This window comes from Coregonus lavaretus (assembly GCF_964263955.1).
Source record: "Coregonus lavaretus genome assembly, chromosome: 35".
Classification (NCBI taxonomy): Eukaryota; Metazoa; Chordata; class Actinopteri; order Salmoniformes; family Salmonidae; genus Coregonus; species Coregonus lavaretus.
In genome coordinates, this window is record NC_140022.1 from 11,277,502 (window position 1) to 11,405,809 (window position 128,308).

At 45.2% G+C, this 128,308-nt stretch overlaps 6 protein-coding genes and 2 pseudogenes across 8 annotated transcripts; 4 read left to right on the plus strand and 4 right to left on the minus strand.

Moving 5' to 3' along the window:
- Nucleotides 1-419: 419 nt before the first annotated feature.
- On the minus strand, nucleotides 420-26,794 carry LOC311109785 (eukaryotic translation initiation factor 5B-like). Its single transcript, XM_084152783.1, has 22 exons — nucleotides 26,676-26,794; nucleotides 20,200-20,322; nucleotides 19,985-20,051; nucleotides 16,697-17,414; nucleotides 15,879-16,093; nucleotides 15,361-15,610; nucleotides 15,169-15,255; nucleotides 14,952-15,023; nucleotides 14,548-14,846; nucleotides 14,244-14,462; nucleotides 13,508-13,575; nucleotides 13,279-13,420; nucleotides 12,909-13,040; nucleotides 12,214-12,396; nucleotides 11,820-11,981; nucleotides 4,576-4,707; nucleotides 4,030-4,161; nucleotides 3,823-3,899; nucleotides 3,530-3,694; nucleotides 2,111-2,249; nucleotides 1,820-1,981; nucleotides 420-1,623 (listed from the first exon to the last, which is right to left on the minus strand). The coding sequence occupies exons 1-22, from the start codon at nucleotides 26,708-26,710 to the stop codon at nucleotides 1,516-1,518; spliced, it is 3,687 nt and encodes a 1,228-aa protein (XP_084008909.1). The 5' UTR covers nucleotides 26,711-26,794; the 3' UTR covers nucleotides 420-1,515.
- A 1,716-nt stretch (nucleotides 26,795-28,510) lies between these two features.
- Nucleotides 28,511-29,723, minus strand: LOC311109645 (lipoyl amidotransferase LIPT1, mitochondrial-like; the record flags this gene model as incomplete). Its single annotated transcript, XM_084152598.1, has 1 exon — nucleotides 28,511-29,723. Exon 1 carries the CDS (start codon nucleotides 29,648-29,650, stop codon nucleotides 28,511-28,513), a length of 1,140 nt encoding a protein of 379 aa, XP_084008724.1. The 5' UTR covers nucleotides 29,651-29,723.
- A 1,767-nt stretch (nucleotides 29,724-31,490) lies between these two features.
- On the plus strand, nucleotides 31,491-38,212 carry LOC311109685 (centrosomal protein of 135 kDa-like; annotated as a pseudogene). The gene is made up of 17 exons: nucleotides 31,491-31,656; nucleotides 31,838-32,046; nucleotides 33,138-33,293; nucleotides 33,417-33,602; nucleotides 33,737-33,814; nucleotides 33,932-34,083; nucleotides 34,250-34,365; nucleotides 34,528-34,682; nucleotides 34,867-34,922; nucleotides 35,080-35,248; nucleotides 35,640-35,750; nucleotides 36,177-36,362; nucleotides 36,583-36,750; nucleotides 36,846-37,048; nucleotides 37,307-37,426; nucleotides 37,639-37,773; nucleotides 37,888-38,212. The product of its transcript is annotated as a centrosomal protein of 135 kDa-like (transcript).
- Nucleotides 38,213-49,587: 11,375 nt separating this feature from the next.
- Nucleotides 49,588-57,058, plus strand: LOC311109615 (uncharacterized protein; the record flags this gene model as incomplete). Its single annotated transcript, XM_084152544.1, has 10 exons — nucleotides 49,588-49,636; nucleotides 49,853-50,009; nucleotides 51,391-51,526; nucleotides 51,624-51,785; nucleotides 52,035-52,103; nucleotides 52,234-52,428; nucleotides 52,570-54,055; nucleotides 54,342-54,386; nucleotides 55,667-56,268; nucleotides 56,444-57,058. 10 exons carry the CDS (start codon nucleotides 49,588-49,590, stop codon nucleotides 56,606-56,608), a joined length of 3,066 nt encoding a protein of 1,021 aa, XP_084008670.1. The 3' UTR covers nucleotides 56,609-57,058.
- Nucleotides 57,059-57,735: 677 nt separating this feature from the next.
- LOC311109918 (protein unc-50 homolog) lies at nucleotides 57,736-63,068 on the plus strand. The gene is made up of 6 exons (XM_084152934.1): nucleotides 57,736-57,774; nucleotides 58,424-58,692; nucleotides 61,736-61,856; nucleotides 62,094-62,233; nucleotides 62,330-62,437; nucleotides 62,575-63,068. Exons 2-6 carry the CDS (start codon nucleotides 58,428-58,430, stop codon nucleotides 62,709-62,711), a joined length of 771 nt encoding a protein of 256 aa, XP_084009060.1. The 5' UTR covers nucleotides 57,736-57,774; nucleotides 58,424-58,427; the 3' UTR covers nucleotides 62,712-63,068.
- Nucleotides 63,069-63,189: 121 nt separating this feature from the next.
- Nucleotides 63,190-68,822, minus strand: LOC311109916 (inosine-uridine preferring nucleoside hydrolase-like). Its single transcript, XM_084152932.1, has 8 exons — nucleotides 68,495-68,822; nucleotides 68,112-68,220; nucleotides 67,664-67,952; nucleotides 66,740-66,939; nucleotides 66,416-66,595; nucleotides 66,096-66,207; nucleotides 65,638-65,774; nucleotides 63,190-63,790 (listed from the first exon to the last, which is right to left on the minus strand). The coding sequence occupies exons 1-8, from the start codon at nucleotides 68,740-68,742 to the stop codon at nucleotides 63,440-63,442; spliced, it is 1,626 nt and encodes a 541-aa protein (XP_084009058.1). The 5' UTR covers nucleotides 68,743-68,822; the 3' UTR covers nucleotides 63,190-63,439.
- An 849-nt stretch (nucleotides 68,823-69,671) lies between these two features.
- Nucleotides 69,672-117,245, minus strand: LOC311109649 (inositol polyphosphate-4-phosphatase type I A-like). Its single transcript, XM_084152602.1, has 23 exons — nucleotides 117,154-117,245; nucleotides 94,228-94,472; nucleotides 93,934-93,978; nucleotides 93,708-93,826; nucleotides 92,149-92,265; nucleotides 91,753-91,832; nucleotides 89,704-89,818; nucleotides 89,463-89,553; nucleotides 88,690-88,837; nucleotides 88,378-88,508; nucleotides 88,088-88,192; nucleotides 87,891-87,999; nucleotides 86,173-86,359; nucleotides 85,446-85,664; nucleotides 84,828-85,140; nucleotides 84,381-84,413; nucleotides 83,928-84,100; nucleotides 81,378-81,501; nucleotides 81,023-81,290; nucleotides 80,352-80,449; nucleotides 79,009-79,121; nucleotides 78,671-78,825; nucleotides 69,672-71,984 (listed from the first exon to the last, which is right to left on the minus strand). The coding sequence occupies exons 2-23, from the start codon at nucleotides 94,331-94,333 to the stop codon at nucleotides 71,852-71,854; spliced, it is 2,982 nt and encodes a 993-aa protein (XP_084008728.1). The 5' UTR covers nucleotides 94,334-94,472; nucleotides 117,154-117,245; the 3' UTR covers nucleotides 69,672-71,851.
- An 8,663-nt stretch (nucleotides 117,246-125,908) lies between these two features.
- LOC311109655 (transmembrane protein 182-like) lies at nucleotides 125,909-127,148 on the plus strand (annotated as a pseudogene). Its single transcript has 3 exons — nucleotides 125,909-126,194; nucleotides 126,319-126,552; nucleotides 126,948-127,148. The product of its transcript is annotated as a transmembrane protein 182-like (transcript).
- The last annotated feature ends 1,160 nt before the right edge of the window (nucleotides 127,149-128,308 follow it).

Genomic DNA, 128,308 nt, shown 5'->3' on the forward strand with positions numbered 1-128,308 from the left:
GAGCATCTGCTAAATGACTTAAATGTAAATGTGTACAAATATACAGCTTTGCAGAAAATACCCTTTATTATTTATAGGACTCCCGAATCCCACGTCAGAATGAACTGTAGCGCCCCCTGCCTGCAGAAATATAAAATCTCCACTACCTTGAGGGTGATTACATTATTCTTTCGATCAAATAAATAGCAATTGTTGCCATTTGTACACCACATTCATATGTGCACTATAAATGTATAGATTCACATTAACAAAGTAAAACAAATTTCACAGGGTAACAAAACACAGCCATCCACCCATTCTGCAGAAATTAATTAAATATGCGATTTCACGATTTAACAGTATATTAAAACGTTATTGAAAAAAGAAAACCAGAAACAGGGGAACTCGACGATCACTAATAACAGCATATAAAACCAGGGGAAGTAGCACTTAAGCTTTATTTTTCATAGAATTGAATTCAATGCATATTCCATTCATAACATTATCGAAAATATACAAGGCAGAGGGGGCAGGGTTTGCGACTTTTATAAATATGACATTTCTTTATTGATGTAGAATTGTATTATCTTTCACATATCGAACTCAAGTAGAGAGGGGCTTGCCTATTTTGTCATCTAGTTCATTCATTGTAAAGAAACGTCCATAGGCACCAGTCGAGCTGCATTGGCAGGGGGGCTGGTGATGGGTGGTGGTGATGTCAGAGAGGGAGGGGCTTTTTAAAAGGACCATAAAATAACTGCATTCAAGAAAATAGAAAACACTGACAAGGTAATATTATTCAGAAGTCTAAAACTTATGGTAAGAATGCTGCCCCCCCTCCTCTAATTCGCTCAGGCCTTTGGCTCACATCTCCCCCTGAGCCATGATAGATATAAAGAGTTCAGCAAACTAGCTTCCATGTTGGCACCCAACATGTCATAACAATAAGGCTGTCATTTGCATTCTCAGTGGAATGTCATTGTCTTGGGACTTCCGGTGCCAACACGGCACCCACGGAAACTTGTCAAACCCAGTTTGCTGAATTCTGTAGATCTGTGGCGCAGGTGACGCCCGACCCAGCTCTCTTCACTCCTACTCACCCCAGCCTGAACAGCAGAGTGATTACAGGGGATAGGGCTCGAGCAGCCGGATGGGGAGAGCGAGAGAGAGGCGAAATGAAAAATACAACTCAAGATGATTCCAAACAACAGGCACGTTGGAATAGTGTGTGTGTCGACGCTGTCTAAACTGTCACTGTTAACAGCGGGAAATAGTTTGGTTTCTCACAGAAAAACACTTTCTTTCCCTCTAACAATACACTCCCCCGCCCACCAAAGAGGAGAGGGGATGGGGGAGAGGGGAAAAGTGCGACACTGCACTGCTCTCACCGTTTATGGATGTATGCATACGTGGGTGTGATGAATAAGTGTGTGTGTGTGTCTTTGATCAGGTGTCACGTGATCAGTGGTGTGTGTGTGTGTGTGTAAATGTGCTGCGGCCTCCTGAAGACATGAAGGTGTGTGTCCGTTCTTCCGTTCAGATGATTTCAAAAGTCTTCTTAAGCTCCATGATAAGCTGCCAGTCAGATTTGCCCATCTCGTCTCTGAACCAGTTCTTCAGGGCATCGATGGACGCTCTGGTGATCTGGAGAACAAAACGAATGACCACATTCAGGACTCCTAATTCTCCCTGTTCTGTTTATAGTCCACTACTTTTGGTATAGAACCCAATGCTGTTAGGGTTTGGGGAGCTGCTGTCAGTACAGTGGAACAGTGAGTACTTACAACACTTGATACACTGTACTGACCTGAAAAACCCACCACATTGTTTGTGACCGTACCTTGCTGACGAGGATGTCGGTGGCCTCAAAGTGTCGGCCGAACATCTTGGGTGCCTCTCCAGGGATCGGTTCGATCTTTATACAGATCTCCTGGCCCTTCTTGGCACTGTCCACCATCTTGTGGTTGATCTCAATGCTGGTCACGATGCCAATGTCCACAAACTGACAGGGAGTAAATCAGAGTGAGATAATTTTATTATACCCGTTTCTACCAAGATAGAAACCCCACTGAGATTAAACAGATCTCACACACACACACACACAGACCGGTGCACGCACGCACACACTCACCCCCTTGCTGGGCACACAGAGTGGGGTTCCCTGTCTGAGGACCCCAGCCTCCACGTTGACTCCCATGACGATGGGGTCTCTAGAGTTGAAGATGAACTGAGGCAGGATCTTCAGCTTAGTGGGGAACACCGCAATGTGTCTGTTGAGAAACACAGAAAACGACTGTTACTACACCACACACTTACTGTCCTGTCTGGAAACCTAGCCCAGGCATACCACACACCTACTGTCCTGTCTGGAAACCTAGCCCAGTCATACCACACACCTACTGTCCTGTCTGGAAACCTATCCCAGTCATACCACACACCTACTGTCCTGTCTGGAAACCTATCCCAGTCATACCACACACCTACTGTCCTGTCTGGAAACCTATCCCAGTCATACCACACACCTACTGTCCTGTCTGGAAACCTATCCCAGTCATACCACACACCTATTGTCCTGTCTGGAAACCTATCCCAGTCATACCACACACCTATTGTCCTGTCTGGAAACCTATCCCAGGCATACCACACACCTACTGTCCTGTCTGGAAACCTAGCCCAGTCATACCACACACCTACTGTCCTGTCTGGAAACCTATCCCAGTCATACCACACACCTACTGTCCTGTCTGGAAACCTATCCCAGTCATACCACACACCTACTGTCCTGTCTGGAAACCTATCCCAGTCATACCACACACCTACTGTCCTGTCTGGAAACCTATCCCAGTCATACCACACACCTACTGTCCTGTCTGGAAACCTATCCCAGTCATACCACACACCTACTGTCCTGTCTGGAAACCTAGCCCAGGCATACCACACACCTACTGTCCTGTCTGGAAACCTATCCCAGGCATACCACACACCTACTGTCCTGTCTGGAAACCTATCCCAGGCATACCACACACCTACTGTCCTGTCTGGAAACCTATCCCAGTCATACCACACACTTACTGTCCTGTCTGGAAACCTAGCCCAGGCATACCACACACCTACTGTCCTGTCTGGAAACCTATCCCAGGCATACCACACACCTACTGTCCTGTCTGGAAACCTAGCCCAGTCATACCACACACCTACTGTCCTGTCTGGAAACCTATCCCAGTCATACCACACACCTACTGTCCTGTCTGGAAACCTATCCCAGTCATACCACACACCTACTGTCCTGTCTGGAAACCTAGCCCAGGCATACCACACACCTACTGTCCTGTCTGGAAACCTAGCCCAGTAATACCACACACCTACTGTCCTGTCTGGAAACCAAGCCCAGGCATACCACACACCTACTGTCCTGTCTGGAAACCAAGCCCAGGCAGGACAGGTAGAAGCCTTCCAATGGGCTCAGTGTGTATCACTTGTGCCATGGCCTATGACAGCAAAACAAAGTCATGGTTGGTATCATGTAAAGGGTGTGTGTGTGTTCACATACTTGAACTCGTCCTGCTTGGCCTTCTTGTAGTCCTCTCTGTACTTGGTGAAGGCATCAAACAGGTGGTAGATGATCTCAGCACTGAACACCCTCACCCCCAGACTGTCAGCCATCTCCTGGGAGTCCCTCTCCACCTTCACATCAAACGCCAGGATCGTTGCATACCTAGAATAGAATAGCATTTCATTTGTGTTATTGTCCAGTTTACACGGAAAGGGTTAATCATGCTGAGACAGTAACCAAACAAACAAATGTATAACAGGAGGGGAAACAGAAAGAGAAAGGTCACATACTGTGGGTCATGCTCCAGCATAGTGGAAGCTTTCATCACGTCTTTCTTGTGAACTGGACCGATGTTGATGCCAGCGTACTGTTGGAGGAGACGGAAAAACATGAACATTACAGCACATTATCTCAATACTATATTGTAGTTTGATACGGTGTGTGTGTGTGTGTGTGTGTGTGTATATGAGCGGTAAGCATATGTGGGTGATACTCACAGGCACTTTGGACACTCGTAGGAACTCGAGCAAGGCTTCCAGGGATCCGAGGGTGGAGGCCTGGACGTACACACCCTTCTCCTCCAGCTTGATGGAGTTCAGCGTCTGTTTCAGTTCCCGCACCAACTCATCCTGCAGGGGAATCACAACGCAGAGGATCTCAATACACCGTGTGTGTGTGTGTACTAGTAACTCACTCAGAGAAGGAAAAAAAGACAAGGACAGGAAGCAGGGAGCCATTCATAACTATTGACATGTAGCCATAGGTGGCAGAGGGTTCCAGTCTAACACTATTGAGACACAGCCCTGTTCTCATATACAGCAGTGTTTCTTAAACTATGGGTCGGGTTTCAAAGTGGGCCCTGGGCATGTGAGAGGTGGGTTTGCGAATTATGAGAATACATCTATAAATCACACACTATTCATTCTTTATTTGGGTCGTTGGAGGAGGATTTGGGTCACGGGAGGACGGTCAATTTCTCATTTGGGTCTCGAGCTGATTTTTTTAAAGAACCCCTGATATACAGTACAATGTGCCAGTCTTACCCTGAGCACGGCCACCTCGTCCTCCTTGTGGGCCACCAGCAGGGGGAGCCCTGCCAGGGTCTTCTCCAGGTCTTTCCCCAGGATCTTCACTCCCTGGGCTGTAGACACCTCCTTATGTTTCTCATACTGGTTCTAAATGGGCAAGAGGACAGATCATTCATTAATACTATATATTGGTTCTAAAGAGGACCGGGGTTCAGATCATTCCTTAATACTGCACACAGATCATCATTATAGGGCCAATTCTTTAAAAAAATAGTTTTATTATTGTCACATACACCGGATAGTTGCAGTGAAATGTGTTGTTTTACAGGGTCAGCCATTGTAGCACAGCACCCCTTGTTCAAAGGCACATTGTTACGGATACAGGTATCCTGTGTTTTTGTGTGTTTCTCTCCTTCTGCCCTAATCACAGGTGTCCTGTATGTTCCTGATTGGTGGTCGTTGAGGTGTCTGCTGATTGGACCAATCAGTGAACATTCCTGTGCATTGCACCACCTGTTACTCGTTTGTTCAATCACACAGCCCATTGTATAAAAACCAGTCTTGTGTTTGGGGGTGGGGGGGAGAGAGAGAGAGAGAGAGAGAGAGAGAGAGAGAGAGAGAGAGAGAGAGAGAGAGAGAGAGAGAGAGAGAGAGAGAGAGAGAGAGAGAGAGAGAGAGAGAGAGAGAGAGAGAGAGAGAGAGAGAGAGAATATATTTCCGTATGTGAGTATGGACACGGTGGTGTCCTGGTTTTGATTACTCACTAAGTGGCTGTTTACTATGATTGGTAATTCTGTTACACTACTGTTTTGTATGTGAGTAATGGATACTGTGATGTCCTTTGTTTAGAGTACTCACTAAGTTGCTGGTTACTCTGTTTGGTAACTATTGTGTGTTTCTGGGAAAAGGGGAGTTTGAGCTAGCTGCCCTTGGGCATACATTTCCCGTAGAAAGAACTGTCTATAAACACTAGTTAGACCTGAGCGGACCACCCACTGTATTTTTGTATGGTAGCAGTAGCCTAGTGCTTCTTGAGGCAGGCAAGATCAGTTTAGGGGTGTTTTACACTATTGTTTCATTTCTTGGGTCCTGTTCAGCCCTTTTTCCCAAACCCTTACCGTGTGTTCTGAAATAAACCATGTGTGTTTGACGGTAGTTCATGGTAGTTGTGTCCTATTTGTTCTCACTGTTCCATGCCACACTCCTAATTTGCATAATTTATGTTACGGGTCTCATGTCCATCCACCCTAGACGTTTAGAGCCACGGGGTTCGTAACATAAAGTGGGGGTTCGTCCGGGATCTATCCCATGTTACTCATGCAAATTAGTAAGTGTCTGGTTCAGTGTTGAGCTTGGCAGCGGTACTACCTGTTTTTTTTTGTGTGTTCAGTAGTCGACGACTCGTGTTGCTAGTAGGATGGCTACTTTTGAGTTGGAGGCATTTTTGGAAAACCCTACGTGGGAGGTTTTTGATAATTGCCGTAGAGTGGATCTACAGGCTTTGGCTGACCACTTTTCTGTACCCATACCGAGGGGTTTAGTGAAAGCAGAAGTTAGGGAAGTAGTGCTAGCGATATTGTTAAACGAGCGAGTGCTTGAGTTACCGCCGCCTGAGTCTGCTGCTCCTGTAGGGGATGTGGTTGCTACGCCTGTAAGCCCATCAGTGTCTGAGGACGAGACTAAGGCTCCAGCCACATTGCCCCGTTATGACCCACTCTCCCCACTGACTGACAGTGATGCCAGGATGGATGTCCGCTCGACACGGCTCCAAATGGAGGCGGAAGAGCGGGCACAAATCAGGCAAGACAAGCTGGAGATGCGTAAAATGGAGCTAGAGGCAGAACAGGAGACGCGTAAGCTAGAGGCAGAACAGGAGACGCGTAAGCTAGAGGCAGAACAGGAGACGCGTAAGCTAGAGGCAGAACAGGAGACGCGTAAGCTAGAGGCAGAACAGGAGACGCGTAAGATGGAACTGGAGATGCGTAAGATGGAACTGGAGGTGCGTAAAATGGAACTAGAGGCAGAAACAGCGAGGTTAGTCTCTGCTAGTACTATGCCTGCTAGTGAGCCATCCTCACCAGCTGTGTCATCTGCTACGTTTGATATTAGTAGGCAGATCACCTTGGTACCTGTGTTTAGGGAGTCAGAGGTTGATTCCTATTTCAGTGTGTTTGAACGTATAGCAGTAGCATTGAAATGGCCCAAAGAGGTATGGTGCCTATTACTTCAGTGTAAACTAACAGGTAAAGCCCAAGAGGTTCTGGCAGCGCTACCTCTTGAAGACAGTTTGAATTATGAAGTGGTCAAAGCTACTGTTCTTCGTGCCTATGAGCTTGTTCCTGAGGCATATCGACAGAGATTTAGGTCTCATAAAAAGTCTCCTACTCAGACTTATGTGGAGTTTGCTAGAGACAAAGGAAATCTGTTTGACAAATGGCACAGTGCTAGTAAGGTAACTGATTTTAACTCTCTACGGGAGTTAATCTTGTTAGAAGAGTTTAAAAATTGTTTACCGGAACGCATTGTAGTTTATCTGAACGAACAGAAAGTATCCTCACTGTCGGAAGCGTCTGTATTGGCAGACGAGTTTGTGTTGACGCATAAGAGCGTGTTTTCGGCTCGTACGGAGAGCAGGGCTGCGGAGTTGCTAACTTTTAATCCTAGTCGACCAGCAGTACATCCAGCACGCCCAAAAGATGTGCGTCACTGTTTCTATTGTCATAAGGTGGGACATATGGTTAATGATTGCTTTCTGCTAAAACGCAAACCGGGGATGCCTCAGCACGCCAGGCCGCCAACGGGTGTTGGGCTGATTCGTACGGTTGTAAGGCCGGAATCAAGACAGAGGCCTCATACTGAATGTGGTTTGAAAGTCCCTGTCCCAGATCACAGTTATGAACCGTTCATTTTTGAGGGGTTTGTTTCTATATCAGATAACGAAGCGTCTCAGCGTCCAGTTAGAATCCTCCGAGATACTGGTGCGGCGCAGTCGTTCATACTAGCTGATGTGTTGCCCTTGTCTAATAATACATATTGTGGTTCCAGTGTGTTAGTACAAGGAATTGAAATGGGTTTCGTGCCATTGCACTTTGTGAACGTACACTCTGAGTTAGTCAGTGGATTGTTCAGAGTTGGTGTACGTCCTATGTTGCCAGTAAAAGGTGTGACATTTATAATGGGCAACGATATTGCCGGAGGAAAGGTGATACCCATATTGGAGGTATTGGATAAAAGTGACCAGGCTCTCTCCGAGGAGCTGGCACAGGGTTATCCAGATGTGTTCCCCGCTTGTGCTGTCACACGTGCTCAAGCACGACAAGTGGGTGAAGTGATAGATTTGTCGAACACGATTCTATTCAGAGAGTGTGACCCAGAGGATAGTTCGGGTGCTACCTCTGGTAAGCTGGTGCAGTCTGACCAACAGCCCAGAGAAAGGAAGAAGGATGTGGAACTTGTTGCTGAGGCAATACAGTTACCAGTTACTCGTGAGCAGCTGATCGCTAACCAACAGGTTGACATTAGCCTGGCTAAATGTTTTTCTAGTGTTGTCTCAGAGGACGAGCTAAAGAAGAAAAACATGGCATATTTCATTGATGGTAATCTCCTCATGCGTAAATGGACATCCCATGTTGACGCTGGCGGAGATTGGAATGCTGTTTACCAAATAGTGATTCCTACAGCCTTTCGACAAAATGTTTTATCCCTCGCTCATGATCACCAGTGGTCCGGACATCTGGGAGTCACCAAGACTTATGATCGTGTTTTGCGACATTTCTTTTGGCCTGGCTTAAAACAAGATGTGGCTCAGTTCTGTCGGACTTGCCACACCTGTCAAGTAGTTGGGAAACCGAACCAGGTTATTTCCCCCGCGCCTCTTTGTCCCATACCGGCCATAGGTGAACCATTCGAACATGTGATGGTTGATTGTGTTGGACCATTACCAAAAACAAAATCTGGTAACCAGTTTATGTTGACAATTATGTGTGTGGCCACCAGGTACCCAGAGGCCATTCCTCTGCGAAGGATTACTGCTCCGGTGGTGAGTAAAGCGTTGATCAAATTCTTCTCAACTTTTGGATTACCTAAGGTGATACAAACTGATCAGGGTACGAATTTCCTTTCTAAACTTTTCAAACAAGTGTTAAAATCCTTGTCAGTTACACACCGTGTGTCAAGCGCATATCACCCAGAGTCTCAGGGTGCGCTTGAACATTGGCATCAGACCCTGAAGTCTATGCTCCGTAAATATTGCTTGGAATCTGAGAAAGATTGGGATGAGGGAGTTCCTCTAGTGTTGTTTGCTGTCCGTGAGACAGTACAGGAATCCCTAGGGTTCAGCCCAGCTGAACTGGTGTTTGGACACACCATGAGAGGACCTATGAAAGTCCTTAAGGATCAGTTTTTGTCACAAGAGTTGTGTGTGAAAGAAAATGTGTTGGACTACGTTAGTCGCTTTCGTGAGCGCCTACATGCTGCCTGTGCTCTAGCAAAGGAAGCGCTGTCTTCCTCACAGAAACGGATGAAACGACACTATGACACACAGGCTGTTTCTCGTTCACTGCAGCCAGGTGACCGAGTTCTTGTATTGTTGCCTGTGCCAGGAGCGTCATTGTCAGCACGTTTCTCTGGTCCTTATGTCATTGAAAAGAAACTAACTGAAACTGACTACGTGATACAGACTCCTGATAGAAAACGCCAATCTCGTGTGTGCCACGTTAACATGTTGAAGACATACCACACCAGACCCGTCACTCAGGTAGACAGTCCAGAGAAACTGGCCGAGTCGGCTGTCTCTATTGCTGCACCTATCAAGCAACATCCTTATCGTGTCAACGTCGCTAAGAGAAAGATAATGAGGGGTGAGGTCGGTTATTTGCTGGAGAATAACCTGGCTATGCCAAGTTCAAGTCCTTGGAGTTCTCCGTGCATTCTGGTTCCTAAACCTGATGGGACATCCAGATTATGTACGGACTATCGGAAGGTCAATGCTGTCACAGTGCCCGACTCGTTCCCGTTACCCAGACTGGATGACTGTATTGATACTGTTGGTGCTGCTACTTATGTAACCAAACTAGATCTTCTAAAAGGTTACTGGCAGGTGCCGTTAACCCCACGTGCCTCCGACATCTCTGCCTTTGTGACCCCAGATCACTTCCTACAATATGCTGTTATGGCATTTGGGATGCGGAACGCACCAGCCACTTTCCAACGCCTGGTTAACACAGTATTGGCTGGAGTTCCTAATTGTAGTGCTTACCTTGATGATCTGGTAATTTATTCAACTGAGTGGTCTGATCATGTTAACACTCTAAGGGTAGTGTGTGAACATCTAGAAACCGCTTCTCTAACCCTGAACTTAGCAAAGTGCGAGTTTGGGAAGGCCACTGTTACTTATCTTGGTAAACAGGTCGGCCATGGTCAGGTGCGCCCTGTAGATGCCAAGGTCTCGGCTATAAACGCATTTCCCGCACCTACCACCAGAAGAGAGCTACGCCGTTTTTTAGGGATGGTTGGCTACTACCGTAGTTTCTGTAAAAATTTCTCTGCTGTAGTTGCTCCATTAACGGATTTGCTCAGTCCGGCGAGAAAATTTGTATGGTCTGAAGATTGTCATACTGCTTTCAACACTGCACTCTTATGTAGTACTCCTGTTCTTGCTGCGCCAGATTTTGAACGACCGTTTAAACTGGAGGTAGATGCAAGTGCCAGAGGTGCTGGGGCTGTTCTACTGCAGCAAGACCAGAGTGGAGTGGACCATCCTGTCTGTTATTTTTCACGGAAATTTAACAAATGTCAGACAAACTATTCCACCATTGAACAAGAAGCTCTAGCTTTGTTGTTAGCTCTGCAGTACTTTGAAGTTTATGTTGGTTCCAGTGCATTACCAGTGATAGTGTATACTGATCATAACCCCTTAGTTTTTCTCCACCGGATGTACAACCAGAACCAACGCCTTATGCGTTGGGCACTTGTCGTGCAAAATTATAATTTGGAGATCCGCCACAAAAAGGGGTTGGATAATGTGTTGGCAGATGCTTTGTCTCGTGTGTAATGATCTAGGTTTTTTTTTGTTGTTATCCCGGCAGGATGATTTGTGAATTTGGGTGTTGTGATAGTACGTGTGTCGCAAACCATTGTGGTTTGCTCTTTTAAGGGTGGGAGTGTTACGGATACAGGTATCCTGTGTTTTTGTGTGTTTCTCTCCTTCTGCCCTAATCACAGGTGTCCTGTATGTTCCTGATTGGTGGTCGTTGAGGTGTCTGCTGATTGGACCAATCAGTGAACATTCCTGTGCATTGCACCACCTGTTACTCGTTTGTTCAATCACACAGCCCATTGTATAAAAACCAGTCTTGTGTTTGTAGAGAGAGAGAGAGAGAGAGAGAATATTTCCGTATGTGAGTATGGACACGGTGGTGTCCTGGTTTTGATTACTCACTAAGTGGCTGTTTACTATGATTGGTAATTCTGTTAGACTACTGTTTTGTATGTGAGTAATGGATACTGTGATGTCCTTTGTTTAGAGTACTCACTAAGTTGCTGGTTACTCTGTTTGGTAACTATTGTGTGTTTCTGGGAAAAGGGGAGTTTGAGCTAGCTGCCCTTGGGCATACATTTCCCGTAGAAAGAACTGTCTATAAACACTAGTTAGACCTGAGCGGACCACCCACTGTATTTTTGTATGGTAGCAGTAGCCTAGTGGTTCTTGAGGCAGGCAAGATCAGTTTAGGGGTGTTTTACACTATTGTTTCATTTCTTGGGTCCTGCTCAGCCCTTTTTCCCAAACCCTTACCGTGTGTTCTGAAATAAACCATGTGTGTTTGACGGTAGTTCATGGTAGTTGTGTCCTATTTGTTCTCACTGTTCCATGCCACACTCCTAATTTGCATAATTTATGTTACGGGTCTCATGTCCACACACACGTTTAGAGCCACGGGGTTCGTAACACACATCAACAGATTTTACACCTTGTCGGCTCGGGTATTCGAACCAGAAACTTTTCGGTTACTGGCCCAATGCGCTAACTGCTAGGCAACCTGCCGCCAATTCTAACTTCCACCGTCAAATTATCGCTTAGTCTGCCATTGACATCAGTGAATTACTTAGTGAAAATGAGACTTGGAAGTGGAAGTTAAGATTAACCCCTAGCCAAGTCATGGACAGCACGACATTCCTGTTGAAATCAGGTCATAACTGTTTGCTGCACCTACAAGTGCTCTTTAATAAAGAAAGGCCCAACATAAGCATTTCCTTCATACCTTGACCCGGAGCTCCTTCATGGGTGGAGGCAGCAGCAGCCCCCTGATCTGGGTGACGATGGGTCCCTCCACCCCCGGGACGATGATGGTCATTCCCTCCCGGAGAACCCCATTGATCAGGATCACATCTATCGTGGTGCCCATACCAGGCAGGGCTTTCACCTGAGGATTGACAGGGACACATGTTGAGTTTAATACAACATTAATAATAAGTGTTAGATGATGGAACGGTAATGACAACAACACAACGGTAATGACACCGATGTAACAGTAATGACACTGACGTAACAGAAATGCCCCTAAAATAACACCAATCTAACCGTAACAACAACAGGGAGGATTCTTCTTCCTCATCTCAATAAGCTGTGACAGTAATGTAGTAGTTCTCCCTCACCTCCATGACCTGAGCCCTGAGCTCGTCGCAGTGAGCCAGGCGGCGTGCTAGCATGGTCTGGGTGAGCTCCACCAGCAGAGCGATCAGGTTGCCCATGCCGTCCCCGGAGTGGGCCGACGTGGGCACCAGAGACACAAAGGTCCTAGGGTCCTTGTTCTCATGGAAGAGGGCTGCGTTCAGACCCTGTACGAATACACAAGAGAGATTAAATAAAAGTTTATTGGTCGCATACACAGATTTGTAGATGTTATTGCAGGTGCAGTGTAATGCTCATGTTTCTAGCTCTACCAGTGCAGTAATATCTAGCAACACAATAACAACATACACATAAATATAATAACAAATGAAATTAAGAAATATCAGAACGAGCAATGTCAGAGACCGGAATATAAATATATAAATATACACACACACACATATATAATGGTGTGTATGGACAGTATATGAATAGAAAAGGTATGTACAGCAGTAGCTGTATAGGATGAGCCTTGAATAGAACATAGTATATACACATATGAAGTGGGTAAAACAGTATGTAAACATTCAGGTGACCAGTGTTCAATGACTATGTACATAGGGCAGCAGTCTCTAAGGTGCAGGGTCACTCAGGGTTCACACAATCGGTGCATCGCAATAGTGAAAAGTGCTGTCAACTCCGAAACTCTATTCCCTCCTTTGTTCATATAGTTAGTGACCTGCTGTGCGAACTCCACGATGACAGCTTTGGCCCTCTCGTCAAACTCATCCTTGGTGTTCTTCTTCTGCTTCTTCAGTGTGGCCACCACGTCTGTGTCCGGACTCTTCTTCCAGTCATACAGACGGTCAATCTGGAGTAGACATAGAAATGGAACGAATAGAAGGGACAAGACACATCATGTCACATGGATGGGCAACCAATTAACTACTGCCAGCTATTGTAACCCGGTAGCTTTATTCCCAGTCAATTGTGGGCCATTGAGTGCCTTTAATGCATGCAAGTCCTCTACCAGACATATAATCCATCCTTCCATCCATCCCAGAGATAAGCTATGAGCATGTCTGGGAGGTGATCAGACAGAGACTGACCTTGTTAAGTGCTACGATGAAGGGACACTTCTTCTCCTTGAGCAGGTTGATGGACTCCAGGGTCTGAGGCTCCAGACCGTGCATGATGTCCACCACCAGGATGGCTATGTCACACAGAGAGCTGCCCCGGTTCCTCAGGTTACTGGACATAGAGAGAGCTGGTGTGAGATGCTGTCAGATACACACACGCAGGCAGTGGCCACACACACTTTTCTGAATGAGGGCTTACCTGAAAGACTCGTGGCCTGGGGTGTCGATGATAAGCATTCCTGGGATTTTAATGGCCTCGTTGTTGAACTGAAGAGGAAACAATGAAATGATTAAAGAACCATTAAACACCAACTATCTATTCAAATCCAATGCCATACATACACTGAGTGTACAAAACATTAGGAACACCTGCTCTTTCCATGACAGACTGACCAGGTGAAAGCTACGATTCCTTATTGATGTCACTTGTTAAATCCACTTCAAATAAGTGAGATGAAGGGGAGGAGACAGGTTAAAGAAGGAATTTTAAGCCTTGAGACAATTGAGACTTGGATTGTGTATGTGTGCCATTCAGAGAGTGAATGGGCAAGACAAAATATTTAAGTGCCTTTGAACGGGGTATGGTAATAGGTACCAGGCGTACCCGTTTGAGTGTGTCAAGAACTGCAACGCTGCTGGGTTTTTCACCCTCAACAGTTTCCCGTGTATCAAGAATTGTCCACTACCCAAAGGACATCCAGCTAACTTGACAGAACTGTGGGAAGCATTGGATTCAACATGGGCCAGCATCCCTGTAGAAAGCTTTCGACACCTTGTAGAGTCCATGCTCCGACAAATTGAGGCTGTTCTGAGGGCCAAAGGGGTTGCAGCTCAACATTAGGAAGCTGTTGCTAATGTTTTCTACACTCAGTGTACGTTCACGGTTCAGTGTATGACTGTGTCTGAGCAGAAGGGAGAGGCGCAGCGGTACTCACGTTCTTCACCATCTTGGTCTGCTCTACGATGGCCTCCAGAGGTACGTTAGTGGCTCCGATCTGTTGGGTGATCCCTCCTGCCTCTCCGTCCTGTACGTGAGTATGCCTCAACTTGTCCAGGATCTTGGTCTTGCCTGTGTCTACGTGGCCCAGTACACAGACCACGGGGGAGCGGAGCTTGTCCAGGTTGATGTTCTTTATGTTCTCTGCTCGACGTTTCTACACAGGAGAAGCACAGACGGAACCACATCACACTTCTCTATCGTTCAACAATGTTGATAGGAGTGTGTATGTATGAGACTACCTCAATACGCTTCTTGGCCTTGTCGTAGATCCGCTCCTCTTTAGTGAGATCATCGTCTGAGTCGCTGTCACTACTGGACTCTGAGCTCTCCTTCCCTCCCTTCCTCTTTGTGGCTGGGGCCTGCTGCGGTGCGTGAGGCTGACTCTCCTTCTCCTCCTCCTCCTCACTCTCCTCCTCCTCCTCATCATCCTCTTCCTCCTCGTCCTCATCGTCCTCCTCTTCCTCCGGCTGTGACGAGGGTTTCTGTTGGGGCTGCTTTGGCGTCTCTGGCTTCACCTCAATGTGGACCTTCTTCAGCTCTGTAGAGGGAGAACAGACGTTATGAGGTGTAAGCATGGAGAAAATTCCCACAAGCCTTTGGGAGAGTGCCATATTGCTAAAACCTGAAGTCTGTCCTGTCCTACCTTTGTCCTGATCGATAGTCTCAGCGATAGCCTCCCAGTCATCAACTGCAGACTCAGCTTTCTGCTCTACCTCTGGGGGGAGGGAGGGAGGGAGAGGAAGACGTGATACAAAATGTGACTGAGGCAATGAAAGTTGTCTGGCGTTACACCAAGATCTGGACAACAAGCTGAGGACATAAAGGCAGGCTCAGTCTCCAAGATAAATGGTCAATTTTACCTGCTTCTACTTTGGGAGCTTCCACCGCCATCGGTGAGATGATTGGCTCTGCAGTCTCCGACGTGGGTGACATGACCTCTGAGGTCTCTGACCAGGGAAGAGGAGGAATGAGGGATGAGGCACAAACGAATGAATAGATCAATGATTTTGCAGTTGGAAAGGTATTTGACGTGGATTGGAAGAGGCTGTTACCTTCAGGGGTCTGTGCTTGCTGGGGTTTCTTTTTTCTCTTGTCTCCGTACACTGGCTTCTTCTTTGGCACCGAGTCGTCTTTGGATGGCACTTCAATACCCTGGGCCTTCAGTAGTTCAAGTGTGGCCTCAGCCCTGGCCCGGGCCTCTTTCTGGGCTTTGGTCAGCAGTTTGCCCTCCTTCTTCAGCCTCTCCTTCCTCTCCTTCTCCTTCTGTTTCTTCTTCTCCTTGCGCTCCTGTTCCAGGCGCTCCTGTAGGTGTCACATTGAAGAGGTCAGTTGGTAAGAGGTCAGTGTGTGTGTGTGTGTGTGTGTGTACACAGTGTGTGTGTGTGTGTGTGTATGTGTGTGTACACAGTGTGTGTGTGTGTGTGTGTGTATACACAGTGTGTGTGTGTGTGTGTGTGTGTATGTGTGTGTACACAGTGTGTGTGTGTGTGTGTGTGTGTGTGTGTACACAGTGTGTGTGTGTGTGTGTATGTGTGTGTACACAGTGTGTGTGTGTATGTGTGTGTCTAACCTGCTCCAGTCTCTGAGCCTCCTGCTCTTCCAGGCGACGCAGGTTCTCCTCTTCCTCCTTCTGGGCACGCTCCTCTTCCTCCTTCATGCGTGCCAGAGCCTCCTGCATGGCCTTCACTGTGGCCTTGCTGGGTCCCTTCTTCTTCTCCTCTTTCTCCTTGTCCCCCTTCTTCTTCTTCTTGTCTTTCTTGCCCTTCTTGTCTCCCCCTTCCTCTTCTGAAGTAACACAAAAACCCCAACAGAAATCAGTCATAGCACACTAACCTAAACAGTCACACCGTAACCATGAAACTGCAACATCAAGCCATTTCTACATCTTGGACTAATTACATGTAGCGTCACAGTAACGCCACTTTAACTACTTTGAAAACATTACCATTGGGTTCATTCATTGTTTCAACCACTGCATCAGCTGCTAATGGGTAGAATTAAGATGAGTAATTACAATACTACCAAAGTAGATCCTACAGGACTTCTACTACTGTGGCTGCATGGAACTACACATTAACACCACATGTATTTGTATTTATTATGGACCCCCATTAGTTCCTGCCAAGGCAGCAGCTACTCTTCCTGGGGTCAAGCAAAATTAATTAATTAATTAAGGCATGTAACAAGCTACCTTAAAACAGAAATCTGTTAGTTTCCTTCCCTTACCATTAATTGTTTCAAGCACCTCATCGGCAGCTAATGGGTACAGATAAACATTTACATTCTTAAAACCAAAGTAGTTCCTACATGGTATAGGGGCAACTCATTGTAAAGTGTTGCCATTTAGGCTGTGGAATGGATACAATATTAACCAATTATAAATCTCACCCTCTCCTTGAGGATCAGCCCCTTCCTGATCTTCAATCTCTGCTGCTGCCTCCGTCTCTGCTGCTGGAGCTGGGGCCGCTGGCTCACTCTTCTTCACTACCTCTTTCTCTTTCTTAGGCACTGCTGCCACCTCAGTACTCCCCTCTTTCTCCTCCTCCTTCTCTTTCTGCTTCTTCAGCTTAGCCCTGTCCTCCTCTTTCTTCTTGCGGTCTCTCTCCTTCTTCTCTGCTTTCTTCTGAGCGGCCGTCTTCATCTTGAAGGTTCCCTCCTCCTCTTCCTCCTCTTCATCGTCTGCCTTGGCTTTACCTTTCTTCTTGCCTTTCTTTCCGGCCTGCGACGCGTCCACCGAGCCGTCATCGTCTGAATCATCCTCCCCTCCTCCCCCCCCTTTCCTCGCACCTCCATCCTCATCCTCCTCTTCCTCGTCCGAGGCCTCCTTGCGGCCTCCTTTCTTCCCTGCCTTAGGTTTCCTCCGGGTCCGTGAGGCCTCGTCCTCTGAGTCTGAGCCAGCAGCAGCAGCAGCAGCGGGGGCAGCAGACGTCGTCTTGTCCTTCTGCTTGTCCTCCTTTCCCACGTGACCCGTACCCGAAACCTCTTCGTCTTCCCCGTCGTCATCCTCCAGGCTGGCTCGCTTGCCCTTCCGCGTCTTCTTCTTCTCTGCTTTGGTGGGCAGCGGCGGCTCGGCGGCACTCTCCGGCTCGTCTGTGGCGTCTGGTTTCTGTGGATTGTGGAAGTGATGAGTACTCCATAGGAGCATGTGCTTTGCTAGCCTGGTACAGGGTCATTACATATGCAGATTAGCATTGGGCTATAGCCTCGTATAGCGTCGTTACATATGCAGATTAGTATTGGGTTATAGCCTCGTATAGGGTAATTACATATGCAGATTAGCATTGGGCTATAGCCTCGTATAGGGTCATTACATATGCAGATTAGCATTGGGCTATATCCTCGTATAGCGTCGTTACATATGCAGATTAGCATTGGGCTATAGCCTCATATAGGGTCATTACATATGCAGATTAGCATTGGGCTATAGCCTCGTATAGCGTCGTTACATATGCAGATTAGCATTGGGTTATAGCCTCGTATAGGGTAATTACATATGCAGATTAGCATTGGGCTATAGCCTCGTATAGGGTCATTACATATGCAGATTAGCATTGGGCTATATCCTCGTATAGCGTCGTTACATATGCAGATTAGCATTGGGCTATAGCCTCATATAGGGTCATTACATATGCCGATTAGCATTGGGCTATAGCCTCGTATAGGGTCATTACATATGCAGATTAGCATTGGGCTATAGCCTCGTATAGTGTCGTTACATATGCAGATTAGCATTGGGCTATAGCCCAAGGTTTCTGTATGAAAATGTGGCGCCGGACATTTGACCAGCAACATTTTAATTTACCGGTCATTTGAAAATAAATTACGGTACTGGACCCATAGGCCTATGCACTGGGTGCGTAACCTGACTAGGGCGTCCACCCACGGTGCTCAGAATAACAGTAATCGCGTTTAGATTTTGGTAATTAATCTTAACAGAACATGCACATGACATCCATCTAAACTGGAAGAGGAAATTATTGTCCAAAAACTAACTTTTAAGTGGCACTGACCCGACAATGATAAAGAGTGAATATGCGCAGTGCTCACTCACCGGGGACATGGCCGATGCTCTCCACTGATGCCAGTAAGACAGGCTGTAGGCCTACTGTTGTTCGCTCAATTAAATTGAGAATTTTGATAAGTAAAAGACAGATTAGTCTTTTCATTTTTACATTTTAGTCATTTAGCAGACGCTCTTATCCAGAGCGACTTACAGTTAGTGAGTGCATACATTATTTTTTTATTTTTCATACTGGCCCCCCGTGGGAATCGAACCCACAACCCTGGCGTTGCAAACGCCATGCTCTACCAACTGAGCTACATCCCTGCCGGCCATTCCCTCCCCTACCCTGGACGACGCTTGGCCAATTGTGCGCCGCCCCATGGGTCTCCCTGTCGCGGCCGGCTACGACAGAGCCTGGATTCAAACCAGGATCTCTAGTGGCACAGCTAGCACTGCGAATGCAGTGCCTTAGACCACTGCGCCACTCAGGAGATGGAGGGACAAGTCTGTGGGGGTTGTCGGCACTAAAGTTACCAGTCCATGAGAACGGTGGCCATTTCGGCCTCACTTTTCCACCTTTCAAAATTAATTCCAATGTTTATCCGGTTTATAGATTGGTCATGATCAGTCCCTTTCTTGCTTCTTTTGCTATTTTGGGGACGAGTTGATTCAGATCCAGGAACAGAGAATCGTGCTTGTTGGCTTCGTCTGCATGCTCTCTTTGTTAAATAGGCTACTGGTTTAAATGGCTTATGGAAGTCTTTATAAAATAATTGCCTCCATGGATATGGTCGGATTTTGCCTAGTCTACTTTGAAGCAAGGTAAAACATGCCTCATAATATGTAGTAAAACGTTCAGGTTCCAAACAATTAAGTAGCTGTATGTTTTCAAAATGCATACGGCTTCCAGCTCATTGCAAAGTGGTGTGTGAAGCGCTGATAAAGCCTGCCTTCCATTGCCTATGCATTTGAATGGCGAATGGGACGCTCACTTCAATTACCATTTGAGAAATAAAAATTGTAGGCATTTTTAATAGTGGCCAAAAAATGGTTAACCCATGATTGCATTTAGAATTGTTGCGCAAAAGCACTGTCTGACAGATTTTCCACTCAAAGGCTCTGTATCTCTATGCTGTGCACGTGTGATAAATAAGATACATCATGAATAATTCCACTAAATTATGCAAATTAACCCATAGACTGATAAGCATGACCGGTCAAATGTATTTACATCAACTGGTATTCCCGTCAATGAATATGCTAAAAAGCATTATTTCGCTATGGGATTTCATTCCTTCTCCCGGACAATTGGCCGGTGCCAATTTAATTGATCGGCTTTTCTATTTTATTAATTTTTTTGAAGCCGGCTATTACCGGCTAACGGAAACCCTGTTATAGCCTGGTATAGGGTCATTATATAGTCATATTAGCATTGGGCTATAACCTGGTATAGGGTCATTATATAGTCATATTAGCATTGGGCTATAACCTGGTATAGGGTCATTATATAGTCATATTAGCATTGGGCTATAACCTGGTATAGGGTCATTATATAGTCATATTAGCATTGGGCTATAACCTGGTATAGGGTCATTATATAGTCATATTAGCATTGGGCTATAACCTGGTATAGGGTCATTACATATGTAGATTAGCATATGGCTATACTTTACCTTGCTGCCTTTAGCTCCCGTGGTTTCAAGAGACAGTTCCTCCAGCTCTTTCAGGATGTCATCTTCACTGTCAAAGATCAAATCATTATGATCAGTACACAGTAGACTGCAAAGTCCAAGGCAAGTATAGAAAATATTTCCGTCCAACAGTTATTTCCATAATGATTTGAAATGGAGCGTTCATTACTGTCGAAGACAGGAAATAAAATACTTACTCAAATTCCTCTTTCTTTTTGTCTTTCTTCTTCTTGGCTTTTCCTTTACCTTGTTCCTTGGAGGCTCCCGCGCCTTCGATTTCTGCTGCTAGGGCGTCAAGGTCGATGCCATCGTCTTTGGCACTGAAATAAAGTCACGCAAATCACATATGATGCGCATTACACTTGGCAATAGACAGCATCGTCAAACATAGTTGGGAACTGTATATGCATTCGTAAATCAATTCCTTTCTTGAGTTGGGCTCTGGGATGGAACAACTGTTGAGCATCTGAGTTTATGGTTGTTTGTGGGGGAAAGGGGTTGAGTGTGTATGAGTGTTTGTGTGTGTATGTATGTATCCCACAACTGTTGCTAGGGAGTAAAGATGTTAGGGCCAATATAGGATGAATCACAATAATTGTTTGCTAAAATAATATTTGCTTTCCAAAAATGTAATTTTAACACAAATGATTGGTTCAAACACATTAAGGAAAGTAATTACACAAATTAACTTTTAACAAGGCACACCTGTTAATTGAAATGCATTCCAGGTGACTACCTCATGAAGCTGGTTGAGAGAATGCCAAGAGTGTGCAAAGCTGTCATCAAGGTAAAGGGTGGCTACTTTGAAGAATCTCAAATATAAAATATATTTTGATTTGTTTAACACTTTTTTGGTTACTACATGATTCCATGTGTGTTATTTCATAGTTTTGATGTCTTAACTATTATTCTACAATGTAGAAAATAGTAAAAATAAAGAAAAACCCTGGAATGAGTGTGTCCAAACTTTTGACTGGTACTGTATATAAATATATTAAAAAAATATATATATATGGGGGATTGGAAATGATGCAGACAATTACATTAATGGAAGCTACAATCTATCGGCAATATTAAAGCTGATCTACCCCCTAAAAAATTATCATAATAATAAATATATATATACATACAGTGGCATACGAAAGTATTCACCCCCCTTGGCATTTTTTCTATTTTGTTGACTTACAACCTGGAATTAAAATGGATTTTTGGGGGGTATGTATCATTTGATTTACACAACATGCCTACCACTTTGAAGATGCAAAATATTTTTTATTGTGAAAACTTGAGCGTGCATAACTATTCACCCCCCAAAGTCAATACTTTGTAGAGCCACCTTTTGCAGCAATTACAGCTGCAAGTCTCTTGGGGTGTCTCTATAAGCTTGGCACATCTAGCCACTGGGATTTTTGCACATTCTTCAAGACAAAACTGCTCCAGCTCCTTCAAGTTGGATGGGTTCCACTGGTGTACAGCAATCTTTAAGTCATACCACAGATTCTCAATTGGATTGAGGTCTGGGCTTTGACTAGGCCATTCCAAGACATTTAAATGTTTCCCCTTAAACCACAAGGGTTGCTTTAGCAGTATGCTGAGGGTCATTGTCCTGCTGGAAGGTGAACCTCCGTCCCAGTCTCAAATCTCTGGAAGACTGAAACAGGTTTCCCTCAAGAATGTACCTGTATTTAGCGCCATCCATCATTCCTTCAATTCTGACCAGTTTCCCAGTCCCTGCCGATGAAAAACATGGATGGTGTTCTCGGGGTGATGAGAGGTGATGGGTTTGCGCCAGTCAAAGAGTTTTACTTGATGGCCAAAAAGCTCAATTTTAGTCTAATCTGACCAGAGTACCTTCTTCCATATGTTTGGGGAGTCTCCCACATGGCTTTTGGCGAACACCAAAAGTGTTTGCTTACTTTTTTCTTTAAGCAATGGCATTTTTCTGGCCACTCTTCCGTAAAGCCCAGCTCTGTTGAGTGTACGGCTTAAAGTGGTCCTATGGACAGATACTCAAATCTCTGCTGTGGAGCTTTGCAGCTACTTCAGGGTTATCTTTGATCTCTTTGTTGCCTCTCTGATGAATGCCCTCCTTGCCTGGTCCGTGAATTCTGGTGGGCGGCCCTCTCTTGGCAGGTTCGTTGTGGTGCCATATTTTTTCCATTTTTTAATAATGGATTTAATGGTGCTCCGTGGGATGTTAAAAGTTCAGGATATTTTTTTATAACCCAACCCTGATCTGTACTTACATTTACATTTTAGTCATTTAGCAGACGCTCTTATCCAGAGCGACTTACAGGAGCTACTTCTCCACAACTTTGTCCCTGACCTGTTTGGAGAGCTCCTTGGTCTTCATGGTGCTTGGTGGTGCCCCTTGCTTAGTGGTGTTGCAGACTCTGGGGCCTTTCAGAACAGGTGTATATATACTGAGATCATGTGACACAGATTGCACACAGGTGGACTTTATTTAACTAATTGTGACTTCTGAAGGTAATTGGTTGCACCAGATCTTATTTAGGGGCTTCATTGCAAAGGGGGTGAATACATATGCACGCACCAGTTTTCCGGTATTTATTTTTTTATAATTTCTTGAAACAAGTTTTTTTATTTATTTCACTTCACCAATTTGGACTATTTTGTGTATGTCCATTACATGAAATCCAAATAAAAATCTATTTAAATTACAGGTTGTAATGCAACAAAATAGGAAAAACGCCAAGGGGGATGAATACTTTTGCAAGGCACTGTAGTTTGGAACCACATGCTTCTCAGTGCAGATTTCTGCCATATGCTATGTAACAAAAAATGCAGCCTTAGCAGCAAAATTATACAAACTAGTAAGGCATGTGTGGTATTAAAAATATTTGCAGCCTTGGTCAAATTAGCACATTTCACGCAAATATGATTTTCATGTCCAGGCTGACAAGGAGGGTACAGAGTCAGTCACAGTCAGTCAGTCCGACCCAGACAGACACAGTCAGTCCGACCCAGACAGTCCGACACAGTCAGTCCGACCCAGACAGACACAGTCAGTCCGACCCAGACAGACACAGTCAGTCCGACCCAGACAGACACAGGACACTAAAAAGGTTGTCAACAGAAAATGTCGACAGCTTTGAAGGCTTTACTACAGTCGTGGTCAAAAGTTGAGAATGATACAAATATTAATTTTCACAAAGTCTGCTGCCTCAGTTTTTATGATGGCAATTTGCATATACTCCAGAATGGTATGAAGAGTGATCAGATGAATTGCAATTAATTGCAAAGAAAATGAACTTAATCCCCAAAAAACATTTCCACTGCATTTCAGCCCTGCCACAAAAGGACCAGCTGACATCAAGTCAGTGATTCTCTCGTTAACACAGGTGAGAGTGTTGATGAGGACAAGGGTGGAGATCATTCTGTCATGCTGATTGAGTTAGAATAACAGACTGGAAGCTTTAAAAGGAGGGTGGTGCATGAAATCATTGTTCTTCCTCTGTTAACCATGGTTACCTGCAAGGAAACACGTGCCATCATCATTGCTTTGCACAAAAAGGGCTTCACAGGCAAGGATATTGCTGCTAGTAAGATTGCACCTAAATCAACCATTTATCGGATCATCAAGAACTTCAAGGAGAGAGGTTCAATTGTTGTGAAGAAGGCTTCAGGGCGCCCAAGAAAGTCCAGCAAGCACCAGGACTGTCTCCTAAAGTTGATTCAGCTGCGGGATCGGGGCACCACCAGTGCAGAGCTTGCTCAGGAATGGCAGCAGGCAGGTGTGAGTGCATCTGCACGCACAGTGAGGCGAAGAGTTTTGGAGGATGGCCTGGTGTCAAGAAGGGCAGCGAGGAAGCCACTTCTCTCCGGGAAAAACATCAGGGACAGACTGATATTCTGCAAAAGGTACAGGGATTGGACTGCTGAGGACTGGGGTAAAGTCATTTTCTCTGATGAATCCCCTTTCCGATTGTTTGGGGCATCCGGAAAAAAGCTTGTCCGGAGAAGACAAGGTGAGCGCTACCATCAGTCCTGTGTCATGCCAACAGTAAAGCATCCTGAGACCATTCATGTGTGGGGTTGCTTCTCAGCCAAGGGAGTGGGCTCACTCCCAATTTTGCCTAAGAACAAACCCATGAATAAAGAATGGTACCAACACATGCTCCGAGAGCAACTTCTCCCAACCATCCAAGAACAGTTTGGTGACTAACAATGCTTTTTCCAGCATGCTGGAGCACCTTGCCATAAGGAAAAAGTGATAACTAAGTGGCTCGGGGAACAAAACATCGAAATGTTGGGTTCATGGCCAGGAAACTCCCCAGACCTTAATCCCATTGAGAACTTGTGGTCAATCCTCAAGAGGCGGGTGGACAAACAAAAACCCACAAATTCTGACAAACTCCAAGCATTGATTATGCAAGAATGGGCTGCCATCAGTCAGGATGTGGCCCAGAAGTTAATTGACAGCATGCCAGGGTGGATTGCAGAGGTCTTGAAAAAGAAGGGTCAACACTGCAAATATTGACTCTTTGCATAAACTTAATGTAATTGTCAATAAAAGCCTTTGACATTTATGGAATGCTTGTAATTATACTTCAGTATACCATAGTAACATCTGACAAAAATATCTAAAAACACTGAAGCAGCAAACTTTGTGAAGACCAATACTTGTTTCATTCTCAAAACTTTTGACCACGACTGTACAGTCCTAAAATGACTCACAAGTGGCCACAAATCAACCCTGACTGTGGGAAGTGTGCATCCAACAACAACACCTGCTGCACACTGTTAAACCTACTGTCCAAAAAATGCAATATCTAATTCTAGACCTTCAGTGTGCAAACATTCAAACATGAAAGCCAAACAACTTCAGTCCCTAACCTGTAATGACCATTATGAACCTACTGATAACCACCATCTCAAATACTAACCACCCACAATCCAACCACAACAACCTTACCTGAAGCAGGACATGGATCTTTGAGGCTAAAAGCCCTACGTCTGCTCATCCTCAGCCTTTATACAGACGGAGAGGCTAGCGTCCTTGCGTGCCTGTTGCATCAGCAGTGGAAAGCACCTCTATGTTTGAATGGACAGGGCCCAACCCCGGGTATAATACACAGGATGCACAGTGCACACACCCTAGCCTCTGTGTAATGAAATCATGAAGAAGCAGCTGATAGAACAGGATAACTATCAACATCCTGTCTATCAATGTTATTCCTTTCACTTATTTACCCGTAATAACTACTATGAATATTGCTTATATACAAGTGCCTTTAGGGTTAGGGGTTAGGGGCTAGGGGTTGTTTCTGGACCAGACCTGTAATAGTCGTTGGTTACGGGGAACAGAGAGGACCATAGTTAATTAAGCTTGAATATCCTTCCGCCATTGGCGTTCTGCGCCATCTTTAGCCCTGGCCTGGTATCATCTTGACCTTACTGCAGCGTTGACTGGAGCAGGCAGCAGATCAGTAGTATACAGTACAAGGGGTGAGAGCTCACCATCACAGCAGGTCAGTCAATATATATCCCTCAATAATCAACTTAAATGGCAGCTTCCGCCGCCAAGCCAGCACGGCACTAAGGCCTACTGTCTCTGTCTATTATCTGTCAAGGCTCATTCCCACAGACAAAAGCAGACACCTGGTCATGCCTTACAAAGGGTGGATTTGAGTGCCTACTACTAGTAGTCAGTGTAGATTAGTGCACTTGGCAGACAAGCATCCAATGTAGGCCTATGCCTTAATGAGACATGTCAGTGTCAGTTGACATCTATTCAGGAATGTATTATCCATTTATGAACAACATTGGTTAAGACTTTTAGTAGTAATACCTAAAACTTGGCAATGGAAAATATATATATTCTAGACATTGAGATCAGCATTACTATGAGCATACTGCTTTATTCTGAAGCTCCCCAAACTGAGGGGGGCAACAACAAATCTAACTGGTGTATCAATCGCAAGTGACCCCGTTGACTTACATGGGGACACAGCCATTGGATGGATACTCAAGCCATAGAGGCGACAGTGGGGACAATGAATGAGGGCCCTTTCTGACAGCACAATGAAAAGGGATGATGTTGCAGGCATGGGGCATAGCCAGGCTGGAGGTCCTCACTCATGTTATCAGTGACTCAAAGATTCAGTAATAGTTCGCTGACAATGTCCTGTTAGAATTGCATCCTAGATAGCTAGTTATCTGCGTTTTCCTATTAGTTAATGAGCAAGCTAGCTAAGAGATAGATCACGAGCTAATGGAAATGAACTTTAGAATGTGACTGACTGTCTGCATTGAGCCTGGCTAGCTAGCATAATCAGCTATAGTAGCTATCTGGTAGTAGGGTGCCAATGTAGCTGCATAACATATGCTAACTAATAGCGACAATAATAGGTTTAGTGTCTCTGTTGGGCCAAATCAAGCAGGTTTATACGAGATATAAATTGATTAATTCATTGTCAATATGAAAGGTATAAAACAAGTGCGCGACGATAACGTTAGCTTATTAATAAGCTCAAGACAGGAGGCCTAGCCAAAGCAATCTGCCGCCACATGAAACTCATGGCTCCAGTATCATGCTAATGCTAGCGAGCTCAGCCTGTACGACTAGCTAGCTAGCTATATTAATAGAAGTCTGTTGCATACATCGCAACTTATTCAAATCTTACGACACACGGGCCACACTATCATTTACCTGTCTTCGCCTGACTTTTTCTGTTTCTTCCCCATTCTCCTTGCTTTTTTTATCCACAATGTTCAGCCTCGTTGTTCGCCGATACAGCACATATGGTTGGTCCAATGAGTGTTGGTCACACATCCTGCGCAGTTGCAGAGCGTTTTCTGTTGTCTGTGCTGAAGTGAAGGGCATCTTCACTGCGCAAACTGCGCAGGTATAATGGAGTAAAACATTATTGTCACATACACCGGATAGGTGCATAGAAATGTGTTGTTTTACAGTGTCAACCATAGTAGTACGGCGTCCCTGGAGCAAATCAGGGTTAAGTGCCTTGCTCAAGGGCACATCAACATATTTTTCATCTTGTCGGCTAAGGTATTCAAACTAATGACCTTTCAGTTACTGGTCCAACACTCTAACCACTAGGCCAAAGATTTGTATAATTAACCCAAGATAGACCACAGCATGTTGTTTACAATGAGAGCAAATTAATCATAGTGGGCACTGAGCAGAACAAGCAAGGAGGTGGGCAGAGCCAAGCACGAGCTAGCAAGATCCTATTGGCCCGTTCTAGCATGTATTTGCATATTTCCGTTAGGGAACGCCTACTCCGTGAAGTGCGTGTGTGCAATTACTCAATTCTCATTTCGCCCTTGCACTCCTTCTAAACAAAGCTATTTTTATTTTTTTACTTTGGCAAAGGGTAAAGTTGACAAAACTTAGTCCACTCTGTTCATAACAGATTTTTCTTTTGGGAACAGAAAACTGTATTGAGATCAAATGTTTCATCAATGAGAAAATGTGCAGAATGTCAGCCAAAATCCATCTCGCTCCATCTTCCCCCACTGCAGGCCACTGGGCTTCCTCTCATCACCTGTGTTTCGAAGCAGAGGCTCACTGGTTCAGGCCCAGTATGGGGAACTCGGACAGTGGAGGAAGCTAAGTTGTTAGCAGCACACTGACCCCCATTACAGAGGGAGCTTTTATTGTGGGGGAAAGGATGTAACCTATTTTCTAAAGGGTATATTTAAGAAATATGGCCAGAGGGGGTATGGTATATGGCCAATATACCACGGCTAAGGGCTGTTCTTAAGCACGATGCAGCGCTGAGTGCCTGGATACAGCCCTTAGCCGTGGTATATTGGCCATATATGTACTCCTGAGTGGCGCAGTGGTCTAAGGCACTGTATCGCAGTGCTAACTGTGCCACTAGAGATCCTGGTTCGAATCCAGGCTCTGTCGCAGCCGGCCGCGACCGGGAGACTCATGGGCGGCGCACAATTGGCCCAGCGTCGTCCAGGGTAGGGGAGGGAATGGCCGGCAGGGATGTAGCTCAGTTGATAGAGCATGGCGTTTGCAATGCCAGGGTTGTGGGTTAGATTCCCACGGGGGCCAGTATAAAAAAAATATATATATATATGTATTCACTAACTATAAGAGCGTCTGCTAAATGACTGTAATGTAAATATATCACAAACCCCCGAGGTGCCTTATTGCTATTATAAACTGTTTACCAGCATAATTAGCATTTCTGGTCATACCCGTGGTATACGGTCTGCTATACCACAGCTTTCAGCCAATCAGCATTCAAGACTCCCGGTTCATAATCATGTTTATAACATGTTTATTAAAGGACGATGGTCCAGTTCAGTTTTAACTATCATAGGTAGATGTTTATACACAATTTATGCATTGTAAATACTTTGTGTGCATGTAAAGTCAGGGTCTACAGATCATTTTCTAAAACTGCTATACAGAGAGCACCCCTTCCCTCGGACCAGAGATATTGGTGATGAAACTATCCCAATAATAAAACGCTGGACAACAATACATGTCATGGAGCAGTGCTTTATTCACATCATGAAGATAACTCTTCGGCACAGATTATACATCTTTCTTTCAAGTTCTTTATTTTGTGGGATTGTCCTCAGCAATTCTGCTGCGAGTACTGACGTCTCGTAGGGACATAATTTCCCACCTATCAGGTGTAAGGAGAACTCTCGAGACAACTCCACAGGTAGCCAGTCCGATGGAACGTCAATGTCACAAGATTCTATAATGCCATTCTTGATGTCCATGTTTAGAGTTGCATTGCAGATAGACATGTCATCTTTCAACTTAAAAGTCGTACAGATACTGAACTTAGGAGTTCTTCCAAATGTCCACTCCCATGCCAGCAGTTCATGGGCCATTCTTTGGATACCAGGCAAGGACAGCTCATCACTTGGGTCCACAAGTGTTACAGGGCTGCTGAAACCAAACTCTGTGTTGTACTGGGATGCCACTGAATCCATGATAGTGTCACAGTCCAACGTCGGGTCCTCATCCAGCAGGTTTTTCACAGGGGATGGCACGCTTTGCGTTGCATTGCTCTTGATACCCTGGCAGGTCGGTTTCAGCACCGCGGACAGCAGTGCCCTGTCGACAGAACACAGCAGAGTGCAGTGGTGGTAAGCTGCTGTCCTTCCCAATTTAGCAGCGGTTCCTGAAATCTTGTGGTGGCCATTCAGCAAGATGTCAAACCTCTCTGTTGCACGTACATCCAGGTCTGGCCTGAGTGCTTTCAAAGCACTTGTCACGACTTGGAGATTCCTGTGACGGTCATAGTTTTTCTTAGACGTGAAGAAAGTCAAATTGACATTTCCTAAATCGTGGAATACAGTCCCGCCCCCACTGCGTCGCCTGGCGAGCGGTATCCCTTTCTGTCTCATGACCTGAAGGTTGCACTCTTGCCACGGGTTCTGATGTCTCCCTATCACCACCACTGGGGCATTACTCCATAACAATAGTATACTCCGGTTTTGGAGATCAACATGATCGTGTATCCAGTCCTCTAATGCTAAGTTTTCAAATATGTCTGTTGACAAAGATTTGAGGATCAGTCCTGACTTACCAGTCTCGTCAATGACAGCTGACAATGTGCTCTTGTCTCGAGCCCATCGAAAACAGGCTTGGGATTTTGCGCACAAATTCGAGAATGTCCTTAAAATCATCGCGCCTCTATCTGTCGTTTCTTCTGTGCATCTGAAAAGAGTTAATCACTTTTGTGCAATTAAACTTTTCAAATAAATGAATGGAAACGTTTTCAGATCCAATGAGTTTGTCCACACACACTTCCGCTGTTTTTCCTCGTATTTTCTTGACGGCACAATTTATTTACCCTTGTTGTAACACTGCCACCTGCTGTGCTGGAGTGATATCCACTCCTCTATTGCTCAAGTGATTTTAGATGCCGGTCTTTCATCGCCACCCAGCGGTATAATTTGTATTTTGAGTCAAATAGGATTTACTAGGTCCTGAGGGGCAGGGTTGGTTTTAAAATATTATTTTTGGCTGATCTTGCAAAAATCAACAAACTCACAGGCTAACACTTGCCCCTCTGCAAAAGCAGCCACAAAAGGCTCACTATATGGAAGTATAATGTACTGCAGAGGGACAAAAGGTAGGCTCCCACAAAACAGATTGACAGTGCAATGAGCAATGCAGTCAAATCAACAATTCTGATGCCTACTACTTTTGCATTTATAATTGGATTTACACTAGGCTAACATTATCTTTTGCTAACATTATCAGCACGTGTTGTCAGTGTGTGGTGAAGTACCGGGTACGCTGCGTTGTCAAGGTAATGGACGCACGCCATGAAGAAAGGGCCTTTGCTGATTGGCTTGCATCTCGAATTCCGATCAAATCCTAACATCTGATTGGTCAGAACGTTTATCTCATATGAAAAGCGGTTTAGGAGCCATTCTAGCTTTACAACTGCAAACCCCAGTGATTTATCCAGATTACCACACGTAACTGCTTGCTCGCTAAAGCTATAACTATTACACCCATAAAAGTAAGTCGAAGATCTCGCTCTCAACCATGTTTTGTTTTTGTTTACATCTGATGTGTTACTTAGACAAGCAGAAGCTTTAGCCAAATTCTATTTAAATGTTTAGCGAGCAATCTAGCCATAATAAAATCAGTCTAGCTTTCGACAATTCAAGGCTAGCGCGTTAGCAAGGTTGCTGTGATTTAGAAGACACTACTTTGCAAACTAGCTACCTTTTGAAATGCAATGCAGTGCTGTTTATATTACATGAATAGATCAGTAGCTAGATTAAAATCACCTGTTCGTCAAATAAGGAACTTTAATGCAATGTTTTGGTTAGCAAGGACCAAGGTCAAGTTTGGAAAAAGCCTGGTTACCATGACAACGTTTACTGTTTAGAACAGTGGCCATAAATCAGACACTGTTGTTCGTTTTTATCTTATTTTATTCATTTTCACCTAATCCCCATTGCCCTTCCTGTGTCAGGCTGCAGAGGTTAGTGTGGCTGGTGTGCAGGCTGAGGAGGTGCAGCTTCAGCAGGGGGTGAGGGGAGGAGAGGAGAGGAGAGGAGAGGGGGGAGGAGGAGGAGGAGGTGGAGGAGCTGTCTTTGGGGAACCAGCAGGAGCCAGACCATATCAATACACCAGCTCAGCTGCAGGAAGAGGAGGACCAGCAGGGCCCTACACTGGAGACAACAAAGGACCACACACACACAGCAGGCAGAGGTAGGCTTGAGACCATACAGTATGCCAAAGAGGGGATGCGATGTGAATACTGAACACAATGGATGAGTGAATGTATGAATGAATCAATGCAAGATTTTTTGGGTCTGGTTTTGTAGAGCATCATCGAAAACCTGCAGAGGAAGATCACTTCACTAAAGGGCGCTATCACCAAAGTGACACCTGTAAGACCACGACTGAAACCACTAAATTGCGTACTAATTCAACAGGCATAAAGAAAATAGTATAATCAATAGCCTACATTTACCATCCAACCTGGCTTCTGGGTTCTGGGCTATGTATCAGGATAGCGAGTCGGCAGACACTGAACCAATAGAACTTGAGACCCAGCTGAATCCCACAGTAGAGCAGAATCAGGACCAGGACCTGCAGGCCTTACTGGACCAGTTGCACCAGGAGAGAGACAGTCTGAACAGACTGGTGCAGAAGCTCAGCCTCACAGGTGAGTTACTCTGGGGCTGGACTGAGTGAATGTATAGCGTTTTGGGAGGAAACGCTTCACTTATACATTTAGAACACTGAAGATGGTGGAACAAATGCCTAATTACAATTCAAGTTAATATTAGAGGGTAGTGGAGAATGTGATGCCAGAATGTGATTGAACATTGTTGGCTGTTCTACAGAGAGAGAGCAGGTCCTGTACACAGAGCCAAGCGGCAGGGGGAAGCGTGGCTCTCGTCTGGACAGCTTCTTGCGGAGCGTGGAGGAGGAGAGGGACTACTACAGACAGGAAGCAGACAGCCTGAGGAGGATGCTGAGGGGCAGGTGCTCCTGTAGCCCCTGTCGGGGGCACCTCCAGAGCCGCAGCCCCACCCGTCAGCCCCCTGTCAAGGTAAAGGAATGTCTGTCTAATATTCACTTGAAATGTAATTAGGCATTTGTTCCTCCATCTTCAGTGTTCTAAATGTATAAGTGAAGCGTTTCCTCCCAAAACGCTATATATCAATTTTCAGAAATGTTGGTAAATGAGCTTTTATTGTTTAAAGAAATGTTTGGTGTGTTTTTTCACTCTCTAATCATGGCATGGGGTTGTTCAATGACAGACATGTATTTTTTAAAAATCTATTACTTGATGGTTTCATTTCAGAGAGATAATAATAATGTTTTTTTGCTAAATGCTATAGATCCAGCTCACTCTCAGAGACATAAGTAGTACTGCTAGGTTTTACACAGTCAAATGGAATAAATAACTACATTTTGAATAAAGAACTGTAGAAATGATACATTTGTGACATCAATATAAAACAAATATAAAAAATAATAATGTAATTCAGTAATATGAGATCTGTATGTAAAACATTTACATTTGACATTTTAGTCATTTTGCAGATGCTCTTATCCAGAGTGAATTACAGTAAGTGCATTCATCTTAAGATAGCTAGGTGAGACAACCACATATCACAGTCAAAAATACAGGATACGAACATTCCATTCCAGCTAAACAATATAACGTAGCTCAGCTGGTAGAGCACGGCGCTTATAACGCCAAGGTAGTGGGTTCGATCCCCGGGACCACCCATACACAAAAAAAATAAAATAATGTATGCACGCATGACTGTAAGTCGCTTTGGATAAAAGCGTCTGCTAAATGGCATATTATTATTATTATTATTTTAAAAAACAAACATTTTCATACACATCTAAAATCTATGAATTAAACAACTGAGAACAGTAATATTTTACACACACATGAAGGTACCCATAATCAATCATTTCTGATGAAAAAATACAAATATGAAATATTGGTGGATATAGCGTTTTGGAAATAAACTCTTCAAATACGACTTTTTCCGGATTAATAAAAAAAAATGAATTTCTGACCAATGTCTCCTGGACTGCTAGCCCTTTGTCATGATACTAATGTAACAGCTGATGTACTCTTTTGAAATTTGACATCATGTCTTGTTCCCTTATGTTGGGCAGGGGGGCAGCTATGACTCTGAGCTGATGAGGGTCTTGAGAGAGCGGGACGAGATGCAGAACATGCTTGATAAGTATGAGCGCCACCTGTCAGAGATCCAGGCCAACGTGAAAGTTCTGACTGCCGACAGAGACAAGACCAGCATGCACTACCAGCAGGCTAGTGCCATTCTTAAAGGAAAAGTTAACGCCAACAAAACACATTTTGTCAGCACGTTTTCTTAGCTCAGTTCCAAATGAATGGGAAATCATTTTGCGGGTAACAATCCCATTCCTCATTAGGCCCAGCAGGAGATAGCGTCGCTGCGTCGCGAGGTGCTGAAATCCAAGTCGTCGCGCGCAGCTAAGAGCAGTGTCACCGTGTCAGCTCAGAGCATCCTGAAGCGCGTGGAGGCGGAGAGAGACGTGGCCACGGTCGACCTCCACCGAATGAGCACAGAGAGGGACAGTCTGAGGGAGAGACTCAAGGTCAGCGTGTTAACCAGATTGGATAATAATCTACTTCTGAGTGTTCCAGCATGGCCATCTATTGACTACCAATGAAAGTGTGTGTGTGTGTCCTGCTGAGAGAAAGTGTCTATATGTGTGTTGCGTGTTGTCAGATCTCTCAGGAGACAGCCATCAGTGAGAGGGCTCATCTGGAGCAGAGGGTGGAGGACCTGCAGACAGCCATTCTCACTGTGAGGAGGAGGAGAAAACCACAATGACTAGAACAGACACAGTCTTTAAATGTCCTCCGTTTGAAATGGAATGTTCATGCTGCTAATTGCAATTCATGGCGATGCTCCTTGCTGTAGCTGGAGCATGAGCGAGGGGACCAGAAGAGCCGTCTTGCCCTGATGAGGGAGTCCATGATGGGGCTTGAGGAGGAGGTCCACACCCTGGGCAGGAAGCTGACCGCTGCTGAGGACGAACACAGCAGGACCAGGAACGAGTGTGTCATGCTGAGGTAAGCCAGGAACCAGCACTGATGTATGAAGTCATGTGGTTGGGGAGTCACTTCCTGCATCAGCCACATACTTGGCATGTGTGGGAACTGTTACTTCTATAGCGTCCATTTAATCCCTTTTATAGCATCATTTGAAGTGTGTGCGCGCACGTGTGTGTGTGTTCAGACTGTCCAACGGTGAGACACAGAACGCCCTGAGTGACAGCCAGCGCAGACTGACCTCCCGCATCGGAGAACTACAGAACTCCCAGGAGAGGAACAAACTGCTGGACGAGAAGAACGGTGAGGAGACAAGGTCTGTGTGTGTGTGTGTGTGTGCGTTCATCCATTCTTGTGTGTGTGTGTGTGTGTGTGTGTGTGTGTGCGCTCATCCATTCTTGTGTGTGTGTGTAATAACGCTATTCCAGATAACCTTACCACACTGAGCCTTATCTGTTGTGTCAGACTCTCTACTGAGGCAGGTGTCTGGTCTAAGAGAGGAGGTGAGCGGTCTACAGTCCACCATCACTGACCTGGACCAGAGGAGAGACTCCCTGCAGGAGCAGCTGGAGAACAAGACTGACCTCCTCAATTCAGCCCACAACCAGCTGGACGACAAAGTAATCAACTGAACACTAACAACACACACAGCCAATTGTACCAGAATACCTGCCAGCATACCTACCAGCCACTATGTTTAGGAAGTTGAAATGTCCACTTGGATATCACCTCATGAGATGTGACACATTAGTCTAATATCAGTTATTGAGTGATGGTCTCTTTGTTGCCATGTTTTTTCTTCAGGAGAAAACCATCAGGAATCTGAGGTTGACCATTGAGGATCTGGAGACATCAGCAGAGTGAGTCTGAGTTGTCCAGTACCACAAAGCTTCACACAGCAGCATCAGATGCCAAGTCACCCTACCAAGGTTCACTCAGAGACACATATGGATTGCACCACCTGTATAAGTTAACCTCTAAACTCTGACCCCTGGCTGTGACCTCTCTGTTCCCCAGGAGTGTTCGTGAGGCGCTGGCAGGGCGGGAGCGGGAGCTGGAGGCTTTGAGGAGGAGGCTGGGGGATGCGGGGGAGGAGCTGGGGGCTTTGGCCAAGGTGAAGGATGCCACCCTAAGGGAGAATGCTCAGCTCCGAGAGGAACTGGACAAGAGCCGTCTCAACAACCAGGTCAGATACAGCACTCTCTGACCAAACCAGGGTCAGGATTATCATTTTTAAACTTTGAAATTATCAACCTTTTAGGATTCTTAATATTTAGGGAGGATGGTATGTAGCCTGGTTGCTGTCTCTGTTCAGCTATTACATTCCACTCCTTGTACTCCGTGTCATTTGCCAAATGACAGGAGTGGCAAGGAGTGGAATGTTAGCTAAAAAGACTGGTACCCAGACTAGATGGCATTGGCTCATGGTCCAGAATAGTTTTTCATCCCAGGTGATTGGCTAGGGCAAACAGTAGTAGAAAACACACATATTATTCATGATATACCAAACCGCATGGCCATTATCTCTTTAGAATCTCACAAACACTTTGTACAATCTAGTTTGTTTTGCTGTCCAGGCCCTGGAGCTGAAGTCTGAGGACTCTGCCCAGGAGGTGCAGGAGCTGCAGAGGAAGGTACAGGACTATGTGTCTGACGTCTCCCGCATCGAGAACCTGCTGTCCACCAAGGTAACCTCTGCTGGCACTGTGAATGGATGATATTTCTATCTGTGATCTGTTAGTTATGTCTTGTCGAACAAACAATCACTCATCCAGAACAGCTATGGCTGCGTTTACACAGGCAGCCCAATTCTGATATTTAGCCCAAATATTGGCAAAAAAGCTGATCTGATTGGTCAAAATACCTATTAGTGAAAAAATAATCAGAATAGGGCTGCCTGTGTAAACGCAGCCTTTGAGTTTCAGATCGATTCCTATTTGAAAATCTTTATTTTTTTCTTTCCTCCTTGTGCTTACTATAAGCGGCAATCAACGTTTTCAGACTGGAGTTGGGTAGGGATTGATAGTCAAGACCTTTTAACTTGTACTGTTTCATTGTGGAGCTAAATAAATAATTCAAATGTGTGTGTGTGTGTGTGTGTGTATGTCCACCAGGAGCGGGAGTGCAGGGAGCACCAGGAGGCTCGGCGGCGTGGCTCGGCCCAGGCCGAGAGCTGGGAGGGGCAGGCGCGGCAGGCGGAGGGGAGCATCAGCGAGCTGAGGCTGGAGCTGATGACCTCGGACACGGAGAGACGCAGACTCAGGGAGAAGGTGGAGGCTCTGGAGGCCAGTCTGCAGGAGGTCGGTCCACCCTCACTGTCTCTATCATTAGGGATTATCACTGGGCACACACTGGGTCTTATTCATTAGGCACCAAACGGACTGAAACAGGGTGGGACAACCTGAAGTTGGCCAATAACAAAAGCTCATTTTAGTTTTATGTGTAAAAGGTTTCGCAACATGTTAACATGTTGTGCGTAATGAACACGACCCTGGACCCCTATAGTTGTGTGTATCCTAGGCGTTGTCTGCAGAGCGGAGCTGCAGCAGCCAGGTGTCCCAGCTCAACAGGAGTCTGCTGCACACTGAGGAGGAGCTGAGACAGGCCCAGGGGGAACACACCGCCACTCAGACTGACCTGGAGAAGACCAGGGAGCTCTGTGTCAAACTGGACGCCAGCAAGGAGGCTGTGAGTCATGGAGGGGATGGTGTGTGTGCGCATATGTCAGGATGTTTATGTTTGTGTGTGTGTATGTTAACAGTACACTGTGTGTGTGCTTGTAGGTGCAGTGTGAGCTGGATGCGTACCGCTCGGAGTTGGAGCTGCTCAGGAAGCAGCTGTCCAGTGAGCGTCTGAGCATGAAGAGCCTGGAGTCCATGCTGGTGGCCACCAGGGAGAAGGAGCTACACCGACAGCTCAGCTCCCAGGAGAGACACACTGAGATCCAGCTGCTCAGGGACAAACTCACCGCGGCCGACAGCAAGGCGTAAGCAGACACTTGGTCGCTGTTGGAAGGGTTTCTGATTTGTTTGTCTGTTTTGACAGCTTCCCTCTTTGTTTCTCTCCCTCTTTCTCTTTCATCTATCCATCTCCAACTCAATTTCCATTTCTCTCTCTCTCTCTCTCTCTCTCTCTCTCTCTCTCTCTCTCTCTCTCTCTCTCTCTCTCTCTCTCTCTCTCTCTCTCTCTCTCTCTCTCTCTCTCTCTCTCTCTCTCTCTCTCTCTCTCTCTCTCTCTCTCTCAGGAGCTCTCAGAGTAGGGAGGTGGCTACATTGAGTACTCGTTCGGCACAGCTAGAGGCTGAACTGACATGACCAAGAGAAAGCTATCCACTGAGCGGTTTGAGAGGTCTGTCTGCCTCTATGTCTGTCTCTAGTTGCTTGTCGTAAAGGCTGCTTGTGCTTTACTCTCTCTCTCTCTCTCTCTCTCTCTCTCTCTCTCTCTCTCTCTCTCTCTCTCTCTCTCCCCCCTCTCGCTCTCTCTCTCTCTCTCTCTCTCTCTCTCTCTCTCTCTCTCTCTCTCTCTCTCTCTCTCTCTCTCTCTCTCTCTCTCTCTCTCGTAGGAGAGGCAGTGCAGGAGCTGCGTCGTCAGGGTCTGTCATCATCGTCCTCTGGTCTGCATCCCTCCTCCCCTCACCAGCGTCGCTCCCTCAGCCCCAGCAGGCCCCTGTGGTCACCCAGACCACCTGTCCAGAGAGAGATCCCCAGAGAGGTGGGGCCCCTCCCTGAACACCTCACATTGAATACAACACACATATATTTCTACATCTCACCATGTGTGTGTGTGTGTGTGTATGTGTGTGTGTGTGTGTGTGTGTGGTGACAGGAGCCTGGGGTTCAAGGACCTCTACGACTGAACAGATCTCCCTCAGGAGGAAAGACAACCCAACCTTCTCTCTAGTCCTCACCATGCTATGACGTCATTCTTCAACTCAAACCCTGTGATGTCATGATCCGCGTGAGGACCTCAGGTTCAGAACAACACTCCTAGACCGAAAATAGAACAAGTGTTATCTCAAATGTATGTTTTATTAAATTTCACAAATGAACTGACATCACTGTGTTTGGTTGTGTGTATTTTATCTGTGAATTGAGTGAACGTTCAGTATATTTTTTATGAAGATTTGATTAAAATGAAACACAGCTAAAAGAGGGAAATTATGTTATTTCATAATGTATTCTATTTTTAGTAAATTGTCTGAGAGAAGTGCTTTAATAAAAATAATAATTTTCGTTCTGGTTTACTTTTCAGTCATAAGTTAGTTGAACCTTGCAGAATGGTAGGCTACATGTTCAACTGGCCACTCAGTCTCTACCCCTGGGCTGCTTTGTTCTCTAAATCAGAGATGGGAAACTGGTGGTCCGCACAGCCCCTCTTTTGTAGGACCGCGGATCAATTGACAAATGTGTTATTTTTATTTATTTTAGACGGGGTCTCAACTTAATGTTGAGAGCTAGAAAAGTAGAAATTTGGTTGTGCTTCAGCAGTTGTTCTCTTGTTATGTCAGTCACTGACAGTCACTCAATAAGCCCATGTCAGCCAAAAAAATTTTTGATTGGTAAGTTAGTCTAGCCATCTAAACTTATAGTAATCATGGTCGAATTATCAACCGGGGGCCCCCATTGATATTGTTATTCCCTCTCACTCAGATTTCATATTAAATAGGGCTATTATATCTCCCCACCCTATGGCAAAGTTAATAGAATTGCAGGACATTAGCTGTAAAACTGCTCATTTTTCTCTCCGCCCCATTGCATAATGAGTAGAATTTCATGTAATTAGTTAGAACATTTCTAAATCTTCTCTCTGCCAAATGGAAAAATGTGTAGAATTGCTGCAAACTTGCTTTAAAACTGCAACATTTTCTCTACGCCCCATGGCAAAATGTGTAGGAGAACAGGGCCACCTTCAGCCTAAAAATAGGAAAGCCCTGAAGAGGGAAGGTGAACGGAAAGAGAGGGAGAGAGAGAGAGAGAGAACAGTGAAAATACACAGTGTTGTGTACCAGCTAGTTATACTTGTGGGGCTGTTCTGTAGAAATTGGTGTGTGTGTGTGTGTGTGTGTGTGTGTGTGTGTGTGTGTGTGTGCATGCATGTGTGTCTAGTTTCATGGAGTGACTAGCCGTGTGCCAGGTGTGTTCATGTCATAACACTCCTGTTCTGTCTCAGAGGTAGGTTGGGTAGGCTGAATGGCTGGGTCCCGCCCAGGGTAATGACTATCCAAAGGTTGCTACCAGGCTGCTGCCTGACTACAGGATGCAGGAGAGCAGAGTTTCTAGCGCAGGGTTCCCCAACTGGCGGCCCGCTGGCTGAATTTGGCCCGTGGGTGATTTGATTTGTCCCTCCCAAGTTTTCTGAACAATTTTTTTCATGTATTTTATTTTATTGTTGGATTAATTTTGGAAATCTGTTCTGAAGAATTCCTACGCATAATAGAGAGACACAGTATATGGGATCATATAGAAATGTAAGCAAGGTTTGAAATGATTATGTTTTAGTCAAATATTAGATATGTTTGGGCTTCTTGCGGTCAATTTGCAGTCTAACAATTATTTGTAATTGTGTTCCGGACCCCTGACCATATGCTCAAGAAAAAATTGTCTAGCTGCTGAATCCAGTTGATGATGTCTGTTCTAGCGGGTCTCTAGAATGGCAGAAATCATCTACTGTCAAGGGCTGAGGTAAGTGTGGTGTGGGAGTCAGGCGCAGGACACCGAAGCTTAGTCCAACAAAGTTTACTTGTGCAACACAAGGCAAAAATACAATACACGGCCTCAACAAAAACAGGCGAGCGATTACGCAAACTGTGCTTAAACCTCAAAACAACAAACAGAGCAAACACGCAGCACTAACAGACAGGTGAATAACAACACACAAACTAACCAACACAAGACAGGCAACTTATAGGACACATCATCAGACACAAACGGACACAGGTGCAATAGACAGACAAAAGCAATCAACCAACGAAACATCTAACGGTGGCAGCTAGTACTCCGGGGACGGCGAACGCCGAAGCCTGCCCGAGCAAGGAGGAGGAGCAGCCTCGGCAGAATCCGTGACAGTACCCCCCCCTTGACGCGCGGCTCCAGCCGTGCGCCGACCCTGGCCTCGGGGACGACCAGGAGGACGCGGAGCCGGGCGCGTGGGATGACCCCGGTGGAACTCGGTCAGGAGAGATGGATCTGGGATATCCGTCCTAGGCACCCAGCACCGTTCCTCCGGACCGTACCCCTCCCACTCCACGAGATACTGGAGACCCCCCGTCCGACGTCTCGAGTCCAAGATGGTCCTGACCGTGTACGCCGGAGCTCCCTCGATGTCCAGAGGGGGCGGAGGGGTCTCTCCTATCTCACTTTCCTGGAGTGGACCAGCTACCACCAGCCTGAAAAGAGACACATGGAACGAGGGGTTAATATTCTTATAATCAATAGGCAGTTGTAACCTGTAACACACCTCGTTCAATCTCCTCAGGACTTTAAAAGGCCCCACAAACCGCCGACCCAGCTTCCGGCAGGGCAGGCGGAGGGGCAGGTTTCGAGTCGAGAGCCAGACTCGATCTCCCGGTGCGTACACCGGACCCTCACTGCGGTGGCGATCGGCGCTCGCCTTCTGTCGACGGATGGCCCGCTGCAGATGGAAATGAGCAGCGTTCCACGTCTCCTCCGAGCGCCGAATCCATTCGTCCACCGCAGGGGCCTCGATCTGGCTCTCGTGCCATGGTGCCAGAACCGGCTGATACCCCAACACACACTGGAAAGGGGTTAGATTAGTGGAGGAGTGGCGGAGAGAGTTCTGTGCCATCTCTGCCCAGGGGATATATCTTGACCACTCCTCCGGCCGGCCCTGGCAATAGGACCTCAGAAACCTACCCACATCCTGGTTGACTCGTTCTACCTGCCCATTGCTCTCTGGGTGGTAACCCGAGGTAAGGCTCACCGAGACCCCCAAGCGTTCCATGAACGCCCCCCAGACTCTGGAGGTGAACTTAAATTAGGCGGTCACGAACATCGAGCGGAACGTACGTCCGCCCCACCGGACACTCTGGGGGAGTAGGGTCGGTACGCAGTGCCCGCTCGATCTCCGCATCGACCTCCCACACCACCGGAGCCACCAGACAAGACTCCGGCAGTATGGGAGTAGGCTCAATGGACCTCTCCTCTGTGTCTCATACCGCCGAGACAGGGCGTCTGCCTTACCGTTCTGGGACCCTGGGATGTATGTGATCTTAAAAACAAACCGGGTCAGGAACATGTTCCACCTAGCCTGACGAGGGTTCAATCTCCTAGCTGCCCGGATGTACTCCAGGTTACGGTGGTCAGTCAGAATGAGGAAAGGGTGTTGAGCCCCCTCAAGCCAATGCCTCCACACCTTTAGGGCCTGGACTACAGCTAACAGCTCCCTGTCCCCTACGTCATAATTACGCTCCGCCGAGCTGAGCTTCTTAGAATAGAACGCACAGGGGCGGAGTTTAGGTGGCGTGCCGGACCGTTGCGACAGGACTGCCCCAATACCAGCCTCGGACGCGTCTACCTCAACTTGGAATGGTAAAGCGGGGTCCGGATGCGCCAGCACCGGGGCCGAAGTGAACAGGTTCTTTAGTTTAACAGATGCCCTGTCCGCCTCAGCTGACCACTGCAAACGCACCGGATCCCCCTTTAGCAGGGACGTAATGGGAGCTGCCACCTGTCCAAAGCCCCGGATAAACCTCCGGTAGTAATTAGCAAAACCCAAAAACTGCTGCACCTCTTTTACATTTACATTTACATTTTAGTCATTTAGCAGACGCTCTTATCCAGAGCGACTTACAGGAGCAATTAGGGTTAAGTGCCTTGCTTAAGGGCACATCGACAGATTTTTCACATAGTCGGCTCGGGGATTAGAACCAGCGACCTTTCGGTTACTGGCACAACGCTCTTACCCACTAAGCTACCTGCCGCCCATACAGTGGTTGGAGTTTGCCAATTACGCACGGCCGACACACGGTCAACCTCTATCTTCACACCAGACGCGGACAACCGATAACCCAAAAAGGAGACGGACTCCTGGAAGAACAAGCATTTCTCTGCCTTGACATACAAGTCATGCTCCAACAGCCTCCTCAACACTCGGCGCACCAGGGCTACATGCTCGGCTCGTGTAGAAGAGTACACTAGGATGTCGTCGATGTATATTACCACACCCTGCCCATGCATGTCCCGGAAAATCTCGTCAACAAAGGATTGGAAGACTGAAGGAGCATTTATTAACCCGTATGGCATGACGAGATACTCGTAATGACCCGAGGTGGTGCTAAATGCTGTTTTCCATTCATCCCCCTCCCTAATGCGCACCAGATTGTACGCGCTCCTGAGATCCAACTTTGTGAAGAACCGCGCTCCGCGTAATGACTCCCTCATAGTCGCAATCAGAGGAAGAGGGTAACTGTACTTAACCGTGATCTGATTGAGACTACGGTAATCAATACACGGGCGCAAACCCCCGTCCTTCTTCTTCACAAAGAAGAAACTTGAGGAAACCGGGGAAGTGGAGGACCGTATGTATCCCTGTGCCAAGGACTCGGCTATGTAAATCTCCATAGCCGCTGTCTCCTCTTGAGACAGGGGATACACACGGCTCCGCGGAAGTGCCGCTGCTGTTTGGAGATCTATCGCACAATCCCCCTGTCTATGAGGTGGTAGCCGTGTTGCCCTAGCTTTGCTGAACACAAGTGTTAAATCCTCATATTCAGGGGGAATGCGCATTGCGGGCACTTGGTTCGGACTCTCCACCGAGGTCGCCCCTAAGGAAACACCTAGACATCTCCCTACACACTGGGCAGACCACTCCATAAGAGCCCTCTGTTGCCACGCAATAGTAGGATCATGGGCGCTTAACCAGGGAAGCCCCAGCACCACGGGATACGCAGGAGAGTCGATCAGATAAAACGGAATGATCTCCTCATGACCCCCCTGCGTCGTCATCTTAAGTGGTGCTGTGACTTCTCTGATCAACCCCGACCCCAGCGGCCGGCTGTCTAGGGCATGAACAGGAAAGGGGGCTTGTACCGGCCGAAGGGGAATTCCTAACTTATAACAAAATTCCCGATCAACAAAATTCCCAGCTGCGCCTGAATCTACTAGCGCCTTATGCTGGGAATGAGGTGCCACCTGTGGAAATCTCACAGGTATACACAGGTGACCAACAGAGAGCTCTGGGTAAGTGGGGTGCCTACTCACCTGAAATGACTCCCCAGTGCGTGACCTGTTGTCCCCTCTCCTAGGAGACCCTCCCCAGCACCTAGCCGCAGTGTGTCCTCCACGGCCACAGTTGGTGCAGGGGACGGCCCCCCTCGGGTTCTCTCTCCTCCTCTCCCTAGCGCCCCCAAACTCCATGGGAATCGGCTCGGAGGTGCTGGAGGGTGGAATGGACGACCCCCACTCGGGACGTCCGCGGGTAGCCAGCAGGGTGTCGAGACGGATGGAAATGTCCACCAACTGGTCGAAGGATAGGTTGGTGTCCCTGCAGGCCAGCTCACGACGAACGTCCTCTCGTAGGCTACACCGGTAATGGTCGATGAGGGCCCTCTCATTCCACCCCGCATCCGCCGCGAGAGTCCGGAACTCCAGGGCGAACTCCTGTGCACTCCTCTTCCCCTGTCGGAGGTGGAACAGACGCTCCCCCGCCGCCTTCCCCTCAGGTGGATGATCGAACACAGCCCTGAAGCGGCGGGAGAACTCCGCGTAGGTGATGGTGGCAGCGTCTATTCCCCTCCATTCGGCGTTGGCCCACTCCAATGCCTTGCCGGATAGACAGGAGATGAGGGCGGAGACGCTCTCGTATCCCGAGGGCGCCGGGTGTATGGTGGCCAGGTAGAGTTCCACCTGCAGGAGGAACCCCTGACACCCGGCTGCAGAACCATCATATGCCCTCGGGAGCGAGAGCCGAATGCCACTGTGTTCCGGTGCTGGGAGAGGAGGACTAGCCGATGGTGATGGTAAGGTGTGCGAAGGCGTGGGCACCTCTCCCGTAACCAACCGGCGCAGAGTGTTGGACACCTCGTTCATGGCGGCCCCAAGTTGCCGGATCATGGTGTCTTGGTCGCTGATCCGATCCTCCAGCGACTTGGGTGCCGCCGCTGCTCCTGCTGACTCCATGTTGTGTGTTGTTCTGTCAAGGGCTGAGGTAAGTGTGGTGTGGGAGTCAGGCGCAGGACACCGAAGCTTAGTCCAACAAAGTTTACTTGTGCAACACAAGGCAAAAATACAATAGACGGCCTCAACAAAAAACAGAGGCGAGCGATTACGCAAACTGTGCGTAAACATCAAAACAACAAACAGAGCAAACACGCAGCACTAACAGACAGGTGAATAACAACACACAAACTAACCAACACAAGACAGGCAACTTATAGGACACATAATCAGACACAAACGGACACAGGTGCAATAGACAGACAAAAGCAATCAACCAACGAAACATCTAACGGTGGCAGCTAGTACTCCGGGGACAGCGAACGCCGAAGCCTGCCCGAGCAAGGAGGAGGAGCAGCCTCGGCAGAATCCGTGACATCTACATAGAAATAGAAGTTGTAGAATGGATATCAACTACAAGACCCTGGTACTTGCCTACCGAGCAGCAAGAGGAACAACCCCCCCCCCCCCCCCCTCTTACTACCCCCCCTTTACTAGCTCTAACTTTGCTGATAGCTACTTTATTGAGGAAACATGTACTTACTATGACTGATGTGTGGTTGTCCCACCTAGCTATCTGAAGATGAATACACTAACTGGAAGTCGCTCTAGATAAGAGCGTCTGATAAATAACTAAAACATAACATGGTGATCCCATTATAGCGGATCAACAGACATTGCCATTGATTGTTCCATGTATGTGAAGAACACTGAGAAATGCACTGAACTCTGAGAGGTGGATGTGAAAAGCATTACATTGGGAAGATACTGTACCTTGCAACACCTGGATCTGGTATTCTTCATGAATATGAAATAAATAAGTGGGTCTCAGTATAAATAGTTAATAATCGAACAGATGCTAGCTAGTCTCTCCCTTGCCACACCACTCACCTAGAAACCATGACAGTGAGGTTAATGTTTACACTAGCCTTCTTTGTAGGGGAGCATCACTGTACCAAGTAAAGCCCAGGATATTGGACATATCTAACTCTAGAAGCCAATGTTTGCTGGGCTGAGGTGTGCAGGTTCCTCCTTTGCCCGTACAGGCAACATAAGGCAACGCTCTTAGAGATATTATTATTAAGCACACTTTGTCCAGTGAGGGAGGAAGTGGAGGTAGGGGTGTCAGAGAGGTGAGCTGTCTGACTCCTAATCGTTGATTGGGTGGGTGGGACTGCCTTGGCTGCTTTTGTAAGGCCCAGGGCTAATGTTTCACTCAGGTAACAATGTACTTGAATTGGAGTAGTCAGAATCATGTTAGATAACACACAGGTCACAGGATTGAACAGTAAAGTACACAGAGGGGTGAAAACATCACATCCTATAGAAACCTGGTAAACCCAGGAGGCTATAAGGTAGACCCAATGCCTAGAACTGGTCACTAATTACAACTTATGAACTGTACTTGAGAACTTATTCACTCCAATTATTAACTCTTTATGAACACATACTGAGATACGTAACTGCATTCAGACATTCAAATGCTTTTGAATGGGAGTACTTCAGCACATTTCTAACTTTAAAGACGTTTCCTAATACCCTAAAAGGTATAGGAGGGATGAATGATGCAGAACAACACAAACTCTTTGTTCTCTGTACACGGTTCATTTAAGACAGCTTTCCACTGACTGACACTATTGTCACTAATCCTATGAACATTATCCTTGCAGCTGCACTCTCTCTCTCTCTCTCTCTTTTCTCTCTCTGATCTCTCTCTCCACTCCCTCTCTCCCTTTCTGTCCTATCACCTCTCTCCTATCACCTCTCATTCTCTCGTTCCGTCCGTTTGCAGATGGCTGTGGAGTAAGGTGGCTGAGGACTTGTATGTGTGTGAGTGCGTGCGGGTGGAAGGACACATCCTCCCCTTGGAGAGAAAGAGAAAACAGAGAAAGAGAGAAAGGAAGAAGCAGCTGCTCTCCAGTAACAGGGTAAGACAATTCCACCCGACTGAACTTGAGCTGACTCTTACTGTAACTGACCTAGAAACCACCCCCCAAACAGTTGTATCTGTTGATAAAGATGCTAATTGATACGATAATTTGCAACGTAATCTTTCATTATTGGGGTATTTTTTTGACCTGCTGTTGTACAGTATTTCAACTGTTTCTTGTTCCATAACCTTTGAACTTTGAACTACAGTGTGTTCAGCACGAGTTCTGCATTCCTAAAGGGGATTAACTGATAACAATCAAATCGTGTCTGACGACCTAAATAAACAGATCCTGTGTGATTATTCCACTGCCAAAACAAAAGTTTACAGATAAACTTCAAACTGTTTCTGTAAAAACCCACTGTGCACTCATCTAGAAAGAGGGATGATTGCCATTACAGTGTTTGCCTTTCATAAGTTATCCTTCATTATCATCTAATAAAACTGCCTTTGGTAAACAACACTACTCTGTATATAAAGCATAATGCTGGTTGTGAATATGATCAGTGTAATCGCTGATCATTCACAGGACAATCAGGTTTCATAACGGCTGTTTGGTTAAAATACCTTTATCAAAGGGATAGCACAAAATCAATGAGCTCTGGTTCATATTGCTTTTGACTAGTACACAGAGATAGATTATAGGGGGTACCTCTCCACCTTAGTCCCTCCATTATCAACAGGTACTATTCCATGTGTTCACTGCACTGCTGTGGTGTGGGGAGCATGGCTGCTGAAGTGTCAGGTCCCCTGGGCTTGTGTTATTTGGCTCACTGAGGAGTCCCTTGGCTCTCATTGTGCAGTGGTGTTACGTAGGTCTTATCAGTCACACTTCCTTTTTATAGAGGATTTTTCCAGGGAGGGACCATGTTGGTACCTGGTTTCTATTTACTTACATGGTAAGTAAGCAGCAGTGGAGGCTGCTGAGTGGAACGGAGCAAATGGAATGGCATAGAACGCATAGAAACCATGTGTTTGATGTATTTGATACCATTCCACTGATTCCGCTCCAGCCATTACCACGAGCCCGTCCTCCCCAATTAAGGTGACACCAACCTCCTGTGGTAAGCAGGTAATAATAAGATGTTAAGATATTCTATAATTTGAACTTTTTACAATAATTTATATTAATTTATATATTTCTTTGTTTATTGTTCTTTAGAAATTCAAGTCTATTTTCACAGCCAATTCCAGTGAATGATTCACTCATTGCCTACGGGCGAAATCTATTTAGATTCAAATGGCCCGAATTCATTTATGCTCCCGAACCATTTAATGAGATTATTTTATTGAATGCGTGGTGCTGTAAAAAGTTAATGGTTTCCTCTTATCTACACAGTAGCTCAGCTGTGGGGTTCCATTATAGCCTTGGGGGACCAGCCTGCCATGCTGACGTCACTACAGGCACTAGAGCACCTGATGTCGCATCCGTAGCTGTGTGTGAGGTCTAAAAGGTTACACAAGTTCATCGTCTCATTAAACAGTAATACACAGGCTTATCCTCGCCAGATCCATAGATCAACAGAGCCATGGATAGCCAGCCATCCTATACAGTGTCCTGGCTTGATTTAGAATCTCAGTGGACACCATGTTGACACTAAAAGTTACACCTGAGACATTGATACTTCTAGTTACAATGCAAATTAGAATGTTTTAATCATGGAACATTTGGTGCCAACAAGGAGGATAGTTAGCTGAACTCTACCACAGAGCTCCTACATAGTATACAGATGCCGTGTCTTAATTTGAGCCAGTTAAAACAGCATGAATATAATCCTACAGCAACAGGACATGTGAATTGTTATTTGGATTATAATTAATGGACATGTTTTGTAGGGGTTAATACATTTATCATTAGGGCAAATCAAGTCTGAAGTTTTTAAGTGGAAATTACAATTCCTGCAACAACAGATTAATATACGGCATCTGTACTGTGCTGTTTGTAGCCAGCTGGATCAGGACTGGCCAGCCAGCTTCAGTAATATCCTGTAGCTGCAGGATAGGATTTCACCAGAGACAGCACCCCTGCTGTTCTCTATTGTTGGGCTTGTTCTCTGCAGATATCCATTCTGCTGGGCACCAGGGTACAAGGCCTGGTTGCCATGTGTGGTTCAGTAGTTGGGTTGCTCAGTGGGCTGCACCGACCTTTAGTCTTCTACTCTGCAGAGCGATTATTTTCCAGTTGGCAACTAGATACAGAGCAGGGTTGCTGTATTAGACTGGGTTGCTGTATGGGGTTTGGTGGCTGGGTTCAGTGCACTAACCTTTGTATCCCTCTTCTCCCTGAGTTCTCCCTGCTTGTATACGTCTTGGAGAAAGATGGATTGGAGGAGTTTGGGAGTGCTTAGAACCTTGGTGAACCACTGGTTTTTGTTGTCTTCTTTCAGACATTGTGTGTGTGTGTGTGTGTGTGTGTGTGTGTGTGTGGATGATGAGTCTGGGAAAGGTTGAACTCAGGTCATGTTTAATTTGTCTCCTTGTTATTTAATGTCACATCACGTCATCAGTGGACTGCTAGGCAACTCCTATTCAGTTCCAGGCGCAAAGTCAACACAGGAGCTGAAAGCCTCTTGTCTGGTCGGCTTGTTCTAATCAAACGCTCCATAATATCTGCCGAAAGAGAAATGCTGTTGAAACTAATTGGAGCTGCTGACACAATATCACTGAACTGGCAAACTTGACTTGAGAAAATGTTACATCAAATTAAAAGAGCTTATTTATTAACTATAAATAGCTAGAACAATGACAATAGCAAAGCTAATATCTAACGCCTGATATAAAGTAAACCATTTATCAGGTTTGTTAGGTTTCATAAACGTTGCCAACATGCTCTTAGTTTAGAGGTGTTATCAGCTGGTTCAAGGAAAAGGGTGTGTGAAACTATTTATTATCAATGAAGAGTCTTTGTCTCTGGAAAGACAAAGTTGGCTGGATAATAAAATGTGATATTATTAAATAGGATAATAAATATGTTATTAAAATAGGACAACTCCAAAATCTGTGTTGACAGACAATGTTTAAAACATATATTGTTATTTATTTATTTGTTTGATTGTTTTGTATTTTTGACAGTAGAGCAGGAAATGTAGAGGGAGACAGCTAGAAGGGGCATAGACAGAGGGTGGCCGAGACAGGGCTCCAACCCACATCACCAGGGGGGCATATAGAGGTATATCTGACAGTGTGTGTACAGTACTCAGGCATTAAGACTGAGGCTAGTCCTGAAAGCACACTTTGTCCTGGGAGGGAGTGGTGTGATAGAGGTGAGCTGTAACCTGCAGTCTACTGGCTCCTGAATGGCTCACAAGAATAGCCATTGTTCAAACAGAACCCTCTGGCGTTGCTAAATACGATGTCGTTGAATGATTTTTGTCTTGCCCTGTCTCTCTTCCTAGGTAAGAGCAGCTAAATCCAGTCTCTGCCATGGATACTAACGCTGGGGAAGGGGAGGGATCAGGAGAAGAGCTTACAGGTAGAACACACCTGTTTTCTTACTTTTTAAAGGATTGACATGCATAAACCAATGTAAACAGACATACGTAGCTAGCAAATCATTCATTAACAATACACCATTCATACATACACATTGCATTATGCAATGCAAACAGGAATGAACTTCACAGCAAGTCTCTTGTCTGACTCTGCAAACAAAACCAAGTGTAGGACAGTAACTTTGTGGTGGTTTCAGGGAGGAAGAAGTCTCGGTTCAAGCAGCTGAAGAGTCGTCTGTTTGGCCGTCTGAAGTGGAAGGAGACCGAAGGACTGATAAAGCAGAGCCAGTCCGCAAGTGATGTCACTGCTGATGTCATAGCTCCGGGGGTCGACGACTCAGAGGATGACTGTCTGTAAGCGTCTGACCTCTTTCACTCACTGGAAATAGTACCATATCAAGTTTATAAGTAGCATGCTCACTGGGAAATATGTAGTAAACATCAGAGGTGTAGTCCAGGGTATACGCTGGTATACGGCGTATACCTACTTATTTTTCAGTCAGCATTGCGTATACCCAGTGGTGTAGTGGAGGGTATACGCAGGTATACGCAGTATGCCCACTTATTTTTCAGTGGGCATTTCGTACACTCACTTCTTAATCCCCACTGATGTGTATCAAAGTAGTGTGGTGGAGGTATACGCCATCTCAATTAATAAGGCTGATGGAACTGATCAGAATGTTTAGCTTAAAATGTTGACAAACTATTATTTCTCCACATTTTACGCGCAGCAATGTGCACACGGCGGAAGGCCTACGCGTGAACGTTCTAACACGCGATTGCGGAATAAACACCGTTCTAAAAATGCGCACCGCACATACGAGTGGTTTCATGGACAGAGATGGAAATATCCGTTAGAAATGTAGAAAGAGGTGGGATTTAAAGATGCAACAACTGTAATGTGTTGCTAATATGACTATGCCTTTGGCTGCTAGACAATGAAAGAAAGTTGAACAGGAGAACGCATAATGAGTATGTCTTTATAAAAATAATTGCCTCCACGTTTCTATGGTGGGATTTTGGCTATAGGCTACTACTTTGAAGCTAGGTAAGACATGCATCACATAATGAAGTAAAACGTTCAGGTGTCAAATAATTAAGGAACAGGAAAAATATAGCACTGCTAATGATAGGTCTAACTGTCTTCTGGTAGATGGAAAGGCTTTCCCAAAAATCTCCTTTATTAAATGTTAACTAGCTACAAAGTAGCCTATGCCTACCTGTCAGAATGATATGATGATTATTTGTATCAATCTAGTGTCCTTTTTTTTTTTGCGTACTCCATCTCATTTGCAACAGAAACACCACTAACCAAACAAAAGTGCCTGCACACTTGAATTAAAGGACAACTACACTCAAAAATCAAAATGTCTTCAAAAGTGGTCTCCTGATGTTGTTCAAGCATTGTTATGGACTTAGAATATACAATTGTGATTTTCTTCTGTAAAAAAAACTGTGAGAGCAAAAACCTGAAAAAATGGGGGAAAATCTGAAACCTTTGAATTTCTGACTCATTCAGAGTGTATGTCACTGTTTTTCATAGAACTTTTCACACAGGGCGCCTTTCCTTCGCCGGGCGGGCCATTTGGACATTTCTTGGCAAAATTAGAGTATACCCACTTCTCCAGGCAAAATTAGAGTATACCCACTTCTCCAGGCAAAATTAGAGTATACCCACTTCTCCAGGCACCACTACACCACTGGTAAACATGTTTGTGACCTGTGTCACTTACAGGGGCGGTCCGAAGACACTGGGGTCCAGAGCTCTGTCACATGACAGCATCTTCCTGGCTGACCAATCACAGAGCTCCTCTGAACCGACAAGGATTCTGTCTCAGGAGAACGTACATGGCAGGATACGAGAACTGCAGGTGAGTCTGTAGGTGGGAGGGTCCTTGTAGTCTAAAATACTGTTGTGATTGGTCCAGGAGTGTGCTCATCACACATGGACTGTTTCTGATTGGGCAGCTGAAGCTGCAGCAGCAGAACATGCGTCTGGGCCCTCCCCCCTTGCTGATCCCTGGGAAGAGACTGGAAGATTCCGGAGCCACCTCTGAGGATGATGGTTTGCCCCAGAGCCCTCCAGATATTGTGTTCCATGACAGAACAGCACAGGGGCCTTCCTACAAGGTGATTGGGGCTGATCACATGCACTGCACACACATAGATACAATTTATCTAACTTGTATTTAACCAGGACAGTCTCATTGAGATAACATCTATTTTTTAGAGAACAAACCTTGTTGTAGTCAGGAGTGTCTATTGGTACATTTACAAACAAAACACAATGTAATCATCATTATCATCATCCTTCTTCATTACTCTTCCACCATCAGTGTGACTGACTGATTGACACTGTTCCCTCCATTCCATCCCCAGTTCCCTGACACTCACAGGCACCATAGCTCTCTGAGTTTAGCAGGGACAGGAAGTGAGGAAGAGGAGCAGGTGATGCAACTTCCTGTCTGTATTACACCACATCCCACATTAACATACTGATCATCCTAACAACCTTCACCGAAAACATGTTTGTTGGGTCCATTACAGTTGTTAATGTGCTTTTCTACTTTCTCCTCAGTGCCTCTCCCAGCCCTCGTCCCGTCCTCTCTCCCCGAATCCTGCTTCCCTCTGTGATCCGGAGCCCTCCCCTGCAGTGGACTTCACCAGCCCAGCCCAGTACACTCCCAGTCTGGACAGCTCTGCTGCCCGTCACCGCATGTCTGTCAAACCCAGGAACCAGAGGGCCAGCGCCAAGGGAAGGAAAGGTCCCCCGGTAAGATCTCACTGTATAATGTAACACCAAAACACCACATAGTGGGCACTGGGCAGCATTTCAATCTCTAATACTTCAATTACAGTGTAAATATAAGACCACGGTTTAAGGGGCTGTTTATCTTGTCTGTGTCATTACTAGAGAGCAAGCAGACCTTGCTCAGAGAGCCTGAGTGATCTGGACCCAGACCAGCCCCTGTCTGGGAGGGAGGAAGAGCAGGACGGAACGGAGGACGAGGACAGAGAGGAAGAGGAGGAGAGGGAGCGACCGTTCTCTTCATCTCCAGAAGACTCTGAGGAGAAGCCCTGGCAGTCAGTACCCCCTGGTGGTCAGAAAGTGGTATTACAGAGACAAAAGTCCTCCGAACCAGAGGGACGCGTCACCACCAACCCTCTCTACCTCCAGGATATATCATTAGTGGTAGACCTCTCCTCTGTTCCAGAGCCCATGACCAAGAACTACATCCTGGAGACCCCTAGCCAGTCCTCTTCCCCTTCAGCAGCAGTGGAGGAGCCACAGAAGCCCCAGGAACCTATCCGGATCAAACAACCCAGTACAGTCATCCATACACACCCAAGTCAAGACAAGAGAGACATCCAGGATAATTCAGACCAGGGAAGTCGGCCTGGTTCTACATCTGAAAAGACCCTCTCCATGCCTCTCAGTCCTGTGTATGGATCAGATAATGTCACTTCCACCACAAATCAACTGCCCTCAAAAGAGAAGCCAGAAGAGAATATGACCCCAGCCACCTCTAACAAAAGAGACAGGTTGAGCAGAAACACACAGGGTCTGAGCCTAGCAGACACCAGCAGCTCTACACACCACTCTGCTCGACCTACCCCTGCCCCTTGCGTTATAAAACAAACACAGAGACCTGCTTCTGAGAGAGAGGCAGTCAGAGAAACTACAGCAGTCCCACGGTCGGGCGTTAATGAAGAAACCTCCAAATTGGACCTGGTGCAGAGGACTACAGGGACACCTACTGGCCAAGAAGACACACTGCCTGGAGCAAACAGTTTCTCCACCTCCTCCTTGAGACAGCGTTCCAAGAGCGTCGCTGGCAGTGCCCACACAGGGACGAGAGACGAGGAGATGAATGGAGAAGGAAAGGGAGGGGAGGGTTTGGTGGCCAAGAACCCTGATCAGGGCTCTGTCCGTAGGCAAGGGGTAAAACCAGAGCAGGCCACATTTAAAGGCCTGGAGGAAAACCAATCACAACCCTCGCCTCAGGAGAGAAAAGTAAAAACAGAGGTAGAAGTAGTGGAGGAGACAGGACTGAAGGGAGGAGAGAAAAGGGATGGACAGAGCGAGAGAAAGGAGGAGAATGATCAGGAGCAGGGGAGGAGGAGTGCTTTCGGAGTGAAGCTGCGCACAACTTCTCAGTCTCTGAAGTATCGCTTGCAAAGGGACCAAGAATTCAGGGTTGAGAGTCATAGTGTGGAGGTCATCGCCATGACAACTGCAGAACCAGTCAAAGGTGAAATTGACACAAGTTCAAAGATCAGGGGTGACTTTGCAAATAAGGCTTTGAGGAAGGGCCCCTCACAAGTGTCAGACTGCCCCCCCTCGTCCACTGCCACCCCCCCATACACCCCTGACAGAAACAGACTCAAAGAGAACCAAGGTACGTATGTCCTCCAAAACGTCGTAGATGGTTCAGCGGAGAAGTTGAGCCTCGCGCTTCAACGCTCTGAGTTGTTGAGGAAATTGACCCACTATGCTGTTTACTTTCTGCATCTACGTCATATCGCTGAGTCTATATTTAATAACTATTACCTTGGACTATGCACTAACTAACTTTGCACTAACAAGGTGTTCTAGCTCACAAGTGTTCAGCTATGTCAGTCTACTGAAGGCCCTCTTCAATAGCATGTACTCACCTCTAGGCACTGTCTTGGTTCTATCCTTAGATGATGATGATACTGACCTGGTAGTAGATGCCTTTTTAAGCCCAGGTAACATATATCTACAAAACCACTTAACACTTCTCTAATGATAATACACCGGTAGTTACAGTATAATGAGCACTTCTGAATCAGAGTGGGCAATTTCCACTCCAATCAAAACTGGATCCAGATGTGTATAATTATATGTGCCCTCTGTAATTACCGGGACAGTGAAGTATTTTTTACTTCCTTTGGCTCTATAATCCAAAAGTTTGGATTTGAAATGATACAATGACTATGAGGTTAAAGTGCAGACTTTCAGCTTTAATTTGAGGGTATTTTCATCCATATCAGGTGAACCGTTTAAAACTTACAGCACTTTTTGTACATTGCCCCTCCATTTTAGGGGCGCAAAAGTATTGGGACTAATTCCCTTATATGTTTATTAAAGTAGTAAAAAGTTAAGTATTTGTTCCCATATTTCTAGCACGCAATGACTACATCAAGCTTGTGACTACAAACTTGTTGGATGCATTTGCTGTTTGTTTTGGTTGTATTTCAGATTATTTTGTGCCCAATAGAAATGAATGGTAAATAATGTACTGTGTCATTTTGGAGTCAGTTTTATTGTAAATAAGAAAATAATATGTTTCTAAACTTCTACATTAATGTGGATGCTACCATGATTACGGATAATCCTGAATGAATCGTGAATAATGATGAGTGAGAAAGTTACAGATGCACAAATATAATAGCCCCAAGACATGCCAACCTCTCAACATTACAATTTTTGTAAGTTTCTCACTCATCATTATTCACGATTCATTCAGGATTATCCATAATCATGGTAGCATCCACATGAATGTATAAGTGTTTAGAAACATTATATTCTTATTTTCAATAAAAGTGACTCCAAAATGACACAATATTTACCATTCAATTCTATTGGGCACAAAATAATCTGAAACACAACCAAAACAAACCGAAAATGTACAATTTTGTAACCACAAGCTTGATGTAGTCAATGCTGATAGTCTGCACTTCATAGTCATTGTTTGATTTTAAATCCAAACTTTTGAAGTATAGAGCCAAAAGAAGAATAAAGAAAATGCTTTACTGTCCCAATACTTACAGGGGCACTGTATAACACTGCTTCTAAAAAGATCTCTGTTTCACCTCAATCATAATATTGCCAATATCGAGCAAACCAAATTAACCACAATATAAATAAGGATGATCTGATGAAATCATGGATTCACAACTCCAGTCCTCAAACACCACAGTATCTTTTAAATACACTTTAAATAAAGTTGGATTTGATTTAAATAATGTCACCCATTGTTCCTCAGACAAAGGCCCATCATCCAGACCTGCTCTGAGAGGGGCTGAGACCCCTGGGTCTAATGGGTCAGCTGGATCAGAGCCTGTCTGGATGTCCATGGCCCGGGAGAAGACCAGGAGTCTCCAACAGCATCTCACTCCAGAGACAGAGCATGGGACAGGGGGGACAACAACGCCCCAGTACACCCCATCACCACGGCCAGCTCCAACCCCAGCCCCACAGCCTAGATTACAACCAACAGCTCAGCCATCAACACAACCTCCATTACAATCACAGCCAAGCACAAAAACAGCCTCACAAAAACAAACATCACCCCCAGTGGTACAACTACCCTCTCAACCAATACCAAGGACTAGACCAATCCTACGGGGATTGCAACTGACAGCTAAACTCAAAACATTACCTTCAGAACAGCCTAACACACAAACAGCATCACAACTAACACCACAAGGAACAGCTCAACAGCTGACACAACCGTCCTCCCAGCCTCACATGCCAACCAGACCAACTCTACGAGGAGCGTCTGAGAGATCCGCCACGTCTCTAAAGAGAGCCGAGAAGATGCCTGTGGAGAAATGGACAGACAGAGCACTCTCGACTGGGACTATGGTAAATATTTGACTTGTCAGTGCTTTGTGCCCCCACTAGGGACAGACGTTTTTCCTGGTCAGCTCACGTGGTGAGGAAAAACGACTGACTCAATCAGAGTAAGTCTTCATTTTGTAACTAAGATGTAATGTGGCCAGTTTAGTTAGTAATATGTCATCTCTGTATTTTATCTTAGGGGGAATCTGGCAATGGTCAAATTGAGATTCAAATCGCAAAGCCTGAGATATCTTCTTCATCACCCCCTACATCGTCATCATCATTGTCACACCGGGGCCAGCCAACCTGGATGGAACTTGCCAAGAGGAAATCTCTGGCCTGGAGTGACAAGACTATGGACTAAGAGAAATGCACGTCTGTGTGTGTGTGTGCGCTCGTGCATGTCTGTGTGTGTGTGAGGGAGGTAAGGGGGTTGCTAAAGAGAGTAAGAATAAGATAAAATAATGATTTGGTGCTGACTGTATAATTTGAACCTACTAGATTCAGAGTATGAGTTGAAAACCTCTTTCCCATTGCTGTGCCTTACTCTTCCAACCATGAAATAAAAAAACTAATTATATTTCACGTTGGCCAGACTGATGCTATACTCCTGCATATAACAACATTACATCCTCAACCAAGAGGTCTGGACCTTTATGGCACAGGAGGGAATACTCCTGTAACTTGTTGGTTACTGGTTCAAACTCTGCTTCAGTTTTTTCACTACTTTTGACATATCACTCCATGCTAGATCCCTTCTAGTTTTATATCTACTGTCTCAAAGTGTTGTCTGGAATAAAATATTGTCAATTGTATTCTGATTAGTTTTAATTGTGTGGGCTCAATTAACCATCAACAAGCTATTATCAACCACAATGGGGCCGCCTCATCAATTGGGCCGCCGTGGAAACGGTCAATAACTTCACATTTCTTGGCCTACACATCTCAGAGAAGCTGAAATGGTGTAACCACATGGACACCGTAGTGAAGAAGGCACGACAGCGACTCTTCAACTTCAGGATGCTGAAGAAATGTGTCCTGTCCCCGAGGGCCCTCAGAGTGTTCTACAGGAGCACCATCGAGATCATACTGTCAGGCTACATCCCAGCCTGGTACGGCAACTCTACCGCCGTGGACCGCAAAGCTGTTCAGAGGTGATACGTGCAACCGAACGCACCATTGGGTGCACACTGCCTGCCATACAGGACACCTAAACACTCTGAATCTGAATGACCTATGCATTCACTGCTTTTACGCGCATATTAATTATCTTACAAACTGTCCGTTTAATTTACCACACATGCAAAAATCCATATCCATACTTTTAGCTATGTCAGAGGGAGTGGTGATATTTTATGATAGATTTTACTACAACAAAGATCGTTTATTCCTTTTTGACTACAATTCCCAAGGTTCAATGTCGAAGCGCGTCTTAGTCACGTACCGGAAGTTTCTACGTGTTCAGTTGTCCGGAAGAGCTATTTTCACTGAGGAAGAGGAACTTTCTTCTAAAAATAGGAGGTTGAGCAGGTACGTTTATTCCAACATTCTTATCTCAGTTTGCAACTAAACCATGCATTCAGTTGTAGTCTTGGCTAACGTGCTACTAAGGCCAGCCAATTCCATGTCCATCAAGGGGTCTATGCCACAGACCTAACGACGTTAGCTAGCCATAAGCTAGCTAGCTACTTTGTTTAGTCTAACGTTTGTCTATTGACACTCGCTGGCACAAATTACTTTAGTTTAAACAATATTTTTGGCAGGGAAAACCACAAACTAGTTTGCCAGCTGACGTTAGCTTTCAAGAGTCATCTAGCTAGCTACTACTAGTCTGTTATCCTGACTTGTCAACAAAGATCTGAGCATTGTATATCACACTATCTGTCGTGACTGCTGGAGAGACATATCCGATAGGTAGCAAGATGTCTAAACATAACTACCACAGACAGGATGGACAAGGAGGTAATTTAGTAAACAATCGATGTGACTGTTGCAGTGACTTGATGTAATTGCATGGTAAAAGTTAATATTGTACAGGTTGTTGGATGTTGACATAAGCTGACAGTACTGTGTCACCAGGGGAGGCCTATGCGGGGAGACTGGACCTCCACTGTAAATCAAACTCTGTATATATAAATGGCTCTGATTTGGTCATCATGATGCTTCCTGTGTTTTCCAGCACTATGTTGCCGACCACCTCGCCGCAGAACGGAAGCCTGAGCGCCCGCGATGCGGCACGCCACACAGCGGGCGCCAAGCGCTACAAATACCTGAGGAGGCTGTTGCACTTCAAAGCCATGGATTTTGAGTTTGCCGTGTGGCAGATGCTCTACCTGTTCACCTCCCCACAGAGAGTCTACCGCAACTTCCACTACAGGAAGCAGACCAAGGACCAGTGGGCCAGAGACGACCCTGCCTTCCTGGTGTTACTCAGCATCTGGCTCTGTGGTCAGTATCTTGGGTCTTTTTCACAGCAGTCGATCTATAACAATCACCTGTCCTTTCTGAACAAGTGTGCTATGCGGGAACTGTGTAGCAATAGTTTGACCACTATAATCACTTTTTGCAATTTAGAGAAAGTATAAATATGCACAACCCCAACAAAAAGCAAAGCACCTTTAAAGCATCATATTAAAGCTTTGATTAAAAATGATAAAGCAGCAACAGAAATCATAAACCAACTCAAAATTGGATGCAATAAGGCTTTTTTGTATCGGATATAACCAGCAATCAAATAGGAATGAATGTATCATTTGGAGTATTCATGTCTGGTTATGGGGCCCTCTTTCCACTGACTTGGGCTCATCTCACGTGATTAAAACAGATCAGAGACATAAATAGAGTTTGTGATGAGCCTGTGCAGTCTCAAGGAAATTATTTGATGATCAGGCACTCCACATGCTCGGCACTGACACAAATGACTGATGATTGGCTGTAAGAAATTGATAGTAAGAATATTGTGGGAGCTGTTTTGTTAGACTTCAGTGAAGCTTTTGATGTCGTTGATCATAACGTATTGCTGAAAAAACGTGGGTGTTATGGATTTGCATCCTCTGCCTTATTATGGATTGAGAGTTACCTATCTAATAGAACAGAGGGTTTTCGTTAATGGAAGCCTCAGTTGAGTGTGGTGAACTGCAGGGCAGCCTTGAATAAAGCCTCTGTGTCTATGTACGCTGACGACTCAACAGTATACACGTCGGCTGCAACAGTAAAATAAATAACTGAGACACTTAACATAGAGCTCCAGTCAGTTTTAGAATGGGTAACTAGCAATAGGCTGGTGCAAAATATCTCAAACTAAAAGCTCAACGCTAAACCTCATTTAGATCTATTATTAAATAATGTGGCTATTGAGCAAGTTGAGGAGACTAAACGGATGGGTGTAACCCTAGATAGCAAGCTGTCATGGTCAAAACATATAGACTCAATGGTTGCTAAAATGGGAAGAGGTCTGTCCATGATAGGGTGCTGCTCTGCCTTCTTGACGTCTCAGTCGACCTACAGGCCCTAGTTATGCCACACCTGGACTGCCCAGCTGTGTGGTCATGTACGGCAAAGAAGGACATAGGTAAATTTCAGTTGGTCCAGAACAAAGCAGCACGTATCGCACTTAGATGTACACGGAGGGAAAGTGTCAGTAACATGCATGTAAGTCTCCCCTGGCTCAAAGTTAAGGAGAGATTGACTGCATCACTATTGGTCTTTGTGCGAGGTATTGATGTGTTGAAGGTACCGAACTGTCTGTTCAAGCAGTTGTCACACAGTTTGGACACTCATGGGTCGACAGATCTCCCACAAGGTCAAAAACAGGGACTTGAACCAGCGATCCATGATCCCCCCCACAGATAAATAAAATAATTCCATTCCCCACCCCCAAGCCCCCCGTCCCCAATGCACCAACAACCAACAAAATGAACAAAAGACAAAGACAAAGGAAAACAACAATGCAAAAAACAAAAGACATCAAGGACAACAAGAATCATAACAGCAAGGCCAACTGAATATGTCTGAGTGCATGTATGGAAGTATTTACGTGTGTGTGTGTCCATGTATGTGCACGTGTGCATTTGAATGAGTGTGTGTGTATATGCATGTGTGCAAACACCTGCACGGCATCAGCCTCAGGCAAACAGGCATTAGCTGTAACAACACTGCCCCTCAGTGTCATTCAAACATATTTTTTGTTATGTTTTATTTGTACTTTTATCTTTGAATGTCTTTCTATCCCCCGCCCAGCAACTCCACTCCCACTTGTCTCCAATTCCACATCCCACCCCTCAGCTCATCCCATCTATCTCTGCTGGTCACCCTACGCCCCATATATCTTTCAACTATGCTGTGATGTTTAACATACAATTTCAATCTATCTAATCGAATATAATCCACAGATTGCGAGTTCAAGATAAATACTTTTACTAAGAGTATTAGTATATTAGTAATTGACTGACCCGGTCTCTCCAGATCTATTTCTAGGGTTAATTTTAGATCAATGTTATGCATTTTCAGCAATTCCTGAACCTGAGACCAGGCTACCTGAGGGCAATACCAGAATAAATGGTCTATTGATTCTGTATCCTCACAACAAAATCTGCAGAGCTTCGATGATTGTATTCCCAAAATATTCAACATTTTGTTGGTGGCAAGAATTCTATATAATAATTTTAGCTGAAAAGCACAAAGTCTTGAATCTTGCGTCGTTTTATATATCAACTCATACCATGGAATCGGTACATCAAAAATCTCTTCCCAACTATTTTGCAATCTACATGGCACAGCTGTCAACATCCTGGTCCTCAAATGAAACTAGTATACTTTCCTATTTATGCTATGTTTATTCCTCTGCCAGTTTTGATCCTTTATATTTGGCAGACAGACCAGTTCCCTACCTCCTCCCACTGCCTCCTGCCTCCTCCAGTTTTGGGGTAATGCTGTAATCAATTGGTTGTAATCTTGGATTGAGCAGACCTTCCCATACAATTCTGATAACTCCATGAAAGACAGAACTCTACCATTCAAATGTACAATATAATTTAAAAACAAAATACCAGTTTCAAACATATTTCCCATAAATACAGGTATTTTATCAACCAGCACATTTGAGTTCAGCCATAATATTTGTTGTAATATTTGTTCTATCTTTTCAGACCTAGATATTGTGTGTATGTACTGATATGTGGGCTATGTGTGACGTTTTAAATGTATTTCAGTCCTTGACTAATAATAATATAATAATATGCCATTTAGCAGACGCTTTTATCCAAAGCGACTTACAGTCATAATGTTCTGTACCATGTATTATATCATGTTTCATGTGGACCCCAGGAAGAGTAGCTGCTACTTTTGCAGCGGCTAATGGGGATCCTAATAAATACCAAATATATTACAAATTGCAATATTATAATCTTTATGCTTTTTGAATTTAAAGTACAATAGTCAAACTGTTTCCCTGTGGCTGCGGTTGACACCTGTCTCTCGTCCTCGGGTGTAGTGTCCACGGTGGGCTTTGGGTTGGTGCTGGACATGGGCTTCGTGGAGACTCTGAAGCTGCTGCTGTGGGTGGTGTTCATAGACTGCATCGGAGTGGGCCTGCTCATCTCCACACTCATGTGGTGAGTAGAGATGTACAGATCTGAAAGAACTAGATGGGTGTAAGATATATGGAATAGCTGGAAGCCTATAGGAAGGAGCCACAGCATCATATTGTGTGTGTGCCTATCTGGTCCCTTCAGATAGAGGCTAGAGGTTGTCTTTGGGACGTGCAAATGTTTAACTTCTATCAGTTTTGAAACGCTAGTCCTTCCCCATGCTCTTCTAAAGGGCCTTTCCTGTCTGTCCTGTATCCGCAGGTTCATCACCAATAAGTACCTGCTGAAGCCCCCCAGTAAGGACTATGATGTGGAGTGGGGCTACGCATTCGATGTGCATCTCAATGCCTTCTACCCCTTGCTTGTCATCCTGCACTTCCTCCAGCTCTTCTTTATGAACCGTGAGTGCAAACTTATTACACATTTATAACATGTTATAAGAGGTGTTATTTGTCACATGTTGTAACAGTGTCTGATCTCTGCTCTGTTTGTTTCAGATATCGTAGTGATAAACTCAGACTGGTTCCTGGGGTACTTTGTAGGGAACAGTCTGTGGCTGATAGCCATCGGCTACTATCTATACATTACATTCCTGGGATACAATGGTGAGGCCCCCATTACGTTTTATTCACCTTTAAATGGATAGTTCACTGGGGGATGAAACTATCAGACCCTCTAACAATGGTTACATCTACCAACTCCATATTTACTCCAGTTCCTCTCCCTCTCTGTCTCTCCTCAGCACTGCCCCACCTGCAGAACACAGTGGTTCTGCTCTACCCCTTCGCCCTGCTAGGTCTCCTCTACATCCTCTCTCTCTCTCTGGGATGGAACTTCACCAAGGGCCTCTGCTGGTTCTACAAGTACCGTGTCCAGTAGACACCCTGGAGTCAGGACCAGAGCCCGGACCAGAGCCCACAGACAGACTGACAGAGTCAGTGGTGGCTATGAGGACTCGTGGACAATGCTTTCATTTTGGAATGTGATTGGATGGGGGTGTTGCACTTTTGTATACTATGTAAATAATACTTTGGTTGTGAGATACACAAATCGTGGATTGTTTCTAAGATTATATCTCGGTTTGTTTTCTTTTTTTAAATATGACATAATGAAAATCTTGTTTATTGAAGAGAAATAGAAGTAATGGAAAGTGGTGAATTTGTATTTCAATCGGACTAAGGGACGTTTCTCTGAGTGTACATTGCCGAGCACTTTCAATAAATAAGTTTTACTTTATCCCTTTGTCATTAACAGGAAAGAAATGCAATCTAAAAAAAGTAACTGATAGCCTGGTAACATTACTCATGGACAATTGCTGCTGACCTCATGTAATATAGTAAGACAATATCAGAAAAGAAACATTGTAGAATATATATTTCCTGTTAAAGTAAAATGATTGGTGATTCAGAACATAATGGCAAGTCAAAACAGACACTGGAGACATATCCACCACCTCAAACTGTCTTCCTCTTATCAGGATCTCTCTGTACAAAAAACAAATTACGAAAGAGGAGTGGAATTCTGTAGCCCCACCCCAATAATGATTAAAAAACAATTGAAAGCAATATGGGACAGTGGCCTAGGTGGGGTTCCCAACCCAGTGCTTGTTACTTCAGGGAGTCCATCAACAGCCCCTTGAAGCTCTCCAGGTCCACCGTCCTCATGATGACGACCTGGTGCTCCTTCTCCAGGACTCCCAGCTTGTCCAGGACCATCATGCCCCGGGTGTAGGTCCCCTGAAGCTCCACGGTAACCGCCACCGGCTCAGACACCCACACGAAACCGTCATCGATGGCCGCTGCCATGGCGTACGAGTCGCACGACACAAAGCCCGGTCCGGCCGTCATCTCCCTCTGGAAGCGAGCGCAGGAGGCCACGGTGTCCATGGTGTGTTTGAAGACGCTCTTCATGAAGCGGGCCTTGTCTGTGTCCTGGGCCAGCCACTTGTCACAGAACGACTGCAGGGTGGTGATTAGAGACGGATGGGACAAGTGGGTTTGGAGAAAATACTAATCAATTTACTCTGACAGAATGTATGTAAAATCTTTGTAAAAAGACTGCAAGAGATATTTCGATAATAATGAATTGTATAAGTGAGCCAGTGGTTGCATCTCAATAATTGAAAGAGGCCTCCTCTCCTTGTCTCATTTCCTCCATCTGCTCGGATGTGAGAGAACTGGACCAGTGCTTACAATAAAGCCTGGTAGTGTATGTGCCTTTATGTAGTCTGTATACATTGTATTCAGAAAGCATTCAGACACCTTGACCTTTTCCACATATTGTTACGTTACAGCCTTATTCTAAAATTGATAATAGTTTTTTCATCCCCCATCAATCTACACACAATACCCCATAATGACAAAGCAAAAACAGGTTTTTAGAAACTAATCTATTAAAAATAAGAACCTGAAATATTACACTTACATAGGTATTCAGACCCTTTACTCAGTACTTTGTTGAAGCACCTTTGGCAGAAATTATAGCCATGAGTCTTCTTGGGTATGACAATACAAGCTTGGCACACCTGTATTTGGGGAGTTTCTCCCATTCTTCTCTGCAGATCCTCTCAAGCTCTGTCAGGTTAGATGGGGGAGCATTTCAGGTCTCTCCAGAGATGTTAGATTGGGTTCATGTCCGGGCTCTGGCTGGGCCACTGAAGGACATTCAGAGACTTGTCCCGAAGCCACTCCTGCGTTGTCTTGGCTGTGTGCTTAGGGTTGTTGTCGCCCCAGTGTGAGGTCCTGAGCGCTCTGGAGCAGCTTTTCATCAAGGATCTCTCTGTACTTTGCTCTGTTCATCTTTGTCTCGATCCTGACTAGTTTCCCAGTCCCTGCCGCTGAAAAACATCGCCACAGCATGATGCTGCCACCACCATGCTTCACTGTAGGGATGGTGCCAGGTTTCCTCCAGAAGTGACGCTTGGCATTCAGGCCAAAGAGTTCAATCTTGGTTTAATCAGACCAGAGAATCTTGTTTCTCATGGTCTGAGAGTCTTTAGGTGCCTTTTGGCAAACTCCAAGCGGGCTGTCATGTGCCTTTTACTGAGGAGTGGCTTCCGTCTGGCCAGTCTACCACCAATGCCTGATTGGTGGAGTGCTGCAGAGATGGTTGTCCTTCTGGAAGGTTCTCCCATCTCCACAGAGGAACTCTAGAGCTCCGTCAGAGTGACCATCGGGTTCTTGGTCACCTCCCTGACTAAGGCCCTTCTCCCCCGATTGCTCAGTTTGGCCAGCTCTAGGAAGAGTCTTGGTGGTTCCAAACTTCTTCCATTTAAGAATGTGTTCTTGGGGACCTTCAATGCTGTAGACATTTTTGGGTACCCTTCCCCAGATCTGTGCCTCGACACAATCCTGTCTCGGAGCTCTACAGACAATTCCTACGACCTTATGGCTTGGTTTTTACTCTGACATGCACTGTCAACTGTGGGACCTTATATAGACAGGTGTGTGCCTTTCCAAATCCCGTCCAATCAATTGAATTTACTACAGGTGGAAAGCAATCAAGTTGTAGAAACATCTCAAGGATGATCAATGGAAACAGGATGCAGCTGAGATCAATTTCGAGTCTCATAGCAAAGGGTCTGAATACTTATGTAAATAAGTAATAAGAATAATACATTTGCTAACATTTCTAAAAACCTGTTTTCGCTTTGTCATTATGGGGTATTGTGTGCAGATTGGTGAGGATTTTTATTTATTTAATTCATTTTAGAATAACACTAACGTAACATAATGTGGAAAAAGTCAAGGGGTCTGAATAATTTCATAAGGCACTGTAGGTAGATGACCAGAACCTGTGGTCTTACCCATGGTAGCTTGTTCTCACAGCAGAACTCCCAGGTAGCGATGTAGGTTGGACAGAAGAAGCGGTTCAGGACAATGTAAGCAGCCTCCGGATCGGCAGCAAAGTTGAACTCTGCACACATGGTGGTGTTCCCCCTAGCTGCAAACACATAACAATACCCAAGAAACAAACATGTTATTATTAGGTCATTATCATACATAACATCCTACCATGCCATTTCTCTTTAAATATCCTACCAGGTTCAAATCAAATTAAAAAATGTTTTGCCACATGCGCCAAATACAACAGGTGTAGACATTACAGTGAAATGCTTACTTACTAGCCCTTAACCAACAATGCAGTTGTTTTTTTAAAGAAAAAAGTACAATAAAAAAAAGTGTTAATTGACTGTATGACAAAGTATGTTGATAACAAGTCACTAGGCCTATGTAAATTGCATTATATACATAAAGCCCTTACAGTCAGTGTTGCCTCCCATAATGAAGAGGCCTTTGAGTTTCTGAGGGAGGGTGGGGTCAATCTTCACTGCAAGGGCCAGGTTGGTCAACGGGGCTGTGGCTACCAGGCACACCTAGACAGAGAAACAACACTGAGTCAATCCAGACAACTACAAAGAAGGAAAAATACCCTTGGGGCTTGGAAAAAATACCCTTAACGCCTTGTCCGCAAGGCGGTAGACCTTGTTTGGATTCGAAGCCCCAATGCAAACACATTGCTCATAGATCTAGGGGTGCTAGGGGTTGGTTTTAGCCTAGGAACCTAACCCTTTTGTTACCGACCTCTCCAGGGTTCTCATTGACCAGCCTGATGATGGCTTCCACAGCTCCTTCTGTCTGCAGCAGCTCCAAGCCCGGGGCGTCTGGGTCAGGGGCGTCCCCCAGCCCATCCTGCCCGTGGAAGGTGCCTGAAGACAGGAGGTGGCCCATCAGAGGCTCCGCAGCTCCACCGAACACTGGGATCTAACACAACACAGCAGATATAATACACACTGAAATTAGCCTATAATAGAGCTTAAGCTTACCACCAAAATGGTATGATTGTTACAAATCAATCGTTATTTTAATTAAGTAACAAGAAGGGAGCATTCTTTCCACCAGGCCTACCTCAAGTCGCTGGCAGACCTTGAGAACGCGCAGTGTATTCCTGCAGGAGTTTTCCAGGGAGGTGTTGCCGCTTACGCAGGTGATCCCCAGGACCTCCACGTTGGGGGCTGCGAGAGCCATCATGATGGCCTGAGCATCATCCAGCCCTGTGTCCACGTCAAGCACCAGCTTCTTCTCCGACCTCCTTGGATCCTTGAAAGCTTAGAGGTGCATTCAATGACATATTAGCAGTAACATTATCTGGACATTACACTCCAAAATCAAAGTTTTTCAACATTTCTTTACCCGGAAGATTGTGCTTGACGATAGTCTGACTGTCGTTGCTGAGGTGTCTTCTTTGAAAGACTAAAGCACGGGTGCTACACCTTGTCATGCACCTTTATATCGGAATGCATGGAGAAGACACACAGTATATGAATTTAATCATAAATTATAATCGGGCTGAGTATAGCTGCCGTAAAGAATATCTGATATTGGCTATATGGAAGCCCCATTTGTAACCCTGCAGGCTATTATTTTTTATTTTGGAACTAGATTCTCGATCATGCCAGGTTTGCATTTGCGTTTTTTTTAATTGACCAGGCTAAAGTTCTGTGGTTGTGTTACACGAAACCCATGGATAAATGTCCTGCGCATGTAGGTGGTAACCAGAGTTTGCCGGCCTGTCGTAGGTCAAAAGGTTGGTAAACTGTCAACTGTAACCTGTTATTACCACGCTGATTACCGCTGGAATTCACGTGTAAGCTCGCGAGACTTCCGGATAGTTGTATGAGGTTAGGTAAAGTTAAAAAATAAAATAAATAAATAAATAAAAGCACCACTACACCGCTGTATGTGAGGGTGTAACGTCCCCAATGTTGTGGCAACGTAATGGCAATGCTACCTCCTTAACATAATAGCACGTATTATGTCAGAAATACTAACCAGATCCAGGCCGCCTTTTTCTTGCCTGTTCTCTTAGCTTTGTATCAGTGTCCATCACCATTCGAATCCCTTTGATCACCTCGTGTTTCTTTCTCTCACATTTTGGAGGACAGTTCAATGTTGCTGCAATGTTGTGAATGTCCTTCGGTAGGATGACCTTTCCAGTTACTTTGGTGAGCTCTTCTATCACCAATCTTTTGTTGCCATCGTACTTTGCCAGCAATTCTGAACACTTGGCACGTTCAGCCGGACATAGTTGTCTCCTCTTGGGGTAGTGCTTGAATGTAGCCTGTGCAAGAACATATTCATTTAAATAAATGTGTGAACAACCATCAACCAGTAATTGTTATTATGTGACAGTCCTACTGTAGTTTATCATAACAGTAACACTATAACATGCATCATGGTATTGCCATCTGGAATTGAACCCATTATGTTGACCACTCACCTCACTGACTTCATGGTTGTGTATTTTGACCATTTCCTTCACAACTAATCTCTCTCCATCCTCTGTAGTTTTGACTTTGATTAACGCTGGGCATCCAACCCTGCAGGTACTGTAGAGACAATGAGCCTACTTTAACATAGGTTCGAACAATGTAAAATGAAATACATTCTAAATAAAAACTTTTTTTAGAGAAAAAAAACTCTTACCGCCCCCACTACAAAAAAATATGCTATCTTGTCCTTGAAACATTACATTGAAATACTCTTATTATGGCGGCCAGTGGCTGCAAAACAGCGCCCCCTGTCAGCAGATCTAGCAGATATGTAGGCTACATGACCATGGATACAAGCAAAAAAAGTAATCTAGAAATGGAAGTTAGCTACCTCGTTTTCGGACGCACTCCTTTAGAATGTGATAAGAAATTTCTGCCACCGTGTATACAAGTCAGATGTATGTTCACATACTTCAACTCAGGATTGTAATAGTGCCTTGGATTTAATCGTTTGACTTTTTCAATTGTTCTTGCGTCACGGCGGTAAAACTGTACAAAATTCTCATTTTCGAATGCGATAACCGCATTATTAAAGTCTGTATAATTTGAGTATGTCGACCCAACATCAAGAGAAGCCATTCCTCTTCGAGAAACAAAGACGTCCTTTCACGGAACCGCAGCCACTACAATCGAGTTCTTCTTCTTCCCCGTTTTTGTTCGTTCTTTAGTGTGCAAAACAGATGTTGAGTGCATTACTGCCACCGTCTGGACTGGAGTGTGATCAAGCGTACTAGACCACATGAATAAATCTAGACTGCTAATGTCTGCCAAGGTCGTAATCTTAGCAGACCGTAGTTCTCCAAAACCTTTTCCTAATGCCGTGAATGTATTAAAATACCAATCTTTGGACGTATCCTGAACAGTGGAAGAAAATATTTATTCCGGAGATGTTTTAGTCAAAATTAAATGAGTCCAATATTAATTATCAAATACAAATAATACAGGGTTACAACTGGGGCTAAAGTCTGAGTAGATTTCCATTCACTGTGTGTGACCACTATGGGCCTGACACAGTTGTCCAAGGAATTCTACCCGGCACTCCTTTGTATAAAGAGAAGTGAAAAATAAACCCAATTACCTCCACCTCTGGAAATGAGACACTGATCTCCATAGCGTGCAGTATGCCAATAGTGCTGCCATTGTCTTCAAGTAGCACTGTATTTTAGGAATCAAAACGTGTTGAACCTTGTTTCTTTCTAGTTGTGACTATGTCTTTGGATCGCTCCACAGACATCACTGGCATCATATCTCTACACCTTTGCTACTGTATAACAAGTGGCATCTTGCAGAGAACAAAAAATCCTAGTAGCCAGACACAAGGTCTTTTGTTTTGCTGTGGCTGTGGCCTGGCTGGATGACATTTCACTCTAGCTAGAGTCACCCAGATAAGATTCTGGAATAGAATGAATTGCAATGAGAGAACGGAACATTCCAACACCCTTTCCACTATTCCAACATCTTGATGTAAACTTTCAAGTCTTCCATTACAAAGACAAAAGAAAGATGTTGAACATTCTTTTTTTATTAGCATCAGATATTGATGAAAGCTTCATTTATAGCAATAGTCTGGCCTATACAGATATCCCATCTCTGTGTGTAGGATACAAGATATGCACTCATTACAATAGAAAGAAATACAAATCCAATCCCAATGCTTATTGAATTATACCCTTTAGTATTGTACATAAATGCAAAATAAAGTCTGCAGATAGCAAAATATGTTTCCAATAATTCTAAATAAAATATTTATAAGCATGAAAGACACTACAGTGCACAACACAATAAATGTGCACAAACTGTATCTCACAGTTGAGCTTATGGGTAAATTCTGTCGTGTGCAGTACAGAGGTGCCTGTTGAAAAACAAACATATGTGAAACTTTGATACATGCACAAACATATGACTCATTTGTAAGTCTCCTCTGGCTCAATTGTGTATCCAATTGCAATCTCATTAAATGTTGTAAAAAAGAAAGTTGACATTGCTGCTTCATGGTGAACATAGACATTACAAAGATGTTGTTGTTGAGCAGTACAGTTTCCAAATTAACATACAATGTAACTCCCATACCGATAACAATTTTACTGATTATTTATTTTTTACCCTGGTCAACAACTTCTGCCAACAAGACAATCCTAAAATAACATTGCAACAAATGCACAACATTTTCCTAAATAGTTGATAAAGAAATGTGCTTCTTGGGTGTTTAAATGGTTTACTACTGGCCTTTACTTGGTTCAAAATTAGAACAGAAAATAATCTATTCGACTCGATTTCCTTTACTGGCCAATGTTATATATATTTACATATAATGTATTATGTTTCATTTGCTACCCTCAAACCCTACTTTTTCCAGAAATGAACTTGGTAAAAGAGTGAAGTGGATCGTTCTAGAACATTCATAGCTTTTTCATATTTCTCTTTAAGTCTTAAAGGAATAGTTCAGGATTTTGGCAATGAGGCCCTCTAGTCTTTGTGCTAAGCTAGTTAGCATTGGCTCACAAAACTACCTCTAACTTCCTTCATACTGGACGCAGATACATAAAAATGGTATCCACGAGTTCACCCGACTCGCAGGAAGTAGATAAAGGGCCTCATTTGCCAAAATCTCGAACTATCCCTTTAAGACAGTGCTAAGACTTCACAGTGAGCTGCCAGACAATGCCACACAGCTAAATGCATTCACAAGTTAAAAGCAGGCTTTACAGATATGGAAACAGTACATAGGTGAGGTACGCATCAGACACTGAAAGCTCTAGTTGGTCTTGGGTTGCCATTGCAGTCTGTGGGACATCCCTCTACAGGGTTTCTTAAACTATGAGTTGGGTTCCAAAGTGGGCCCTGGGCATGCGAGAGGTGAGAATGAGAATACATCTATAATCACGCACTATTTCTTCTTCATTTGGGTCATCTGGTGGACCATTTGGGTCACAGGAGGACGGTCAATTTCTTAGTCAGTTCTCAAGCTGAAAATGTTTAAGAACCCCTGCTCTACAGGATTAGCGTACTGCTAAATCCACGTGGGGAAGGATTCATTCATCAAGTCCATCAGACTAGCTTGACTTGGGCCCAGTTCCACATTAATGTGTAGTCCATACGTAAAACACTCACTAAATAAGAACTCTGAAATGCATAGACTCTGGCCAATGACGCCAACCAAATGTATGAATCACAGTTTACATGTCAACTATGGGTTGAGACACACAACTGTTAACATAGTCAACATGAAGTAGCATCGTCCCAGTATGAACGTTTAGGTGACCTATAGATTGCCTGAACCTCTGAAAATAACTCAAAGTCATCACTGTGTATAGAGGTAAAGAATCAGTGACCGTCTCTTCAGGAAAACGACCTCCTCGCTTTATCTTGACTACCCTAAAAACGTGATGTAACCAAACAGTGTTGTTACTTGTCCCACCTGACTTCTCTACAACTTCAGAACAATCTAGAAGGTATGTGAGGTCTGAATACATTGTATATAGTTTCTCAACCAGTAATGGTTTGGCAGTTTGAAATTGAAAATATGACTAGATTCAGTGCACAGGTATTTACCACAGGACTTCCGCAACTACCGTAGGTTGAAGACCATCTAAACATTGATTTGGCAGAAAAAAAGGCATCATTTTTTAAATACTGTTGTTGTTGTTGCTGTCCCTATTAGATACAGTAGAATAGATTATGATCCAAATCAAGTCTCGACCTTCCCAAACGTTCCATCGGGTGGCCTGTAATGTTTGGGGAAGGCCTTGAGCTGCAGACTGTTAAAAGCATACTTGCGACATCCCACGTTCTTCATGGTATTCTCCCGTCTGCAGCCCTCACTGGGAAAAAGGAGGAGGGAGGGAGGGATGGAGGGAGGGAGGGAGGGAGGGAGGGCAAGCACAGATAGAGAGGATGACAGCAAAGTGAAGAAAACAAAACAAAAAAGGGCTTGTGTTAAAAGACAATGAGAAACCCAAAAACCCAACCAACACACTGACGCCACTGTCAAAGAAACATAGGGGCAACAGCTAAAGCCAACGGTTGGACGGATGGTCGGGGGAAATGGGGAATATCGGGATGGGGTTGGAGGGAGGGGTACAGACCACTAATACTGTGTACAGAAGACGTGCTTCCTAGATAGAGTTACGAGCATCACAGATAAAGCGAAACAAGAGCAATAGCAAACACACAGACTAAAAAAGTTATACATTCTAATTTCAATGCAACAGTTCCATTCCCGGGCAAACAGAGAACTGCACTATTCAAATACTCTATAGTGAAATATACACCTTCGCCTCTGTGATACATTTGGCATGACATTTATTACATAACAACATTAAAGCTGATTCTTTGGGCTGCTGACTAACTGACTGTTATTGCACTGTCCAGAGAGAAGCATTAGAGAGAGAGAGAGGGAGAAACGTATACTATTTCAGAACATATTCATAAATGGTCATCTAAGCAATCCTGATACTGGGTTGGAACTGGGCAAAGTACCAGACCAAGGGTTAACACAAAGATATCTGGAACAGCAACTAGAATTCTTCCCTCTCATTATAAATTGACACCTGCATGACGATGATGTAATAATCATAATCACATCATAAACTCTCTATAAGAATACATATATTTAGCAAACATGTAAGCATTTAGACATACAAGCATTCAAATATAATGCAACACAATATAAATATATTCTCTATAGTCAAAAGCTCTAAGGAATTCAAGAGAAACAGAAAAATAAAACTTGAGTCAGGAACATGGTTTTAGTTGGAATATTCCTGGATTTAGCATCACTATGGTTACATGTTTAACAGTGTGTTTCTTCATCGGAATTAAATACACCAACAGAACAAACTGCCACCAGCACATTCTGCAAATCTCTTCAACTTCAGAATGGTCTCCTAATTGCATGTATCCCCAGAATGGAGCAATCCAACTCTTTTCATAGGACCTACTGGAGCTACTGGGGGACAAGTGTCTGTAGTGTCATTACCAACCAGCAGGAGGCGCTATTTCACATTTGGCTGAGGCAAACACCATCCTAATATTGTACATACTGGGGTTACATCCTAAATGGCGCCCTATTCCCTATATAGTGCACTACTTTTGACCAGGGTCTATAGGGCTCTGGTCAAAAGTTGTACACTATGTAGGGAATAGGGTGCCATTTGGGATAGAACCTGGGTGCTGCTCTCATGGAACACATTTTCCTCTGGTCCCTCTCAGCTCTCCTCTGGTCCCTCTCAGCTCTCTCCCCTGGCTGTCACTTAGATGGTGTTTTCATGGGACAATAGAGGTAGTTCTACAACAGCATACTTATCAATAGATGATCTGATTTTATACATTTCTATTATTTACAATATGGATATACAAGATTCAAAATGTAAATCATGTAGAATACTGACAAAGAAATACTGCATATACTTAAGTATTTGTCGATAATGTAAACAGTAACATTGCACAAAATCAGTTAAAAAAAAAAAAGAATATTTGAATTTCAAAACCAAACCATTGAACTAACCTAGCTATCAAACCCAGCCTAGCGCTCATACCAGTGAGAGGCCTAACCAGCTTGCATATAGCTCAACCAACCGAACCAACAGAGACTAGAGAATGCCTCCAGTTTTACATTGTGGGGGTCTAGATGTTGGAAATGGGGGGTGGAGGGGAAGTAAGACAAGCGTGACAATCTCCCAGAGGAGGCTATTTTGGGACGGATGGTCCATTTCTTTAGTAGGTCACTTTAGATTGGATTGAGTGTGGCCGTCTTGGGATGTAACACAGCACTGAAGACAGGTATTATACTGATTAAAATGGAGAGAGAGACTACGGGGCTGGAAAATGATAACACCACTAGTCTACATACAGTGGGGAGAACAAGTATTTGATACACTGCCGATTTTGCAGGTTTTCCTACTTACAAAGCATGTAGAGGTCTGTAATTTTTAATCATAGGGACACTTCAACTGTGAGAGACGGAATCTAAAACAAAAATCCAGAAAATCACATTATATGATTTTTAAGTAATTAATTTGCATTTTATTGCATGACATAAGTATTTGATCACCTACCAACCAGTAAGAATTCCGGCTCTCACAGACCTGTTAGTTTTTCTTTAAGAAGCCCTCCTGTTCTCCACTCATTACCTGTATTAACTGCACCTGTTTGAACTCGTTACCTGTATAAAAGACACCTGTCCACACACTCAATCAAACAGACTCCAACCTCTCCACAATGGCCAAGACCAGAGAGCTGTGTAAGGACATCAGGGATAAAATTGTAGACCTGCACAAGGCTGGGATGGGCTACAGGACAATAGGCAAGCAGCTTGGTGAGAAGGCAACAACTGTTGGCGCAATTATTAGAAAATGGAAGAAGTTCAAGATGATGGTCAATCACCCTCGGTCTGGGGCTCCATGCAAGATATCACCTCGTGGGGCATCAATGATCATGAGGAAGGTGAGGGATCAGCCCAGAACTACACGGCAGGACCTGGTCAATGACCTGAAGAGAGCTGGGACCACAGTCTCAAAGAAAACCATTAGTAACACACTACGCCGTCATGGATTAAAATCCTGCAGCGCACGCAAGGTCCCCCTGCTCAAGCCAGCGCATGTCCAGGCCCGTCTGAAGTTTGCCAATGACCATCTGGATGATCCAGAGGAGGAATGGGAGAAGGTCATGCGGTCTGATGAGACAAAAATAGAGCTTTTTGGTCTAAACTCCACTCGCCGTGTTTGGAGGAAGAAGAAGGATGAGTACAACCCCAAGAACACCATCCTAACCGTGAAGCATGGAGGTGGAAACATCATTCTTTGGGGATGCTTTTCTGCAAAGGGGACAGGACGACTGCACCGTATTGAGGGGAGGATGGATGGGGCCATGTATCGCGAGATCTTGGCCAACAACCTCCTTCCCTCAGTAAGAGCATTGAAGATGGGTCGTGGCTGGGTCTTCCAGCATGACAACGACCCGAAACACACAGCCAGGGCAACTAAGGAGTGGCTCCGTAAGAAGCATCTCAAGGTCCTGGAGTGGCCTAGCCAGTCTCCAGACCTGAACCCAATAGAAAATCTTTGGAGGGAGCTGAAAGTCCGTATTGCCCAGTGACAGCCCCGAAACCTGAAGGATCTGGAGAAGGTCTGTATGGAGGAGTGGGCCAAAATCCCTGCTACAGTGTGTGCAAACCTGGTCAAGACCTAAAGGAAACGTATGATCTCTGTAATTGCAAACAAAGGTTTCTGTACCAAATATTAAAGTTCTGCTTTTCTGATGTATCAAATACTTATGTCTTGCAATAAAATGCAAATTCATTACTTAAAAATCATACAATGTGATTTTCTGGATTTTTGTTTTAGATTCCGTCTCTCACAGTTGAAGTGTACCTATGATAAAAATTACAGACCTCTACATGCTTTGTAAGTAGGAAAACCTGCAAAATCGGCAGTGTATCAAATACTTGTTCTCCCCACTGTATTAATGAGTGCATATACAATTAGATGGCTAATCATATTTTTATGGGAGTAGATAGCAGCGACTGTATATGATAATGGTGGATGGACTCTCGGCAGAGACCAGGAAGCCCAAAGTGCAAGGCTTGGAAGTAACCCAAAGTGTTTGCAATCAAATCTCCCTTTCTAGGGCACTTCTCTGTGGAAGCGGGTTGGATTTGGGCTGCTGGGAGCTCTGGAAGTCCCACTTTGACCTGGATAAAGATCCAAGACCTGTATCTACTATCTGAGACCTGGCTAAAGCATTTGGCACAACAAGCATGGGCTGTGTCTCAAATCATCCCCTATCCCCTATATTTAGTGCACTACTGGTCAGAGGTAGTGCATCATTTGGTCGTAGGGTGCCATTTGAGGTTTGCCCATGTACAATCTCTTCATCTTCTCTGTCATTTCCCTATAACTGCAACCCTTATAGGTTCTCAAACAAATAACTAATTCATATATACAAACTCTGTAGTAAATAGGGAACTATGTACCGACACGAAATCTGATAAACTGAAAAATAAACACTTGCGAAAAATCCTCAAAATACTGTCCAATAATAAATGCTATCCAGCAAGTGATATATATCTACACTGCATAATCAAACAAGCCAACAAAGCTCCCCTGAAATATCATACATTCCCAGATTTAGCCAATTCAAATTGCTCCGACGCAAGATTAAACAGTGTCAATTGGCAAGACAAGATAATAATCTTCATTAAGACGACGACAACGTTGATAAAAAGTGCATTGGTTTAAGTGAAAGCGACACGAGTCTCTCCTGCTGTAAGAGTAGGAAGACCTGAGGAAGAACAACAAAATGGCTGCCATATCAAAACATTAGCAGCTTGATATTGCACAGCCAAGCCTTCCCTTGGCTTATGCTGTATGCAAACCTTATGGAAGACATAAACATCAAGCAAGCCAGAACATTTGTATGACTGAAAATAAGCTCTGTGCAAAACCAAAGGATCCATGATGTCATATTATCATATTAGCATGGTTATAATCATGTCATGAGTTGGGAAGCAGCATTATAAATACTCAAGGACAACTGTGACAAAACTTAAATTCAGTTAAAACTTCTTAGCGGCTATATTTCACAAAGTTTCTCTCCATACTCTCAGTTTGTATTTGATTGTTGTAAAACAATGGGTGTTAAAATGAGAAATATGTCAGAACACTGACAGTAACAGTCTCATACAGTACTGCATATAGACCTTTAGACCAGCCTCCTGCTCTGACTGGATTGGTTAGGACAGAGAGCAAGGCGGGAGGAGTGCTGGAGAGGTGGCTGCCCATTGGGTGGAACAGCTGTCAGTTTAGCCGAGTGACGCACATACAGTCCAGTCATGTACACATGGTCTGCCCTCGACCTATCAGAGGGTTCTCCCGGCTGAGCTCCAGACAGACTGACAGAGAGAGAGACTGACTGACTCCCTGTCTTCCTCCTTGACTGACAGAATAACTTTTTGCCTTTCTTCCTGACTGTTGGACACACTGGGGGGAACGGGCAGAGAGAAGAGGGGAGTGGAGTTTGAGAGTAGGTGGGACTGTGGGGCAGAGTTGGGTAGAGGGGCTGTGCGTTCAGCTGCAGCGGAGCTTGGCCAGGAAGTAGGCGACGCTGAGGAACAGCCAGACGACCAGCAGGTTGGGGCTGAGGGCCAGCAGGGGCAGGGAGTACAGGAGGCTGGGGTCCAGCCTGAAGTCACGCACAGGCAACAGGCCACTCAGGTTCTTCTGGGTGACCCCCTCCCTGGTCCCAATGCTGCGAAGAGGGGGAGGGAGGGAGGAGAAGCCAGGGCCAAAAAGTACAGGTGGCATAGATGGATGGATGGATGGATGGATGCGTGCATTGGGACAGGGATAAAGTGGCCAATAAGAGTGGAGGAGACGGTAATACACGATATGAATGATATGTGGTGGCCATGATCAGCCATGGATAACAAAGAGAGATACCAGTGATGGTGCAGGTGGGGTGTGATAATATTAGGGTTAGGGCCACAGCCAGTGGAATGGAATGTGAAAATAAGACCCATTCAGCCAGAAACGAATCCCAAACGAGGATAAGAAACACCCAAAATGAAAAACGGAAAAATGAAATAATTCCAACCAAAACATGAGAAATCAGAGACAAATACATTGTCATAACAGAGGAAGACAAAGAGAGAGAGGAGAGGAAAATTAAGAGAAATGTTCTGCATCTTTAGGAAAGAAAAGATCTAGAGGTAAGAAGAGAAGACAGTGATGATTGTCCATGTTCATACCACATACCACGGATATGGGGGGGTTGATGAGGGGTGGGGGGCTGGAGTTTGTGCTCAAATCCATTTCATTTCAGTCAATTCATTGAATTTGGATTCACTTCCTGAATAGCGGGATGAGGAGGAGAAGGGGGAGGTCTGCCAGCCTCAAGTCATGCAGCACAAGCGTGCCTCTTCCCAGCATGCCTTGCACTTAAAAAGTGGGAAGGTGGCAGGTGAAGAGAGGAGCGAGAGACCATGCAGGAAGCTGCAGGACAGCATTGCATTACTACCCAACAGATCTTTCACATAACCTACTGTACTTTACAGGGTCCTGTTTATGACAACAAGGAGCTTCTGTTCTGTTCTGGGAGTCATCCCATCCTTACACAAGGTTTCTGTTCCTTCTACCATCCTTCACTTCATCTAACCCTTCTTGTCCTCTCAGCAAGCAGTGTCAGAGAACAGGGGGATGGGGTTGGAGGAGAGGGGGAGAGGGGGATGATGTGGGGGTATGGAAAGCGAGCTCAGTCATCATGGGGGAGCATTCTCCGCAAACTGGCTGGACAGACTGACAAGCAGGTGTTACTGCTGGAGAACAGGAAAAAAGATGATGCATGAGGAACCAGTGCTAATTACAGAGAATTCAAATATAACTTGTATTCTTTATAATATTTTAACAGGGGACAGGAGACCCTGTAGTTGGCACTGTCCCAGCATATGGAGCGAGCAGTGTGTGTGTGTGTGTGTTTCATTTTTAGTTCAGGCAGTGGGATGGACACCTACCTGCGCATGCAGTCGAGGGCCTGGGAGAAGACCTGTGGGGCCATGCCGTGTTCGTGCTGTAGGATCAGACACTGCTCCAGGGTGACGGACATGGCTGTGCGGTCCTTAGCACTCTTACAGCTGGTGAAACGCACGCCATTCAGACGACGACAGATCTGGGGAGGAGAGATACCAGGAAATAATAGACAGCATGCTGCCACTACAAAATTATTCTTCAAATGTGGTTAGGCCTGGTCTGGATCCCCATTAGTAACATCCATACAGAATGAAATGGACTAGACCCAAAAGGATCATCTTCAATAATTCATTCATGGCCCTGCATCGAAAAAATGGCCTACCTCTGCTGCCTGCCACAGGATGTCTACGTTCTTGTTCTTCCTGGCGTGGACGTTCTGTCCCAGGAACCTCAGCAGCTCTGGTAGACACGTCTGGGAACGGGACCTGGGCAGGCCTGAGACCAGGAGGGGGAGATGTTATAGGCTACATCTTAACAATATCCTCCATATAGGGACATTTACTTTATGGTGACTTACAGTCCTCAGGTAGGACCATATAGGGACATTTACTTTATGGTGACTTACAGTCCTCAGGTGGGACCATATAGGGACATTTACTTTATGGTGACTTACAGTCCTCAGGTAGGACCATATAGGGACATTTACTTTATGGCGACTTACAGTCCTCAGGTAGGACCATATAGGGACATTTACTTTATGGTGACTTACAGTCCTCAGGTAGGACCATATAGGGACATTTACTTTTGGTGACTTACAGTCCTCAGGTAGGACCATATAGGGACATTTACTTTATGGTGACTTACAGTCCTCAGGTAGGACCATATAGGGACATTTACTTTATGGTGACTTACAGTCCTCAGGTAGGACCATATAGGGACATTTACTTTATGGTGACTTACAGTCCTCAGGTAGGACCATATAGGGACATTTACTTTATGGTGACTTACAGTCCTCAGGTAGGACCATATAGGGACATTTACTTTATGGTGACTTACAGTCCTCAGGTAGGACCATATAGGGACATTTACTTTATGGTGACATACAGTCCTCAGGTAGGACCATATAGGGACATTTACTTTATGGTGACTTACAGTCCTCAGGTAGGACCATATAGGGACATTTACTTTATGGTGACTTACAGTCCTCAGGTAGGACCATATAGGGACATTTACTTTTGGTGACTTACAGTCCTCAGGTAGGACCATATAGGGACATTTACTTTATGGTGACTTACAGTCCTCAGGTAGGACCATATAGGGACATTTACTTTATGGTGACTTACAGTCTTCAGGTAGGACCATATAGCGACATTTACTTTTGGTGACTTACAGTCCTCAGGTAGGACCATATAGGGACATTTACTTTATGGTGACTTACAGTCCTCAGGTAGGACCATATAGGGACATTTACTTTATGGTGACATACAGTCCTCAGGTAGGACCATATAGGGACATTTACTTTTGGTGACTTACAGTCCTCAGGTAGGACCATATAGGGACATTTACTTTATGGTGACTTACAGTCCTCAGGTAGGACCATATAGGGACATTTACTTTATGGTGACTTACAGTCCTCAGGTAGGACCATATAGGGACATTTACTTTATGGTGACTTACAGTCCTCAGGTAGGACCATATAGGGACATTTACTTTATGGTGACTTACAGTCCTCAGGTAGGACCTCCTTAAACTGTTCATAGTAGGAGTTGAGTCTGGCCAGACTCTCTAGGTTAATGACCTCCTGCAGAGACGTGTCTCCAAACCTGTCACAAACAGGAGACATTAAATATGTCAACAATACAGGGACAGGGACATCACCAATCTCTTCACCCCTCTTTGTCTCTCTATCACTCCTTCACCCCTCTCACTTCTCTATCACTCCTTCACCCCTCTCACTTCTCTATCACTCCTTCACCCCTCTCACTTCTCTATCACTCCTTCACCCCTCTCACTTCTCCATCACTCCTTCACACCTCTCACTTCTCCATCACTCCTTCACACCTCTCACTTCTCCATCACTCCTTCACACCTCTCACTTCTCCATCACTCCTTCACCCCTCTCACTTCTCCATCACCCCTCTCACTTCTCCATCACTCCTTCACCCCTCTCACTTCTCCATCACTCCTTCACCCCTCTCACTTCTCCATCACTCCTTCACCCCTCTCACTTCTCCATCACTCCTTCACCCCTCTCACTTCTCCATCACTCCTTCACCCCTCTCACTTCTCCATCACTCCTTCACCCCTCTCACTTCTCCATCACTCCTTCACCCCTCTCACTTCTCCATCACTCCTTCACCCCTCTCACTTCTCCATCACTCCTTCACCCCTCTCACTTCTCTGCCAGCGTCTGCTGTTCGTTGATCCCCACATTGAAGAGCACAGGCTGGACGCGCAGCAGCATGCCGTTCTGGATCTCCCGCGGCAACGCGTCAAACATGGTCCCCGGCAACGGGATGCGGACGTTGAAGCCGTCCCGGTTGCCGGTGATGACAGGCAGCATGTCGGGGGAGGAGCTGGAGGTTGCCTGGGTAACCTTGAAGGTAACGTTCCGTAGGTCCATGATGCCAACTGACATGTCCTCCAACATGGACAGCTCCTCACCTGGAATACACACACAGTCAAAATTGTGTGTGTGAGTGAGTGAGTGAGTGAGTGAGTGAGTGAGTGAGGAGAGTATGTGTACTTTACCATAGGTGCTGAGCAGAGACTCAAACTGGGCCAGCAGGCCGATGGTGTAGAGCTGCCTTAGGAAACCATCGTCACGGAGACAGTTCCTCAGCTTGATGATGAAGCCACAGATGAGAGCAGTGAGCTGGAGACAGATATTAACATTAACACTGAGTATACAAAACATTAGGAACACCTGCTCTTTCCATGACACTGACCAGGTGAATCCAGGTGAAAGCTATGATCCCTTATTGATGTCACTTGTTAAATCCACTTCAATCAGTGTAGATGAAGGGGAGGAGACAGGTTAAAGAAGGATTTTTAAGCCTTGAGACAATTCAGACATGGATTGTGTATGTGTGCCATTCAGCGAGTGAATGGGCAAGACAAAATATTCAAGTGCCTTTGAACGGGGTAAGCTAGTAGGTGCCAGGCGCACCGGTTTGTGTCAAGAACTGCAACGCTGCTGGGTTTTCACGCTCAACAGTTTCCCGTGTGTATCAAGAATGGTCCACCGCCCAAAGGACATCCAGCCAACTTGACAACTGTGGGAAGCATTGGAGTCAACATGGGCCAGCATCCCTGTGGAACACTTTTGACACCATGTAGAGTCCATGCATAAACTATGTACCCTTCAATATTAGGAAGTTCCTAATTTTGGTATACTCCGTGTATATTAACACTCAACATTCACTTTACCGTCACATACATTTTTATTTACACACATTATTCTACCTCACTACTTGTTTGTGTGTGTGTGTGTGTACACAGGTCAGTACAGTGGGGGAAAAAAGTATTTAGTCAGCCACCAATTGTGCAAGTTCTCCCACTTAAAAATATGAGAGAGGCCTGTAATTTTCATCATAGGTACACGTCAACTATGACAGACAAATTGAGAAAAAAAAAATCCAGAAAATCACATTGTAGGATTTTTTATGAATTTATTTGCAAATTATGGGGGAAAATAAGTATTTGGTCACCTACAAACAAGCAAGATGTCTGGCTCTCACAGACCTGTAACTTATTCTTTAAGAGGCTCCTCTGTCCTCCACTCGTTACCTGTATTAATGGCACCTGTTTGAACTTGTTATCAGTATAAAAGACACCTGTCCACAACCTCAAACAGTCACACTCCAAACTCCACTATGGCCAAGACCAAAGAGCTGTCAAAGGACACCAGAAACAAATTTGTAGACCTGCACCAGGAGGCTGGGAAGACTGAATCTGCAATAGGTCAGCAGCTTGGTTTGAAGAAATCAACTGTGGGAGCAATTATTAGGAAATGGAAGACATACAAGACCACTGATAATCTCCCTCGATCTGGGGCTCCACGTATGGGTGGTCCTCTGTAGCTCAGCTGGTAGAGCACGGCGCTTGTAACGCCAAGGTAGTGGGTTCGATCCCCGGGACCACCCATACACAAAAAAAAATGTATGCACGCATGACTGTAAGTCGCTTTGGATAAAAGCGTCTGCTAAATGGCATATTATATTATATATATTATACCCCGTGGGGTCAAAATGATCACAAGAACGGTGAGCAAAAATCCCAGAACCACACGGGGGGACCTAGTGAATGACCTGCAGAGAGCTGGGACCAAAGTAACAAAGCCTACCATCAGTAACACACTACGCTGCCAGGGACTCAAATCCTGCAGTGCCAGATGTGTCCCCCTGCTTAAGCTAGTACATGTCCAGGCCCGTCTGAAGTTTGCTAGAGTGCATTTGGATGATCCAGAAGAGGATTGGGAGAATGTCATATGGTCAGATGAAACCAAAATATAACTTTTTGGTAAAAACTCAAACTCAACTCATCGTGTTTGGAGGACAAAGAATGCTGAGTTGCATCCAAAGAACACCATACCTACTGTGAAGCATGGGGGTGGAAACATCATGCATTGGGGCTGTTTTTCTGCAAAGGGACCAGGACGACTGATCCATGTAAAGGAAAGAATGAATGGGGCCATGTATCGTGAGATTTTGAGTGAAAACCTCCTTCCATCAGCAAGGGCATTGAAGATGAAACGTGGCTAGGTCTTTCAGCATGACAATGATCCCAAACAAACCGCCCGGGCAACGAAGGAGTGGCTTCGTAAGAAGCATTTTAAGGTCCTGGAGTGGCCTAGCCAGTCTCCAGATCTCAACCCCATAGAAAATCTTTGGAGGGAGTTGAAAGTCCGTGTTGCCCAGCGACAGCCCCAAAACATCACTGCTCTAGAGGAGATCTGCATGGAGGAATGGGCCAAAATACCAGCAGCAGTGTGTGAAAACCTTGTGAAGACTTACAGAAAACGTTTGACCTGTGTCATTGCCAACAAAGGGTATATAACAAAGTATTGAGAAACTTTTGTTATTGACCAAATACTTATTTTCCCCCATAATTTGCAAATAAATTCATTAAAAATCCTACAATGTGATTTTCTGGATTTATTTTTCTCATTTTGTCTGTCATAGTTGACATGTACCTGTGATGAAAATTACAGGCCTCTCTCATATTTTTAAGTGGGAGAACATGCACAATTGGTGGCTGACTAAATACTTTTTTCCCCCACTGTATGTGTACTGTGCTGACCGTCTGGCAGAAGACCACGTCTCGTCTGTACTGCAGGGAGAGGTCCATGGCGATGGTAGGAGCGCTGTCCTGCATCAATAGGAACACCATGGACATCTTAGCCTTGTCACTCATCATAGCCACACACTCTGTCAGCGTGGTGAGGAGAGGGTACAGCGCCTCGCTCCACTCCCCTGGGGCAGACACACACACACCATAAACTATGTACCCTTCTGCATTGAAATCATCCTAAGAGACCCTTAAACTGCTGCTGTAACTCCTTCATATAATATGAGAATAACATGTGACAACACATTTGACTTGAAGTCCTTCATCTCTGATAAGGTACTAGAAACAAACAGAGATGTCATACAGACTGTGATATATAGAGCTAGAAGAAGCCGTAGCACTGAGCTGGGCTGCAGCTAGAAGCAGTCAGAGAGACAGGGGACAGAAGCAGGGCAGAGCTCTTACCTGGGAAAGCCTCCTCGCCACTGGGGCTGCCATCTGGAAGGGGTGGAGGTGCCACATGCATGGTTAGGGAGCGCCATCAGCAACATGGCAGATAGCACACACAGTACAGTACAATAAGCACATAATAAGCTAGCTGGCTACAGTACATAGGCTGAGCTGAGCTGGCACATAGAAGGCCACAGCAATGGGACTTTGGCTGGCCCCCAGAATACAACATGAACACTGACAGACCTACCTAACACAGAGCAAACTGAACCATTCACAAATAGGAAATATACATCTTCAGAATGTCTAAGAAAAAATATTGCACAAAAACAAGTTAGGCCCATTCTAATAAGTTGAGATATGATGAATATGATAGCAGTGGGAAGATAGGACAATGTGCATGACAAAGCAAAAAAGCAAGTGAAGTGAAAGAAAGAAAGGTAAAGAAGGAAAGAAACCTACATGGGTTTTTGTCAGGGCTGGGTGGGCATGCATGAGTCAGACTCAGGGTGAGAGCAGGCAGGAGGGAGGATGATGATGATGGTGAGGAAGGTAGTGATGGTGGTGATGAAGGCTCCTCCTGGGTCATGCAGTCGGGGTTGATCCAGAATGCCCTGGTACTCTGGTTACCTTTCTTACTGCTGCCGCCCTGCTGGTCGCCTGGGGTAGTGTCCCCCTTGCTGCTGTCGTTAGGCAGACGGTCCTTCTGAAGGAGCTTGTCCACCCGCTGGATGATGCACTCCAGACTCTTGTCTACGTTTAGCCACACCTTCTCCTGGGGGGAGGGAGTGCAGAGGGGAGGAGGACAAGAAAAGAGAAGAACAGTGAAGAAGGGATAGAAGAGTGGAAGAGAGGAGATGGGGGAGGAGAGAAGAGAATAAACAAAAGATATCGTTTCAGTCAAGACATCTGATGGACCAACATACTAAACCACACCCCACATCAATCACAACAAATCCCTCAGTAAACACACTGCTTTCTTCCTTACATACTGTAACTGTATTTAAGTGCTCCTAAACCACGAAGGCTAAACTGGAGTTGACCTGTGAACCCCTGAGCCCTGGTGACCCCTTGCCTTACCCACTCCTCCTCGTGCCAGTCGTCGTGCAGCGAGGAGCGGCTGTTGCATACGCTCCACTTGGCCAGCAGCGTGTCCTGGTCGTTGCGCAAGACTACTTGATCGGCGGCGTCGGCGGTGGGAGACGCCTTGGAGGCGATGTACTCGGGGCGCGCAGCGTTCAGTGCCTGGATGGCTGAGGCCAGCAGCTTGCAGTCGCACTCCGTCACCAGCTGGCGAGTCTGAGGGTAAAGGTCATAGGAACCACACAGTGGGAATTGAGCCAAGCAAGAGAGGCCATTCTGTATTGTCTTCCGTCCACATGATGACAAATTAAATTGGTCAAATAATCTATTGATCTCTGTGTTGATGACTGAAGACAAAATACACACTGCACAAACGTTGGCAAAATAGCACCAACAGACCTGGTACCAGGCTAGAGACTCTCCCTCACCAATAGACCTGGTACCAGACTAGAGGCTCTCCCTCACCAACAGACCTGGTACCAGGCTAGAGACTCTCCCTCACCAACAGACCTGGTACCAGACTAGAGGCTCTCCCTCACCAACAGACCTGGTACCAGACTAGAGGCTCTCCCTCACCAACAGACCTGGTACCAGGCTAGAGACTCTCCCTCACCAACAGACCTGGTACCAGACTAGAGGCTCTCCCTCACCAACAGACCTGGTACCAGGCTAGAGGCTCTCCCTCAGCAACAGACCTGGTACCAGACTAGAGGCTCTCCCTCACCTTATCAGCCAGGATGGTAAGGGTCCTCTCCAGACCGTTGGCAGAGCGGTCCTTGGCGGCGCGGGACAGCCTCTCAGCGTAGTAGCTGACCTGGGTCTTCAGGGTGTTGATGTGGGAGATGATCTCCTTGGCCCGGACGATGTCCTGGGGGATGTACACTATGGACTGGCAGCTGGACAGGGCACTGCTGCAGGGACGGACAGGGTGGGGTGTTAAGAGAACACAGCATTTACCCTGAGACACACAGACATAGACACACACATACAGTAAATACAGGGACACACTAGAGACACACAGACACACACACACGCACACACAGACACACGCACAGACACACGCAGAGACACACGCACACACGTGTAGACAAAGATGGTAAGAGCACACACAGGAAAGTGAGACAATGTGCACTGCATTCTGGGAACTGAAGGAGATTGTACTTCTGCAACGTTCTCTCACACTGCTTGACAGATTACACAGGTAGCTGCATAATATACATATCTGAATAATTCAACTCTGTTAGAATATTCTACTCTGCAGGTCGGGGACTGAGCTGAGCATCCACATCTGCATGCACAAGCCTGTTCCTCACCTGGAACACAGACAACACTATCTAGACACCATAGAACCACAGATATTCAGAGTCCAGCAGACTCTGTTTAAGATGTAGAATGTACAATGCTATTGTTAGGGATCTGTCAAACTCTGTGGTTCTATGGCTCTGAAAACCCATAGCAAGCACTCTACTGTAGATCACCCTCTATCAATATACAGTAGCTTACAATGGTACTCACAGACGCCCATTGTGGACGCATACTAACAGTGGTGAAACACAGGCAGGTGACTGAGTGACTCAGCCTTACAGCTAAACAACAAACTCAGTGACAGCAAACAAACAATTATTTCCGTGCAGAAAGAACCAAACAAATAGTGGGGAGAGTAAAACGACTAAAGAAAAGAATCTGAATACATAGGAACTCACCATTCTTCCTCATAAACGCTGATTAGAAAATAAAGATGCAATTGGAAAAATTAAAAAGCCAGAAAACGGAAAATCATCTTAGAAATATATAATATAATCATAGGGAAATGCCAAGGCTAAAAGCAGCATATCATGTAGTGTATAATGAGAAAATGACAACACAAACAGATAGAAAGTCGGCCATCAAAATACAGACCATGCAGTAGCACAGGCACAAGAACAAGGGAAAAGAGACGTACATGGATTTGATGAATGAGGCATTGCATTTGACAGTATGTTCTGGGTTATCATTCATTAACCACATAAATAATATCATTCTCAAGATGTGATTCTCAACTATATAATGACGTTAATGTTTAGACGAAAGCAGTGGTTTGTGTTTAATGCTGTTATCCATTCTGCTTTATGGTTAAACCTGTTAAGACACTGTAAACATATTTAGATATAGTTAAACTTTCCAATACCATTTTTAAAAGGGATGGGGTGAGGTACAAGGGTGTTTCTCTAGCAAAAGCAGACTTAGGATTCACTTGATTAGAAATGTGTCAGTTAAAAACAAACAAAGACTTAAAAAGTCAAGCCTATACACAGCCAGCTAATCAGTAGGGTTGTTAGCTGAAAAATGTGATAAGATTAGTGAGCATTGGCAGCAAGAAGGATATGCCCGATACAAAATTCTAACCAAGGTTCTACACTAGTCCCACCTGGGTTCCACCTCTTTGTGAGGTTCTGTACTCACTGTTTCTTGGCCTCCTCGAACTTGGTGATTTGTTTGCGTAGGCCGCTGTTCTTGAAGCCCTGGCAGTGGGCGGCGGGAGCCCCGATGGTCACCACGTCATACGTGTGGTCTGGGGGAACATAATACAACTATTAAGGCCAAAGTGGGGAGCTGCATGAACAGCCAGGAGGGAAAACGGGGAATGGGGCTCAGCTCACCAAAACCAGACTCATCCTGCACCCTCATCCTCTGGACATGAAGGTTGGTGGGTATAAACTCCAGCTTCCTCTCTGCCTTCAGGTTACTGGCTTTGAACGACGGACCTGGAAGAAAGACCAGAGAAAAGGGAAAGACAGAGTAGGATTATCATGTTAAACCACAACAAACCAAGCACCTTAGACATAGTTATCTGAGGCTGAAGTAAGTTAGTGAGTGTGTTACTTGTAGTGGTGTGTGTGTGTGTGTGTGTGTGTGTGTGTGTGTGTGTGTGTGTGTGTACAGTACTAACCCTTGTAGTTGGTGAGGTCAGAGAGAGTTTCCTGGTAGGTGAGGATGATGGTCTGGTACTGAGTGACTATCTGTCGCCGTAGGTTCTCCCAGCATGGTGACAACTCCCCCAGCTCCTCCAGCTCACAAACCCTGAGCACACACACACACACACACACACACTTCGGCAACTTAGGCATTAAGTGATATTTTATTAATGCACTCTCAATTAAAAAAATCTCTGGACACGGTCATAAATGTGCATGTGTGTGTGTGTTTATGTGTGTGTTTATGTGTGTGTGTGTGTGTGTGTGTGTGTAGTGTAGTAGTGTACCTGACAGCGTCCTCCTCCAGCAGTAGTTTGACATACTGTCTGGGGATGTTGAGAGACAACACACTTTCAGCCATCTGCTCTAGCACCCGCAGGTGGTTACCGTCCGTGGTGGGGAAACGGTACATCCTGGACATGGTGCCTCCAAACACTGCAAGAGACACACACACACACACACACACACACACACACACACGCGCGCACGCACATACACACGTGCACACACCCGAAAAATGCTCAACATCATCTAACACAATCTCTGAATCATTTCTTTGGCTCCACAGTCGAGTATTACATTATAAAGGACCTGCATAGTTCGAAGGTCATATTATGTCTCTGTGATGATTTAAAGTGTAAGAGGAGCGTGTGAAAAAGTATTTCCTTCCCAGAGGACAATAACCCATTCCATTGTATACAGATGTCTGGCCAGATATACACACTCACGTCAGAGTGGTGTCTAAGAAAAGCAACGATCTCTCACAGCTAATGACATTTCTCAGTAAAACCTGCTAACATCCAGCCGTGAGGAATGGATCGGATGGACGTCCACTCAAATCATTTAGAGACGCCAAAATAATTTTTAGAACAGACAATCGCATTAGGTGAAATGTTACTGAGAATGATACCTAACTGCATTTGTCTCAGGTGACACTTATGAAATATTGGCGCCTGCTTTCAAAGCGGCTCAGTGGGGAAACAGACTTTTCTAGTGGGCTTTGGTAGAGGTGGTGTCAGTGGGCTGAGATAATGGAAACGACCCAGCAGTACCATCCTACCTGATCTCAGCAGGGTATCTTTGCATAAAGATGCATATTTGGCTCTGACGCCCATGGATTCTGTCAGGCTCTCATCTACCGGAAGCACGGTCTGTGGCACACGGGAATAGAAGTCACACACGCAGGATGCACACACACACACACCCCCCCCCCCCCTAACCCTGGCCACGGTCTCACAGGTCACAGGTGTCTGACATTTGGTGTCAGCGGTAGGGATACGGCGGACGTCTCGGAAGCTCACCCTGCCGTTGATGGTGTCTGGTAACCTGGCAACAGGCAGTGTCCTCTGGTCCCTCTTCTCCTCTATCTGCCAGGCGATGATGGTTATGTTCCCCACCTGCTTGTTCTCTGCTGATCTGTTCATCAATAACACACATCAATAGGGCTGTCAACTGCATACCCCAGCATCACAATCTACAGTCAATGGACAAACAGCAGCAACGATCAAACTATATGACAGACCAAAATATCTATCAGAAAAATGTATAGGCCTTACATTTACATGACTTTGGATCCATACATTTAAGCATCCTCTTGTCTGTTATAATAATAATTTAGGTGCTTATATTTGTCCTATTTCACACATGTACAAGTTTGTATTAAACGTATGTGTGAATTGGAAATGTTTTTGTTGTTGTTGCATATCCCAACTCCCCCTGAGACACCCTCAGAGAGTGGGGTCACGGCCAGGGTCAGCCATTGATAACTAAAGAATTAAACAAGATTAGTGAACATTGGCAGATAGCAGGATACACCCGATACAACAGCAACCCTGGAGCAATTAGGGTTAAGTGCCTTGCTCAAGGGCACATAGATTTTGTTTTACCTTGTCGGCTCGGGGATTCGAACTAGCGACCTTTCGGGTTACTGGCACAGCGCTCTAACCGCTAGGCTACCTGCCACCTTACGAAAGGCATGGCATATGAAGATAATTATAATCATATTGACGTACGAAACCTGTCTGATTCAATTCCATTGTTGTGACTGATCAGAGCTGTTTATGGTAGACGTGACTGTCTGTCTCTCATACCTCAGGGTCAGGTGTAACTTGTCTGTCTCTCATACCTCAGGGTCAGGTGTAACCTGTCTGTCTCTCATACCTCAGGGTCAGGTGTAACCTGTCTGTCGCTCATACCTCAGGGTCAGATGTAACCTGTCTGTCTCTCATACCTCAGGGTCAGATGTAACCTGTCTGTCCCTCATACCTCAGGGTCAGGTGTAACCTGTCTGTCTCTCATACCTCAGGGTCAGGTGTAACCTGTCTGTCTCTCATACCTCAGGGTCAGGTGTAACCTGTCTGTCCCTCATACCTCAGGGTCAGGTGTAACCTGTCTGTCTCTCATACCTCAGGGTCAGGTGTAACCTGTCTGTCTCTCATACCTCAGGGTCAGGTGTAACCTGTCTGTCGCTCATACCTCAGGGTCAGGTGTAACCTGTCTGTCTCTCATACCTCAGGGTCAGGTGTAACCTGCCTGTCTCTCATACCTCAGGGTCAGGTGTAACCTGTCTGTTTCTCATACCTCAGGGTCAGGTGTAACCTGTCTGTTTCTCATACCTCAGGGTCAGGTGTAACCTGTCTGTCTCTCATACCTCAGGGTCAGATGTAACCTGTCTGTCTCTCATACCTCAGGGTCAGATGTAACCTGTCTGTCTCTCATACCTCAGGGTCAGATGTAACCTGTCTGTCTCTCATACCTCAGGGTCAGATGTAACCTGTCTGTCTCTCATACCTCAGGGTCAGGTGTAACCTGTCTGTCTCTCATACCTCAGGGTCAGGTGTAACCTGTCTGTCTCTCATACCTCAGGGTCAGGTGTAACCTGTCTGTCTCTCATACCTCAGGGTCAGGTGTAACCTGTCTGTCTCTCATACCTCAGGGTCAGGTGTAACCTGTCTGTCTCTCATACCTCAGGGTCAGGTGTAACCTGTCTGTCTCTCATACCTCAGGGTCAGGTGTAACCTGTCTGTCTCTCATACCTCAGGGTCAGGTGTAACCTGTCTGTCTCTCATACCTCAGGGTCAGGTGTAACCTGTCTGTCTCTCATACCTCAGGGTCAGGTGTAACCTGTCTGTCTCTCATACCTCAGGGTCAGGTGTAACCTGTCTGTCTCTCATACCTCAGGGTCAGGTGTAACCTGTCTGTCTCTCATACCTCAGGGTCAGGTGTAACCTGTCTGTCTCTCATACCTCAGGGTCAGGTGTAACCTGTCTGTCTCTCATACCTCAGGGTCAGGTGTAACCTGTCTGTCCCTCATACCTCAGGGTCAGGTGTAACCTGTCTGTCTCTCATACCTCAGGGTCAGGTGTAACCTGTGGTTCTTCTCCTGCAGCAGCTCCTTCACAGGAAACAGAGCTGAGCCCAATAAATACATCTAGGTCAGGAGAGAGAGAGAAAGCGAGAGAATAAAAGAGAGAAAGCAAGAGAGACAGGGACAGGGAGAAAGAGAGAGAACGAGAGAGGGAGAGAATAAGGGAGGGAAAGCGTGAGGGAGAAAGAGAGAGAGAGAAAGGAGAAGGAGACAGAGACAGACATCTAAGATAACAACACTCCCTAGGTCGATGGTGAGGGAAGGGAGGTGATGAGAGGAATGGGACTGACCTACTAGTGGTAGTAGCTTATTATCCGATGGGACCCTGACATATTACTTGGTGTTTTAATGTCATCTTATCTAATAGCATTCTACTCACCGTGCCCTGAGAGCGGTCCTTGACGTCGTACACAGACAGCTTGACCTGCGTCTGCTGGTTGATCAGAGAGTCCTGGAAGAAGGCTATGCTGCTCAGGAATATAGGGTTATTGGTGCCCTGTAGGGGGAAACAATCAATCAATCAAACAATCCATAAAGCTCTCACTGTTGTTTCATCCAAACTGTACACATCCAGAAAGATATTGGATAACAACATTCTTAAATAATGTTTTACTGTCACATACACCGGATAGCTGCAGAAAATGGTGTTGTTTTATACGGTCAGCAATAGTAGTACGGCGCCCCTGGAGCAAATTAAGGTTAAGTGCCTTGCTCAAAGGCACAGACAGATTTTTCACCTTGTCGGCTCGCTCGTGTATTCGAACCAACGACCTTTCGGTTCCTGGCTCAAACCTCGAACCGCTAGGCTACCTGCCGCCCAGGGAGCAGTGCTCTCTCATCTTGCTTCATCCATACTGTACACATCCAGAAACATTTTGGATAACAACATTCTACAATCATATAGGAACACAACAGTACAGTGTAGCAGACGGCAGTAGGGAACAGAGGGATGACGGCAGTAGGGAACAGAGGGATGACGCAGTAGGGAACAGAGGGATGACCGGCAGTAGGGAACAGAGGGATGACAGGCAGTAGGGAACAGAGGGATGACAGGCAGTAGGGAACAGAGGGATGACAGGCAGTAGGGAACAGAGGGATGACAGGCAGTAGGGAACAGAGGGATGACAGTAGTAGGGAACAGAGGGATGACAGGCTGTAGGGAACAGAGGGATGACAGGCAGTAGGGAACAGAGGGATGACAGGCAGTAGGGAACAGAGGGATGACAGGCAGTAGGGAACAGAGGGATGACGGCAGTAGGGAACAGAGGGATGACGGCAGTAGGGAACAGAGGGATGACAGGCAGTAGGGAACAGAGGGATGACAGGCAGTAGGGAACAGAGGGATGACAGGCAGTAGGGAACAGAGGGATGACGGCAGTAGGGAACAGAGGGATGACGGCAGTAGGGAACAGAGGGATGACGTCAGTAGGGAACAGAGGGATGACGTCAGTAGGGAACAGAGGGATGACAGGCAGTAGGGAACAGAGGGATGATGGCAGTAGGGAACAGAGGGATGACGGCAGTAGGGAACAGAGGGATGACGGCAGTAGGGAACAGAGGGATGACGGCAGTAGGGAACAGAGGGATGACGGCAGTAGGGAACAGAGGGATCACGGCAGTAGGGAACAGAGGGATCACGGCAGTAGGGAACAGAGGGATCACGGCAGTAGGGAACAGAGGGATCACGGCAGTAGGGAACAGTGGGATGATGGCAGTAGGGGACAGAGGGATGACGGCAGTAGGGAACAGTGGGATGACGGCAGTAGGGGACAGAGGGATGACGGCAGTAGGGGACAGAGGGATGACGGCAGTAGGGAACAGTGGGATGACGGCAGTAGGGAACAGAGGGATGATGGCAGTAGGGATCAGAGGGATGACGGCAGTAGGGAACAGAGGGATGATGGCAGTAGGGAACAGTGGGATGATGGTCTGTCTCACCTCGATGATCTCAGTCTGGGCGTGTTTGGTCCAGAAGGCCTGGGGAGGGGTGGTGCAGCTCACTGCCACAAAGCTGTTGGGTTTCCGCTCCAGAGCTGGGGTCACCAACTCATTACAGGCTGGGGAGGGAGGGAGGGAGGGACACACAGCACGTTGGAACGCGTGGAACAATAAATGCAAGACAAATTCCTATAGAAGTTAATTGAAGTTAATTTACTGTACTCACCCACACTGAACTCTAGAACAGGCTCATCTGGATCCTGGCTGTTCCCTACAAAACAGAAAAGTAGCATTAACTCATACAAGTCATTTTCCACTAATTCAGTTGGCAGAAATGAAAGGACAAAAGTGATAAAAACATGTGTCGGTGTACCATGATATACAGACTGGATAGACAGGATGTGTACAAGACAGGATGTAATTCCATTACCAATTGTTCATCACATGGTCTCTCATATTGTTTGTTTCCTTGATATTGTCTGTGACCAACCCACAACAAGCAACCCTTTCCCATTCTCACCTGCGAGCGCCAGGCCGATCATCTCAGAGGAGAGGTCAAAGGTGTTGGCCCGGTACACTGACCAGGGCCTCTGGTGACGGGGGCTACGCTCTCTAGCCTCCGACATCCTGATTCTGCTAGCCTTCTCCAGGGGGGGAGGAGAGGCACGGGGTGGTGGTGGTGAGAACACACACCCTCTCACACACACACACACACACCCTTGTACTGAGCCACTCCACGGCCCCGCCTGGGCCTTCCTCTACGAGCTGAGAGAGAAGGAGGGAGAGAGGGAGAGAGAAAGAGAGAGGGAGAGAGAGACAATGATAAACATAAGGGACCACACCAATTATACGTCCTTTCACATCCCCACTCTGACCATTGTTTCTCTCTCTCTTTTCCCTCTCCGCACCTCCCCTTCACCGTCTCCGCACCTCCCCTTCTCACCCTCTCCGCACCTCCCCTTCACCCACTCTGCACCTCCCCTTCACCCACTCTGCACCTCCCCTTCACCCTCTCCGCACCTCCCCTTCACCCTCTCCGCACCGCCCCTTCACCCTCTCCGCACCTCCCCTTCACCCTCTCCGCACCTCCCCTTCACCCTCTCCGCACCTCCCCTTCACCCACTCTGCACCTCCCCTTCTCACCCTCTCCGCACCTCCCCTTCTCACCCTCTCCGCACCTCCCCTTCACCCTCTCCGCACCTCCCCTTCTCACCCTCTCCGCACCTCCCCTTCACCCTCTCCGCACCTCCCCTTCACCCTCACCCTTCTCCGCTCACATTTCGCTTTTGGTGCAGGAGCGCTGTGGGCTGTGGAGGTGGCTGGACTCCCAGAGGAGAGGCTGGTCCACATGCAAGGAGAGACAGGGATGGACAGAAATATATAGAGAGACACGGATGGAGTGACAGGGAGAGAGGCAGAGGGAAGAAGAGAGAGAGAGAGAGAGAGAGAGAGAGAGAGAGAGAGAGAGAGAGAGAGAGAGAGAGAGAGAGAGAGAGAGAGAGAGAGAGAGAGGAGAGAGAGAGAGAGAGAGAGAGGCAGAGAGAGAGAGAGAGGCAGAGAGAGAGAGAGAGAGCGAGAGGCAGAGGGAGGGAGCGAGAGGCAGAGAGAGGGAGATGAGAGAGAGAGAGGCAGAGAGAGAGAGAGACAAAGCTGTGAACGATCTGAGAGACAAGGCAAGAAGGGCCTTCTATGCCATCAAAAGGAACATAAAATTTGACATACCAATTAGGATCTGGCTAAAAATACTTGAATCAGTTATAGAACCCATTGCCCTTTATGGTTCTGAGGTCTGGGGTCCGCTCACCAACCAAGAATTCACAAAATGGGACAAACACCAAATTGAGACTCTGCATGCAGAATTCTGCAAAAACATCCTCCGTGTACAACGTAAAACACCAAATAATGCATGCAGAGCAGAATTAGGCCAATACCCGCTAATTATCAAAATCCAGAAAAGAGCCGTTAAATTCTATAACCACTTAAAAGGAAGCGATTCCCAAACCTTCCATAACAAAGCCATCACCTACAGAGAGATGAACTTGGAGAAGAGTCCCCTAAGTAAGCTTGTCCTGGGCCTATGTTCACAAACACAAACAGACCCCACACAGCCCCAGGACAACAACAACAACAACAACAACACAATTAGACCCAACCAAATCATGAGAAAACAAAAAGAGAATTGCTTGACACATTGGAAAGAACAAACAAAAAAACAGAGCAAACTAGAATGCTATTTGGCCCTAAACAGAGAGTACACAGTGGCAGAATACCTGACCACTGTGACTGACCCAAACTTAAGGAAAGCTTTGACTATGTACAGACTCAGTGAGCATAGCCTTGCTATTGAGAAAGGCCGCCGTAGGCAGACCTGGCTCTCAAGAGAAGACCGGCTATGTGCACACTGCCCACAAAATGAGGTGGAAACTGAGCTGCACTTCCTAACCTCCTGCCAAATGTATGACCATATTAGAGACACATATTTCCCTCAGATTACAGCGATCCACAAAGAATTCGAAAACAAACCCAATTTTGATAAACTCCCTTCTCTACTGGGTGAAAAACCAGTGTGCCATCACAGCTGCAAGATTTGTGACCTGTTGCCACAAGAAAAGGGCAACCAGTGAAGAACAAACACCATTGTAAATACAACCCATATTTATGTTTATTTATTTTCCCATTTGTACTTTAACTATTTGCACATTGTTACAACACTGTATATATACATAATATGACATTTGAAATGTCTTTATTCTTTTGAAACTTCTGAGTGTAATGTTTACTGTTAATATTTATTGTTTATTTCACTTTTGTTTACTATCTACTTCCCTTGCTTTGGCAATGTTAACACACGTTTCCCATGCCAATAAAGCCCTTAAATTGAATTGAAATTGAATTGAAATTGAATTGACAGAGAGAGAGAGGCAGAGAGAGAGAGAGAGAGACAGAAGGAGGGAGGGAGGGAGAGAGAGAGAGAGAGAGAGAGAGAGAGACAGAGAGAGATGGAGAGAGAGAGAGGGGCAGAGAGAGAGAGAGCGGCAGAGGGAGGGAGAGAGAGAGAGAGAGAGAGGCAGAGGGAGGGAGAGAGAGGGAGGGAGAGAGAGAGCGAGAGAGCGAGAGAGCGAGAGAGAGAGAGAGAGCGTGAGAGAGCGAGAGGGAGATGGAGAGAGAGAGAGGCAGAAGGGAGGTAGATGGAGAGAGAGAGAGAGAGAGAGAGAGAGAGAGAGAGAGAGAGAGAGAGAGAGAGAGAGAGAGAGAGAGAGAGGGGCACGTGTCTGTGAACATGCAGTTAGATATCATTACTCTGCTCCAGCAGCATCCCCTGAGGGCACTGCCTCTATCCCTCTGATGCTCAATGTGCTCTCAACCGCATCTGACAAATTTGCTTATTTGTGTGTGTGTATATTTATATATTTTTGTGTGTGTGTGCACACGCGTCCGTCTGTCCCTCAGTGTGTGTATGTCTATGTGTACTGGAGTCTGACTGTGTAGTAAGGCTTTTGTCCATGGAGCCCTAAATTATTCACAGATATAAGAGTTTTGATACAGTGGATGCATGCGTTTGTCTTTGTTTGGGCAGGAAGTGTACAACATGAAGTAAACACAGACTGTTCTTTAGCCTGCCGGCAGACAGGAACAACAAGCTCTGAATACGACAATGTCATTCGGTTCTGTCTACACAATGGTCTCCTGTTGTTTCAAAACTGTCGCTTACAATTTCTCACATTACTTCAAGGAGCACTTTATCACATTAACTCAGAGAAGAAACAATGGAGATCGCACATATTTCAACCCTTGTGTCATCAGATAATTGATAGCGTAGAGGAACTGAGAGTTATAAACGTATAATCTTAAATAATGACAGCATATATGCTGGCATCAACTGAAGAAGGGTCTGAAGACATACATGGAGCAACAGGTGCCCTTCACACAACAAAATAACAATGAGTGGTGATAATCAGATGTTTTTCTCTAATAATGTTGAACTGACACTTTTTCCCATCATCGATGCGTATTCCAAAGATAGAGTGAGAGCAGAAATGCGCTCTTCATCACAAAACCATCCAATGCCCCTCCCACTCCTCATCCTCATCCCCCACCTCCCCCTCAGGGGACATGGTTCCTCCAGGGCACGTCCTCAGCCAGTTGCCAGTTAGCCCAGGAACCAGGCCTCTCCTCTCCTCATCGAACAGGAACAATTAGCCCATTTCCACTGAGGCTGGAGGCTGTGGGTAATAGACCAGCCCTGGTCTACTTAAGAGCTTCAATAGAGATCCACACTCTATTTCTGTCACTGCTAACAGCTGGAGTACAGTAACTAGCAACAGCCCACAGCACCAAGGCTAGAATACCTCAGAGAGACTAGGGCAGGCCAGGAGGAGAAACTCAGAGCGGCATGCTTTTACATACGTCTATTGACAATACCCCAGCTTAGTCAAAATGATCAACACTGACCGGATGTACCGTATAAACAAAACCACTTATCATCAAGGTTCCGTTGAACGCTTTGTTTCCCTGTGATACCACCAGTCCACTGCTGAGTTTAATGACAAGTGTTGGGCTGATATGTTGGGCATCCTTTATGCAGAGAGCCTTTCAAGCATTCATGTGGACTATCCCAGAGATTCAGCTGTGGCGTGATAATGCAAACAGCAGGATGCTTTTCTAGGGATTCTGATGGAACCAATCTCCCCTTCATCTGCCCCCGATTGTCTCCATGGTAACAACAGTGAGCTATCCAAAGTATCACTCTGGGCCTTGCTCAATCAAACACACTAACCAGGTTTCGTAAAGAAAATGGTTTCCTTATTTAGTTGGACTGTAAGGACATAGACATGGCAGAGAGGTTAGTCCTCAGCTTGACTGGAAGGCACATTACTGTGTGTTCTGATGAGTAGGAGCATGAGGATGAGGACATCCTGCTAGCTTAATGATATCTGCTCTGATCAACTGGGGTGTTTCTCCTAGATTGTATCAAAGGAAGGGAAGTAAATGCCTGAACTGCAGAGACCAAAATATTTTTGGACTATGTTTAGGCAGGGGTGTGCAACAGAGCTAGGGAAGGGGGTGGGCGTCCCGCCTAAGCATTCATAGGGGAAACCCTGTTGTAGAGACACATATCCTCTGAGAGTGCAGTCAGCTGGGCATCGTTCCACAGAGGCTGGGCTGGGGGCTTTCCTGGCAGGAGTACAGGGTGCTGGAGGCCTGTCTTGTGTAATCAGGCAGAAATGCTGGAGGAGAGCCCATCGATAGCTAGCTGATGCTGCTGGTGGTGGTGAAAAGCTCAGCAGATACAGGTCTGGTTAGCACTATCATCACAGATCCTCTTCTTCCCTGCCAGTGCACATGTGGCTCTGGTCAAACAAAGTGCACTACACAGGCAATAGGGTGCACTTCAGGGAATGAATCCAAATGTATTGTATGTGTTCTCTGTACAATGAAGGATTAACATTGATTGAATGAATTGTCAGATTCTTTGGCTAATATCTACAACTGTTCTGTAATTGCCTGGAAATATGGGCCACATTGGTAAGAGCCAAATGGTAGCAGACGGTGGCAGGCCTGATCACCGACGACAATGGTGCCAGGACAACAACCTCTCCCTCAACGTCAGCAAGACAAAGGAGCTGATCGTGGACTACATTAAATGGAGGGCCGAGCACGCCCCCATCCACATCGACGGGGCTGTAGTGGAGCAGGTTGAGAGCTTCAAGTTCCTGTGTCCACATCACTAAGGAATTAACATGGTACTCACACACTAACACAGCCGTGAAGAAGGCACGACAACGCCTCTTCCCCATCAGGAGGCTGAAAAGATTTGGCATGGGCTCGAAGATCCTCAAAAAGTTATACAGCTGCACCAGAGAGCACCTTGACTGGCTGCATCAACGCTTGCTATGGCAACTGCTTGGCATCCGACCGCAAGGCGCTTCAGAGGGTAGTGCGTATGGCCCAGTACATCACTGGGGCCGAGCTCCCTGCCATCCAGGACCTCTATAGCAGGCGGTGTCAGAGGAAGGCCCTGGAAATTGTCAGACTCCAGCCACCCAAGTCATAGACTGTTCTCTCTGCTACCGCACGGCAAGCGGTACTGATGCACCAAGTCTGGAACAAACAGGACCCTGAACAACTTTTACCCCCAAGACTACTACATAGTTAACCAAATAGCTACCCGGACTATCTGCATTGACCCTCTTTGCACAAACTCTTTTGACTCATCACATACGCTGCTGCTACTGTTTATTATCTATCTTGTTGCCTAGTCACGTTACCCCTACTTATATGTACATATCTACCTCAATTACCTCGTACCCCTGCACACCCACGGCAAGCGGTACCGGAGCGCCAAGTCTAGAACCAAAAGGCTCCTTAACAGCTTCTACCCCCAAGCCATAAGACTGCTGAACAATTAATCAAATGGCCACCCGGACTATTTACATTGACACCTCCCCCTTCCCTTTGTTATTACACTGCTGCTACTCGCTGTTTATTATCTATGCATAGTCACTTTACCCCTACTTACATGTACAAATTACCTCGACTAACCTGTACCCCTGCACATTGACTCGGTACCGGTACCCCCTGTATATAGCCTCGTTATTATTATTTTATTGTGTTAAATTTGTATTTAGTAAATATTTTCTTAGCCAACAATGCAGTTCAATAAATAAAGTTAAGGGCTTGTAAGTAAGCATTTCACGGTAAGGTCTACACCTGTTGTATTCGGCGCATGTGAGAAATAAAATGTGATTTGATCGTCTCGGTACTGGTACCCCCTGTATATAGCCTCGTTATTGTTACTCATTGTGTATTTATTCCTTGTGTTACTATTTGTTCTATATTTTTCTCTCTGCATTGTTGGGAAGAGCCCGTAAGTAAGCATGTCACTGTTAGTCTACACCTGTTGTTTACGAAGCATGTGACAAATACAATCTGATTTGATTTATAGCGCGAGAGTGAGGAGACCCTGATGATTAGTAAATCACATGAACTGGGACACATGGGCTTTTGGAGTTTCCACGGCTAGGTTAAGAAATACCTGATGGGTTTCTGACATAGTTTCTCACACCCAGTAACAACTGGAGAATACAGCACAGAGTGGGCCGGGACCCAACTATGTTCAAACCAGTTTCTAGGTTTGCAAATACGTGTTTCGATGAATTCTCAGTGTCTTCGTTTTACCCTGGGCACCTGGTACTGTAGGTTAACCAGTTGAGTAAACAGAGACACTGACACTTGTGACATTGTCCTCACCAGAGAATCCAAGGACTTACAATGGGATGCATATGTTTGACTTGATTTAACCTAAAAGGGGAAGTGAGATTTAGATTTTATTAGGATCCCCATTATCCGACACCAATGGTGACAGCTAGTCTTACTGGCGTCCACCTGACTGGCAGGGTTTAGTGGCTTTCACTTCTGCTGTTATGTTAAGTCTAATGCTGCACGCAACCGGCAAGCTGTCTCTATGGAGGAACCGAGGGAGTGTGTGTGTCCGTGCGTGTGTTTGAGACATTGAGCAATGAGGACCCTGTGCGGCGTCCACACTACTGACTGAAAACACCGATTTCTCTCCCTCTTTACTCTTTCTCCTTTCCTTCCTCCCTCCCAGCAGACTACACTCCGGCTAATTCCATCCTTAGTGAGTCTAATTCTGCTGTGTGACTCAGTCAGGACTACCAGCCAAGCGACAAGATCATTCTTTAATTTGTCTTGAATCGAAAACCCTCAGCTTGCCTTGGTTCTGAAAGCACCTCAAGGCTCCCTGTTTCTTCCCCCTCCGTGCTGGTTTCAGGCCCCTCTGGAGCTCCTCTGAGTGGGATTAACACTATCACACACAGGGGTCTTGTCCAACCATACCTGGAAATGAGGATGTGTTTGTATCAAGGGTTTCTCTGCTCTGCTCTCAGTCTCAGTCTCGAAGCCTGAGAAGGGCAGTGTGGAGGAGAGCTCAGTCCTGTTGCCCTTAAAAGGCAAAAAACAGTTTCTGTGTTGACTGGCTGCCAAGGTTCACACACACAACGAGCTAAAAGCATACAGTCTCAGAGTTCCCTCAGATCTTGACTTCCCATCTCAAACACACCTATACAGAAGACAGGATAACGGCTCTCCCTTCATGTTACTAGTTCCCATCTTACTGTCCTCCTCCTGCACTCCCAGCCCACATGATTTATATTTATAGCCCCAGCCTTGTCTAAACAGACTTCAACTCTGCACCACACCAGTATCTGTGTCATAATGACTATGGAGAAGGTAAACACTGTTGGAGAGCACCAACAGGACATTCATTAGAAAAATCTGATCTCTTTTGACGCTAAAGGCGCTTATTTTATCTGTCTAGAGGTGCTATGAGTAAGCCCTGTATCAGGGTCAAATAGCACTGGGCCCCGTGTCGCTCAGTTGGTAGAGCATGGCGCTTGTAGAGCATGGCCCTTGTAACGCCAGGGTTGTGGGTTCGATTCCCAAGGGGGGCCAGTACAAAAAAAAAAAAAAAGAATAATAACATGTTGCACTCACTAACTGTAAGTCGCTCTGGATAAGAGCGTCTGCTAAATGACAAAAAATTTAAATGTAAAAATAATTAATCATAGAGACTCTAAAATCTCAGACTGCCATTTTCATTTCCTGAATAAATATCCAGATGAATTTGTAGGTGCAGCAAGTCTTACATATTCTTCACTTTCATTTGTTTGATGTAGAGTAGTTAGAGCTGCCCTCCAGACTAGACTGGCTGCCTAGTTCCTACAGTAGTTAGAGCTGCCCTCCAGACTAGACTGGCTGCCTAGTTCCTACAGTAGTTAGAGCTGTCCTCCAGACTAGACTGGCTGCCTAGTTCCTACAGTAGTTAGAGCTGCCCTCCAGACTAGACTGGCTGCCTAGTTCCTACAGTAGTTAGAGCTGTTCTCCAGACTAGACTGGCTGCCTAGTTCCTACAGTAGTTAGAGCTGCCCTCCAGACTAGACTGGCTGCCTAGTTCCTACAGTAATTAGAGCTGCCCTCCAGACTAGACTGGCTGCCTAGTTCCTACAGTAATTAGAGCTGTCCTCCAGACTAGACTGGCTGCCTAGTTCCTACAGTAGTTAGAGCTGTCCTCCAGACTAGACTGGCTGCCTAGTTCCTACAGTAGTTAGAGCTGTCCTCCAGACTAGACTGGCTGCCTAGTTCCTACAGTAGTTAGAGCTGTCCTCCAGACTAGACTGGCTGCCTAGTTCCTACAGTAGTCATGTCAGGGAGAGGGAGGGACAGACGTGAGGGGACTGTTCAACAGCTCAGGGTGTACCTGATCCTCTCCCCCCCCCCCCCATCCCATCTTCTTTCCCTCTCTCCAGTCACCAGCCTTCTCTCAGTGATAACTCACTTTTGAAGGTGTGTGTGTGTCTGGTGTGGTTTGAGGCTCTACTGAGGCAGTGCAGTGTCTGTGCATCATTCTATTTAAGAAGCAGTCCTGCATATACTCAATCCAGGAGCCACCATCAACTGGAGCCACCGGACCACCCTCTCCACACAAACACACACACACACACACACACCAGGAGTGTGTGTGTGTTTTTGTGTCACGGAGTGTGTGTGTGTGTGTGTGTTAGGGCTGTCCGCGACAAAAAAAAAATATTGGTTGACCGAAAGTCGTCTGTTCTTTCGACCAATCGATTGGTCAACATTTTTAATGGTGTATTTTTCCATATATAGACACACCCTATGCGTTTTTATAAAATCAACTATATGCATTGAGCTTGTCTGATGCTTTAAGCTCACGGTTTGATGAAATAAGACAAATGCCTCAAGAGGGCACCAGAGATCTAGATAACAAGAATAAAAAAACCTGACCCAACAATTCTCCTCCCGCTCCTGCTGGCTTTCGCAGATTCTGCCATTACTCTCCTGAAGTTGACGGTAATAGGCTACACGAGGAGTCGGCAACCTTTCTCATGTGGAATGCCAATTTATCTTACCATTTCTAACGATCTGCGTGCCAGTTATGGTTTTCATATGCACATTTTCGTGAAAGTGTCTTCATATCGCAAAATCATTTATGTGGTTAATCAAAATTCTATCCAAAGCTAAATGAAAATGATAAACCGAAAAAGTAACTTCTATTGCTATTGCCAACTATGTAAAAATAGCCTACATAAAGCCAACAAATAAAAACATTGCAGCCTGCAGGTAGAAAATGTCCTGATAAAAAGAAATATCCTATATATCACATTGGCTACACATGGCCTGTCTGCAACAAACTTGAAACATTGTATCAACTATTAACTTAATAATAATAATATGCCATTTAGCAGACGCTTTTATCCAAAGCGACTTACAGTCATGCGTGCATACATTTTTTTTTGTGTATGGGTGGTCCCGGGGATCGAACCCACTACTTTGGCGTTACAAGCGCTGTGCTCTACCAGCTGAGCTACAGAGGACCCATGAGACCCAACTTGGGTCCTGCCCGAAGCTTGCGCCGCTAGCAACATTGTATAAAATATTCCGGGCCCTTAGAGTTTCCCGCGCCAGGGAGCTCGGGACAGACACAGCTGTAGGCTACTTGCGCAAAGGATAATAAGCAGTGCTTGACTTGGGCAAAAGCTCACCGGAGCCGAGTATCGGCACCTCAAATGTTCTACTGCTTGAGCTCCTGTTCCTCTTATAGGATATTAGCTAAAAAGTATTGTGGAGCTCCTGCACCTAAATATAAACAGTACCAGCACCCGAAATGAATACCGGAACCTATTTCTGTCCAAGTCAAGCACTGATAAGAAGTAATGTATCTAAGAAGGCCTATTTTATGACGTTTCCACTGGATCAGAGCATTACATTTTTCCCTTTCACGCTGAGTGGTTATCAAAAGGGAGAGCGCTGGAAAGATTTTTCAAATACATTGAGGAACAATTGTAATTCTCAATGGATGTAAAAACAGACTTTGTTTGCTTACTGTTTTAGGAGAAGAAAACATTACTTTGAGAAGCTCCACAGGTCATTAGTTGTTGTGCGTTAAGCCAATCAGAAATACTATCAGATCCCCAAAATGGGCACATTTATATGCCTACATTTGTGCGCAGGCCAGGTAGCCTATAGGCCTACTTCTATGCGTGCGCGTCCTTACTCAGATCCAAGATGGCGTAGCAGAGCGGTCGTGTTCTCTTGTGTGTCCATGTAAATAGCCTGTTTTTTGTATTTTATGTATATATTTCCCTATCACACTTTTCATCCTTCTACTAAATATACTTTCCTGCAACCCGCCTCCCTCAATGTGGAACGGATTCTATTATTTACTCACCTTTATCTAGAATCTCCAGTTGAAACTAGCCAGCCGGCTAACTAGCTACTTGCTATTAGCCACCGTTAGCGGTTTTCACCCAGAACATCGGATTTTCTGCCGGAATCACTGAATCACTGGACCTTTAACACTGGATAATCGCAACTAGCTAGCTGCAACCAAATGAACGTTGTTGTTGGCTAATCAGCCTTGAGCTAGCCTTGAGGCAGGCACATCTCCCGGCTATCTACCTCTCTGTCAACCGGACGGGACCTCCTAGAGTCGACACGGAGCCCTGCCGATCCATCACGACTGGTCTGCCGACGTAATCGTCTGTGGTTTCAACAGGCTTCCCGTTGCGACGACCACGAAGATCCGTCTGCTAGCCCCGGCCCGCTAGCACACGCAAACAGCCGTGCTTCCTGCTCGCTGTGCTGAAGCACCAATTCGAACTGCTCTCAGACTCACATATTGCTGTTCACTGGACCTTATGATCACTCAGCTGCACAGCTGATGCCTGCTGGACTGTTCCTTTACACGGTACCCTGTCCTGTTTATCTGTTTAGCCTCAGCCCAAACTTTATCGCTATTAAAAGTTGTTGTCTTAGCTCTCTCTAATAACACCTGTGATTGCTTTATGCCTCTCTCCCATGTCAATATGCCTTGCCTATTGCTGTTCCAGTTAGTTCTTATTATACAATTTCACTGTAGAACCCCAAGTCCCTCTCAAACTGCCTCAAATAGTTCCTTTGTTCCACCCCCCATACACGCCGAGACCGGCTCAATCGGTGCCTCCAGTGATGCTCTCTCTTTCATTGTTACCCAACGCTTAGGTTTACCTCCACTGTACTCATATCCTTCCATATCCTTGTCTGTACATAATGCCCTGAATCTTTTCTACAACGCCCGGAAATCTGGCCCCTTTATTCTCTGTACCCAACGCACTAGAAGACCAGTTCTTAAAGCATTTAGCCGTATCTTTATTCTAGTCCTCCTCTGTTCCTCTGGTGATGTAGAGGCTAACCCAGGCCCTGCAGCCCCCAGTATCACTCCTACTCCCCAGGAGCTATCATTTGTTGACTTCTGTAACCGTAAAAGCCTTGGTTTTCTGCACGTTAACATCAGAAGCCTCCTTCCTAAGTTTGAGTTATTCACTGCGTTAGCACACTCCGCCAACCCTGTCTGAAACCTGGCTTAGGAAGGCCACCAAAAATTCTGAAATTTCCATCCCCAACTACAACATTTTCCGTCTAGATAGAACTGCAAAAGGGGGTGGAGTTGCAATCTACTGTAGAGATAGCCTGCAGAGCTCTATCATACTATCCAGGTCTGTGCCCAAACAGTTTGAGCTTCTACTTCTAAAAATACACCTTTCCAGAAATAAGTATCTCACTGTTGCCGCTTGCTACAGACCCCCCTCAGCCCCCAGCTGTGCCCTGGACACCATATGTGAATTGATTGCCCCTCATTTATCCTCAGAGTTCGTACTGCTTGGTGACCTAAATTGGGATATGCTTAACACCTCGGCCATCCTACAATCCAAAATAGATGCCCTCAATCTCACACAAATGATCAACAAACCTACCAGGTACAACCCTAAATCCGTAAACATGGGTACCCTCATAGATATCATCCTGACTAACTTACCCTCTAAATACACCTCTGCTGTCTTCAACCAGGATCTCAGCGATCACTGCCTTATTGCCTGCGTCCGTAACGGGTCCGTGGTCAAACGACCACCCCTCATCACTGTCAAACGCTCCCTAAAACACTTTAGCGAGCAGGCCTTCCTAATTGACCTGGCCCAGGTATCCTGGATGGATATCGATCTCATTCCGTCAGTAGAGGATGCCTGGTTGTTCTTTAAAAGTAATTTCCTCTCAATCTTAAATAAACATGCCCCATTCAAAAAATACAGAACTAAGAACAGATATAGCCCCTGGTTCTCCTCAGACTTGACTGCCCTTGACCAGCACAAAAACATCCTGTGGCGTACTGCATTAGCATCAAATAGCCCCCGCGATATGCAACTTTTCAGGGAAGTTAGGAAACAATATACACAAGCAGTTAGGAAAGCAAAGGCTAGCTTTTTCAAACAGAAATGTGCATCCTGTAGCACTAACTCCAAAAAATTTTGGGACACTGTAAAGTCCATGGAGAATAAGAGCACCTCCTAAAGCTGCCCACTGCACTGAGGCTAGGAAACACTATCACCACCGATAAATCTACAATAATCGAGAATTTCAACAAGCATTTTGCTACGGCTGGCCATGTTTTCCACCTGGCTACCACTACCCAGGCCACCAGCTCTGCACCCTCCGCTGCAACTTGCCCATGCCCCCCCCCCCGGTTCTCCTTCACACAAATTCAGACAGCTGATGTTCTGAAAGAGCTGCAAAATCTGGACCCCTACAAATCATCTGGGCTAGACAATCTGGACCCTTTCTTTCTAAAACTAGCCGCCGACATTTTCGCAACCCCTATTACTAGCCTGCTCAACCTCTCTTTCGTAACGTCTGAGATCCCCAGAGATTGGAAAGCTGCCGCGGTCATCCCCCTCTTCAAAGGGGGTGACACTCTAGATCCAAACTGTTACAGACCTATATCCATCCTGCCCTGCCTTTCGAAAGTTTTTGAAAGCCAAGTTAACAAACAGATCACCGACCATTTCGAATTCCACCGTACCTTCTCCTCTATGCAATCCGGTTTCCGAGCTGGTCATGGGTGCACCTCAGCCACGCTCAAGGTCCTAAACGATATTATAACCGCAATCGATAATAGACAGTACTGTGCAGCCGTCTTCATCAACCTGGCCAAGGCTTTCGACTCTGTCAACCACCGCATTCTTATTGGCAGACTAAATAGTCTTGGTTTCTCAAATGACTGCCTCGCCTGGTTCACCAACTACTTCTCAGATAGAGTTCAATGTGTCAAATCGGAGGGCCTGTTGTCTGGACCTATGGCATTCTCTATGGGGGTGCCACAGGGTTCAATTCTTGGGCCGACTCTTTTCTCCGTGTATATCAATGATGTCGCTCTTGCTGCTGGTGACTCTCAGATCCACCTCTACGCAGACGACACCATTTTGTATACATCTGGCCTTTCATTGGACACTGTGTTACCAAACCTCCAAGCGAGCTTCAATGCCATACAACACTCCTTCAGTAGCCTCCGACTGCTCTTAAACACTAGTAAAACTAAATGCATGCTCTTCAATCGAACGCTGCTGGCACCCGCCCACCCAACTAGAATCACTACTCTCGACGGGTCTGACCTAGAGTATGTGGACAACTACAAATACCTAGGTGTCTGGTTAGACTGTAAACTCTGCTTCCAGACTCACATTAAGAATCTCCAATCCAAAGTTAAATCTAGAATCAGCTTCCTATTTCGCAACAAAGCCTCCTTCACTCATGCTGCCAAACATGCCCTCGTAAAACTGACTATCCTACCGATCCTTGACTTCAGCGATGTCATTTACAAAATAGCCTCCAACACTCTACTCAGCAAATTGGATGTAGTCTATCACAGTGCCATCCGTTTTGTCACCTAAGCCCCATATACTACCCACCACTGTGACCTGTACGCTCTTGTTGGCTGGTCCTCACTACATATTAGTCGCCAAACCCACTGGCTCCAGGCCAACAAATAAATCACGGCTAGGCAAATCCCCGCCTTATCTTAGCTCATTGGTCACCATAGCAACACCCACCCGTAGTATGCGCTCCAGCAGGTATATCTCACTGGTCATCCCCAAAGCCAACACCTCCTTTGGCCGCCATTCCTTCCAGTTCTCTGCTGCCAATGACTGGAACGAACTGCAAAAATCTCTGAAGCTGGAGACTCTTATCTCCCTCACTAACTTTAAGCATCAGTTGTCAGAGCACCTTACCGATCACTGCACCTGTACACAGCCCATCTGAAATTAGCCCACCCAACTACCTCATCCCCATACTGTTATTTATTTTGCTCATTTGCACCCCAGTATCTCTATTTGCACATCATCTCTTGCACATCTATCATTCCAGTGTTAATACTAATTGTAATTATTTTGTACTATGGCCTATTTATTGCCTTACATCCATAACTTGCTACATTTGCACACACTGTATATATATTTTCTGTTGTATTTTTGACTTTATGTTTTGTTTACCCCATATGTAACTCTATGTTGTTGTTTTTAATCGCACTGCTTTGCTTTATCTTGGCCAGGTCGCAGTTGTGAATGAGAACTTGTTCTCAACTGGCTTACCTGGTTAAATAAAGGTTTAAAAAAATAAAATAATCTACATTGACAGGAGCGCTCCAAACAAAAGACAATGACTATTTTGACAAAACTCATAAATGGAATGAAATAAACCAAAACGTGTTTCTCACAAGTGTAGCATAGGATGCGCACTCTGCAAACAATGTGTCCACTCTGACAATGACAACGAGAAGGCTGGAATAATAATATTGAATGCATTAACAGAAATTACCATAACCAAAGCAACAAACATTGTAGATTAGAAACGATAGGAATTAATGGTAAATGTACTACTGGTGATATATGTAATGGGGAATTGATATACACTAACAATCATATGCAAACAATTTACACAATTAAGTTATGAAACAATGAATGTGCACAAATTGGCAGGAGAGAGTGCATTCTGGAGAGTGAAGTGCATTGTGCATCTGGGCGCATGGTCAATCCCACGTCTGCATTGGCCATGCAGCATTTACGGTGATATGGTCTCAGCAGAAGTCAGGGCATTCATACTTCTTGCACTTTGGGGAGCAGTGCAGAGCTGTTGTCAAGGAAGTGAGTTTGTGTTTTCTACAGGATGTACCGCCCCCACCTACCGTCAACCAATCATGTCAATGCGGAGCTACACAGAGCCCTCCGCATTGTTACAACATTTGGGAGGCGCATGGCAATGCGGTATGGAGCTCAATTTGGCCTCTGCATGCCTCTGGAGGCTCCGCAATTGCGTCACACCCTCCATATGGAGCCTCCAACCAAATTTTACGGATCAAGCATAAATTGGCTTTTAGTCTAGGCCTCCACAATGGCTCACTGAGATGGGCGCATATATATCTATATATATATATATATATTTGTTACTGCTCGACTAAAACAATCTTGGTCGACCAACAGCCTAACAACCAAACAATCAACCAGTCGACTAATTGGGGTCAGCCCTAGTGTGTGTGTATGCGTGTGTGTCAGATAAAACATGTAGGGGGTCGGGAGATGCTAATTTTCATATGAAAGGGTTACAGCTGCTCTGAACTTCTAAAGAAATGATTCATGCTCTAATCTGAATCATCTGTTCCTTCTTCTGTTTGTGTGAGTCTCGCTCTCTCTCACAAGCTCACACAGCCACACTCAGCCCAGCCCAAGGGGGAAACTAAACCATGGTCCATGTGACTCATTCTATACGTGTAACTAACAGTGCCACAAGCCTAAAACATGCTAGTAACATTTCAAAATAACTGCTTGTCATCTTCCATCATACACTGTACACTCTGATAGACTAACACCATTATTTTGGTGCAGACCTTCAAAGTGTAGAGACAACTCACTGAAAGCAGCTACTGTGCTTTGACAAATCCATCTAGAACATGTGATGATATAGGCCTACAATATGCAGTAGCATCATTAGTATGCCAGTGAGAGAGTCAGCACTGGCTGCAACCATGTGGAGCCACGACCAGCTAGCAGGCTGATTGGTTAACTATCATGATGACATAACCAGTGAGAGGAGAGCAACACTTGCCATCTACAGTACTGTAGTCTACCCACACATCTAGCCTCCACATCAGTCAAGTCAGGTAAGCGTACGACTCAGCCATGCTTTCCCCAAATTAAGCTGTTGACCTAATATCATTACTATTCTAGGCTGGCAAAGAGGACTGAGATTACTGTTTGTCCTCAGTGTTTGAGGCACGTGGTGCATGCTTGTCAGTGCTGTTACTGTTCTCACACATCAACACACAACTGAGGAAGAGGCCCTGAGTTGGACAGAATGATCTTATTCTATCTTATGCTTTATTTTGCCATTATTTGTCTAATTGATTTTAACCAGGAAGTCCCTATGAGATAAATGACGTGCCTATTGTGTGACGATGTTTGACTGAGCTTTGAACATCAACAGCTTATTCACGTTCAGTGTCTCACAGCTGGGCAAAATGTACAGTCTTGCATATTTCCTTCGGTTTACCTCACTTCCTGAACTGCAATCAGGAAATGTTCACATTGAGGGAAGTGGTCAGACATGTTCCTTGGTTCAGATTAAGAGGACTTCAATATTACATCATTTCATAGGAACCCAAAGAAGAACTTCAGAGAGAGACTCAAAGTCAGTGAAGGGTAATTCCACGGTGAGACTTTAAAATTAATGCCAAACAACAACCACTGATTTCAAAGTTTAACAAACCATACAAATCTATGCACAATGACTACTTTGAACAATTTACACAGTAAATAAATAAATAAAATACTAAAGTGCTAGCTGTGCCACTAGAGATCCTGGTTCGTATCCAGGCTCTGTCGTTGCCGGCCGCGACCGGGAGACCCATGGGGCGGCGCACAATTGGCCCAGCGTCGTCCAGGGTAGGGGAGGGAATGGCCGGCAGGGATGTAGCTCAGTTGGTAGAGCATGGCGTTTGCAACGCCAGGGTTGTGGGTTCGATTCCCACGGGGGGCCAGTATGAAAAATAATGTATGCACTCACTAACTGTAAGTCGCTCTGGATAAGAGCGTCTGCTAAATGACTAAAATGTAAATGTAAAATGAAAAACAGCAGATGCAAGGTTTGGTAATTACGGTAAAATCTCCCTCAGTTTTATTCTGTTACCAAACTTTGTACCTGCACAGTTCATCCGGTAAATGTGTTTTTGTAAAATGTTCAGTGAAAATGTTTTAAAGTAGTCTTCGTGCATAACATTCTATGTTTTATTAAATGTTGAAATCAATGTTTTTTGTTTGGTATACATTTTTCTAAAAGTGATAAATCGGAGTTTCAGCATAATTCCATTACCATGGAAATGCTCTGAACCGTTATGATTAAACGTCCGTGTCACTTTTGACTTTATCCTGAATACCTAACTCAATGGGATGAGCGGGACGTGACAAACATTTACAAAGTGAAAACACAATAACCGTTATATTATTTCCGCAACAACTAAGAGTGTTGAAGTGCGAGGCTCAACTTCTCCACTGTTTTGATCCCCTGGCTACCACGCTGTGTGTGATACTGTGTGTGACAGCAAAGGTGTTACATCTCGCCCAACTCAATATGTCCGGTGCTGCTTGTTGCAACGTCATTTCACTGAGTCTACTTTAAGGAAGAAACACATCCCCAATTTAACTGACAGTCCAAAAATGTCTTCAGATAGCTGACATTAGTCACGTTATCGAATGTTGGCATTGACCAGTGTTCTTCAAGCCTGTTCGTGGGGACCCAGTGAGTGTAGGCTTTTGTTACTGTTCAGCGCTAACCAATCCGATTCAACCCAATGTTGGCGTAGCCGAGAAACCAGGCCTATAATCTCACTAGTGGGAGTTAACACACAAACACTGAACACTGCAACAAAGACTAGATAAACATTGCCACAGAGCAGCAAGGAGCTGTTTTCCTATTTAAATCAATAGATAAACCCACGCTATGATAAATGCATGTTTCTGCCATTAGATTCCTCCTTCATAGGCAGTCTGAAGAGGACTCACTCATTATGGCTGACGAGGGCGGCCGTTTAGAACAGCATGCAGAGGACGCTGGGTATTATTTATTCCCTGTCAACGGCCCATCTGAGCTCCTCACCCCAGCCAAAACCACCATAGGGGGTTAGAGCAGTGCCTAATTCTACAGACAGAGTATAAGAAGGGATGCTAAGTAGTAGCCTTCGCAAAATGGCTACAGTCCAGTCAGCACATAAGTCAGATACAATACATAGACTAGGCTTAAAATCCCAGAACATTTCCCTACCTTTATCCAGTGAATGCTACAGGCAACCTGTAGATAGTAGCATTAGCATAGCCGCTACGAAATGAAGCAGCATGGTGGCGAGTGACACAGCACAGTGGATGCCTGTAGAAGGGCTGATCCACATCCGGCCGCATGCTACTGATGTACAGACAGACTAGTACATCTCTGATCCTAACAGCGCAGCTCTGTTCCTCGTCTATAGGGTAAGATGACAGTCTGCGTAGCGAGTGATGGGCCTGGCGGTGGATTCTGTCTCCTCACAGCAGAGCAGCAGGTAAACAAACCCACACGCAGCAGCAGGCAGCATCATCATCACTGCTTACACTCTCCCCATCTCTCTCTCTTTCTCTGCCTCCCGCTCTCTTCCTCGCTCTAGTATTTTCTGCCCGCCTCCTTCGTCCTCCCTCTCCCCCTCCCCATCTGTCCCTCTCCCTCCTCTCTCTCCCTCTCGTATTCCTGCAGTAGCTAAGAGAAGCAGACTGATAAGGTCCTGTCTTCTCTCTGGCTGACACTGTTCTCCAGCAGTAATACACAGAGACAGGGAGAGAGACAGGAAGGGACAGAGAGGAACAGGGCGAGTTGGGACTGTGGATGCTTTGTGACAAACTGGGCTGAGAGGACCCAGACTGGCTTTGTCCAGACGAGGAAGGGGATGAAGGGGAGAGGTGTCACTGTTCCCATCCAAAACCCTGCTCCAGAACACCTCAGTGATTTTGGAAACTTCCAGGAAGAAACTGTGAAAGAGCTTTACATTACAGTATACTGTAGGCCTGTCATACATGTTGTGGATTCCCAGACCAATAAATAATCAACTGTGGTGGCTAGAGAACATTTCCCTGCTCCCTGCTCTGTGTCACGTTTGCAGTCATGCTCTCCCTCTCTCCAGGGGTCCTATCCTTAGTATCGTTTAGTGTAGGGCCTGACCGATCGACCGACGACAGGTTTCACTTTTCTGCACATGCTATCATCAATAATTCAGTCTGTTGCATAAGAGGGAAACGCGTCACAGGTTTATGTCCCAAATGGCACCCTATTCCCTAGAAAGTGCACTACTTTTGACCAGAGCGTTATGGGCACTGGTCAAAAGTAGTGCACCTCATAGGGTATAGGGTGTAATTTGAGACACGGGCAGAGACAGTCGACTCGGGGAAGCACCCGCCACTACTTGACTGTAGACCTGTCAGCACAGATCCCCAAAACAACAACTTTGGTACAGGTCTAATAGATTTCAGTGTAAAACAGCAAAGACAGGCAAGGTAACGCATCGAGGCAGAGTAGCTATTGCTGTCTGAGGCACCGGCTATCCACCAAGGAGCAAGATTTACAATGTCACTCATAAGTGAATTAATGAAAGCGAAAGGAGACTTTTACTATCAGACTTTTATGACAAAGGCTCCGGAGGAAAAAAACTACATGATTATTATAGCAGTGTAATTAGTAAGATAGCAAACATAGAAACGGTGTGTCAATGTGTGTGTGTACCTGTGTTGGAGAAGAGTGAATGATAACATGAGAGTGCAGAGGAGTTGAGTGTAGCGTGTTCCAGGAGCATCGTATGATGCAACATGCATGGGCCTGATTGAATGTGTGTTTCTGTGGGAAGCTATTATTGGCTTGTAAGAGCAACAGAGTAGGCAGAGCATTCAACTGGCTGTGTGTGTGTCAGGTTCACTGTGTTTAATACTGATATGAATGTTAATAAGAGTGTCTTCTCTGAGCTTGTTTACAGAGTGAGTGTTGTTTGTTGAGCGTTGAGAGAGAGATAGACAGAGAGATAGAGAGAGTAGGATGAATCAACAGGCTCCTGGTTGCCCTCTGAGCCCAGTGGGAGAAAAATCCCATTGCTGAGTCACAGCACTCCCCCATACATACACTGTGGCCTCAGGGTCTGCCTGTGCACTCGCATGTGTGCATGCGAGAGAGAGGTAGCTAGCTACTATATTGAATCTCAAAACTACAGTGCCATACTTAGTACAATCTAGTACTGTAGTTGTTTACAAATCACTAGAATCTTGTGAGCAATAGCCTAGTCAAGCCAACTGGGAGTAGTCTCAGAAACGGTTCCTGGTCTTTCCAGATCTTCCACATGCCTGGTCGTAACGCGTAAGCTTCCTATAAGCATCAATCAATAAGCATGTCTCCTCCCCTTGACCTTGGCTCCGATGGCTCCTACCAGGAAACTACTGACTGAGTCTGCCTTTACGACCTCAGATAGTGGTTTGTAGTAGTCATCAACTCAGATAACCACTCACTCAAGCTATGACTGTCCATCTCATGAATGGTGTCGTTTTTCTAAATTGCTTGTATTTTGTTTTTTTGGGCTTTAAAGCGCTTTGAGATTCGTTATGTAATGAATAGCACTATAAAAGTTGAATGAATTATTATTAAATCATGCTAATGTCATTCTTTATGCAAACTAGCACACAGCAAAAGCAGCTAAGGACCAACACCTCTGGCCATGCACTGAAGTATGCCTCTCAAACAGATGTCATTTTTCACTGCCAACCCTAACAACTTGGTCATGTTCTTGGTCATGAATTCTTCCTTTCATATCTCCACCAACATACAGTATCTCCACTTTGGTCCATGTGAGACTGAGCTAATCCAGCAGTACAAAGGGGTGCCGTTTCGGACACAACTACTCCCTAGTGAACCGAAATGCACCCTATTCCTTATATAGTGTACTATGGGCCCTGGTCAAAAGTAGTGCAAAACATACTAGGGTATAGTTGAGTGCTGTGATGGGACAGAGACACTGGGTTCTCAGCACAGGAGGCTACTGACGGGAGGACAGCTCATAATAATGGCTAAAGTGAATGGAATGGTATCAAATACATGGCAACCATGTGTTTGATGAATTTGATACCATTCCATTTATTCCATTCCAGCCATTACTATGAGCCCGTCCTCCCCAATTTCAACAAGCTGTGTGATAAGAGCCTGTGTGGGTAAGCCTGTTGCTGAGGCCAGTGTTGTGCTTTTTTATTTCACCTTTATTTTAGCAGGGAGTCCCATTGAGACCAAGGTCTCTTTTACAAGGGAGCCCTGCATATACACCATTTACACTCTCAGTTCCAGGTCAGAGACAAAACTGCTGAGGATGAATAGTGATAAATAATTTTGATGAGGTTTCACTGGTTCATAATTAACTCTTCTGGACACTCCCTGTCCAGTTCAGCCTGTGTCACAACGGGATGATTTACAATACAATTACAGTGGCTGTGTTGATACTGATCACACACACACACACACACACACAGGACAAATGCATAAAATAAACACAATAGTAATCTTACAAGAAAACTAGAGCTAAAAGAAAACAGAGTTCCAGTTAAAGCGTTGGTAGAAGACTACACTGGTGGTGATGATGAGGCTGAGATAGACAGAATGTTAAATAATCCACCCATCTGGCCTGTATAGCTGACACATGGCACAGCTTGTTGTCATTTTAGCCATGTGGAACTAACTGAGGCTCCTAGGAAAGGGCTGTCAACCGCACCACCACTCTCCCAACAGGCTTATATAACCCACCACTGCCACTTTCAGTAGCTAGAACCCCCTAACTCCACCATTCAAGATCAGCCAACACAAAACACAGTCGTCATAGATTTGTACTTACAGTGTTGCCCTGGCAATGCTAAGAACCAGTCATGATGATAATGAATGTTAGGTGAGAAAATTTCATGGTAATAGATTATTTAATAAAATACTAGAATATGGTTTATCATGGACCAAGAGTGTTTAAGTGGATAAACACAGAGGCAGGCACTCAGTGGGCTATGGATATCATTTCACAGCCTGACTGCAGATACATAGTCATAAAATACTAGGAAAGAATACATAGGATACCTTGGAAAGAATAGAATGTCCAGCGACATTAAAAGACCCGTATGTGTTGGTCTTTAGAGGCAGAGTGCGCATCCTCTGCTCGCTCCTCTCTTCCCATATGAAAACATTGTGTGAAAATAAGATGACTAGCCTAAGTTGCAGGTGGTGTTTATATCTAAACGTATCATAGGCAATAACTAGCTGTAGACCACAATAAATGAAAACCATATGGGTGATAACTGACTATACAGAGAAAAAGACAACTTCGAAGTTGAAGCTTTTTTCAAGGAGGTGTAAACAATTAAATGAGCAAATTAGCTACTATGCTAACCTTCTCATGGCGACCTTTCCTGCCACTCCAGCTAACCAGATAACTGCATTTCAAGTTGAAGACACAAACCTTTCTACGACGTTTGATGACAATTCATTTGGTGGGAAAGAGACAGCCGTTGGTGTTGACGTTGGGGTGCTCGCTTGTTACGTTTGTTTCCAGCCTGTCTGTGCACTCCGCAGTGTGATCTCGCGCTGCCTCTCGGCTACATTGTATCATGTGACGTTGCAACTTCATCAAAAGGAACCTCCCCCTACTTGAGTCTGGGGCACGTTCAGAAGGACGCTACAATGAAATAAGATAAATGCAACGGAAAATACAACTTTATTGAAGATAAATCTATTTTCAATAAATCATGATAGGCTACATATTTCCTTGTACAGTGTGCTGGGAAAAAGACCAAATGGGTTTAAGAAAATTTTATTTTGGAATGACCAATAAAAGGCATGATGAAGAACTATATTTAGATTCAGAGCGGAACAGAAGTCAATGACATGATGGTCACAATGATTGGGGAAAACCAGGCTACAGAACAATTATTTTAATTTTTTTAATTTTTTTATTTCACCTTTATTTAACCAGGTAAGCCAGTTGAGAACAAGTTCTCATTTACAACTGCGACCTGGCCAAGATAATGCAAAGCAGTGCGATAAAAACAACAACACAGAGTTAAATAAAACATAAAGTCAAAAATACAACAGAAAATATATATATAGATACAGTGTGTTCAAATGTAGCACGTTATGGAGGTAAGGCAATAAATAGGCCATAGTGCAAAATAATTATAATTAGTATTAACACTGGAATGATAGATGTGCAAGCGATGATGTGCAAATAGAGATACTGGGGTGCAAATGAGCAAAATAAATAACAATATGGGGACGAGGTAGTTGGGTGGGCTAATTTCAGATGGGCTGTGTACAGGTGCAGTGATCGGTAAGGTGCTTTGACAACTGATACTTAAAGTTAGTGAGGGAGATAAGAGTCTCCAGCTTCAGAGATTTTTGCAATTCGTTCCAGTCATTGGCAGCAGAAAATGGAAGGAATGGCGGCCAAAGGAGGTGTTGGCTTTGGGGATAACCAGTGAGATATACCTGCTGGAGTGCATACTACGGGTGGGTGTTGCTATGGTGACCAATGAGCTAAGATAAGGCAGGGATTTGCCTAGCAGTGATTTATAGATGGCCTGGAGTCAGTGGGTTTGGCGACGAATATGTAGTGAGGACCAGCCAAGAAGAGCGTACAGGTCACAGTGGTGGGTAGTATATGGGGCTTTGGTGACAAAACGGATGGCACTGTGATAGACTACATCCAATTTGCTGAGTAGAGTGTTGGAGGCTATTTTGTAAATGACATCGCCGAAGTCAAGGATCGGTAGGATAGTCAGTTTTACGAGGGCATGTTTGGCAGCATGAGTGAAGGAGGTTTTGTTGCGAAATAGGAAGCCAATTCTAGATTTAACTTTGGATTGGAGATGCTTAATGTGAGTCTGGAAGGAGAGTTTACAGTCTAACCAGACACCTAGGTATTTGTCCACATACTCTAGGTCAGAGCCCTCGAGAGTAGTGATTCTAGTCGGGTGGGCGGGTGCCAGCAGCGTTCGATTGAAGAGCATGCATTTAGTTTTACTAGTGTTTAAGAGCAGTTGGAGGCTACTGAAGGAGCGTTGTATGGCATTGAAGCTCGTTTGGAGGTTTGTTAACACAGTGTCCAATGAAGAGCCAGATGTATACAAAATGGTGTCGTCTGCGTAGAGGTGGATCTGAGAGTCACCAGCAGCAAGAGCGACATCATTGATATACACAGAGAAAAGAGTCAGCCCAAGAATTGAACCCTGTGGCACCCCCATAGAGACTGCCATAGGTCTAGACAACAGGCCCTTCGATTTGATACATTGAATTCTATCTGAGAAGTAGTTGGTGAACCAGGCGAGGCAGTCATTTGAGAAACCAAGGCTATTTAGTCTGCCAATAAGAATGCAGTGGTTGACAGAGTCGAAAGCCTTGGCCAGGTCGATGAAGACAGCTGCACAGTACTGTCTATTATCGATCGCGGTTATAATATCGTTTAGGACCTTGAGCGTGGCTGAGGTGCACCCATGACCAGCTCGGAAACCGGATTGCATAGCGGAGAAGGTACGGTGGGATTCGAAATGGTCGGTGATCTGTTTGCTAACTTGGCTTTCAAAAACTTTCGAAAGGCAGGGCAGGATGGATATAGGTCTGTAACAGTTTGGATCAAGAGTGTCACCCCCTTTGAAAAGGGGGATGACCGCGGCAGCTTTCCAATCTCTGGGGATCTCAGACGTTACGAAAGAGAGGTTGAACAGGCTAGTAATAGGGGTTGCGACAATTTCGGCGGCTAGTTTTAGAAAGAAAGGGTCCAGATTGTCTAGCCCAGATGATTTGTAGGGGTCCAGATTTTGCAGCTCTTTCAGAACATCAGCTGTCTGAATTTGTGTGAAGGAGAAGCGGGGGGGGGGGGGCATGGGCAAGTTGCAGCGGAGGGTGCAGAGCTGGTGGCCGGGGTAGTGGTAGCCAGGTGGAAAGCATGGCCATCCGTAGCAAAATGCTTGTTGAAATTCTCGATTATTGTAGATTTATCGGTGGTGATAGTGTTTCCTAGCCTCAGTGCAGTGGGCAGCTGGGAGGAGGTGCTCTTATTCTCCATGGACTTTACAGTGTCCCAAAACTTTTTGGAGTTAGTGCTACAGGATGCACATTTCTGTTTGAAAAAGCTAGCCTTTGCTTTCCTAACTGCTTGTGTATATTGGTTCCTAACTTCCCTGAAAAATTGCATATCGCGGGGGCTATTCGATGCTAATGCAGTATGCCACAGGATGTTTTTGTGCTGGTCAAGGGCAGTCAAGTCTGAGGAGAACCAGGGGCTATATCTGTTCTTAGTTCTGTATTTTCTGAATGGGGCATGTTTATTTAAGATTGAGAGGAAATTACTTTTAAAGAACAACCAGGCATCCTCTACTGATGGAAGGTGAAGATATGAGTCTATGCTATGATTGAACTTATACAAATACACTTACATGGATAAAAGTGTCCGCTAAATGGCATATATTATTGTTATTATTATTATTATAAAAGTGATCTATCTCAAATAAAAATAGCTGCACTCTCTCATGGCTGAGGGATGCTGTAGGTCAGTCAGGCCTGGGATGAATCCTGGCTAAATCCTGTAGGAAGGCTAAATCCTGGTTTTAAGTCTATCTTTGCAACATCTTGGCTACCAGCGTGGTCCAGCATTATGTTCCTGCCCTACATAGACAGTCATTATTACAGTCATTTCAAATTTTATCATATGTCATTATCTGAGCATATCACTGCTTATTACTATATATGCGTTCTTCTTCCGTTTACAGTTAGGTAAAGCTGTACTACCATCATGTGGCCACAATTTGCAATTGCAGCTTTCAAATTTTGTGGTCTCTACACTCAGAAGAAAAGGTGCTATCTATAACCTAAAAGGCTTCTTCGGCTGTTCCCATAGAATAGCCCTTTGAATAACAATTTTTGGTTCCAGGTAGAACCCTTTTGGTTCCAGGTAGAACCCTTTTGGAGCCCAAAAGGGTTCTACCAGGAACCAAAAAGGGTTCTCCTATGGGGACAGCTGAAGAACCCTTTTGTAAGCCTTTTTTATAAGAGTGTACTGTGTTTATCTGTGATTGATAATGATGTATTATGCTGTAATCATTTCCCTTTAAAACTGACAAACAATATGATTTGAATAGTATGAACATTTTCTTCAGCAAAGTGAACTCAAGGAATTGGTGTTTTTGTATTCAGCCAAGCTCCTGTGCTTTCTGAGCTAGCCTACAGCACTAGAAAGCTAATAAACTTAGGTGGGGAGCACCTCCTAAAGTAACCTTGTAGTCTATCATATTTTCATACGGAGTGACAGACATGGCAGCGATAATGTTAGAAAGGCAACTTTATTGTGCATAATTATGTCATGCACATTTTTTATTTTCATATTGACATTCCATTGGATGGACATAACTTATGTCAACATTTGATAGGTCTATCAATGACTGAACCTTGATACAGTTGAAGTCGGAAATTTACATACACTTAGGTTGGAGTCATTAAAACTATTTTTTCAACCACTCCACACATTTCTTGTTAACAAACTATAGTTTTGGCAAGTCGGTTAGGACATCTACTTTGTGCATGACGCAAGTAATTTTTCCAACAATTGTTTACAGACAGATTATTTCACTTATAATTCACTGTATCACAATTCCAGTGGGTCAGAAGTTTACATACACTAAGTTGACTGTGCCTTTAAACAGCTTGGAAAGTTCCAGAAAATGATGTCATGGCTTTAGAAGCTTCTGATAGGCTAATTGACATAATTTGAGTCAATTGGAGGTGTACCTGTGGATGTATTTCAAGGCCTACCTTCAAACTCAGTGCCTCTTTGCTTGACATCATAAGGAAAATCAAAAGAAATCAGCCAAGACCTCAGAAAAAAATGTGTAGACCTCCACAAGTCTGGTTCATCCTTGGGAGCAATTTCCAATCGCCTGAAGGTACCACGTTCATCTGTACAAACAATAGTACGCAAGTATAAACACCATGGGTCCACGCAGCCGTCATACCGCTCAGGAAGGAGACGCGTTCTGTCTCCTAGAGATGAACGTACTTTGGTGCAAAAAGTGCAAATCAATCCCAGAACAACAGCAAAGGACATTGTGAAAATGCTGGAGGAAACAGGTACAAAAGTATCTATATCCACAGTAAAATGAGTCCTATATCGACATAACCTGAAAGGCCGCTCAGCAAGGAAGAAGCCACCGCTCCAAAACCGCCATAAAAAAACCAGACTATGGTTTGCAACTGCACATGGGGACAAAGATCGTACTTTTTTGAGAAATGTCCTCTGGTCTGATGAAACTGTTTGGCCATAATGACCATCGTTATGTTTGGAGGAAAAAGGGGGTAGCTTGCAAGCCGAAGAACACCATCCCAACCGTGAAGCACGGGGGTGGCAGCATCATGCTGTGGGGGTGCTTTGCTGCAGGAGGGACTGGTGCACCTCACAAAATAGATGGCATCATGAGGAAGGAGAATTATGTGGATATATTGAAGCAACATCTCAAGACATCAGTCAGGAAGTTAAAGCTTGGTCGCAAATTGGTCTTCCAAATGCACAATGACCCCAAGCATACTTCCAAAGTTGTGGCAAAATGCCTTAAGGACAACAAAGTCAAGGTATTGGAGTGGCCATCACAAAGCCCTGACCTCAATCCTATAGAACATTTGTGGGCAGAACTGAAAAAGCGTGTGCGAGCAAGGAGGCCTAGAAATCTGACTCAGTTACACCAGCTCTGTCAGGAGGAATGGGCCAAAATTCACCCAACTTATTGTGGGAAGCTTGTGGAAGGCTACCCGAAACATTTGACCCAAGTTAAACAATTTAAAGGCAATGATACCAAATACTAATTGAGTGTATGTAAACTTCTGACCTACTGGGAATGTGATGAAAGAAATAAAAGCTGAAATAAATCATTCTATCTACTATTATTTCACATTCTTAAAATAAAATGGTGAACCTGACTGACCTAAGACAGGGACTTTTTACTAGGATTAAATGTCAGGAATTGTGAAAAACTGAGTTTAAATATATTTGGCGAAGGTTTATGTAAACTTCCAACTTCAACTGTACATCATTGAGTTGTTTCTGACAAAGCCCTCCACGATGGGCCACAAGCATTCCTAGATCCAGAGAAAGTGAATCTCCCCGTTTTCACCATGGACTACCCTCGGATACTTGGGCCATTTGAAATCACCCTCTAGTGCTGCTTGCAACATTGGTAAAAATGTGTAAGGTTAGTTTTAAATATTATGAAAACTATTGTACTGTAAACACACACAAACATTTGTTTATGAAACCTTAACAATGAGATATGAGACAACTGATGGATGACCTGATCTGTTTAAACTGTATGGAACTAAATGTAATACACATGTACAGTGTATGTAAATATTATACACAGTGACATACATATTGCAACCTCGGCGTCTGGGGTCTGGTCGTCAGATCACCAGAGCCAGGAAAGATCCAGACCCTTCCCCACGTTGTAAGCTCTCTGAGAGGGGTGACCCTGGTCTCAGGGACCAGGAGCCTGGTTAAGAGGTTCTGGATACTCCTCCTCTGCTTCCACCTCCAGGCTGGGTTCCAGAGCATCAGGACACCAGGGGGCCAGGGACACAGAACCCCCTCCTAAGGCAGTCTTCCAGGGGCTCTCACACTCCTCCCACCCCGTGAGAACCAAAGAACCGGAGGAGAAAGACTGGGGCCAGGTGAAGGAGGAGCAGGCCAGCTGACCAGGCAGGGTGTTACAGTTTGGACATATCATATTATAGTGCAGGATGAACATGCTCTCTGAACAGATCAGGGACCGTAGTGAGTCAGAAACTATGAACCTCTATGATAGATAGTATGACATCCTCTCATTTATAAAACCAATTTAAAATATCTGTAAAATGTTTGTATTAATATTTGTATTTTTAGTGTAATGGGTATAATAATATGAAAATATATTGGATATTTAAGATGTGCCTTCAGAAAGTATTCACACCCCTTGACCTTTTCCACATTTTGCTATGTTACAGCCTGAATTTAAAATGGATTAAATTGAGATTTTGTGTCACTGTAATACCCCCGTATTGTCAAAGTGGAGTTATGTTTATAGAAATGTTTACAAATTAATTAAAAATGAAAAGCTGAAATGTCTTGAGTCATTAAGTATTCAACCCCTTTGTTATGTCAAGCCTAAATAAGTTCATGAGTAAATATTTGCTTAACCAGTCACATAATAAGTTGCATGGACTCTGTATGCAATAATTGTGTTTAACATGATTTATGAATGACTACCTCATCTCTGTACCCAACACATGCAATTATCTGTAAGGTCCTTCAGTCGAGCAGTGAATTACAAACACAGATTCAACCACAAAGACCAGGGAGGTTTTCCAATGGCTCGCAAAGAAGGGCACCTATTGGTAGATGTGTGAAAAAAAAAGCAGACACTGAATATCCCTTTGAGCATGGTGAAGTTATTAATTACACTTTGGATAGTATATCAATACACCCAGTCACTACAAAGATACAGGCGTTCTTCCTAACAGTTGCCAGAGAGGAAGAAAACCGCTCAGGGATTTTACCCCGAGGCCAATGGTGTCTTTAAAACAGTTACAGAGTTTAATGGCTGTGATAGGAGAAAACTGAGGATGGATCAACAACATTGTAGTTACTCCACAATACTAACCTAAACGACAGAGTGAAAAGGAGGACGCCTGTACAGAATAAAAATATTCCAAAACATGCATCCTGCTTCAATAAGGCACTAAAGTAAAATTGCAAAAAATGTGGCAAAGAAATTAACTTTATGTCCTGAATACAAAGCGTTATGTTTGGGGGAAATCCTACACAACACATCACTGAGTTACACTACAGAGTTTTTGTAGGATAAAAATACATGGAATATGGCTAAGCTTAGGTAAAATCCTAGACGAAAGCCTGGTTCAGTCTGCTTTCCAACAGACACTGGGAGACAAATTCACCTTTCAGCAGGACAATAACTTAAAACACAAGGCCAAATATACACTGGAGTTGCTTACCAAGACGACATTGAATGTTCCTGAGTGGCCTAGTTACAGTTTCAACTGAATTTGAAAAGAATAATGTGCAAATATTGTACAATCCAGGTGTGCAAAGCTCTTACCCAGAAATACAGCTGTAATCACTGCCAAAGGTGTTTCTAACATGTATTGACTCAGGAGTGTGAATACTTACGTACATTTGATATTTCTGTAATTCATTTTCAATAAATGTGCAAGAATTTCTAAAAACATGTTACTTTGTCATTATGGGGTACTGTGTGAGAAAAAAAATCGATTGAATCCATTTTGAATTCAGGCTATAACACAACAAAATGTGGAATAAATCAAAGGGTGTGAATACTTGCTGAATACTGTATACAGTATGCACTGTAAATGTATCTCCATCATGTTTTTTTCTATTTTGAAAAATGAAGGCTTTATAAGACATTTATTCATTTTTGTTGAATTGTGGGGACAAAAGCAGTTGCTACAAAACTCAGATAAAGGATTCCATCAGAGGTCTGAATGCCAGACGGTAGACGTTTCACTTTTGACTTCAACACACCCCCTTCTATTTCTATGTGTATAAAAACATTGTAACAGTATCACTGGACGTCTCACACTCATGACGACAGTGTTTATTTCTATACCATCTCTCTCTCTCTCTCTCTCTCTCTCTCTCTCTCTCTCTCTCTCTCTCTCTCTCTCTCTCTCTCTCTCTCTCTCTCTCTCACACACACACACACACACACACACACACACAGGTCTCTCCACAACATCTGATTGGTGAGTGGGAGTTGCTGGGGAATACAGGGAGCATAAATAACCAGCTCCTGTTTAGAAGCCTCCATGTCAAACACGATACTTCCGATTGGATGGTCATTGGACGGTTAAATTTGCTCTGCCCCTGGCCACACCCCTATGACAAAGTATGTGAGGATCTACTAATGGAAATCAGGGATAGGTCTGCTACAGTACGCAGGATAGTACGACGGACAGACCGAGCGACCACCCGACACACTGGTAGACTGACCGACTGACAGACAGACAGACAGACAGACTGACCGACAGACAGACAGACTGACCGACAGACAGACAGACAGACAGACAGACAGACAGACAGACAGACAGACAGACAGACAGACAGACAGACAGACAGACAGACAGACAGACAGACAGACAGACAGACAGGCCTCACTAGTGGCATGTCTCCTGCTGAGAGGTTGAGTGTGCTCCTCTTCCTAGCTGGGTTCTTCGGGGGCTTGGGGGCCCTGTCCCTGATGCTCTCCTTTGGGACAGACTACTGGCTGCTGGCTTTGGAGACCTGTGGCCCTGGGGGGGCCTCAGAGGCCTGGGAGGCTGGGGCCTTCAGACCTGGGAAGGAGGAGATGGAGGATCAGGACACTGTGACATTCTTCCACCAGGGCCTCTTCTGGAGGTGCTCCTTCAGGGGAAGGAGAGAGGAGGACACAGTGTGGCACTTCTGGATCAGTAAGTAGGAGAGGTATTTTCACAGATTTATGAAATATAAATATTGTAGCGGACAATATTAATTGATGCATGCCAAGAATGACCTGAACTGTAATATAAAAGTACAATGGTTTTTTCCCCAAAGCCAATCAACCACACCAAAAGACCTGTGTGCCCACCTACCTATTCCCATTTTCTGCTTCTGAGCCAACCACGGATTACCAGGCACCAGACGCTGCAGTTTACAGGGCCTTCTGGAGCGTCTTCCTTCTAGTGGGTGTGGTCAATGTTATGATTGGTGGGTTTGTCATCATCTGTGCCTCTCCATTGGCCAGCCACAGGCTCTACAAAGTAGGCGGGGCACTCTTGCTCACTGGAGGTGAGTTATCGGTGGTTTTCCACTGCTGACGCATGCCAGATCTTACAACGCCTGGATAGGTCTTTTTACGTATCAGCTAACCACATCATATGTTATAGCAATCTGGTGCCCGGCGGCACAGTTGATGACGTGGCATGCAACCGTTGGTTGATGTATGCATCGTCTGATCAGAGCAGGGGAACAGGACCATCATGAGTTGCTAGCCATGGTTGGGTCCACTCAACTTTACATGAAGCTCAAAGTTAAATCAGGAGACACATTTAAGTTCTATGAAGTTTAACTGAGTTTAAATGTTTCCCTATCCCCCCCCCCTCCCCCCTCTTCCTCCCCCTCTCTCTCCCCCCTCACCCTCCCCCTCTCCCTCTCTCTCCCCCCTCCCCCTCTCCTCTCTCCAGGCCTATGTCTCCTAGTTGTAGTAATTATGTATGTAGTCTGGACCCAAGTACTGGACTTTCTGGAGGGCTATGCTGCCCAGCGACAACACTCCTCTCAATGTCCAACAGTCTACCACCTCAGCGTCCACTACGGCCTCTCCTTCCTGTTTGCTCCCGTCTCCGTCTTCTTCTTCCTGCTGGCTGCACTGCTCTTCATCCTGATTGGACAAACAGTGCAGACGTGCCATCACAAAGTGCCAGTGTAGTGACAGAGGGGGAAACAGCCAGAGAGGAAGTTGGGAATTAAACCATACGGTGACTCCTGTGCCATAAAGGCCCAGACCTCTATGTTCAGTCTATAACAAGAGCCAGTAGTGACTGATACCGTGGTCAACTCTCATGGGACTCACAGAGTAATACATATGTACTATATTAAATACATTTGGAATAATCAACTGTGATTAACTTTGAATAAAAAAGCATCAGTCTCTCTCATTGGGAGTTGTGACTAAATTTGATTCCACTGCTTCTTTGCAACCAGATCTGGACTCTATCAGACAGTCCAGTCATGGAGGGTAATGAATTAGATTGTCATTATCTATTGGGATAATCATGATGGACGGGACAGCGGGTTCCTAATCAACTGTAACACATCTGAATGAAACTATAGCTGTGTTCCACTAGCACCACTAGAGAGCAGTGTTGCTTTAACGGTAGTAAAGTAGGAAAAAGACACGCTGTTTACAGTATTTCTAACCCAAATACTTCAAGCCATCTCAGAGAGCTTATATCGTTTCAATGGGAACAGACGTATCACAGCGAATGTGAAGTTGCATCGTTCATATTTGATTACAGCAGAGGGATTAAAAAGGGGAAAGAAGAAATATGTGAGATAATTTATTCAATTGCCTTTTTTTTTTTTACCAAACAAAAGATAATATATTTTCAGTTTTTTTCCTTCTTCTGTACAGTATGGTTAACTCCATATTAAAGTAACTGATACAGAAAGCCCACCATCACACCTTTATAATTGGAAAAGGCAAACATTATGAGTTCTCTCTCAGTGGCTAGGGCCTGAGACAGTAAGACAATGATGAGATGAGGCTGACTGGGGGAGGAAAGGAGGAGAGGAGAAGAGGTGAAGTGTCTCATCAGTGTGTTTTTCTTTTCTTTTAATGTCTTTCCTCCTCCCTTCCTAATCTGAGCTGTGAACAAGGTGAGTGTAATTACACCTGAGCTTGTCACATTCACTTCTGTGCCCCCCCCCCCACCCCCTACCTACACCCCCCATCACCACCCGCCTGCGTTGAACCCACACCGCCACGAGCTGCTCGTTTTAAAAGGGAGAGATTTTAATGAGAGCCTGATTCAGTCATCTCTTG

Coding starts and splice junctions, on each gene's coding strand:
- LOC311109785 (XM_084152783.1), bottom strand. CDS start 26,710: ATGGGGAAGAAACAGAAAAAGTCAGGCGAAGACAG. Junction 17,415..19,984: donor CGGGAGCTAAAGGCAGCAAG/GTAAAGTATAGC, acceptor CACAATCCACAG/AAACCAGACGCCACAGACGA. Junction 2,250..3,529: donor GCCAAGCAGGACGAGTTCAA/GTATGTGAACAC, acceptor GTTTCTCAACAG/ACACATTGCGGTGTTCCCCA.
- LOC311109649 (XM_084152602.1), bottom strand. CDS start 94,333: ATGTCGGAGGCTAGAGAGCGTAGCCCCCGTCACCAGAGGCCCTGGTCA. Junction 89,819..91,752: donor AGGTTACACCTGACCCTGAG/GTATGAGAGACA, acceptor ATTGATGAACAG/ATCAGCAGAGAACAAGCAGG. Junction 88,193..88,377: donor TGACCTCACCAACTACAAGG/GTTAGTACTGTA, acceptor TCTTTCTTCCAG/GTCCGTCGTTCAAAGCCAGT.
- LOC311109918 (XM_084152934.1), top strand. CDS start 58,428: ATGTTGCCGACCACCTCGCCGCAGAACGGAAGCCTGAGCGCCCGCGAT. Junction 61,857..62,093: donor CTCATCTCCACACTCATGTG/GTGAGTAGAGAT, acceptor CTGTATCCGCAG/GTTCATCACCAATAAGTACC. Junction 62,438..62,574: donor TACATTCCTGGGATACAATG/GTGAGGCCCCCA, acceptor GTCTCTCCTCAG/CACTGCCCCACCTGCAGAAC.
- LOC311109916 (XM_084152932.1), bottom strand. CDS start 68,742: ATGGCTTCTCTTGATGTTGGGTCGACATACTCAAATTATACAGACTTT. Junction 66,940..67,663: donor AAAAAGGCGGCCTGGATCTG/GTTAGTATTTCT, acceptor TGCACCTCTAAG/CTTTCAAGGATCCAAGGAGG. Junction 66,208..66,415: donor TCAATGAGAACCCTGGAGAG/GTCGGTAACAAA, acceptor TTCTCTGTCTAG/GTGTGCCTGGTAGCCACAGC.